At 37.5% G+C, this 121,896-nt stretch overlaps 2 protein-coding genes across 10 annotated transcripts; both read left to right on the top strand.

Moving 5' to 3' along the window:
- The first annotated feature begins 620 nt into the window (after positions 1 to 620).
- pcbp3 (poly(rC) binding protein 3) lies at positions 621 to 60,598 on the top strand. Of its 9 annotated transcripts, none has more exons than XM_056265664.1 (17): positions 621 to 906; positions 17,540 to 17,592; positions 18,245 to 18,332; positions 18,423 to 18,532; positions 18,881 to 19,021; positions 48,976 to 49,142; positions 49,395 to 49,418; positions 49,508 to 49,540; positions 49,907 to 50,023; positions 50,883 to 51,014; positions 51,446 to 51,574; positions 53,187 to 53,330; positions 54,994 to 55,035; positions 56,906 to 56,981; positions 58,065 to 58,117; positions 58,976 to 59,145; positions 60,202 to 60,598. In XM_056265664.1, the coding sequence occupies exons 6-17, from the start codon at positions 49,068 to 49,070 to the stop codon at positions 60,236 to 60,238; spliced, it is 1,032 nt and encodes a 343-aa protein (XP_056121639.1). In that variant the 5' UTR covers positions 621 to 906; positions 17,540 to 17,592; positions 18,245 to 18,332; positions 18,423 to 18,532; positions 18,881 to 19,021; positions 48,976 to 49,067; the 3' UTR covers positions 60,239 to 60,598. The 9 variants fall into 9 exon arrangements, with proteins under 9 accessions (XP_056121639.1, XP_056121637.1, XP_056121643.1 ...); XM_056265662.1 differs by lacking the exon at positions 60,202 to 60,598 and adding an exon at positions 59,425 to 59,860; XM_056265668.1 differs by having other exon boundaries at positions 622 to 906; positions 53,187 to 53,261.
- Positions 60,599 to 74,654: 14,056 nt separating this feature from the next.
- Positions 74,655 to 84,407, top strand: lrrc3 (leucine rich repeat containing 3). The gene is made up of 2 exons (XM_056265674.1): positions 74,655 to 74,790; positions 82,962 to 84,407. Exon 2 carries the CDS (start codon positions 83,318 to 83,320, stop codon positions 84,116 to 84,118), a length of 801 nt encoding a protein of 266 aa, XP_056121649.1. The 5' UTR covers positions 74,655 to 74,790; positions 82,962 to 83,317; the 3' UTR covers positions 84,119 to 84,407.
- Positions 84,408 to 121,896: the final 37,489 nt, after the last annotated feature.

The raw sequence follows: 121,896 nt of genomic DNA, 5'->3' as shown, positions 1-121,896 counted from the left end.
TATATATAATGGTATTTGATCAGTTCTTAAAATTAAATCAACAAGTTTACAGTATGTGACAATATGCATAACAAGAACAAAAACTTAAAAAAAAAATATTAATTAAAAACACAGGAATTCATAATGATTCTTTTTTTAGTCCAATTTCATGTGTATTACATGATAGTTTTTTGGTGCACCTGAAAGCCTGGAAGTATCAGTGTGATAATAATACACATTGATATTGTGTATTATTATACTCCTATATATAAGCATTATTTCTGCCTACTTAACATCATTGCACCTTTCCAAAGCCCTTCCTGTGTAGCCTGCGTCTCTGCCAGTTCTGCAGTGGAGCATGCAATGTTATTCTGCTAGGTTAAGTGCGGCACAATCTAATTACTCTAATGTCGGATGCGGTCTTAAATCACACTTATTGGGTAAGTGCGCCCGTTTGTCTGTCCTTCAGAAGGGAAGCTGCTCTCGGACTAATTATTCCAACTGGATATGAGCAATTGCACTTATTGGCTAGGGCATGGCACCGGCTGCCTGCGCTCCTATTCGTTGCCGGTGAAGTCTGTGTGCGATTGGGTCCTGGAAGGGAGTGGGAGGGGCGTTCTCTCTTTCCTCTCTGTGCTGGAGCGTGTGTGGATGTGAGCACTCTTTTCTCTCCTATTATTTGAGTGGCTGCAGGTACTGGTGTCTGCCTCTATGCCTCTGTGCCAGAGGGATAAAGAGAGAAAGACAGAGGACTAGTGCTTCATATCCCCCCTCTGGCCTCCCCGTCTCCCTGCTCCCTGTCACTCCATCCTTCCTTCCTCCCTCCCGGACCACCCGTCAGCGGCTGGATCAACCCGACCGGACCCTCCTCCCACAACCCCTTTGACTATCCTCACTTCACCGTCCCATCTTGTGAACTGTGTGCAGGTAAGCCAGCACCTAAATATGACTTTGTTGTGCTTTTTTTTTCTTCTTTCTGCTTCTGTACACTCTTTCCTCTTCGCATGTCATTTCGTCTCTGTTTCTCACACACGCTCTTTCTCACGCACCCTCCCTCACTCTCTTTAGCTTTCAAGTTTTCCCCTCTGGCAGTTCCTCTCAGAGGGAAGCGTGCAAAGAGAGATGAGGGATTAGAATCTGTGAGGTCACTGTTTTCGAGCCCAAACTCAGTTCACACAGAGTGCTTATCACTTCTTCTATCTAAGACTTTATCTGAAGCGTTGTAATGCCCACCGGCTATGCTGGAAAACCGATGCTCCGTGCCACAAACCCAGTGTGTACTTTAGCTTCACACGTTTCCTCTGTGTTGTCCTTGACCCCTGCAGCAGTTTATTTTCTGTGTGTCAGAGTTCTTCAATGGTGAAGTGTTTCAAGTAAACTTACAGATGGTTTTGCAGCTCTAGGATTACCAATGTCATGATGTTACTACTGGACTGACTGATTCAAATAAGGTATTCAAACATTCAATATGGTCAGTAAGGCCAGAAACATTACTCCATGCATTACACAAATGCTTGGTCGACATGTTTTAAGTTTTGTGCTCTGCTGTGGATAGTCATTTTTGAAAATACAACAAAAAATGTTTATGCTAAAATACCTATGGTAAGCCATTCGTAGTTTGATTTCTCTGAAAAAGTGTAAACGTCAAACTTGAAACAAGTTTTTTTCAACCAATGACGTTAGTTTGGGGCGGGATGATCTGTTTAATAGGAGTGTTTTCGGAAGCTTTTAAAACAAAATGTTTGTTGACATTAGTGTCGTGGAAATTACACATTCCACCTTTAATGTTTATATTTGAAAAAATTTGGCAGAAATAAATAAATATTTATTAAAAATTCATATTCTGTCGTCATTTACTCTCCCTCATGTTGTTCCAAACCTGTATGCCTGTCTTTCCTCTGTGGAGCACAACATATATTTTGAGAAATATCTTGCGTTTTTACAATAGAAAGACAGTGGTAATGAAAACTTTGGTGACCACCATTCTTCATATCTTCTTTTGTGCTCCACTTAAGAAAGTCATACAGGTTTGAGAAAACATAAGGATGAGTAAATAATGACAGCATTTTAATTTTGGGGGTAAAATATTAGTTTAAACTGAATTTTGAATCGTCTTACTATCAGAATAGAGAGAAGACAAAAAGTTGTTTGTTAACACAATTCTATAAGAAACTATTATAGAATAGTTTCTTATAGAAACTATTCTAAAAAACTGTCATGACAGTGGTTGACCTGAAGGAGAAAACCGACTGTAAAAGTTTGGACTTGCAATCCAGGATGCACTCATGTGTGAAATCAAGTAGCTAGAAGTATTAGCGTTAATATACTTGCTTAGAGTATGATTCAGGTCTAATTCTACAGAGCACAGCAGACAAAAACTGCTTAGGTCTTCATCCAGTTCAGTGCGTCGATGTGAATGGGTGCTGTGTGAGATTGATGTGGTGCAAACATCAATACCGGCCCATGGTTTGACAGATCTTGAACTTGTCTCCAGCACTTTAACAGCTGGCCAATAGTAAAGACATTTCCAATCAATTTGATTAACTGCACTACCGTCTGTTTACAAGCACGTCATACCTTTGTATATTCTCTTTATTAGGCAATTTTGAAATGTAGAGCATTTATTATTATCTAGGGTTATTGGAAGCAACGAGTAAATTCACAGAAGAACAGGTGTCTTAATTAACACCATTATTCCTTTGCCGCCTTGTTGGCCTGTTTCCAAATGTGGAATAAAGAAGGAATGATTGTTCAAACAAAAAACGAATCTTCAATTAACACAGACGTGTTATCGGAACATAGAAGGTCTGAAAGATTTTGCCTTTATTTAACTGAGCATTTATTTGTCAAGTTACATAGCATCTCGTGTCCTGCAGTCCTTGTAAAGTGGATCACATCACAATCCTAAGATGCAAATAGCATATCTTATGCTAATCGAGAAATTCATTGAACCTTACAGACTATTGCAACTTTTTGCATTTTAGAAGGAAATTTCAATGACATTGCCATTGACTTTTAGCTGCCCCTCATGCTTACTCTAAAACAACTCAGCGGTTTCATATTGCTGATTTGATATTATTTCTAAATCTTTGCACCTCCTGAGAAGTGAGACGTGCCTTAATGCTTGACTTATAAAGAACTGTGACTTTTAGATCTAGTATGTTCTTAGATTTGGAGGTTGTTTAACTGGCAGTTTGAGTGTCTTGAAATGTTCCTGTCAGGCAATCCGGATTTACATTTTAGCATGGTGCCTTTTTTTAGCTGTTGGCTTGGAAAGCTGTGCTTATCACATATAGTATGATTATAAATATGGGCAGATTCTTAAGCTAGAGTAAATTGCAAATGTCATCGATGAGGACTTATATCTCTTAAACCACTTTAGATTAGTTTCAGTTGCATATTTATTTACCTCACTGTATATTTTCATCAGCATTAAATGGATGCATGAAGTTTTAGGAAAAGCTATTACTTGCCAGACAAGTTCAATTATATTCTCTCTAACAAGACTTTTTTTTTTTTTTTTTCGCTGACGCCCATGATCTCGAAGCAGCTGGTCTTTTTGTGCTTTGGCTGTTTTTCTTTTTTTCTTTCTCCGGATCTCATGCTGTCCTGGCTTCCGAGTTGCTGGTTCGGCAGAGTTGCAGTATCAAAAGGCCTCTGCCATTCCCTGGGCTTCCTCTCCATTCCCTATGTGCCAGGAAACTATGGGAGCCTGGATGTCATTTTGGACTGAGATACAAACATGAATGTACATGTAAATCATTTCATTTCCGACTTTACTTCAATGCTTTCGGCAAGTAGGATGTGGAAAGAAGCCAACTCGTCTTTAGCTTCACCCAGAAGATGGGCCACTTTTATTTACTGTATTACATGTCGCTATTACTGATACTCGGTGCTGACAGAGAATGTTTTCCCCCCCCATCCTCCCTTCGGCCTGATTGGAAGGCAGGTCTCCTCAGCATGGCCGTATAGTAAGTTAAAAACGTCATGGCTGTGTCATAACTCATAAGCGAATGCAAAGTGTTGCCGAGGGCTGAAATTGAATGCTGCACCTTTTCAAAGTTAAGGCCCGGAAAGAATTATGGCCTGTGAAATCCCGGGCCCTTTGTCTCTCCGCAAAGCCACTCTGCAGTGTAATTTAACCCGCCGATGGGCCGTGAGATCAATCAGGACCCAGGAAGCTGGAGGGGGGTGGGAGTGAGTCGAACCGGCCCTGGACCACCCGCTGCCGTCGTTCTTAATGCTTGGCTGGATGGCGCGGCTATTTTTATTGTTGCCAGTGATGTAGTGGAGAAGATGTTCTGGAAAAGGTTAGGGAAACATTGCAGGCTTGTCTGAAGATCCGTGGGTCATGTACGCTACTGATGCGGCTGGCTGTTTGATTAAGTCAGGTCATCCTGTTGTTAATCTGTCAGTGAACCAATTTAATCAGTCATGGAGTCCAAGCTATACACCGAATGCACATATTTACCTTATACTGTTCTCTGTGTTTCTAGATGGCAGAGGAAGGAACTCTGCTCTGAGACTTGAACTTGGAGTTGTGCATGTCGCAAATTAATTATGAGACTCAACTTAGACTCAGACCCTTGACTTGAGACTTAAATTGGAATCCCAATATAAAATCCAGGGCTCAACCATATGGATTTTCTTACTGATCCACCACAGAGGAATTATCTTTTTTTTTTCTTTGTGTTTTTAGCAATATATTTCCATTTGCTAGAATTGATATATTTTTTCAATGATTAATTGATTGATTTATTGATTGATGATGTAGTGGAGATGTTCTGGAAAAGGTTAGGGAAAAAAATGTTTTCCCTGTATTTGATAGATTCTTTTTTTTTTTTCTAAATATTTGTTTCCAGTGATCAAATCACATCTCTCAGTGGGGATGTTCTGGAAAAGGTTATTGAATAAGCAGTGCCTTTCTCCCTTATTTGATAACATAAAAAAAAAAAAATCAAAGTATATTTGTATTATTATTAATAATAATAATAATAATACAATGATTACTGTTACTACTAATAATATATTATTATTATTATTATTAAATTTAATAATCCTATTTGAAATTTTTTGTGTTGTTGTTAAAATAAAATAAAAATAAAATAAAATTGTATAAAATAAAATTAAAAGAATTTTATGAACAAATAAAAAAAAATATTAACATTAAAGACCCCCTGTGGTGAAAATCAAGTTTTTAATTTTGTTTATAGTATGTCTATGTGGTGTTTTTAATCTATGTGGTGTTTTTGATATGCTTTAAGACAACCCATGTGCAAAATCATAAGTCAACACCATTGCTGAATATTTTCTCCTTAAAACTGCAGTCTCAAAAACGCAGTTTGAAATCACCGGTGTTTCTTACAGTACGTCTCAAACTACTTTGTAGCCAATCACTTCAACGTGCCGGCGGGCTTTAGCATATCATTATCTGCAAAGCAGGGGAGTCTCAAGAGAAGCCAGGTTATCCCGCTATATTTTTCTTTTGATGGGAATAATTGTGAACATTTAGCAATATAGCGGGTAAATTATGTATAAGAGGTATATTACGATGTTATGCTGAACTATATCCCTTTCTCCACTGACTTTCTAAGTTGTTCAAAGCGTTTCTAAGGATGCTGATTTTTAGAAGGCAGACTGAGATGGCGAACGGGAACATGGTTTGTGTAACATTAGCAGCATTATTAGCTGTTTGATAATGTAGCCAAGCAAAACTACATTACTACTACAAAACTACAAAAAATCATATTCATTAACGTTGTGAGTCAGTGGAGATGGGGCTAATTTGCATATTCATAGATCAGCGTATACTAAATGAATCAAGGTTGTAGTGTTTCATTCAATCTATTGTAGGGCAAATATATTTACAGGAAAAACGCTTAAATATGCCATTTTGGTGTTCAAGGATGAGTTTTAAGGGATAAAATTATTGACTACAGGGGTACTTTAATATTAATGTTATTATAGAGGGCCATCCTTGCTGTTGTGTTGTAAAAGCTTTATAGAACACTCTGTAAGGGACTCTTATTCAAAGACTTGACGCTGTACTTGAAAACTTTGGACTTGAGGCCTAGACTCAACTGAACGACACAATGAATTAATTAAAGTTTAAATAAAGTTTATTAAACTAACCTGTATTGTATAGAAAACGTTTACCACAGGGATTTGAGACTCGGCTTGAACTCCAAATTAGAGATGAGCAAAATATGCTAAATTGCTTGCCCTTCAAAAAGGTTTATACATCTAACCTGTAATATAAAACTGTTCGCCTCACCTCAAAGACTTGAGACTCGGTGTAGTCTTTACGTCAGACACTTGAGAAAATATCTGCCATATGGTGCCTGTTCATTGCAGGGAATATAATATGTCAGGATAAGTCTTAAAGAGACTTTGAGGCCTGTCTTATAGCGCTGTCTTGGCAGCATGGCTGGATCTCATCGTTTTTGTTTGATTAAAAGCGCACAGGAGTTTGTAGCTCACGGTAGGTGCAAGAGCAGGGCTGACAGCTTAACCACTGATTATTCAAGCCTCTTAGGCTAAGCCATGGCACTCCAGTGATGAACGCCTTCTCCACTTCACAATCCCGCTCCCTCGACTTTTTTTTTTTTTTTTTTTTACATTGCTTTCTTACTCTCTCTCTCTCACTCCCTTTCTCATTGAGCAGTGGGATCAGTAGCAGAGTGATTCATGCAGTGCTGAGGCTTTATTTAGACATAATCCGCTGAGTGTCACTATGGCACGAGGCTTTGGTCAGGTTCTCCTACCATGCTCCTGCCTGCCTACCACCCAACCCCCAACAATATGGGAGTGTGTCAGCGGGTCACATGGCGTGACGCGAGGAAGACACCCAACCATGAATGATGCAGCATTTTCTCAGCGGCCTCGCCCCTCTAATCGGACGGGGAGTGATCGGCAGCGTTGTGAGGAGGAGAGAGAGGATGTCCGCTTCCTTGCAAATGCGTTCTAATAAAATCTAGAGCCTCTCGAGCTTTTAGTAAAAGCTGTCTCATGTTCGGTGTCTGTTGATGCCCTCCCACCTGCTCCCTGGCAAGGCCTCGGATCCAGAGTGTTGTGACCGCGGCGATGGCCAGATTGAACCCAGCGGGGCGGGGTGTGAGGGGAAAGGTGTGACCTGCTGCTTGAAAAGTCTTTTTTAGCCTCTGAAATGGACTCCCGAGTGACAGTTACCGTCTTAAACCTGTAAACATCAGCTGTGTTTTGACTGTGGGTTCACCTAGGGTCTTTTTTTTGTTGTTGTTGTTTTTGTCGTTTGTTCAGGATAGCTCTTGGCTTGCCCTCTCTATAACAAATATGCTTGCCTGACACACTTTCCTGAGCGGATGCCGTTCGCTCTTCCAAAGCATCTGCGCAGCTACGTCAGCAGTAACGGTTCTGTGTTCTGGGGATGCGCAGATTGAGGAAAGAGGCATGAGTTTTCTCTCAGCTCTGTGCAGTGTACTGTATGCAAATCTGCAAATCTGAATTCTGTGTCCTTCTATTTGCCCTCAGGAGGATTTGGCTGATATATAAAATATTCACTGTATATTCGAGATGATTCTGCTGGCAATATTGTGTGTACAATACATTTTTGTCCATCAAGTTTCCTCAAGACTGTTGTTAGACTTGCGTGATTTACAAGTATTTGGAGTCTTTAATTTGGACATCAGCATGATTCAGTGAAGTGGTTCAAAATGCTGGTGGATGCTTGGCGCATCACTCAAAAATGTTCATGGATGTCCCATTGTGGCATATTTCATTATTAAAATGCAGAACTGGTATATATTTGGTAAAGACACAATTCAGACGTTTAGAGTTGCTAATGTTTTTTAAGAATTTAATGCGTCACATATACAAAAATACATAAAATGCATACTTTAAAGAGAAATTGTGAACTTGTATTGCAATTTATAATTACTGTTTTCTATGTTAATATCATTTAAAATGTTATTTATTCCTGTGAATGCAAAGCTACATTTTTTGCAGTCTTCAGTGTCCTTCAGAAATCGTTTTAATATGCCGATTTAATGCACAAGAAACAATTCTTATTATTATCAATGCTCTGAACAGTTGTGCTGCTTGATATTTTGCTGACAATAGTGATTTATTTTTTCAGGATTCTTTGATAATCAAAGATCAAAAGAAAAGCATTTATTTGAAATGGACATTTTTGTAACATTATGCCTTTACTGTCATTTTTTACATTATTTTTTAATAGAACACTTAAAATGTATTAACACTTTATAATATTATGTTTTTATTGGCCAGTCTTGACCATCAGTATAGAGAAATGCTTTGTGTTTGTCCAAATATTGAGCTTATGGTTTCTCTAAACTGCCTGAAACGGTTAAACAAAGTACCGTGGGCTAGCAAGTATTAACAGGATACTTATTAAGTAGGTTTTTCTCTGACTAGGCCTTTTCTTGTGAATAAAGACTTTTTGTGCAATATACCCTTACATACTGCTTTGTCATTGTTAATATCAGTGTAGAGATACTATTCATTCTTTATGCTATGCTCCACATAACTATAGAACAGATCACATAACAATGGTGATCTGAAATATTATAGCAAGAGGAAGACTCAACAAATAGAGTACTTGGAACGGGGCCAATTGACACATTAAACCCATGTATTATCTGAAACGCATGCATACAGAAAATCAGATAATATATGGGTTTAATGTGTTACGACTGCTGGAAACATTTACCCAAACCAGATGAGCTGGATTTCATCCATGGTTGAAGATATCAACTCAGTGTGTCCATGCTTAAGTAATTTAAGTGTAGTGTAATTAACTGGATCTGTTTGATTTCTGACATTTTTTTTTTTTTTTAAGTTGAGACTCAATCTCCGTCTTGCAGGCAAATCTCAACCGCAGATTAGTTAGTGCGCTGTTATTTCTCCCACGAGGTTGAGGGATTTGATCTATCGGCTAATTCCACTCGATGAGAACTGTCTGTGACATCACAACACTATCCCTCACTTCAATAAAAGCCCAGCAGCGAAGGTAAAGCACATGATGTCGCTATCTGCTCTTCTCTCAAGGGGGGAGGGACAGAGCTGTGGAGATATTCAAATGTGCGACGTGCCTTTGAATTTCTGCTGGAGCCTTTTTGCAGGATTAAGACTTAAAAGCCTTTAAAGGAGAACCCCTCCAATCATAAAGGTGTGAAAGTGTCAAGCGTTTTGCCAAACATTTCTGCAAGTCTTGGTTACTGTCTATTTTAAAAGGCTAATTTGCAGTCTTTCACATTGCTCAGTGTTAGCCAAACACATTTGAATAGTTATAAGAAGCTCATACAGGATGTGCATACTTCACATATCTCAGAAGTTTGGGGTCGTGAGATTTTTAAAAATATTTTTGAAAGTGAAAGTTCATCTAAAAATTTGTAAATGATCTGCAATCATTTATTCACCCTCATGCCATTTCAAGCATTTATGGTTTATATATGTACATGAGTGTGTGTGTATATATATATATGTAATTTGCCCAATCAGACAAGCATGTCACATATATATTTATTTAAGTATATGTGCTTATTTAAATCATACAAATTAGATTTAAGAGTTATATCACATATGTGAATAGCGACTTCAACTTTGGTCTCTTCCACACAGAAATCTATCATATGGCTTCAGGAGGCTTGCAATATTGCGTGTGATTCATACAATAAAGAATCATTTTATTGTTCTTATATGGTGCTTTTTTGTATAATTTTTAGAGCTTGACAACACCCCATTCACTTTCATTGTAAAACAACCACAGTGTGTAAACAACATCCCGCCTAACATCTGCTTTTGTCTTTGAAAGAAAACAGAAAACAAAAGAGGGTTTGAACGACATGAGGTTGAGTAAATTAATTTAAAGTTTTGGAACTATTCGTTTAAGAATTGAAGGACTGAGTAATTGCAGTGTTTATAAAATGATGCCATATGGAGTTCAATAAAACAGGCATGTGTGTGTGTGTGTGTTGCTGCACGATTCTGGATTAATTGAGAATCACAATTTTTTTGTGTTTAAAATAGAGATCATGATTCTCACACTAGACAACTAAACAAACTAACGTAATTTAATAGAGGTTCTGACAAAATGTTAATTGCTGCAGTAAAAAATATTTAAAGCTCCAGTCGGCAAGTCTGGCAGATTGAGTGGATTTAGGAAAATTTTGAATGTTTACAACTCTCATGCCCCTCCCCCACTATCAACGGATACCCTCCCACCCAGTTCATGCTCATCAGTGCCAGCTCTGGTCAGTGCGTGTGCAGCAGATTTTCAGTGAACGCCAGGGCTCTCAAGTGTCACGCATTGAGCGTGACAGTCACTCATTTCGGTCTTTTGTCACGCTCTCCCGCCACACATTGTATTTCTCACGCTGAAAAACTATTTGTAATATATTTAATATGCCGCAGCGCCCAAAACTCTGGCCGCGCCGCTCTCACTGTGGAACCGGCATGAATCAAGCGCGTTTCTTCTGGTGTTGTTCGTCGAGCTACACAATAGCCAATCAGAAAATAGCACTATTGTATCTGGGTAAGATTTAACGCAACAACCAATGACAAAAATGTATCCAACCCCCCGTCGGCTGGGTGTCACTCTTACCTGTCTTCAAAACTTGAGAGCCCTGGAACGCGCCCGTCTCATCAGCATCCATCAACACCATGGAGTTATTGGAGGTATGCTGTCCTGGCTAATGTACCGATAGATTGCAATTGCTAACGTCATTTATACTCTAAATGAGCTTACTTGATTTTCCGCCATCACTCTTCGTTACTGCGCGAACTTCCGCGAACTTCAGGCGTGTGCATGTGATTGTAACGTGCGCGAGGGGTGGCGTGTGCCCGATCTGTGATTGACAGTCAGATCTCACACCCCCCTGCGCTGATTGGACATGATGAACCGGGAGCTGTGGATTTTTGCAAAACAAATAACAAGCTCCAGGTGGAGTTAGAAGCTCGGGGTTTTTTCTAAAACCACTTTATTTATGTTGTTCTGTCAGATTATAGTGTCGATTTCACTGAATATGATCAAAAAAATGTTGCCGACGGCAGCTTTAATTTGAATTCATTTTTAAAAAATCAGGTTGAATGAAGGATTCAATGACTCGCTCAAAAAGACATCACTTGTTTCATAATGAATCAGTGTTTATGAACAAATCTTTTGAATGAATGATTCAATGACAAATAAATTTTTTAACGCTCACTGGTGTAACAATGTCATTGAGTACAGTCTTTATTTGAAGCGTCAATTTACTTTAAAAAGCTATTTTGATCGCTATACTGTAGACATCAGTGTTTATATTCCAACTATGAACTTTTATCCCAGTACTTCTGTGATCATTTGAATTATTGTAACAGAAATAATGATACTGTGGTTGAAAAGACTGTTGTGACGCTGTTTCGTATCTTCTTTACATGACAACTGCTCTCTCTGGGTCAGCGGCTGCATCTGAATGTTCGCTGTGATCGTTCTTGTCAAACGTTTAATAGACACAGCTGAATCATAGTCCTTTAGGAATAAGATCCCGTGGGTGTTTGAAATGAGATTGCAATCTTTTAACGATTAATCGTGCAGCGGCAGTCAAACCCAGTTGGATTGATTGAGATGCACATTTAAGTATTTGAATTTTTCAATTTAGCTGTCGATGATCAATAACTAATTATGACCACTACAGTAAGTAATGTTTTGTGGTGTGGGCGGCCACTTCCTTCATCCTGTGTTTTACAGCACTATTTTATAGCGTTCTTCTGCATGGCTCTGGGCCTGAGTACTTAGCTCTGCCCTTTCACAGATTGTGCGAGCGTCTTCAGAAGAATCCCACCCGTATGTTAAGAACACACACGCTGTGAAGGGTATTATGGGACAACTGTCTCCCTCAGGCATAGATACCCAGGTGGAATAGGGGCTTCTGGGGGACTGGCTTCCGCAATATACAAAAGCCGCTCAGCACAAAAGGGGTCAAATAAAGGATATCTATGAAATGCCATTAGCTCTCAATTAATGCCAAGGGCATATAGAGTATAATGACTCGTCTGGGTAATACGCGAGTGTCCGTATAGGCTGATACAGCTATTGAAATTTGGCATACAAGCCTTTTATCTTACTTGCATGTAGAGCAGAGCACATCGACAGGGGCGAGGAAAGGCGTCGTTGTGTGGCAGTGAGGATGGTTTTGGCCATTATATTAAAATAATCATTTTAACTCCGTTTACATATATATTTTTTGTTTGAGTTTGCACAGTGAAATGTCCATTGATGTATGTATTTTAGTATTTACACTACTGTTTAAAAGTTCGGATATTTTTTTAGTGAAGTTTCTTCTCACCACCAAGGCTATTTGTTTGATCAAAAATGCAGTAAAAGCTGTAATATTGTAAAGTATTATTACAATTATTTTAATATATTTTAAAGTGTAATTTATTCCTGTGATGGTAAAACTGAATACTTCAGCAGCCATTACTCCCGTTTTCCGTTACTGTATAGTTTGATTTTAGAGTTAATGAAGCTTCTGCACTGTATTATTTTCTGATGAGTTTCTGTGTTAGGTGTTCTTGAAGCATTCAAATCACTTAATTTTTCACAGACTTTGCTCAATTCTAGTTTAAGTTGTTACACTTATGTGTTTATTCGAGGCAGTCTCAAATACATTGACACCTTAGTTTTGATTCCTGTAGCGATTTGGTAATTTGAGACAATTTCATAATTAATTTAATATTTCTATTTGTTGTGCTGGACAAACTGATGGCTAAAAGATTAATATACTGTCATGTGCCACCATGTTTGTCAAATATTTAATAATTTATGTTATCTATAATTTTTTTTAACAAGTAATGAGGTTTCTCTATATTCCTGATATACATGATATCATAAAACTCAGAATATTGCTTGTAATTCAGTAGTAAATGTCTGGCATGTACATAGATTTAAATGTGTCAAGTCGCAAAATATAACTATATTATTGCCCCGCTTTAATCTACTAAAAGTGATTATAAGGCATACAAATATTAAGATATTGTAAACATTAGCATCATGATTTTCTGTAAAGCTGCTTTAAAAACCATGTGTATTATGAAAAGCGCTATACAAATAAATTTGACTTGACTTGATATTGATATCAAAATAATTTTTGAGGCTTAAAGTAAAAATTTATGCATACTAACCAGAGATTTTAATGTAAACATATATTGTATTAAAAATATAAAATATTATTAATTAAATCAACCTTTATTGAAAATACTATTAGTGTTTCAGAAATTAATGAATACATTTCTGCCGTCTTTATTTGTCATTTACCCATATACAAAGAGTCTCTTGTTTCCTAAATCGTACAGTTCTAATACCTAGAAAGTGTTTTGTGTTAACAGTAGTGATATTGTATTCTAGATTTGTGACTCAAGGCATGATTATGCAATAATGTCTGCATTTTCAACAGGTTTTTATTGCAGAGAATGAAAAGAGGTGGCAAAGTCAAACAAGCTGGTGTAGATGAAATGCTTTTAAAGGTTCCTCTAAGCTTCTTTGCTGGGTGTTTGTGTGTAAGTGGCAGCCTCTCACAGCCCTGTCAGACTGTTTCTGCACATAAGCAGTTCTCCTAACATTATGCTTACTGCTTCTTGACTTGTTTTGTTCCTGTGTAATCCCTCCGCACTTGGTCGACTCCATTCGCTTTGCTCGGGCTGCTGAAACTGCAGCTCGCTTTTAAACCTTGCTCAACTTTTCAAACTGACTTTCAAAGCATCTTGTCATGAGAAAGCAAACCACCAAACTCTCTCACACCGTCACGCCCGCATTATTTACATTGCCGGGCAAAAAAGCACTTTCATCAGTGTTTTCTTTATTGCACTGTGGCATACATTTAGCAACAATTTTAATATTTCTGGCAGAATTTACACAATGTATAGTCCTGGTATCACAGAAATGTAATTGTTCAACTCAAAAGTTGCTTTGTGTCCACCAAATACTGTGATTAAAACTTAAAACAACATATTATTTACTGTTCATTATTCTTATTTTCTTCTGTGTGGCTTTACATTCTCTTCTTTTTGATTTTAGTTTAAATCGGGTATGTTATCTGGGGGAACAAGCTATTGTCCCAGACCCTGATGAGAGGGGTCCATAAGGTCCCACTCTAAAAAATGCTGGGTTGTTTCAAAATGCTGGTTGTAAATTACATTTTTAAACCCAATGGTTGGGTTTGTCCAGATTTGACCCCACATTTTTTTAGCAGTACTCATCTGATAGGTCGAGATCCAAAAATGGGTTACAGATCTTTTTTGATTGGGTAGCAGAGAAATATAACTAATATACATTTAATAATCTTTTTTTTTATTACAATATTTTATTTAAAAAAAAACATAAATTATATGTATGTATGTAAAGTAAAGTGTGTGTGTGTATGTATGTGTGTGTATATATATATATGGGTCATTCCTGGTATATTTTTGGGCTTTTGGACATAAAAGAAGACAATTAAAAGACATTTAAAAGAAACCAACTTAAAAATAAATCTGTGTGTAATTATGATAGGTCAATGTTAAACATTTAAAAATGCTATTGGTCAAGCTCGGGTAAATTTAATTTAAGCATTTATTAAACAAAATAAATTAAATTGAAGATCAAAAATGTCCACCCTGTTTCATAGCATTATTTTAGCATTATACTGTATATATATATATATATATATATATATAAATATGTGTGTGTGTGTATATATATATATATATATATATATATATATATATTATGAATTGTACATACTTTCTCACAAACACATTATTTTACATTTTCAGATACAAATGCCTCATTTTACAATGTTAACTTTTTCAAAGTACTACATTATTTATACTATGTTCATTATCCATGTTCATAAATGTTCATTGTCACTGAAGTATTAGTCTTTTTTTGCTGTTTTTATGAAATTATTATAAAAAAAACTGCTTAACAGGGTGGACAAAGTATGCCATGTGGACTAAGTAGTAGAGAATGCATGGATGTATGATTTCCTATCTCCCACATACAACTGGTTACAATATTACTCTTGTTTGCAGTGGATTTTGATCGGAAACAATATGAACCAAAGCACTTTAAATACTTCTTCAAAAATCTCTGTTTACACAGTGTCCACTCTGTTATGTCTTCTGACCTAAAATCAGCCACTGCACCATGTCTGAGCAAAAAGAAGCTGAAAAATGTCTCAAATAATTTTATTGAATCAACTTCAATGTGCTTACTGTTCAAATGCTCTTTTTTAATGACTAAGACAGCTTTAAAATGTATATTCAACATTTAAAGGCAGTAAGATCATGATATGAGGATCCCATATGATATGAGGATAATAAAATAATCACTTGAGAACCTCTTTCTATACTGTATAGTCTAGTGCTTCTCAACTGGTGAGGAAAAACAATGCTAAATGTAAATAATAATACCCAACTAACCATACAATCACACATAATTAGATTTGGTAGATGCTGTATCTACATATCTTTCCATTGACGGCCATTCGTTGCACACTTCCGGGGGGTCCTGGCCAGCCAAACATCTGTCACTGAGATGAATGGGAAAGCTAACGGATAGCTTTCTCCAGGTATTATAAACTTCCTTAGGCCCTCCCATAAAAATTTCATCCGAGGCCCTGTGAATTCAAGCGACAGCCCCGGCTGAAATTAATGGAGACGTTTGATTGATTAGACCTGCATTTCAGAGAGATTCCTTTGCAAATCAATGCCTGCCTGCATGTAAGCGTTAATGAAATTGCACACCGGCAGAAGTGAGCTGACTTTTTCCATGACTGAGTTAAGAGTCTGCACTTTCTCCAAAAGCCCTGTGGAGATCTTTCCCCTTTTAACCTCTCCATCAAAATGTCATTTGATTCAAAAAATGTTACAGCCAGTGAAGTGTCTCCAAGTGGATTCATTTATTTATTAGTAAATGAAAGTAATGAAACGCTTAAACACATTTCAATAGCCCTGTTTTGTGCTGCTCTGGCTTTATTGCCCACAGTGATTTACTTATTTGATTAATGCATTAGGTGCGTTTACAATATTTAGCAAAGCATGGACCCTCTTAATTTATAACCCCCCCCCCCTGGCTAAATGAAAAGGGAAAAATATCCGCTTTCCTCTCAGGCTCGATATTACGTTTTGAAGCACAATGTTGAAAGGGCTGCAATTCATTATTAATGCTCACAATATAAATAGTTTAGATCTTATTAATATTTCATTTATGGTAGAAAAAAAGATTTGAGTGACTGCTACAGTATTGGAAAAATTGTAAATATATTATAAAGGCTGTTCGTCTGAAATATCGCCGGTGGGAAAAGCAAAATGTAAACATACGTATGCCATATGTGTTTGTCTTTTGATATAATTCCTGCTTCACCCGTTGAGTGTAATCTGTTACAAAGGAGTCTGACGGCTGTGTTAAATATGCTCTTGCATCATGGTGGGGTTCATGTGCCTAGCGTGAGTATGGTTGTCTCTCTGGGCCGTGTGTCGAAAGGAGATAACTTATGTGTTTTATGGATCTTTTGAGCACTGTGACCGCCATCACAACGGAGATCTTTAATCTCACTGATGTGTGTTCGTTCGCCATCGCATTGGGACAGTCCTTGAGTAGGGGTCAGGTGATAATCTGTAAACGCCGGGACGCGGGACCCTGAGAAAGCGGAAAAGGAATAGGAGCTTTTAGAGATCATTAAACATTAATACAGTGTGATTTGTGTGTCGAGCCCTTGTGCTGAATTTCAGTCTACAATCATTATAGAGTTTCATCTCTGGGACTCTCTGAAGTGGCTCCATGTCAAACAGGAGATCAGATTGTAAGCGCCTTTAGAGGAACTGATTAACTTCTGGTTTGCACAATATCACTCAGGCTGAGGACCGAAGTGTTTTATCTGCATCCGCTTGAAGCCTCTAAATAAATTGGCCAAATTGGTTTTTGGAGCAGCTGAGTCTAGACTGGGTAAATATTTAACAGGTCTTTCTTCTGCCAATATTTGAAGTCTGCATGACCCTTTTTTTTACCCAGAGTGGTCATCAAACTGGAAAATGATTGACAGTAGGTGTCCGTAGTTTCTTTTGCCAGTAGATGGCAGTCTTCCCTAAGTACTGTAAATTGTGTTTTGGGACACTGAGACATGTCAAGCTTTAGAGGTTTTGATATAATGTTTAGGAGAAACTCTCTCTGTCATGGCTAGTCAGGCTAAATATATTTCACTAGTTATATTATTGCTTGATCCTGTGTTAATAAGACAGAATCAATGATTAAAGTAGTAACTTGCTGAATGAATATAAAATGTGCGGTCATAGGTGTGTTTGTGGCATTTTTTGGTGCAGATTTGAAGGTGGCTCATCCAATCAAAATGTAATCTGAACTAATCATTTTATAATGCATGTCATATATTTGATAATCACTTCTATGTCACTCCGAGCCAGAAACCAAATTCATCACCATCTTGTTAAACAGTGCCAAACATGACCATTAGAGGGAGCACTTTTCACACACACAGATAGACGTTCATTTACGGTCATTTACTGATAAATGTCTCCTTGTTTTTTGAAGGAATTTCTCTTTTCTTGGAGTTGAAGGCTGGATTTGGCAGTGCGGTCACAGACGTAAGAGATGGTTACAATTACAATAATATGCATCAAAAAATCATAACTATTTCCACAAGCTCATTTGTTACGCAGTTTTGTGTGTTAGACATGGGATGAGAATCTGAAACAATACAGATCATTCCTGTTATGCATTACCCTTTGATCTTCTGTAATTTGTGTTGGTATTTATGGTGTTATTTCTATAAAATTACATATCAAACTTATGCCCAAATAGAAATATTCTGTTAACTGTAAGACTTGAAGACTTTAATATTTATAAATATAATAATAGTGTTTAAATAATATAGATAGTATGATGATAAACACTTTGTTTATTTTAAACATATCACACCAATTTCTGCATGTTTGGCTTGAAACATTTCTATTAGAAAATGAAAGCTTGAATAATACACCTGAAATATTTCTTAATAAATTGCCAGGTTTTTTTTCCCCAAGCACATGACAGAAATAACAACATCTGCTCAAACCAATGTTCATCACAACCTCACTTAATTGTGAGGTGGTGATAAGACTAACTAATATGATTTCTATCTTTAAAGGTTCTATTTAATTGTCCTACATTGCAAAAATATGGAATGGAATTGGATTCTAACTTTTATTTATTACTTAATATAATGTGCAAATGTTTTCCCCCCCATCTTTCTTGCAGAATCTTGGTTTGGAACAGTAGAAGAAAACCTTTAATTTCAAATAAAAAATAAACCTCCTTTACAGAGAGACAGTAAGGACTTGCTCAGGTAATGCATAGAAGTCATAAAACTAGTTAAATCTGTGAATCAATTAGATTTTTCTGAATGTTTTCTCACACAACTGCTTCTTTTTAAAAGGTGAGGTACACTGGACAGACGGGACTCTCTCAAGTCGTCTGGAAGTGTGACGGCACGTGGTCACATGACCTGGAAGAGAAAACCCAAGAGACTTCTGGGATCCCTCTCTGGTCAGTGACACCATTTCATGTATTTATGAATCTCACAACATGGCAAATTTTTTGGTTAAATCCCACAAAAGTGGTGCATCCACAGAAATGTTAGACGCTTAACTAGAAGCTGATGCTTTTGGCCTTTTTTTTACACAATGTTCCCATTTAAGGATCCAGTTAACCGTGAGATAAGTAAATCAGCGCACATATGGCTTGTGCGATTTCACCCGTGCTCTTGAGGCAAACCCCCTTTCGTTACACAGAGACCCTGATGTGGAGAAGGTGCAACGTATGGCAGCCTCGCATGACTGACAAACGTGGCTTAAACTGACAGTGTGTTGTTTTGATTTGCCCTTCTGCCTGCAGAATGGGCCGCTTATCAACCTGGAAAGAAGTCTAAAGGCTGATGAACTGATCCGCACAGCGACACAGCTGCGCTCTCTTCCCCTCTTCATCTGTCCAATCTCCCCATTTATGTCCTGAGATCCACAACTTTCTGCAACTCTGGTGAGTACAGTGCCCTTTATTTGTCTGCGTGCCTATTAGAATCCCTTATAGTCTTGCTGAACTGGTTCTTGCAGGTTCCTCTTAGGCCCATTTGCGAGCAGGAAATGTCATTTTGGGAAATGGGATGACCTTTTACGTTGGCAATCTATTGATGAATCAGCATCCATTCGGCTGGGAGCTTTCGCTCACTGTTGTAGGCCTTGAAGCGCGTGGGTTTATTTCTGTGCTGAATTCAAAGCGCAGAAGCTCTAAACACGGCGTATGAATTGATTTGTTCTCCCCCATTGAATGTTATGAGCGAGTTTCTGGAGGAGAGAGTAATTTGCAGTAGTATGGGAAAAATTTGACTGTGATATATTTAGCCGGTGTGACGTGAGGCTTTCTTGCTGACTGTGCTTGCGGTTCAGGGGCTGGTTGATTTTGACTGAGCGAATGCTGTAGAAATTAGGCTAACGATCGTAATGAACAACATTAATGGCGGATGTGTGTGTGCGTTTGCATCTGTCGCCATGGGTAGTTCCAGAGGTTTCCGCACACGATGTTGCGCCATGGTTTTTTCCTTCCCACCGACCTGTCTCAGAAACCTCAGAGGGAACTCTCAAGGGAGTTTTTGTCCTTTGTCATCGCAAGTAGTTTTGCCACATTGGCAGCTTTTGCTCAAGGGCGATCAGCAAAGGGACTGCGGAATAGAGCATTAAAAATAACTCGCGTGAACCATCGAGAGCTTTTGTCACACGTTGGCTCTTGTTGGTGGCGAAAGAGGATGTTGAAGCTTTGTCACGACGCGAGCGAGCTCACCCTGACAGGCTTCGCTTAGATGTTGGGAAATGCTTAAAGTTGGATGGTTGTCAAATTTAACCAGTTCTGACACATCATATGACCAAATCTCTTCATGTGTCCTCCTGGCATAATAATAACATGGCTATTGTCTGATGTTTTATTGTGATAGAAATTTTTTCAGTACATTTAACAGATACAGCCCAACAGATTTACCCCAAAATCTAAGGACAATAATGAATTGTTTTGCAAAAGGGGAGTGTTGATAGGTAGAAAGAGAACCTCTGCCATAATGTGTCTGGATGTAATTCTCATTGGGTTTTCTTTACTGTAAATTCGCGTCCGAAATTTTCGCACGTTAAAAATAAATAGGACCTCACGTTATGCCAATCACGCTTGCACACTGCCTCAGAAACTTTCGTCCGTCATAAAAAAAATCGGATCGGGTTCGTTTTTTTGCGTTTTTCGCATCCGTAGCAATCAGTTTGAATGGTGTTTTGACAATCCAGAACCACCAAATCACGAACACGAAAAAACGCATGGGGAAATTTCAGACTCAGTGTGCAAGGGCCTTAATACATAAAAAAAGAGTATTTTTTAAAGGTACTGATTACCTTTATTTTCAATGGTGATTTTCAATAGATTCGTATTGCTGCATTTTATTTGTCCATATTATATTTTAAAAAACAATACAGAACATTTTATACACTACTGTTCAAATGTTTGAGGTTAGATACAGTATATATATATATATATACATATATATATATATATTCCTAATCATTTTAAGTATTTGCTTCATCTTTCAATTTAAGTTCTTAAATTTGATCAATAAATTAAATTAGAATAATAAGACAATAAAGTGCTGTTACCAATCAAATTAAATAATTTACACTGAAAAATTAAAACTGCATTAAATAGTGTTATGAGGTTGTATTAAAGGTTCTCTAAGCGTTCCTGGGTGACGTCACTTCTTGTTGACGTTCGAACTATTGTCAAACAAAACGGAGGCTAGCTAGACCCTCCCTCCTCCTCATCCGCACACTAACCCCCCAAACCCCGCCCCCAAACCCTTCTTGTCGGTCATTGGCTGGAACAGTTTGTTATGTTTTGGGGAGCGGGTCGCCGCAGTTTGCTTTTGTTGCTGTTTGTGGAGCCTGGGTTGTCTACAGAGATCGCGTTTCTTTACAGTGTGTTCAGGGGACAGGCAGCCAGCGGTTAGTGAGGAGATGTTTGCTGTATGTGACAAAAAATGTATTGGCCTAAAAAACGCGTGACATCGCTTAGAGCACCTTTAAGTATACAAAAGAATGATACTTTTAAACACAAAACTAAACCACCAGTAGGTGGCGGCAGGTGACTGTCTTCTTAATGAGTGAGTCAGTGAGTCATTTGTTCAAACGATTTGCTCAAATGGCTGATTCATTCAGGAATGAGGCAGTTTTTTATGAATGGGTCATCGAATCTTTGACTCATCCGATTCATTCAAAACGCTGAATCATTCAGTAATGAAAACACGGTTAAGTGTTCCTGTGAGATGCGTTATGGTTCTGCTGTGATCTTTGTTTGGAACTGTTTTCGCTGCTTAAATAGGACAAAATCAGTCAATATTGCATCTAAAATGTACTTAATACTTGCACTAAAATGAATGCAGAATCATTGTCACGTTTTGGTGATTCCCTAGTTATTTTTTGTTATTGAAGTTTTTATCAGGCTAGCCTACTTGTCCGGTCGGGCAAGTAAAATCCACTTTCACTTGCCCCTTAAAAATATCCCCTTGTCCTGGACCAGCAGACAAGCCTTAATGTCGAGCCCTCTGTGTGTGTATATATATATATATATATATATATATATATATATGTGTGTGTGTGTGTGTGTGTGTGTACTGAACTGTACTAGTGTGTATGTATGTATATATATATATATATATATATATAAAAGCCTGGACATGTTCTTGACAAGTTTCATGTGAATCACTCATTTCGTGTGATTCACTATTTATTTATATATAAGCCTAGACATGTTATTGATAGTTTTCGTGAGATTCACCTATAAAATGTTTTACAACAAGGTTTGATTTTTTTTTCTTCTTTTTTTTTTCTGTCTGAACACAGATCTGACATTTCTGACTAGGTCCACATGTCGATACATTTCTTCAATCAGTGACAGAAGTACAAAATGTTCTCCTGTCCAGCATCTCCTTTTTTTTTATAAAGTTTCTCTTTGAAAGTCAAGGTTGCTTGGGGAAATAATATGCGAAACATGGTGCAAAAGACTATTCTACAGTCCTGGGAGGATGGATGAAGAGGATTGTGGGTAGTTACCATGCTGGAGCGCTTCAAGTCTCGGCTGCATGCTTTGGCTTTTCGGGTATTTTGGCTTAAATGATGCTCTTGTCATCTGGGTGCACATTAAAGGCAAGCCCATCTGTGACTGCGGGATGAGTGAATGCAGGGCGCAGGCAGATTACTTTTATTAACATCTCAGTGCTACCATTATCAGCTCAGCGGGGACTGGAGTCCCCTGTTTGTCACAGTTAATGTTTCCAGTGCAGTCAAAGCCTGACATATGATAGACCATTTCACCCCCGTTTAAGAACAACTCCGTCTGGTGTGTTGTGTGGTCGTGACTCTAATTTGTCATTCTTAAGTATTCATATATTCATAGTGCACATCTTGAGCACATACACTTGTGTTTGTTTGTGAGAGTTTGGATGCATGTTTTTTTTCCCTCCGTTGCATGCATATCTACAGATTTCAATTGTAACTCAAATTGAACTTCTCTTAATGTATGTGGCTCTGACTGCAATGACCATGCGACTTATGTAAACATTACTGCAAATCAATTTATATTCAAGCTCACTGGAATGACTTTTTTACCAGCTACAGAATAATACATTTACATGAGCAGAGTGCAATGATTTCTTTAGCACCTATGTTTTTGTCCATCATAGACTCGTTTTGCAGTCATTTTAAATCAAAAGCATTTTATAATCGGCTCATGAAGTGAATGGCAAATTGACTTAATTATTAAGATGTCAATATCTCACTCTTGAGGTTTTTTAAGTGATTCATGTTTTGAAGCAACCAGAGAGAGGATGTGCAAGAACATGCCCAGTCATAAAACCCCCACATTATTACAACTTGGTGGTCGAGGCTTATTTCTGTACTCTCATGCGACTCTAAGGATTTCTGATGGTTATGATTTTGAAACATTTGCAACACTTTCTGTCACCCATCACAAAAATGCATTATATTTTTAGATATGTATTTTTATGCGTACCAGAAAGAAAATCTATATATACTGTGTGTATGTGTGTGTGTGTGTGTGTATTTCTATATTATTGTTTTTCATTAAATACAAAAAAAAATCATCAAGTGGCATTGCAGCTATATAATTAAATTAATTATGCCAATTTATGTTTATATATATATATATATATACATTTTTTTTCTGTAGAAAAATTATTTTATAACTAATTTTCATGTTTTTTTTTTCATTTTAGGTTTTTAATTTTGCAATAACAGATGGAAATTATACAGCTGCATTGTAACTCCACGACAGCTATACATTTATAAAACACATTTGTGCTGGAAAACAATGATATGATGCAAAACAATACTAATTGCTTTATAATTTACATAAAAACACAAGTACAAGATCAACAACTGTCAACACAGCTCTGGTCTGCTTAGACAAGTGACAGTCCCGAAACTCTCTCACACTGACCCCAGGGCATCAGGCCATTTTTATTGTCGAGCCCTATACCACTGTAAGATGACCTTTTGCAATATTTACCAAATCTTGAAATTGCTTTCTAATATGAATTCTGCTTTTTGGATGTGTTATGTGGAATGTACCACCATGCAAAGGTATTGCTGCCAGTTGTGAGCTCATTGGAATTTAAAACTTGTTTGGACTTCTGCACACAGGGTCTTGAGAAACATTGTACTGAAAGATGAGCCAGCCAACTGAAATTGAAAATCAGGGTAAGCCTTTGCATAATATATATTTGAGGTGTTGAAATGAATCTTTGCATTGATGCATCCCAATGCGGATGTGAAAGATTCTGCATCGATGCAGTAATATAATCGATTATAGCCGAGGCTGAGTGTGTGTGTGTGTGTAAGTCGAGTGAGAGTGTGTGTGAGCATTATTATAGGCTAACTTAAGTGCACTTGACAGTTTTATGCGCTTTTAGTATTTACTAGTGTTTGTTCTAAATGGTCCTGTCGTCTGCTGTGTTCAGACTTAAGTTGTGTTTGATGTTTGCTACATTCAGGAAGTGTACTTTCTTAGAGCAGATAAAAAAAAACAATATTGCTGGAAGAAGAAGGTCATCTGGGTACTTTTTGCCTACTCTTTTTTGAGTACTGTGACATACTACTTGACATACTACTTACTTTTGTCACATACTGTTTTTCGCCTACTAAATAGAGAAGTATGCGATTGAGTTTTGCACCCCTGTTCTAGTCTATTGTAATTGCCTTCCTAAAGGCCTCCAGTGTATATATATATATATATATATATATAGAATATTTCAAGTTGTCTAAATGTTGTAATTAGGGCTGTCGATTTAACCTGTTAATCTAATTAAAGCTGCAGTCCGTAACTTTTGGCGCTCTAGCGGTTAATAAACAGAACAGCATGTGTTCTTGCGAAAGAACATTGTAGCCCGAGCTACTTCTCTCTGTTCATGACTATGACGAGTCACACAGGTACTGCGCTACTCCGCAGTGGTACGACCCGAGCCAGTCTAAAATAGTCCGAATATAAACACTTATTATAGGTGTACCGTAGTGATTCAGGAGAAGACAAAAACACGGTTTGGAAAATGGATTCATGATGTTCTCGCTCATAAAATCTTTGTAAATTTTGAACAATTTCTTTTTTTTACATTTTATACAGTTTATTGATGATGAACATGAAGCAGGGCAACAACTCACTGTGTGATGTAGCCCGTACAGGCCTCTAAAATTCCAAGATATCAAGGCACAAATGCACCTGTATAAGTTTTTGTCTCATATTTATATCATGATAGTTAAGCAATATCACACGAGTGCTGTTTTTGTCCGAAATAGCACAAGTGCAAATGTGATATTGATTTTATACAACAGTTCATAATAACTGCGAAATAGCACGAGTGCAAATGTGATATTGATTTTATACAACAGTTCATAATAACTGTATTGTGTTATGTTTTAGACACAATATTGTCTGCTTTTGCTCAATAAAAAAAAAAAAATTACCTATAAAGCAAAAGCGTCGTGGTGCTCTCGTCAACGCGCGCCGGATACTGATATGGAAGAGAAGAAATGGTTGAATATAGTAATTTATTCCGTTTTTTTGGCGCACAAAAAGTGACAGTTTTCGGACAATTTCATACACGTACGTGAAACGTAGTGGGAGCCACACTCCGGTGGCGCTATCGAGCCATTTTGCCCCACCCAGTTCTGAAACCCATATCAGATGTAAATTTTCACTAGTTCTGAGGCGTGTGCAAAGTTTCGTGAGTTTTCGATCATGTTTAGGCCCTCAAAAATGCGATTCACTTTGGAAAATAATAATAATAAAAAACGGAGCAATTCCAGTAGGGTCCTCACACCATCGGTGCTCGGGCTCTAAATATGGATGTGTTATCTAATGAAATAGTCTGCGACTTATGTCACTGAACACTGTGGACGTGGGAGGTTTTTAGTACTCTGTAGAAGGAAAAACACTTAATTTGATCGTTTTAACAACCTTGCAAAAGTTCCCCCCCAAAACCGCCACCTGCCTGTCAGCTGAGCTTATTTGAAATCCAGAGCGATTGCCACATTGATCCGGTCTCGAGCAGAATGCACTTTTGTGTTCTGCATAATTTGCCTTGTTAAACAGTCATGCTTTTCAACAGCACTTGGATTGTTTGTTTCTGTTCAAGCTTGCTTTGCAATACTTTCCTCTGCCACTAATGATTCACTTTGATGCTGATGCAGCCTGACTGATTCTAAGGCAGGGCATTACACACACACACACACACACACACTTCTCAGTGCTCCAGAAAACAACAAAGGCAGGCATTTTGGCTTTGATTTTATAGATCTACTCATTCTGAAAGCTTATTTATATAAGCATGTTTTACAATGTTGTTTGCACATTTAGTTATTGCGTGCGTAAAATATTCATATATACACAGCTCTATTTTTTTCCCCCTGCAGCTGGGTGAGGTGACTAAGTTCTGGTCTCTTTTCCCCCGGTTTTTGCAGTCTCGTAAAGTATTCCATTGATTTCCAACCAGGGATACTGTACATAAGCACATTACAATACATTAAGCTTGTTACATTTTTTTTTAAACAGAAGATGCGACTTATTCAGGGCTGTCAGCAGATTGAAACGACTCTTGAATATTCTGAACAGAATATTCTGTTATTCATAATCCAAAATCAGATATAATTGCCTCCAGAACTATTGAAGCTCATTTCGGCTTTGTGTGGAAAATGAAAAGGTAGACCTTTTTTGTTTTTTCTCATAATTGACTTTTATTTCTCAGAATTTCAGCTATTTCTCATGATTTCTGAAGATTGTGACTGTTTATTGTTAATTGCAACTATATATCTCACAATAATGAGTTTATCTTGAAATTGCAACTTTATTTCTCATTATTTCAAGTGTTTTTTCGTAATTGCAACTTTAAATCTCACAGTTACGAGTTTATTTCTCAGAAACAATGTGACTCCTCATTTTAAATTAGCTCACAATTACATTTTTTAATGTTTTGAACAAATATCTGCAACATTAATCTTCCCATGAGCCGCCAGAAATACAAGAGAATATGTGTAACATGCAACGAACCAGCTCTTTTCTAGATAGAAAATAGGAGAGACCCTACAGAACAATTAGTTAGTTCCTCAAAACTCTGCGACTGAGAGCAGATGTTTTTTTAATCACTCTTTAATCGCCTTCTTGTCAGAATTCAAATATGACATCTTACGACTCCCCTGAGACAAATGTTCAGACACTGATAAATGCATGTTGATTTATTTAGACTTGTTCTACAGGCCTCTACATCCTCGCTGACATTGCAGTTTAAAATGTATTAACCTTTTTTTCAGATAGCAACGTAGGACCTTTATAACAGATTTTGGATTCCAGTTGGTTTTCTGTATTGTATGTTCAAGTTGCCAGTGTAGACAGTTGGAGTCAAACATGCTATGAAGAATAGCCTTAAGTGTGTACAGGGGGAGAGGGGGTTTGGCATGAGAACTCTGGGAGAACTTCATCAGTGAGTCACTGTGACATCTTCCTCGGCCACTTCAGTCCTGTGTCACTGGGTCTCGGCACCCGGCCACATGAGCCACAGTGTTTGGGCTCCGTGTTCTAGATCAGAGAAGATATAGCATAGGACAGCAAGGAAGGAAAGACCCAGAAGACTCCAGAGGTCTCTCTGAATCACTGGCGCTGTTTGAGGGATGATGAGGCTTTGCTTTAAGGAAGGATGAGCCATGTAGTGTGTGCTGCCATGCTGACCTGAACAGACATCTAAGTAGGATGGACCACATTAATATGCAGCGCCTGTTTCCTCCTGATACACAACAGCTGAATATCTCCACACCAAATTATTCTTTTGCTTTAATCTTCTATGCGATTGGCTTTTGCTTTTGTATTTTTATTTTTCGTTGCATTCAAAATATATACCCCAGGCTTCTTAAATGAAAGATTTCTAAAGTGTTTTCCCCAGAAAGCATTTCATTTTTACGCCTATATTTTATAGGGGTCTTTTTTAGACGTGCAGCAACACACAGCAGAATCTTGCACTTTTTCTTTTTTTTTCTTTTTCAGTCTTAATCTTGTTTCTAGCATGTTTGAATAGTGCTTCGATATAGTGTGTATAAAACGTACATTGTCATTCAAGTTTGGGGTCAGTAAGATTGTTAAATGCTAGGGATGTAACGATTCACTCGCAACCGGTTGAAAATCGATAAAAATGTGTGACGATTCAAGTCGGTTGAAATGTTAAACGAATCGCGATAAACGTCTTAAACAGCAGGGCGCGTTTACTGTATAGCCTATACTGTGAAGTTGTGAACCTCGCTTTACAGGCACAATAGCAGCGAGCACACACTGGCGTGAAGCTAGCGAGTGTTTTCACTTCATTCATGGAACTTGATCTTGTGTGAGCCAAGCTCAACTTTCATAGGATTGAACTGAAAGCGCTCGGTTTGCTCGCGCCGCACCAGTGTGTGCTATAGACTGGTGTGCAGTGTGCACGCGCCGTCAAACAGTAGACATGGCGTCGGCAAGCGTAGATGTTGACGTTGACTCATTCAAAACGGAGGTGTGGCGGCATTTTGACTTTCCGTAGACTAATAATAATCACCACCGTGAGAAGCACCAGTCACCTCCGTTTTCATGTAAAAGTCATAAATACGACAATTGGCTTTATGCACAGCTTCACTACTTCCTGAACTTTAGCCAGCTCCTTTGTTTCCTGTCTGTCATTATTGGACGAACTGATTAATCCAGGTGTGCCTGATTATTGTTACTGAGGCCAGGCACACCTGGATTAATCAGTTTGTCCAATAATGGCAGACAGAAAACAAAGGAGCTGGCTAAAGTTCAGGAAGTAGTGAAGCTGTGCATAAAGCCTATTGCGAGAGCCACGGAGATCACAAGGTGCATCAAGTGTTTCCGTGGCAACCAGGTGTTGTATTTATTTTACAATCTCTTTCTCTAAATGTGTGGGGGTTTTTTTACTCTTACTAACTAGTGTAATGATACAAATTGTAACAAAATTAGAATCTTGCCTTTATTACAATGTAAAACCCCTGTCAATCTGGTACTAATTTTACACAGTCTTTTACATAGTGTGCGAAGGTACCAGTGTCCAGCCTCTTGACCAAACAGACAGAAAGACTGAGTTGAAACAACCTTGAAGGGAATTTTTATAATGTAGTTTTATTATTTGACATATATATTTTAAATTAAAAAGAAATGTGCAGCATTTTGTCTGAGAAATAATAAAAGGGACACTTTTGTCTTAAATCTCATTTGTAAAAAAAAATCGTGAGAAAATCGTATCGTGAAACCAGTATCGTGAATCGTATCGCATCGTGAGATGAGTGAATCGTTACATCCCTATTAAATGCTTTTGAAAAAAGTGTCTTATGCTCACCAAGGCAGCATTTTATTTAATCACAAATACCATAAAAATAATCATATTATTACAAAATGAAATGAATACATTTTAAATTCATAAATGCATTTTGAATTATTCCTGTGAATTTTCTGCATCATTACTGTCACATGTTCCCTCAGAAATCTTTCTAACATTCTAATTTGGTGCTCATTTCTTCATCAATGTTTAAAACAGTTGTGCTGCTTAATGTATGTTTTTCATGATTTTTTGACATGTAGATAGCTTAAAAAAACAGCACTTATTTGAAATAGAAATATTTCGTACGATTATAAAATATTCTTTTGATCAATTTTTATTCAGCATCCTTGCTGAATAAAAGTATTAATTTCTTTCAAAACCAACAACAACCATTCCCTCGGGAAACACTGCGTGCAATCCACATATGCCTGTGTTTGCATTAATTCTCATTGCTGCTTGTCTTTAAATAATTTGCCTTTAAAGAGCAGCTTGCATACTTGCATCCGCAATAGACCGATTCAAGTTTCATTCTGTGTGTGTGCGTGTGTGTGTGCGTGTGTGTGTGTGAAGTTTTGATCCTAAATTCAAAACTTTACACACAGAACTAATTTTGGTATCCTGGCAAAGCTGTTGTTGTCTCTTCCTTTTTGTAGGATTTTAGCAGTGTTAAAGGGATAGTTCACTCAGAGGTAAAACATTTCATAATTTATTCACCCTCGTTGTCATTCTAAACCTTTTTGACTTTCTTTCTTTTGAACTTTTCGAAAGAAGGTATTTTGAATAACTATGGAAGTCAGTGTGGTCAAAAAATACCTTTTCAAAAACATCTTTTGTGTTCCACAGAAGAAAGTCATTCAAGTTTGCCTTTTTGCTTAAATTCACCTCTCTCAGAGCAAAGAGAAAGAATGAAAAAAATCCCTTAAAGTAATGGTTCCCAAACTTGGATATGCGAGGTGACAAAGTGGGCATGCAAACAAAATGCTGAGTTTTGCCGTTCATTTAATTCAACCCCATTTTAAAGGGGTGGTTGATTGATTATGATTTCACTTTTCTAACTTTAGTTAGTGTGTAATGTTGCTGTTTAAACATAAACAACATCTGCAAAGTTACAATGCTCAAAGTTCAAAGCAAAGGAAGATTATTTGCTTTTTAAGAAATCGATTTTTAAGGACTAAAACAACCGGCTGGTAGGGACTACACGACATTCCTCCCGGGTTAGTGACATCACTAACACTAAAATTTACATAAATATAATTGCCAGATATAATTGCCTACAGAACTATTGAAGCTCATTTCGGCTTTGTGTGGAAATTGAAAAGGTAGACCTTTTTTGTTTTTTTCTCATAATTGACTTTTGTTTCTCAGAATTTCAGCTATTTCTCATGATTTCTGAAGATTGTGACTGTTTATTGTTAATTGCAACTATATATCTCACAATAATGAGTTTATCTTGAAATTGCAACTTTATTTCTCATTATTTCAAGTGTTTTTCGTAATTCCAACTTTAAATCTCACAGTTACGAGTTTATTTCTCAGAAACAATGTGACTCCTCATTTTATATTAGCTCACAATTACATTTTTTGTGTTTTGAACAAATATCTGCAACATTAATCTTCCCATGAGCCGCCAGAAATACAAGAGAATATGTGTAACATGCAACGAACCAGCTCTTTTCTAGATGGAAAACAGGAGAGACCCTACAGAACAATTAGTTAGTTCCTCAAAACTCTGCGACTGAGAGCAGATGTTTTTTAATCACTCTTTAATCGCCTTCTTGTCAGAATTCAAATATGACATCTTACGACTCCCCTGAGACAAATGTTCAGACACTTTTCTAACTTTAGTTAGTGACACAGACACAGAGGGCAGAGCTTCAAGTTCAAAGCAAAGGAAGATATTTGCTTTTAAAGAAATCATTTTTTAAGGACTAAAACAAACGGCTGGTAGGGACTACACGACATTCCTCACGGGTTAGTGACATCACTAACACTAAAATTTACATAAACCCAACCCCCGGGGAACACGCAGTCCATGTTGAGAAGAGGAAGAGTTGTTGTATTAGAGCACATGTGTGAGTCTGCTCAAACTGTCGCATCCGAGTTTTCACATGCAATACAGTACGTAACACAAATGCAATAGCATGTCACTCTGTAGGCATCTTACAACAGTTCCCACACAAGCGATTTTATAGATTATCATGAAAGAAAATCCTAATCAATGACTTGAAGATGGTTAACCCTACATCAGCAACATAAAAAAACTAACCATTCATAAACGTCCTGTTGCATTCTACTTGTTGACACTTCTTACTGAGTACATCATTGTCCGAATCCAGTTTAAACATAAAAGGCAGAACAGTTTCTGACATTTTAGTGCATGACTGCATGAGGTAACCGGAGCTGCTAACACACATGAGCTCTTGAAGCTCTGCCCTCTGTGTCTGCGTCATTTGCATTTAAAGGGACACACACGAAACGATGCGTTTTTACCGACCTTCAAAAAGGGACAATTTTAAAATGCCTTAAAATGATCTGTGTGGTATTTTGAGCTAAAACTTCACATACACACTCTGGGGACAACAGAGACTTATTTTACATATTGTAAAAAGGGGCATTATACCACCCCTTTAAAAAAACTTTTTTTTTTATTACCTAATATTTTGACTAAGTGGAAGAGAGGGGGTATGCAGAAGGATGGAAAACACCTCAGGGGCTAAAACTTAAAAGAATAGTTCTCCCAGACATAAAAATGACAATAACTCACCCTCATCATGTCACTGTAAACTACTTGCTTTGACATGCTTTCTTGTAATCCTTTTTTTAGTTGTATGCAAAAGTTGAAGATTTACCTGACACTTTTCCCCCTCTCATAATGAAAGTGAGGAGTATGGGTGCTGTCAAGCTCCAAAAATGTAAAAAAAAAAAAAAAACACCATAGAAGTATCATAAAAGTGGTCTAATGTATATGAAGTCATACAATGGTTTTGACGAACACTTTGATGTAAAGTTATTAATTAAATCTGGCCCCCCACCCTACCTCTCAAAGCAAATATGACACCTTTTTGACATTAGTGGTGTCTTTCGTCTTTTTTAATCTAAAAGTGTTTCGGAACTGAATATTCTTCAATATCTACAAAATATTCTTTACAATTTATTTAAAAATGTAGATTTTTTTTGTTCCACAGAAGAAAGTAAGTCACACATGTTTGGACCGACATGAAGGGGAATAAATTATTACAGAATTTTCTACTTTTTTGGTTGAACGTTTTTTACATTACATGGCCTTGCATGTTTTAGCTCTGTGAATTATCAAGGTTGTTTATGCACCATAAAGGTGACAGTTCCACTCTGAAAGATCCATTTGAAATGGATGTCACAAGCTATTGGTTTTAGCTGCAGGGGTGTCCCATTTATTGAAAGCTCTCACTGCAACCAAATGGAGGGTCAGGCGAAATTTTCCATTACCAACTCTAGCTAGGTCTAACGTAAAAGCTTTTAGAGCAGGGGCAAAAGCAAGTTCGCAACAGTATGACTGAGACCTGAGGCAACAGAATTTTCCACTTATCCTCAGCCCGTGTGTGTGAAGGTATGGCCAAGGGATACACTTAAACTACAGAATTCCTCCAAACCTCCAGGGCAACGTGTCTTAAGCATCCACTTCCTCTTAGAAAGGAAGAACCATTCTCACACTGACCTCGAGCATTTCGAAGGTAGTGGGGTAAGAACCTTTCTTTCCACGGTAAAAAATAACCCGTATTGTCACTAATAACGTCCTGAAGAACTCTTTTTGAGGATCTGAGTGGAAAGAGATTTTGCTCGAGTGCATAAAATAAGAGGCCTCTGTCATGCGGTACTGGCGTAGGCATTTGCACATTCCCACTACGCTCAGCGATTTATGGATTTTTCAGGCCTCTCGAAGCAAAGGCACTGAGCCAGTACAGCGGTCCTTGTGTCATGCAGTCAGTAATGAGCTTCTTAATTAAACCCTGCAGGCTTGTGGCTCAATTAGGGCTTACAGACAAAGTTAAACTGATCAATCCAGGAAGTGCTTCTGCACTGTCGGACATACGTTAGAAGAGTACTTTGAAGAACAAGAGACTGATTTGATGTTCTGTACAAAATTTTCATTTTTCTTTCTATGAGATCAGGTTCCCTTCACCCTTTCAAACTCCGTACGATTGTTTTATCTTTGTCTACTTCATGGTCGTCGTGGCCTATTAGCTTGCTCAATTGATGAGTGTATGATGAACCCAATGCTGTTCCCAAACAACTCCACTGTGCTTCCCACCCCACCCTGCCTTTTGACCTTGCTGGAGGCAATGGTCGAGTTTACTTATAGGACTAGGCGCATTCACGTTCCTCTCATTTTGCCTACTGTCTTCCATCTCTGGTCCTTACTAAACCTTGAGAAATTCCCTTAAACTGGTAAGGATGCTAAAACGTATATCTTGGGTTTCTGATTTTGGTTTGCACGTCTCCACAGGAATCACTTGAAGTTTCTTTCCCTTTGTGAATGTTTGAACGTTTGTCTCTTTGAATGAGTGTCTTCAGTGACTGGATCGAATTGACCTCATGGAAGAAGCACCCATTCGATGGGGTCTCATAGTTAAATGCTTTCAAGTTGATGTCTTAGGTTTGTCTTAACCTCAGCAGTACCTAGATTCTCAAATGTCCACGTACTGTGCTTTAAGTGGCTTTTTAAAACCTTTCAAAGGCTTCCAAATATTTGTCTCAGTAACAATTTGTAGTTCCTGTAAATGAGTCGTGATTCTACAGGGTTTTAACCTCAATGATTCATGATTAAGTCTCCTGGTCAACCGAAGCGAATTAGCCAAGGGTTTTTAATCCAGATTGTGCCAGCGCAGCTCCGCATAATTCCTCACTCTGCCAGATTAAAATGGCTGGTAGACAAAAATGACTGTCAGATATTGTGATGTTGATCGAAAGCCACCCCTCACCCTGCTTAAACCTCTTGGTTTTCAGGCCATGTCTGTTCGCCTGTTTTTATTGTTCATGCCATGCGTATTTTAGCTCTGAAAAAATGAGGACAGAGTGGGGTGAGGGATGGGAAGAAAGGGCATAGAAGCATATGAAGGTTGAAGCTTAAATGTCACAACAGACAAGTATACAGTGTAATGACAAAAGTAACTGATGTAAGAGTGTACAGATGGTGACCAGACACCCTGGGCTGGACCAGACTGCAGGAATGGGCATGTACAGTGGTGGGTACAGTTTCGTTGACGTATCGCCCGCTGGAGATACCCAGACGGCTGGAGTCTTGGGTGCCGATTCCACCCCCAATACCCCTGGGGCTGCTCGCTGAGCGTAGTGGGACTTCTCTAGCCTCAAAAACCTTTACCTCAGCCCAAGCAGTGATAATGCTGTCGACAAACAAGGGACTACTGCAGTGAAATTTGGATTTAGACGTTTTTTTTTTTTTTGCGCATTGTATCCGGTGAGGGATCACGTGTCCAGCGCCTTACCCACATGACCTCATACCAGGACCAATCAAATGGTGTCGTTCCATTGGGGCTGAGCGAGAGATCGCTGGAGACATCATTTTCCCTCTGTGGTTTTTAATTTCAGTCCTTTCCGAACATCAGTATTGGTAGCCATCGGTTAGGAGCTCTTTGAAGGTAAATCTTTTTATGTTTTCAAACGTTATTTTTTGGCTTATGTTTCAATATAACATTGTGGCCTGGTCAGTTATGATTGGTCATAAGAAACAGCATTTTGTATGTCCATTCATTGAAAAATTAACCTTACGATGTCTTTATGGATGATGCTCCTTAAGAATCATCCATTGGAATCATTCTTCTAGCCCCAAGTTTCCTAATGCTAGCAGTTTGGGACTATATCTAGATTTTTGACCATTTAACATTACATTAAATAGTCTTTACATCAGAAGAAATTTCTTGAAACTGTAGGAAATATATGTTGTTGTAGTCTAAGCCAAGTAGCTTGAGATATTTTGAAGTGATTTGCTTTATTTGCTGTAGGTTGTGGCGTTTGTGTTATATCCGTATATTGTTCGGCAATGCTTTGTATGCCGCAGACAGTATGGCGTGAAGGATTGTGACTTGTGTGTCAGTCTCAGTTGCGATTCCGACCTTGATGGCAGTTCGTAACATTAAACGCTGCTCGGCCCTTTGATTAATGCTTCCAGAGAGGTACACAATTTTGTTCGTCGTCGTTACTTCAATTATCGTCATGGGTTCTTTATCTGTCACAATGAAGCAGAAGAGATTTCATCCTAAAAAACTATTGGTACGGAGTCCAATTGCCAGGTTTTTAACAGATTTATGTATGAACACAACAAACGTTGTTTTACAATCTTTTAGGTTATTCTGAACCTGAGAACCTTAAGAGTTTTAATTTGTTGGTTTATATTGTCATGATACCATAATCGCAACATGTCTAATGGATTGTTGGTGCCATAGAAGTTTCTAATTCAAGGGTTGAACATTGCATTATAGACTCTTTAGAAAGCACAGCCAGTTTATTTGCAGATATGTACTGTGTCTAAAGATACAGGTTTAAATCGGTATTGTGCTTCCTACCAGCATGTCGATGATTTCAAAAATGGTTTTCACTGTGATGCCTGGAGACGACCAGAGGTGTCTCCATTTAGCATTTCGGCACTTTCGATTAGTAGGCCGTTAGCGTAGCATGGGTGGTTGGTACCGATATCCCGAAACTCAGATCAATGTATTGGTTTTGCTTGATCTTGCATTGGCATTGCTGGGCGACTGAGCTCTTGATTATAATTTGGGTTGAGATCCAGGCAAGGGCGAGTGATCAGGGCTGACAGTTTTCAAGCCGCCTGTCAGGCTGAGTAGGGGAGGGTGCCCCTGCAGACACGCGTACTGCAACAAAAGGCTCCTCTAGAGTTGTTCACATATGAGTGTTCATGCGCCCCCTCCTCCCTCATAACACAACGCCCAGCCAAAGGGACCCCAGCCCTGGTGATTCTGCATGCCCACGGGCAACGTGTGTGCCAGAAAACCTACATTTTGTTTTTACAGTGAAAAGATGTATTATCACTTGGTTTTAACATAGTGTGCTTGTACTGCATGATTAGGAAATCAATATTTGGATGAGTGGCCGTTTTAATCGATACGTTTCTCAGGAAAGATTTTTATTTGGGAAAATTACTTTATCTGTAGCAAGAACTGTGTGATTACTAATTTTGTGCATGAAGGAAAATGAAGACTATGCACAATTGGCTTGGTCTTAATCAGTAGTGTTTTTGGTTATTCATAATGTAAACTGGAGGATATGATTGTGATAGTTAAAATTCTCCCTTTAAAAACTTTTAGCTCCCGATTAGGGCTGCAACCAACAAACATTTTAATAAGCAACTCAATTATTTTGATTAAAAAGAGAGCAATGTGGAATATTCATTTAATGAAACGATTTGCAAAGTTATGTGTGATGTATAAAATATCTATATAATGTATTTAAAATGTATATTTTATCAAATATAAAGGTTATAAAATATTTTTTTAATATTTTTAATTTTTTAATTTGTAATTACTTTTAAAAAGTTATAACCTTTTGGTTTATATATATATATTTATATGTGTAATAAAATAAAAGGTGATTTAAAAACTACAGTTTTCTTGTAATGAAGTATTGTAAGGGGCTTGATTTATTCTCCAGTTATATTATGAAGTTATTGTTCACATTTTTATGAACAATAACTATTAAATTTCAGGTTTTAGTTATGGGTAATTTTGAACCCTTTTTAAATTATACATATTGTTTGAACATGTTTCTCTTTCTGTTGAACTACAGACAAAGCAATAGATTTGATTCTATTTGTGTAACATCCATCCTATTTTCACACAAGCTGAAAATGTTTAAAGTATTGTGCGCAATTAGAAAAAGTACAAAATACACAATGTAGTATTTGACATTCATTTAATGAAAGGGTTCATAAGTGGATTTGGAGTATTTTATGACAGTTTAGGATGAAAGCAACACTTTCTGCAGTCAAATTCTCCTTATGGTGTGGAATTATGGAGCAGGCTTATGGCCGGTTTATGTTCGAATGTAATGACTGCCTTGGAGGATTAGGGCAGGCCAGATGATGGTGGATAGACTCAGATTATATTTAGCATTTTCCTCTTGCTCCTGTTATATTGCTTTGTGTTATCTGTGTTTATAAAATTGCAACAGTCATAGGAATCATGCATTGTCTTCCAACATTATTCCCTCTCTGTATCTCTATGGCTGCAGATCAGATTCTCCCACCCTGCTCTTTATTCAGAGGTTTTAATTGAATTCCTCCCTACAGTCAGAGCGATGACCCATCATAAGGACCTCATCACCAGACCAGAGAGAATATCCTCTTTTAGCTGAAGCAATCACAATACAGATCTTCAAATCGGTATTAAGGGGACCATTTGCAAATATTTTACATTTGTGTCCTCTTGTGAACGTGAAAATCAAGACATTAGAAGTGGGTGGTCTGTTACTCATTTGCATACATCAGCGTTTATTTTTGATTATTCAGACTTTTCAGTTACCATATGTTTATTATAGTAGAAAATACAGAATGCTATTTATTGCACTTGGCTCGTATAGACATGTTTTTTTTCTCTTTGATGATTTTTTTTACCTGCTGTAAATCTCAGTGGAAGCATTCTGCTGTGGGTTCATAATCCTGTTTGAAATCATTTTATTATGTTTGCCCTACACATGCAACATTAAATCCTCAACAGCAATTGTCATTTTCATGTTGAGCATAAATACTGTTGATTTATCTAAAATCTCTGCATGACCCTTCCGACCGGGCATAGTAAAAAAAAATCCCAGACTTTTTACACATTTTTTGCGCTGTTTTTGGCGAAAATCTGTGGAATTGTTTAAATGTAATACGATGTGTTAAACAAAATTCGTATTGGTGGCTGGAAGCGTGATCAAATTAGTTAATTATTAACAAACATTCAAGGGGTGGGGAACACCTTTGATTGACAGGTGAAAATATTTGTGCTATTTCTGATATTTTTATCAGTTTTAGAAATGTTTTTTTTTATATAATGACCAGATTTGTTGTATTAAGAAGGGCTAATCCAGGACAAAATGTAAAACAAAACAAAAAAACAAGTAAAAATTGCTTAGACAGCATGAACAATTTAATTTGGCTCTTGTTTTGGCCACTCTGAAAATAGTATTTGACAGTCTTTCAGGTCGATGAAGAATGACTGTGCCGCTTCCGCCGCACTATACTGCCGATTATCCCTCCGTTACCTCCCTTCTTCCTGGTTGCTTTTTGTCTCTCATCCTCGTGCCCGCCCTGGTTGTGATTTCGAGAGCTAGAGAAAAGACAAACTGCCTCAGGCTATAATTTGCCCTGAAATCTCGCATGAGCCAGTGTCTCCAATAAACACTGTCGCCTCTCGTTAAGCTCTCGCCCTTGATACACTGACAGGACTAGTGATGTGTTTAACACGATAAATCATGGCGCTTGATCTGTCCAGGCCTTCCTGCCAGCCCACTTGTCCGGGGACTTACCCCATCTTTCTGCCAGAGAGGACCACACTCCCTGTTCTGTGTCTTTATGGTTTAGCTTTACCTTAAAGTCAACATGGAAAAACTCCATTTACAGGTTTCTGGTCTTGTTGAACATTATTCCAATTAAAACAATTCTTTGTAATCCAAGTGTCAAATTTAATTTGATAATCAATTCTGGTCCCAGGCCCAGCCTACTTTTTGTATGTTTTCCACCTGGAAAAATATGTTGCACCTGGAAAATAAGGTTTTGTAAAAAAGAAAATGAGCTGCGAATGCCATTTCATGTTGACTTTAACTGGTGATCTTGGATATGAACTTTGTTCATAGTTACTGACTTTGGTCTTTCCTGTAAAAGTGTTCATTTTGGAATCACTGAGTTAAAAAGTAAGTATGGGTGCAGTAAATGTACGATCTCAGCACCCTTCAACTCCTCTCAGAAGCACATTTAGTTTAGTTTTTGTAATCTTTTTTCAAAGTTTCCTTCATCTTTGAAACAACTTTACTTTTTAGCTGACATCACACACCCCTCTTTCAAGCAATCTGACTTTGTGTTTCACTCGGAAATGCATCAGTTTGTGAACATCATTTCAGGTTAACTTAAATGTCAGGTGACTGTTTTGGTCAAATTCTCAGTATTATGATTTTGTCAAAGGATAAATTAAAGGTACACCATGTAACTTTTTGCCATCTGGCGGTTAAACCAAGAAAACTGCATGCATTTTGCAGAAGAACATTGTTTTGGTTGTGCTTGGGTTCGGCGTGACTGTGATAATAAAGTTATCTTATAACTTATAATAAAGAGGGAGAGAGATGATCCTACTGCTCATAAAACAATCACTGCTAGGCTTAAGATATAGAACTAGTTTAGTTGCAGGATCTCAAGCTGACTAGCTAATGATGTTACTGTAGCTAGACCCATTAATAGACACGGTACTTCCTTGAAAATAAATTCCAGCACAGCGCTACAACAACCATAATGAAATGGCCCTTGACAATAGATAATGCTTTACAATGAACTCTGTTGGAGAGCTACATATGGCAATTTATCTCTTCAATAAAATATCTTACTCACCTGTTAAAGCTGCAGTCCGGCATTTTTCCTCTTTGTCGCCATCTCTGTTTGAAATCTGTAATTGCAGTTATTCGCGGAATTATTAACTTTGCGTGAGTTGCACATCGGCATGAAACAGCGCGGATGAACACAATGTTTTGAGACTGCGAGTCTGTCAGTCACCGCGCCGATGTGGAAACTGGCATTCAGAATCACACATTCTACTTTTGGAAGTAGGCCTACAGTATGACCATGACAACATACGAATTTTCATCGGAAAATGTCATCTGAACAAGTAAGTAACATCCACATCAACTAAGGGGGGAAAGCCTTGCAGTAAATCGTGCTGATTAAATATAACGATCGCGTCAAACCTTTCAAATTATTCTTTGTTCTCAAATTATCAACATCAGCATTGTGACTACATTTAATGTGTATTATGATTACCCTGTAGTTCAGTTTCTATTTCTGTGCAGTCTAATTTCTAATTGACATACCAATAAATTAATGTTTCTTTACTGGTTTTCTTTTTCAGAAAAAAGAAAAGAAAAAAAAACACGTATCTGTAATCCGATGCATATTTAAAACTATATATAATTTTGGAGGAGGCCGGTTTGGTTTGCTTGGAGTAGAGGTGAATTGCTCCCTCTCATAGCTAGCACAAAATATTTACCATAATAGCTAAACGAATAAAGACAGGAAACTCCGTAACTGTGTGAATTAAGCGAACAAGTGTGCTACTGTTACACGATTGAACTATTGAAATGTCTTACCTGTCCTAAAAGAAAAAAAGCCGTCTCTGCGTCCGTTTTGAACCGATGTTTATCCTTGTTTTCGCGTGGGCCAGTTGCAGTCTCTTTTTTCTCTAACGTTACCCACTCCGAAGTCCGAATTATTTGGGGTTTTACAAGTGGTGAATGTCCAGTTGTCACTGGTGATTTGTCGTTTGAACCTTTCTGGATCCGCCATAAGTTTAATTATTTAATGCTGTGAGAAAAGGCTAAAAATGTCCACCTCCAACATCCTCACGCAATATAGCCGACTAGCCGGGACGCCTTCTTTATGTGTACAGATGTGACGTAATGACGCAAAGACATGCTCGAATTTCCCGCGGAAATCCACCAGTACCACTGGAATTAAAATCATTATTACAAGCTAACCGTTTTGAATCGGGCAAAAGCAAGCAGATATTTTTGAACACTGGCTGGTTATGTTTTTTTTAATTATTATTATTTTGGATAATTTTTAACCCAAAAAAGTTACGGACAGCAGCTTTAAGTAATAAAAACGTCATCTGCACGTCACCTTTACAACATTTCAAACCCCTCAGGTCTCGCCATCTCCGAAAAGCCAAGCCTATGTTGATTCTTGTTTTATTACGAGCTCTGTCGCATTCTCTTTTTGCCAGCGGACTCTCCTCTGTTTGGCGATTTTTTTTTTTTTGTTGTTGTTGTTGAAAAACAGGTGATTCCCCAGAGGTTCGAGATTTAACATGCTCCATGTCAACCTTTCTCACTCTTTGACAACCAACTTGCCACTCGCGTTAAAGTAGCTGGAGCAACGTTTCTCTATTTATGGATATGACTCGACACACACAGGCGAGTGACATAAACACTCAGGCTACCATGGCAAATCAGGGTAAGACAAAAACACATTTTGGAAGAAGGATTGATGATGTATTGACTTATTATTAGTATTAATTTTGAGCAAAAAATTGTTACATGGTGTACTAGTGTACCCACATTTCTATTGTTTTGTGATTCTGCCAGTAGGGGTCAATAGCTTTGAGCAGTTGACAAATGGCTTGTTTATGCAGTCTTTATTCTCCTGACGTTCAAGAACTTTTTTTTCCATTTCACATTAATTAGAAAAAGAGCCTATGGTCTGAAAAAGCATCTTGATTTATTTTCTCATTGCAGTGGTCACTTTAGGAAGTGTGCTGTTTGGTTGCTATTGGTTGAGTGGGAGTGAACTGCAGCCTCAGGTTCTCCTATTATTTTCCCTATTACAAGGTCACACGTTGTAAGCAACAGGGTTATTGTTTTTCTCCTCCTGTTATAGCAGTTATCAAAACACCAGTTTTAAATGTTCTATAAATATTTATTTTTCTTTTGTGTTCTCCATATATCCACTTATATTAACATCCCTCACAAGGGAAATCAACCATGGTCGGGAGTGGTGAAGACATAGCAGTTATGTTTCACCTTAAATCTAACAGTCTATAGAACTATTTCTCATATCACCCATGTTATTTGTCTTCATGCCTCCATTGTTTTTAGAAAGTCCACAGAAGTTGAGAGATTTTTTGGCAATAATCATTGAGATTGCAGCTATTAAGATAGGAGAAACTGAGCACAGAGACAATGGAAGTTAAACGAATTTGAACATTGCCAGTTTAAGGCTGTGTATTACACCGATTTTTACCATGTTTTACTGAGAAGAGAAATGTAGTAACTTAAAGGGATAGTTCACCCAAAATTAAAGTTCTGAAAATCACTCCCTATCATGTCATTTAAAACATACATGACTGTCCTTCACTGTTATTTTAGCATTATTTATATACTTTTATGCTATTTATTAGTATTTTGAATTCGCTTTAGTTTTAGTTTTATTGTGCTTTTTTAATTTTTACTTTTTATATTTCTTAACTTTATTTAAATTGTAATAATTGGAGAACTTTAACTTATTTTAAGTTACAGTTTTCAGTTCTTAAACTTATTTTCAATTTCTAATTTTCATTTAAGTATTAAGTTTTTTATCTTTCATTCACTCTTCAGTTTCAGCTCAAATGCAATGTCCGACATTATTGACTATGATTGGGTTATTTGAGACGGTCATATTCCTTTTAGATTGATAGGCAAAAATCATTGATGATATTAATAATGCAGCAGCGTTATTTTGTTCTCATTTTTAACAGTAAACCTATTTTTTTTAAGTTGTTTCTCGTTATGGTTACGAAAATGCGCAGTGATGACTGTAATTACTTTCATGAAAAATAAAATAAAGTGCAAGATGTGCAGTGCCAATATACATGCCATATTCAGCATTATAACGAGAACAGGATTGTGATAGAATGCTGTAAATTCTCTGTGCTTTAGTTGCCCGTGTATCAGCGCACTGTTAAGGGAAGAGCGCATCCAGAGGTTCCCTTTCAAACCATAGACTGTAAAAAAACCTAGTTCACATGCGCATTCGTGTCCTTTAGTGCAGATGCATGTTGTAATATTACGTTTATTTGATGTATCTAGGATATCTGATTATTAATCACATAGGATGTGTCATAGAACGGGCTTCAGTTTACTGGAGATCATTTACTCTTCAGCTTTACCTCAAGCAGCTATTCCTTTTTAGATGTTTCTTTTTCGAAAACATTGATATGTTTATTGATATATATGATTGATTATCGGGTGTAATAGAATAGGTTAACATGGTTTGCAAAGGTTAGGTTAACAAAGCTAACTTTTGGGTTGTAGCGCTCAGCACCAGCTTTATAAATAAATCTTAACCTCTGATTAACCTCTGAAAGCAAAAGCGGTTTTGCTTTCGCATCTCTGCAACATGTCGACACCACTTATATTCACCAAAACCTTGCCGCCTTTCTTTGCGTATGCCTTTGGGCAGCATTATGCTAATATTTCACATTGTGACGTGTACATTTGAGGAAGTAATATCTGGACTTCGATCAAGTCGTTCTGTTTCTGTTAGATAGAATAAATCACTTTATGACATGCACAAACAGATACATTACACACTGAAGGAAAAGGAAAACATTATAAAGCATCATATGACCCCTTAACTTTTTGGATGAACCATCCCTCTAAGAATGTTGAATTGAATGTGCGGTCACGTGTGTGTTTATTTAGTTGAAATTTAGTCTGAACTGTTTTTTTTTTTTTTTTACTGAACATAATTTCACAAATACTGTTTAACATGTTTGGCTGTTAGTCATTTATATGAATTAAAATGAGACAGTTTTGTGCTGTGTTTGAAGCGAAGTGAAGAGAGATAGAAAAAGGAGCATTTTGGGAGCACTGCTTGACCAAGCGTAAAGCGTGATTAATTCAATAGGTACCACAGAGGAAGGGGCCAGAAGCTCTTTAGAAGAAGGGCTGACCCACTTTCTGTATCCTGTGCTTCAGCAAAAGACTGAGCTTATCTACCACCGGGAAGATATCAGACTTACGATTATCATAAAATAGAATTAAAACGTGATGGCTAATTTTTAATCTGCTCCTACTTTTTGGAAAAGCATTGGAAATGTGCTTGCTAAATACACACACTTCCGACATCAAAAGAAAGTGGTTGAAAGGACACGTGCCATTTAAGGTAACATTAGTGTGTTTATGCAGTCATTGCTTTTGCTCTGATGACTGCTGTAATCAGCCCACAGATGTAGCGTTCAGATGTCGACTGAATTCTGCGGGCTGTTGTTCACCCGACCATGTGTTTGTTCTGTGTTTGGGTGTTTTTGTGGCCACTTTTGGCCCTTTGGACTTTTAGAAACTAAACACATTTTTCACACTCTTACTGGTTTATTTGCATATATATTTATATGTAAACCAAAAATTTTTTGTATATACATGCATGTGTATATATATATATATATATATATATAGATATATATATACATACATACATACATACATAAATGTATATAAACACGTTTTTTGACCTACCATTTGCGCAACAGTCTTTGGCATGCTTTCATTTCAATATGGTATACGACGAAAAAATTAAATTATAAATGTAATAAATGGAGCCAAACTACAGAAACTGCGAAGACTGCCCACTTTATATCAGTGTCAGGTAGAAGACAATTTCTCTGCTCACTTATGTGAGTTTATTATAAACAGACACAGGGCCGGCCCGTGGCATAGGCAGTATAGGCAAATGCTAAGGGCGCAAGCGCCTTAAACCCTAGAGGGGGCGCCAGAGCCGCGTAAGGAACTTTCCGTTTTTATTGTACTTCATTAACACTGCAACGAGTGGAGCAATTACTCTGCCAGTGGCGCAAAAAGTGGGTATACCGGTATGTGTAGCGGAGTAGGCGCCCTCATAAGATTTCATCATAGAATTTTGACAGGGGACCCCCCTCCAATAATATCGCGAGCGGGCGCGGGCGCCGTGAGCGCTGAGCGAACAGGCACGAGTAGTGAGTTGTCGTCGAAAAAGATAGATAAAGCAAAAAAGCGGCCGGGGGCTAAAATAGAAATAGCCCATTCGTTTTGTTTTGCTTAATCGGCGGCGCTGGGTTAGTGCTGGTGTAATGCATTGGTAAAAAAAAAAGATCGCACAAATCAATCTCGCCTAGGGCAACCAAAGGGCTAGAGCCGGCCCTGAACAGACACTTCTATAAACTTGTGACGTTTACTCAGATAGGGTTTTTATAATAAATTCAAATTATTTCAATAAATAATCAATTAAAAAGACATATACGTCATGCGCGATGCACGCAAGCACAGCAGATGACCTTCTGTAACGCCCACATCTGGAAAACACACTCTCCCACCGCTGTAATAAACACGAGAGATGTTAGTCCCGTCCAAATCAGTACATGCAATCACAGACGTGGAGAGATAACAATTGTTGACAACTCAAATGTCCTTTAGAAAACTAGTCCTGTCCGAATAGGGCTATAAATAAATAAATAAATGAAGGCATGATAAAGTTTCCTGGATCCATTTTATATGTGACCTTCCTATGACAAAAATATTTGTGTATTTAAATCAACCCCTGGGACATAAAAGTGTCTGAAGAAACACTTTGTTATGTCTCTTCAGAATATACAAAGAAAGAAGCACTTTGAAAATGTAATCCTTCAGGCATTCGTAACGGTTCACTAAACATGATCATCTAAGTATATTCATGTTATTCAAGCAGCTTTTCATTGAAGCACCAGATATGGAGCATTAGCATCACATAAACGATAAGATTGCCTTTCCTCAATCCAAATGTAGTGTATGCGTAAAGTTGCCACAAGGTGTTAGCGCCTCGCCCACAGCATCCATGTTGTTTGTTGTCTTACAGGCTGATTTAATTAGATAAGATTTCACGTGGGGTTGAACTTGAAGGCATTTGAGATTTAAGCCATCTGAGGCGGATGAAGAACTACAACATTAAGTGAGTCATGAGGAGAAGTGTGGAACATTGTATGCTCTCTGTGACCAAGCACACACTGCAGCTAAATACAGTTGTCACCTCTCTTAATCCTGTTCTGTACACACACGGTTGATATCTGCATCCTACAACAAACTCACGCTTGAAACTTCCAACCACATTTACCTAAAGCAATGTTCCTGGTTTATAAGGATTTACATGGTGTTGTCACTTTCGAAACATTGCATTGCATTTGTGGTGTGTGAAAGTTTCTACACACTGTGATTGAAAATATTTCAATACAATGACAACGTAGAAGAAGAATAAAAAATCAAGCATTATATTCAACCCAATATCCTTTGTAATTTTCCTTTTTGACATTATTTATTCTTGAAGTGAATTGCTCCAGTGTTTCTCTGAACCCATAAGGCCATTTTCACACAAGTTTTCTTTTTGATTTCTCTTGTGAAAAAAGTTACGTTTAGCATACTTTTTAAAATGACTTCATACTTTAAAAGAATAAACTTAAATGCTAACTGAATGTAATGTTCTTGGATACTTAATTGCAGTGCAAATTAAATTAAATCAAAATGTGTTAGTTTAAATTTATATCAAATGTAATTAGTTGAACTTAAGAGTGCTTTTTCACCCATATAAGGAGAACTTAAGTACATCTTTATATGTAATTCCATAATTCTCTTGTCTTTGAAATTCAAGTGTACTGCTGAATGTACTTCAAGCATTTTTGGTGAACTGAAATATACTGTACTTTAATGTCATTTCTATTGAAACTTGTATGTCCTCTAATTAAATATTTGCATATATATTTGTATTTACACATTTGTAACGATATTTACACATTTGCAATTTAGTACATTTAAGATGAATTAACTATGTAAATAATAAATGTAATTTCCGAGTACTTTACCTTCAGTAAAGCTTGACACAAGATTATTAAAACATGATCATGAAGATACTTTGAAAAACTTTAAATGTGTACTTAGTCTTAAATGTGTACTCTCTTTAAATGCACTTAAGTCATTTTTTACATTAATATATTATCTGCAAGTGCAGTTTTTAAAAACATATACTTTAATACATTCAGTACAGTTAAGCGCACTTCCTTTTCACAAGGTTTTCTCAGGTCAGGGCCGGGGCTTCTTAAAATGGTGGACACCCATTTGTAAGAGTAAAGGCTGGTTCACTTCTGTCCATTTGCTCTGTTGCTTCTGTGTGCTCTAGCACAGATTGCATAAAAATTCTAATCTGAGCTAAGCAGGAGATTTGCGGACAGCTGGCAGCTCATCTCATATATGTGAATCTGTACTTATCTTCCCTTTGCTTTCTCGACGCGTCTCTCTCACACATAACCCGAACATTAGTGCTCAAAACTTTCCTCCGCACATCTCATCCTCGAGCACGTATGCTGTTTCTCTTTTTACAGTCACTATCATTCACTTTTTGCTCTCTCTTTATCCTGCGCTCCATTGGAAAGTCTGACAGCTGCACTGGGACGGCTTAATATTTCAATCTCTCAATCGTTGTTGATCCCCAGACCTACATGACGGCATAAATCACGGAAAAGGGGACAGGTCTGAAGCTGTGCTGAAGAGTTAGGATCCCCCCTCCCTCCCTCCCGAGAGGACAGACAGATCCTCATTATAACGGCTGAGGATGAGAAATCATCGGAAGGATCAGAGAGACCCAAAATACAGATTCCGATAAGCTGAATGTTATGAATTATTACACAAAATGGAAAATAAGTTGTTTTATATGACCTTGTTTATGGTAAACCCACAAGAAATCTGCAGATTTACGCTTGATGCTTCTTTCTGCTGCTTTTTTTTACTTATTTTCTTTTTCTTAAATGATTTTAAAATGTTTGTTTTTCTTCTCTTCATCATAACCATGTAAAGCAGTTTTAATTGAATTGAATTGGGCTTTGCGATGTATCGAATTTTATTCATTTTTGCAGAAATTCTGCACAGATTCAATCTTTGCCTGTGTTTGTGTTGAGTGTTGGTCATTCTCTCCAGCATTTTTGGGCATTGGTTTTAACTCGATCGGTTTTGTTACGTCATTTTTGTAAGACATGTATTTTGTTACATAGCCCGTGCTACATTGTGTATGCAGAAAGCCGAATGACCTCAGCGGCTGTTGGTTTTTGAAATTAATTTGAGATTACTGCCTGGCAACAAACATTTAGTTTGATTACTTGTGAAGTGCTCCCTCTTGTGTTCAGACTATGAATATAAAAGGCTATTAATGATGTCGCATTGTGGTGTTCCATATTTATTACATGCTATGCTTACTGCATAAGGTTGATTTATCACAGAAAATAGTTTGACTTCTAAGTCATTTAAAAAATGCAAGTATGGTCCTTTCAATTTCAATAGGCAATAAAACATAACCGTATATAAAATGTATATAGTCATTTAACATACGTAACATACATGAGGCTAGTGAGAAAATTATATTCAATTTTTACAGGAATTAAAAGACATCTATCTTGAAAAGTAGTTCTAGCTCTAACAGATAATTGGGAAAACAAATAAATTATTACAGAATAATTTATGCAAAACTACAAGACTCAGATTTCTGCTTTTAATCTCTCTGGAATGGACTATATACTTTCTTTTAAAGTGTTTAACTGTACGTGCAATTTGCATTTATTTACACTACTGCTTGAGGTCAGCAAGGGTTTTTTTTTGTGTGTGTTGTTTATAAATTAATACTATTATTCAGCATGGATGCATTGAATTGATTAGAGTGACAGTAAAGACTTTTTTGTAATGTTACAAAAGATTTTTTATTCAACAAGAAAATGGTATCGGGCTTTCCACAAAAATACTAGCAGCAAAAACTTTTTTCAATGTTGATATAATAACAGTTTCTTGAGCAACAAATCAGCATATTAGATTAATTTCTTAATGATCATGTGACACTGAAGACTGGAGTAATGATGCTGAAAATTCAGCTTTGCATCACAGGAATTGATTACATTTTAAAATATATTAAAATAGAAAACAGTTATTTTAAATTGTAAGAATATTTCACAATACCAAGGCTGAATTTATTTGATACAAAAAATACAGAAAAAAAAACAATAAGAGCACAAGAGAATTTTCAAAAAAAAATAAACAAATCTTACCGAACCCAAACTTTTGACCAGTAGTGTATTTATTTTAAGTCAAAATTATTTTCTGTGACAATCACAAATGTCTCAAATGCTGAGCCTTTCAACATAGGAACATTTCTTTAATTCCAAGCTTTCACTCCTGAGCAGATCCAAACATTCTGCCACCGTCTTCATTTCTCATTTGGAAGTCGTGGGCTGATGATGACTCTTGTGTGTGGTTATCCCGTCCCCCCTTGCAGGTGACTGGTTGGCTGCTGAACCATCATTCTCGTCCTACTCCTGGGGATTTCCTGTCACGTGACCATATTCCTGCTTCACCTCCACTCCTAGAATGGAACCCAACAAAGTCCAGTCAGAGGGCGGGCTGAATGTGACCCTGACCATCCGGCTTCTCATGCACGGCAAGGTAAGCTGAGCCTGCAGAGCAGTACAGAGAGCAGTGGATGATGTCACTGCAGAGTGTGCCTGAGGGATGTGTCCTCTCCTGACCCACTGTTTCAGGCCAAGGTGAACCAGGGGTCGTCAGTACCAGTGACCTTTTAGACTCATTAAATCTCCGGAAGCAAGGGCTGAATATAAAATAGAGCCATTTTCTTACATTTTCATACAGTTACATGCTTGCAAAGATTTTATTGGTTCTTTTTTTTAATTCCTGCAGGAAGTGGGAAGCATCATCGGAAAGGTATGTTAGATGTGTGTGTATAAATATACATATATATCTATCCGTTTTAAGCTCTGAATCTAAATATTCAGTCCTTCTTTTTGCTACAGAAAGGGGAAACTGTGAAGAAGATGCGTGAAGAGGTATGTTTCTTGTCTAATTCATTTTACCAATCAATCAATCAAACTTTATTTATAAAGCACTTTAAAACAACCAGAGCGGACTAAAGTGCTGGACAGAAAATTAAATAAAAGACATAAAATACATACTTTATATAAAGCATATAATGCATATAACTCTTGTTCTGTTGGTATTTGTTTTTTATGTTCACGAATCACAGCGACCTCAATGTTCTATGTCCAAATATAATAATAGTAATTTGAAATGTACTTGTTATTTCCCCTTGCACCTATAAGTGTATTTTTGAGCTATTAAAAGGGTCATCTAGTCTCTCAGACAACAAGCAGAACAGGAACACGAGGGTTAACTTGACATTTGGTACCCTACAGAGCGGTGCTCGCATCAACATCTCAGAAGGAAACTGTCCTGAGAGGATCGTCACCATCACTGGACCCACAGATGCCATCTTTAAGGCCTTCGCTATGATCGCATACAAGTTTGAAGAGGTGCTGTCCTGAATACAGTATTTGAAAAGCTCACTTAACACAAACAAAATGTTATTTGTCAATGTTAATGGTACTGTATACTCTACCATCAAAAAGGTTTCATTTTTTTGAAAGACATTCGTTATGCTCTATATTATATCTATATTTAATCAAAAGATGCAGTTAAAACTGTAATATTGTGAAATAATATTAACATTTAAAATAACTGTTTTCTATGTAAATATATTGTAAAATATAATTTATTCATGAACTGCAATATTGTTGTGAAATAATATTAACATTTAAAATAACTGTATTTTCTATGTCAATATATTGTAAAATGTAATTTATTCCTGTGATCAAAGCTGAATTTTTAGCATCATTACTCCAGTCTTCAGTGTCACATGATCCTTCAGAAATCATTCTAATGTGCTTATCCGGTGCTCAAGAAAGATTTGGTTGAAAACAGTTGTGTTTTTATGAAACTGATAAATTCAGGATTCTTTGATTAATATAAAATTAAAAACAACATTATTTGTTTCTTTTACTGTAACTTTTGATCAATTTAATGGATCTTTGCTGAATAAAATATTAATTTCTTTCAAAAAATTTCTTTCGAAATTGGTAATACACATTTTTGAATAATCTCAGTTTTGATTTTCTTCTCTTTATATTTGGAACTTGATGGACACAAACCAAAAGGATAAGATTAGTCTGATTTCAATACACAAACATCTTCACAAAAAAAAATTAAAACAGTGAAACAAATTGTATAAAATAGATCATTTCACGTCTGAATTCGGATTAGATTAGCCACGTTGTTGTTGCAGCGATTTTAAAGTTTCGTTGCTTATGTAATTGCTTTCTGATATTTCTTCAGGATATAATCAACTCCATGAGCAACAGCCCAGCCACCAGTAAGCCCCCAGTCACTCTGCGTCTCGTGGTGCCCGCCAGTCAGTGCGGCTCCCTCATTGGCAAGGGAGGCTCAAAAATCAAAGAGATGAGAGAGGTACAAAACTGCCATTATTCTCACTGTCAGATCGTGGATTGCCATTGAATTTACTAGCCCATGTAGCTTTACCAAGCTGACCTTGTGGGCAAAACTGTATGACAGGAGTCGTCAACCACAAAGCCACAAATCCATAAAGTATATCTTAATATGCAACCAAACACATGCTATTATATCCCAGACTAAAAGACAAGAACATAATCAGCATTGCCATGATTACTCTACAGCAGGGCTCTTCAATCTTTTTTCGACCAAGGACCAAAGAATTGCGTTTTTTAAATGACTTCAACAGAAACATATGCTTGCATGCAGATGGCAACATTTGTCCCAGTGTTCCCCTGAGAGCTGTGTGGTCTCAGAGCAGATCACACCATCATCAGCACTGGATGCTCTGGATCATAAACTCTCTCTCTCTCTCTCTCTCTTTCCAGTCCACAGGAGCTCAGGTTCAGGTAGCAGGGGACATGTTGCCTAACTCCACAGAGCGCGCAGTGACAATCTCCGGCACCCCGGAAGCCATCATCCAGTGTGTCAAACAGATATGTGTGGTCATGCTGGAGGTACAGTATTGTACAGTATTTTTCAAGGGATAGTTCACTCAAAATGAAAATTGTCGTTCTATACTCCCCCCTCATGTCATTTAAAATGGCATTGTTGAAACTTTCTTTACACTGTTGAACACAAAAGCTCAAAAAGGACAGAAAAGCACTTTAAAATGTTCATTGAAGTCAAATTTTTTCATGCATTCATGTCTTTTTTTTCAAGTTGGCATTAAATGGAAGTTGTGATTTGCTATTGCTGTGATCTCATTAGAGTGACAGGTTGTCCCGCCCTCGCGGCGGGACAACCTATTTATTATGAGTGTAAAGATTCACACTCATAATAAATACTGCAGAATTGTCCATTTTGATTTCATGTCATACCTCGATCGTTTGGTGAAACGTAATACTTCTTTCTCGTGTGACGTATGGCGCTTAGACCACTTGATCCCCGCAATTGTATTGTAACTGTAAGCTCAAATTAAGGTCTGACTCCATCAACAACCAATGGATTGAACCAAGTCCCTGCCCTACATTTTTTTCATCACAATATGGAAGAAAAGTTCTGTCACTACTTCCATTTTATCATGACTTTAAGTGGCTATTTGCTGAAATATCCATCTTTTTGTCCTCTGCCCAATTTGCTGTGGGCCTCGACATCCAATTCATGAACAAATAGTTACTTTTGGTTAGATCTTTTTAATTAGTTGATCAAGTTCACTTAGAAGTCTTGGATATGGTGCATTGAGTCAAATGGACTACTTTAAGTATATTTTTTTAATACAAAAACATGGTTTTGCATCCTTTTTAAAGCTTGAAAGCTTTAGTCCCCATTCATCGTAATTGCATGGAGCAGAGCAACCAGTGCATACAGTAGTTCATTTTCCTTTTGTGTTCCACAGAAGAAAGTAAGTCCGTTTTGGAACAGCTTGAGGCTGAGTAACGAATGAATTTTCTTTTTTGGAGGGTGAAATCCATTTGTTATGACAATAACAATGGGGTGGATTCACTACCATACACACAGCCACACTCCATTACAGCCACCCTGCCAAAGAGAGACCACATTGTTTTACTTTTGATTAATGAGAAACACAAAGCATCCGTTGGCTTGCTTCCGCCATCTCGGTTTATTGATTTAAATGTTATTCTTATCCACCAATGACGTGCAGGGCTGATTTCCTGCCGAGGTGAATTGTGCTCTGATTGGGTGTTATGGAATGATTTTCATTCTTCGCTTGTACAGACACAGACATATTTCAAACGTAATCAGATCGCCTGGGAAGTATTGTCTCATCCTTTGTGTGTAGATGAAATTTTAGGGCTATTTTTTACCTTTACAAATGTGCAGTATACTGAACTATATAACTGCAGTTATTATTCTACCCAAAATTCACTGCGCTTGATTTGACCTTCCATTTTCAGAAGAAGTGGAAATAATATCAGCCATGAATTTGAACTTGTGAATTTGAACCCCTGGCCTGGCGAATACGAATCCTTAAGCGTTGGGGTCTCACAACATACCTGACTTTGTTTTCGTACAACTTCACCACACAAATGCTTCACCACGCACACCTGTCTGCACCTGTCTCCTGGTCTAATGCTGTTTCTGCCTCTACCTCTTCCCCTCTCCTAGTCCCCACCGAAAGGTGCCACCATTCCCTACCGCCCAAAGCCCGCCTCCACCCCCGTCATTTTTTCAGGTGGCCAGGTAAGAGCCGACCCGCTGGCGGCGTCCGCAGCCAACCTCAGCCTTTTACTGCAGCACCAGCCACTGCCTGTTAGTTCACTCAGGTTTTCTCACCTTCTCACTCGCATGTTGTCACACCATCCTAACCAGGGGAATGCTTGCAGAGAGGAAGGAGCTTTAGATTGTGAATGAGAGTTCAAATCTGTCCTCGGAGGACTCAATAAGGAGAGTTTGCTCTTCTGCCATCTCATATTTCAGTGCCTTCTACTGCCATCCAAAAAGTGAATTTTAAGCAAATATGGAAATGAAGTGAAACGCACATTTTTATTTTGTCTTTCTGGCGCAGTATTATAAGACCTCTTGGAAGGTGCTTGGAAGTTTAGTTCACTTTCAATCATTTTGCAAGTTATTACGAGCATTTCTGTGTAACTATGTGCATTTTGAACTTTAGTGCTTTCATATTCCAAACGTTTTGGCCATTATCATACAAAGTTAAGACATGAAAGCATTTGAAATGAGCCATGTACTGAAAAAGAGTGAAAAACTGTACTCATACAAATTTAGGGTTTAAACTGCCCTAAATCAATAAATTAGGACAGAAATCTATTTTTATTGCATAATTATATTAGTCATTTTCTTAAGCCTTTGTTTAAATCATAAATCAACATGTTGGGCCGCTTTAACAAACAGAGTAATGTTTCAAAAAGTGGTTACACACTTCAGGAGATCAACTTACAAATGCCTTATAGTGGTCTCTGTATATTAAACTGGGAAAGAAAAACATTTGATATATACAAAATCGTACACTTAACCTTTACATGGCAACGAATGCATTTTGGCTGCTTTGAGTGCATTTTAATTCTAGATCGACGTTCACTCTTATCGCAAAGTAAACTCCTCCCTCTCAGAGCAAATATCATATCCTTTTAATATTTTTCAAAACTTGAAGTGTAACTTCACTAGAAACTCTAAACGACCTGGATTTGCATTATTTTGAGATTCCGATAAAAATTGAAATGTCAAGTTATAAATATTAAATGGATATGCTATCAAACAAAGTCTTCCCCACTCATTTGCTAACCAACACAAAAATTCCACTAGTCTAACATTCCATTGATGAATAATAATAATATCCTTTAACAGAGCTCTCAACATCTTTTTAGCATAACTCATTCATGAGCACTTCATGCAACATGACCATAGATGCCACATCACGGCTTTTACATTAAATACAACATGATTATCAGTGTGACGCTTTAAATTGAAGTTCTCTGGAACATATTATACTTGCTTAATTTTGTGTACTGTCTTAAATAGAAAACTTGAAGGATGTTATATATATTCATCTATTCAAATGGTTCAGAAATAGATTTGATTGTATTGTCGGGTATATTTACCAAAACAAGGAATGTGTTCATCTGTTATTTACAGTCAGTATAAAATATATTTTAAGCATACTGTGTGCACTTGCACACAAACAGATAAGAAAAGCCAGAAGGAGTGTTGTAAATTCGTGTGGAGAAGCCTCTATTATTTAAGGCACTGAATATTATTACTGTACAACTACTCATGAAATTATTCACATAAAATATGAAAGAAATTTTCAGCTTTTGAAGCCAAATGCTTCTGTAAAATATTAATAGATCCTTTAGCGGTTATGAATCAGTTAGTTCTTGTGTTTAATGGGCCCTGCAGCCTTGGTAAAATGTTGATTCGATTTTTTTTCTTTCTTTTTTTCTCTCCGTCTTCACAGGCTTACACAATTCAGGGACAATATGCCATTCCACACCCAGATGTGAGTCCCCAGCCATCCACCCCCTTCCCCCCAGCACCGTCAGCAGTCTGCATGGCTATGTAGTTTTCAGTGTGGACCTCTCTATTAATATTAAGCAGTAATATTAATATGACGTTTCTGATGTGTAATTTATTTGTCGCATTACAATCTGAAAATGTTTTCAACTTCAGCCCTCCGAAATGTAAACCGAACTTCTAAGGACTTGGCCTGTTGGAGGAAATGACACTGGTTTGTCATTTTCTAAATGGTCCGCACAGACTCGTAACGCTCTGGTAATTCAAAAGTGACGTGCATACCTAATCAAGTGGTTCTCAAACTTTTAAGACCATCAAGAACCACCTTTGATCATTTTTTCCATCTATTTTTTTTCCCCACCATAACATTTCTGTGAGAAACATAAAACCATCTTTGCACTTCTGGCCTTTTAGGAGTTCTGTGAAATCCTCTGCCGGACTTGTTACATTATTGATAGAAGTATCAAAACCAGGCAAACAGAATTATCTCTCTCTTTTTTTCTTGATTGTCATTCTATTTTTAGCATACGCAGCTTAAGAATGATCATCACTTTATCTGTTTGTACCTTACCTGTTGCATTAGTTTTACATGCACAAAGCTTTTTGCTTCAGAGGAATAAATTGCATTTTAAAAACGTTTATTATATTTTATATTAAAAAAGAAAGCCGTTATTTTAAATAATTGTTCGCAGTGTTACAGTTTTTAACTGTATTTGATCAGATAAATACAGCCTTGGTGAGCATAAAACTTCTTTCAGAAACGTTTTAAAAAGTACTACAGACACCAAGCTTTTAAATTGTAGTGTATAGATGGGAAATGAGAAGGAAAACATGGGGAAAATAAAGATAACAGTATTTTCCACCTGCAACCAAATTTACAGATCCCAGTTTGAGAACCACTGATCTTTTCAAAATTGAAGCATGCTTCCAAATCTAGAGTATTCTTTTATCCCGATAGCTGTGTTTTCCTTACTGATAATCTGAATGAATATCTTTCAGAGAGAAGGAGAGATGCCGTGTGTTAGTCCTTTTCATTTAAGATTGGCAGTGATTGATGCTTTCTGACGCTTCAGCTGACACTGCAATAACTCAAGTAGAGGTTGGCCATCCCTTTCAACCTTCTTTAAAGTCAGATTTAGGGGGAGTACACAACAACATCCAGTGCAAGTCTGCTCTGGTTCAAAGACTCGTGTGTCCTCTGAAGGTTGCCCGAGCACTTACATGTTCATATCTCTGATAAATAACGGTTCACTCGTAACTTATACCCTTCAGAGGCATTCGGGGTATATAAAATCACAAACTAAACTCACCTTTGATATTGAAACAAGGAAATTTAGTGCCTATCATCGAAATAACTTTTGTACTAGAGTCCGATTGACCTTTCTTTTAGCTCCGCCCGCTCGGTTACCGTTGCTCGCTCAGGCACGCTTTAGTTTACAGAATGTCCTATAAGAATTAATTTGGACATTTCTGTGAACAGCATCATTTTCAATCAAATAAAATAATATTAAAATATTAAATATTTGATTGGATAATGGATATTCTTGTGTGGTCTGGAAGTCTTTTAATTTTGGGGGGGAAAACCCAGTAACATGATTAATTGGCAAATGCTTTATTTATCAGTAATTTAGCGAAGGTCAGTTAGCGATCAGATGAGGTTAACCCACCAAGTCAGGCCAAGTCCTACTAAAGTTTCAATCTCTTCAGCTTTCTCTTTTGCTCTTCTTCCACCACAGTGTGTCATGGCTTCTTATCCTCTTTGTCTCTTTGTTCTAGTTTAGTTTCTTGATTTCTTGGTGTGACCTGTCGTATAACAATAACCTCTTAGCTCTACTGTCCCTCCAAACCCTCAGCAGTTGACCAAGCTCCACCAGTTGGCTATGCAGCAAACCCCCTTTACCCCCCTCGGACAGACCACCCCTGCTTTCCCTGGTACGTACCCACGAGCCCTTTTGAAGTTTCCTTCTCTTTGTACCTGTAGAGACGCTCTCTTTGTCTTTCTCTCTCTCTCTTTCCTTCTCGTTCCATGTCAAGCATCATGACATGCCCGTGGTGGTTGCTCTTCACTTTGTTTTTTTACTTTTTTTGGGAGGGGGGTGCTGTTTGTTTAAAAATGTATGTTACTGCTTTTGTTTTGTTTTGTTTTGTCTTGGTTTCTTTTTATCTTGTTTTGTTTTGTTTGGCCTTGTATTCTTTTGTTTCCTTTTCTCTTGTTTTGTTTGTTTTTTTTCCCTTTTTTTTTTTTTTTTTTTTTCTTTTGTCTGGTTTGGTCAGTGTTTTATTTTATTTGGTTAGTTTTGAGGAAAAAAGATTAGTCATAAATTTCAGAAAATGACATCTCACTGTTATACTAACTTACCTTGCGTTGTTTTTTTGGGTTGACTTTTTCTGAAGTATCTAATCCTGTTCTGCTAAGACCCAGGATAAAAGATAGTGAAGTTTTGCTGCTTATGCAACATTAACACGTACAGGGGACTAATGGTGTAGAATTTTATGCTCGAAAGAAATTACTAGTGGCACAAAAAGTGTTTTTTCCTGCCCTTGAGAAACTAGTGTAAGAGAAGCATATCAGTGTTTTGATTTTACAGACCACAACACATCTTCCATCAAGCCATTCATTACGTATTCATCTTGATAAACACTGTCTTATACAAGCTCAGTTTAAAGCTGTTTCTAAGGGCAAACTCAATGCCATGCGCTGAGTAGAACATGCTTAGCTATTCACACACAGTATATCACACACACATAGCAAATATATGTTTGTGTCAGACCAAGGACATACTATAGGAAAATTGACTGATGACAAAATGTGAGAACCGCTAGAGATATTTATGGTAGTTCGAGGTGAAAAAAGGGCTTCATAAAAAGCCTCTGGAGGACTAATAGTTCCTCACACTCTGCACCTGGTCCATTAAGGTCACCAAGTCTTCTAAAGCGCACATGTCATAATGAGTGTGTATGAGGTGCTGTTTATCCTAGGCTGTCTCTCGAGCTTCCCTCTGCTCTCTGATCCAGGTCTGGATGCCAGTCCCCCGGCCAGTACTCATGAACTCACCATTCCCAATGATGTGAGTATAAAGATTGATGCTCAGTTTTGACTCCCAGTCCTTTGTCAGAAAATCCGAAAATAATTGCTGTCATAACTGAAGACAGAAATTAATTTCAGTTTATTTGAGAATAATGTCTGATGTAGAGTCCATGTCAGTTTTTTTCAAGAACAAATCTACGTCAAGTCTCAAGGCTTTTAAGTCTGAAAATATTCAAATCCCTTTTAAAAAATAGTTTTGTACTCCTGCAGGTTAGTTTTAAGTGTAAGTTAATTTATTGGTGATGTACACGTACCGACGTACACAAAAGTAAGATTTTTAAAATGTTTTTCAAAGTGTCTTATGCTTACTAAGGCTGCATTTATTTGATCAAAAATATAGTAAAAATGTGTTATTGTGAATTATTATTAGTTGAATACAGTTGTGCTACTTAATATGTTTGTGAAAACCGTGATGCTTTTTTTCAGGATTCTCTGATGGATTCAAAAGAACAGCATTTATTTGAAATGATAACTTTTGATACATTAAAAATGTCTGTACTGTCATTTTTTTATATTGAAAAAATGCATTTTTGCTGAATAAAAGTATTAATTTCTTTCAAAAGAAGATCCCAAACTTAGTTTTGAATGGAAATGTAAGTGTGACTCGATTCTATGTTTCAAACTTGAGTTTCCATCTCTAGTTTATCCAGTTGGATCCTACAGTATTTGATTCATTCCCATTAGAAAATTCAATTTGCATTTTTGCTGATTGCTGACTGTCACAAAACTCAAGCATACCTACCTACTCCACTCAAATATTCCATTGTGAATACTACAAAACGGATCATACTTTCTGTAACATGAATACCTTTTAAGAACCATTGCGCTTTCTTCCCAGCTAATAGGCTGCATAATCGGGCGCCAGGGAACCAAAATCAACGAGATCCGTCAGATGTCTGGAGCGCAGATCAAAATAGCTAATGCCATGGAAGGGTCATCAGAGCGCCAGATCACCATTACAGGAACCCCCGCCAACATCAGCCTTGCCCAGTACCTCATCAACGCAAGGTGAGCCCATCCACGTTTCACAAAAGTGTTGGCATGTTCTTCCAAACGGCAGTAACCTAACTTTTTTTTTAAAGGCCGCATGCTGTTCTAGCTCAACACAGTTTCTTAATAGAAGCTCATTTAGGGTCATCGCATATGCAACAGTGTTTTGTTTTGGGGAATCAGGGATGCTTAGCAACATACCCCTCTAAATCTGTTCTTGTGTGTGATTTTGAGGCTTGCAGGGTAGCGGCCGGGGCGATACTAATGCTTATTGCTTTCCCACGGTTCTGATGGCAGGTTCAGAGACGTGGCAGCCATGTGGAATGACCCTTCATCAATGACTACATCCTGAAGCCCCAAACTGCTTTCATTATCTGAAGCTATCAACAGCTGATTCCCAATAATCCTTACATACAATCTTCCCTTAGAACTCACCAACCCCTTCCCTTAAACCCCATGGTCAACTTCATCAGTAGCTTCACTCATGTAGGCAGACTACTGAAATCTAAAAAAAAAAAAAAGAAAAGAAAAGCAGGACAACTGTAGTATGATTTGTTCATGTCATGCAGTGTTTCAGTGTAGTATTTTAGCATGCTGAATGCTTGGATCTTGTTATATATTTATTTATTATTTGAAATGAGATAGTTTAGTTCAGCATGGTTGCTGAATAAGTTTTGTAGTTTGACAGCAAAGCCTAACATGATTTAAAAAAAGAAAAAAAAAAAAAGAAAAAGGATTGCATCCAATAGCATTTTTAGCAATGCTGTTGGCAAGGAGCTAGTGATGTGATGCAGATGTTGTAATGAAGTACAAATGCATGTCAGAAGCGAGGAGATGTTGGAAACTGTGTTTCTTTGGAGGCGGAAAAGATTTTATTTTTTACATTTGACTGGCTTGATTGTTTTCAGCTTGAACCGAATCGAAAGAAATGCATGATTATTACTCAACGAGGCGGAAAAAGCGATCATTCTTGTACAGAAGTGTTGAATGCTTTCAGAATTATTTTATGTTATCTATTTTTTTCTATCTTTTCCTTACCCCTCCCCCTTTTTCCTCTTCCCTTAACTATTCTAGGCTGACGTCTGAGGTCACTGGAATGGGCACTCTCTAATTTCTACCCATGATCCTTCACTGCATCACATGACCCTTGAGCCAATGGCATTGCACCTAGTTTGTTTTCTCTCTGTACTTTTGCTGTCCTGTATTTTCAGTACTTTTGACTAATTTATATTCTATAATGTGCACATAATGTTCCTCCTACTCAACCTCTGTTGTGCTCCTGATGGTCCTTTACTTATTACCTGTTTAGTTTAAAAGACACTTTACTTTTTTTTGACTCTCTAGTACCTCATGTCACCGTCGTCCAGTTTTGCCATAGCTTTCACTGTGAGCTCACATTTTCCGGTCCGTTTTCTATGGCGTGGTACAGCTAAGCCAGTGAAATCCTACACTTGTTTCCAATCTTTCATTTAGTCAGACTAAAATTGTAATTTTTATAGCAGCGGTCCTGTGCTTTGCTCCAGGGCTTTGCTCATCAGGTACCTTACAACCGTGCATCTTATACATGTATAATGAAACAACCTGATAGAGTTGGAATGTTTGCACCACGCCTGTACGATTTGTTTGCATCTATCATTGTGGCATGCGGAGTAACACAGAGAATCCATTATTAGCCACTTGTATTCACTTTCAGAACAGAAAAAATCATGTGAAAACAAAGGATACGAGGATGTGTAAGCCATGCTCACGGCTTTACTGCATGCTGAGACATTTCAATTCAGCCCACAATCTTAGTGTAAGTAATTGAATATATTACAGCAGAATTATTTATAGAATATTTTTATATGCGACGTGTTTTTGGAGTAGCATGAGAAATACAGAAGCTTTATTCCTTTGGAAGTGAATACAGACCTACTGATAATGAAATCCGCCCCATACTCCTCTACCATACGGCCTCTGTGTGTATGGTAAACACTCACGTAGGGTTCAAAATTAACTTTTTTTTTGCCATATCTACCAATGTTTACCTGCTATAAAAAACTGTATTTTGCATTTTTTGGGATCTGCGCCAATAAGGGCCTCATTTATAAAACGCGTACATGATCGGACTTTATTCTAAATTCTCTTTCATCCTGCATCAAATGTTAGGAATATATTGGAATTTATAAAGGTCAAAATTGACGTGAAAATGTCCTTGTGTGTATGCCAACTGAAGAGCATGCATACAAACTTTTTGAACTCGTACCAGTAATGAAAATAATCCAATGTCATTTATAAAAAATGTAAAGATAAATAGACAATCGTAATGTGCATTAATATTATTATATGATGAGCAACTGCTTTGTGATAATTAAGTCACTGAAATTCATTAATTCATTATATAAGATTTCCTGGGGAAAAAAATATTGTGTGTATGGACGTTTTATAAATCATTTGTATTGGAACATTTGGGAAATAGTGGTACGTTCACATTTAGGAACATTAAGGGGCGTTCACACTACGCTTTTCATTCCATTGGCTTCCATTCAAATGCATGTGAACGTTGGAGACCGGAAACGCAAACTAATGCGAAGAATTTTCACATTTCAGAGCGTGCCAAAGTCAAGTTTGGAAACCTCTGACCTGTGAATTCGCATGGAAGATCGATATGTCACCTTTGCAGTAAACTTTTGGGATTTATTATTATTTGTTATATGTTGAATTTATGTTTGTCATAAAGGCGCAGTAGAGTGTGACGTCATATCACGACTGTTGCTCAAAGTCTAGTGTGACCACGGCTTTATATAAATGAGGCCCCTGCTAAATTTGATACATTTTTACTCACATTTGGTATTTGATTAGTGTTCATTTTGGACCCTGCCCTCATGCGTTCAGCAACACCCTTCATTTTGACAGTGTTTTCCATATTGCACTCTAAAAGCCATATTTATCAGTCGAACCGAAAAGACACGCACAAGCTCTGCATGCGTCAAACGAGACTAAAAATTCGTTCTCCACTGACAGATAAACATGCGTACACACTCAACACAGCTGCCAAGAGCGTACTTCTGCTACATGGCAATACTACTTGCTTTGTTATGTTCCCGAGGCCAACTCATCAATGATAAGTCAGGATCATTTCTACGTATCTCGGGCTCTGGAATGTTCATGGGTTTAGGCCAGAATTTCAAATGTGATTTCGGATTTACCACCCTGGTCTGCTCTTAAACATGATTGTTTCTTTAATACAGTTGTTTTATTACAGTTAAGGACACTGCGTTGTTTTATGATTATTACTGAAACCCTTGATTCTTACTGTAAGTGTGTCACCTCCTGCTGATCAGCTCTAATAATATTTTTCTCACACACAAAATTGGATTGACTTCAGGCTATTTATGTTGCATGTTTTGCTGTGGACAATTATTATTAAGACAGCCTGTGTACACTCTAAATGATGCATACATATTCTTTACTATTATATTATTATCCTATTGGCACCTTCAATTATAATTTCATCCCTGCTAGAAATGTGTAATTTCTGCGGCACAAAACAATTGCAATCTGTTTCTTTGAGCAACCCGACTGGCGTAAGTTTGGGGGGCAGACATGTTCTAATAAATGTGATGCATCATAATAGAGAAGTATAAAAAGACCCTCACTGCATTGAAACGCTTTAAGTACGGAGACCTTAAAAATGAATGTGTAGTGCCGTAAATCCCACCTTTTGTACTGTAAATACCTCTTGAGAAATTCTCCTTCCTCCAAAACTAACATGTCGTGCCATGCATGTTGAAGATTAGCGGCAAGGCACTCAATTTATTATGCGTTTCCACACAAAATTTGTTTAGTCACTGTACCCTGAGGCATTTCGTCCTTTGACTTCCTTTCAATGATTGAAGTCATTATTTTTGCCATTTTGTGGCGAACAAATTACCGGTACACACTTCAGTTCTCACCCAACCAAAACTGTCGGTGTGGTGTAGCTATAGTTAAGCAATTTAATCCCAGTATTGAAGCCGTCTGATTAGGTTTTAAGCAGAGGTCATGTTGAGTTACCCTTTTATTCAAATCTGAACGTTTTCAGTCAGCAATCAATATGTATTTCATCCTCCACATTTAAATGTCTAAAATGTGGTATTGAGGCTGAAAGTTGAATGTAACTGCTTCAACATTTGATTCATTATTCAACCTCTAGTTTACCTTCCTTGCCATTTTCCAATTGCACTAGAGGTTTTCTTTCCCAGTCTTATAACGGAAATGCTTTCTCATTGAGGTAATCAGGTACAAAAGCATGCATTTAGGCTATAAAGATATATATTTCTATATTTTTATTTGATATCTGTTGAGCAGTATCATGCACTGCAGCCAAATCTTAGATATTATGCACCCAAGAGTTAATCTACACCAAAATCAGACATTTTATGATTTAATGTCCGCTATGAGCGCAGAACTTTTATAATATTGGGATTGAACTCTAAAAGGTATGTACATGCTGAGCCATCCGTGCACATGGCCGGAAATGATGTCATACTGTTGCTTTAAAATAACTAATTTATCTGGAATTATTCAACACATTTTGTTGTTGTTTTTTAGATTCAGCGTTCAGTTTCTTGTTGTCACATAATTTACCATACGTTTGCACTGCTTTGAAATGTATTTTGTGTCAGTGTTTTAGGCTCTGTTATACATTAAGTTAGATTGTATGTTTACACAAGACTATGTCTTGTGATATATGTATGGAATGTTTTATTTGATATGTTTAGTCCATAATGTGCTGTACTCTAGATCACTGTACAGATGCATATTAATATTCAGACAGCAGCATGCGTAATTTTGACATTTTTCAGTAGCAGAATGCTTTACCAAGGGAGGCTGTTGTTATTATTTATGTCTATTGTAATGCCTATTATTTCACAAATGCAATAAAAATAAATGTTCGTTTAGGACTGCAGTGGCGTGTCGAAAATGATTAACTGTTTGGTGGGAAACTCAGTATGGCATTACAAACGGCTTTTATATTTATTTAATTTTGTTTCATCTCTGCCCGACCTCATGATATCACGTGATGTGTTTCTCATGCAAATCATGTGGTTACTTTGCACTCATAATATTAATACACATTAATTCACACTGTGCACATCTGAAATCATTACATTCATTTTGTTGGTCATGCAGTTTTTCAATGTACTAGAGCAGCAAAAAGAAAAAAAGAAGAAAAAAAAGAAGCCCTCTCTACCTGTCTGTCTGTGCTGTGGGGGGGATGGGGGGATGTGGTGGGGGGGGGAGGTAAAAGAGTGATTATTTTATGTTGGACAATTTGCTGCTTGCAAGTCTATATTAGATTCAAAATTTCTGCTGAGTTTAGTTTAACTTTGAAATGTTTTGTAAAAAGGAGAGAATAAAGTTTGTTTTTCCCTTGAATTTTTGTGATGCCTTGTTTTTTTATCATTATTTATTATTTGCAGTTCATTGGTCTAGGTAGAGAAATGAACCAGGGCTTAGGGCAACACAAAATATGATAAATATGAATATTAAATATGCTTTGGCACTTTTTATCCAATCCTTACCACTAGAGGTCGCTAAATGTTGTAATTAGCTTCATGTAAATTGACCTGTATATGATATTGCCTCAAAAAGTGTTTGCTCAAAAACCCACTATTTAGTATAAGCTTTACATTTCTGAGATGCTTTAGCATAACCTCAAACAAGCATTATAGAATTGCATTTAAAGTGATTAATTGTCAAGCTGGAGATGTTGTTCTTCTTGGGTGACATAATCAATAGTAGCCAGTGGCTATAAGTCTCTATAATGCTTTCTCCAATTCCATTTCCAATTCCAATTCTCTTTTTCCACTCCCAAATCATTAAAGACCATACAGTATATCAAGATCCAAGATTCCACATGCAAGATTCTGAACCGTTATTCAAAATCCATTAAGTTTTGAACAAAAGTTTATTCGCTGTCCTCTCTAATTCTATTGCATAATATTCTCTACAGCACTAATACAATTCAAAGTCATTTTCTTTCAATTAAATATGGAAGCGTGGCTAATCGCCGGTTGATCCTGCCGGCCTTTCCTGAACGCCAAGGGAAGGCTTCAGGAATGGCCCTCGATCAGCGCTGTGCTTCAGAATTAGTCGTTCACTCCAGGGGGAGAGGAGGTCACCTTTACCCCACGCTCCGTCATTGGCCTCAGTTTGTTCCCTGCTGCCAGAAATAAGCTCAAATTAAAACCCTCCCAAAGTCCCTGAACATATTTGGCTGTACATACATGTTCCCTGTGGAAAAGAGGAGACAAGGTACAGTCCAGCCAGAGGATAAACAGTCCATAACTTCAATGTTTGTTGTGTTATCGCTGGTAGTCTTTGTAGTAATAATCCGAAACTCCATGCTTTTCAATTTGCTGAATAAAACTGACCACTGTAGGAGGGATTTCTGTTATTGATTTTTTTTGGACAATTGACTGCCTGTATAATCTATGCTGTGAAACTCCATATCCAAAGAGAGGTTATGAAAAGGTCAGTATTATTAATATTAATAATATTTTTATGCAATTTAGAATGCAGGAATATTCATGAGGGTTTCATTTATTCTATTTTTCGGTTGTGTGGACCCCAACATTCTTCAGAATATCTTTTTTCTGTGTTCCTCAAAAGAAAGGAAGGTTTGGAATGACATGAGGGTGAGTAAATGGTGAAATAATTTTCTTTTTTTGGGGTGAATATCCCTTTAAGATTTGATAAATAGTGGGTAGCTCCTATTTTTCTTCTCGACGTGTGTTTGATTGCCTGTTCTTCCATAACTCTGCAGCTGCTTGCAGACATTGCATTGTATTGTCATTTTAAATGTCAAGCTAAAGGGGATTTTTTTTAATCAAGTGTTCTATTTTCCTTCTGTGTAATATTTCTCTTTAATGTGCACCAACTTATTATATCTACATCTCTCGATATGACGGTGGATTTCCACTGACAATAGTCTGAATTAAAACTGCACCCTGGGGAACTGACTTCATCCTAAATATACTTAAACCCAATCATGTGTAATTCCCATGTGTCCTGACAGCCCTATTTGAAGTTGCATAAAGCATCGCTGCCAATAAAAGAGACTCAATTAATTTGGAACGCAGCTGACAAAATAAATGAGATAATCACTTAAATGATTTTTTGATCTTTCTTTGAGTAAGCTAAAAACAACAATGAATCTTCAGCCAGTCCTTAGCAAAACTTTGAGTTTGTTAGACAGCCAATGTAAAGATTAAACGATTGCCTCATAATTGATAAGCCTCAATCACTTTGTTCATGAATGTGTGGACATTTCACTGTCAATCACAGAGCAAAACGCCTAATTCCCTTGGGTGGCACCCTCTAAATTACTGAAAGGTTGGCTTTTATGTCGAGTAAAACAGGGCATGGAAACTAATTAGGTGTTTTTCATCAATTATACATCAAGATAGGACATTTAATGTGTATTTAAAAGATAAGAGACAGATATACTGCATGCATGTAATTTCAGAAATGATTAGTGTCAATCCACTTCATATTATAAAATGTTCTGAATTTGTAAAGTCCTAATTCATCATGAATTTAATCACCATAAGCTTATTAGCCTTTAGTACAGAGAAATTATTTGCTAAAGCAATAATCACTATTTTAATTTCTCATATTTAAAGTCAATTGAGAATTTGTTTTATGGAATGTTGCAGTGTTTATTCTAAATAAATTATATGTGCACATTATTTTTTAAATTCATGTGCCTTTTTCATCCAAAACATTAACGTCCCTTCTTGATCCAACGATCCAATAAATTCCCACTGGACAAAATTCCCATTTTTCCTTTTCATGCCAACTTTAAGGTTAGGGATTTGAAAAAAATTCTATGATTTTTTTCTCATCCGAGAAGCCGTTTCACTCAGATATACGTCACGATAGAACAGAATGACGATCGCTATACTGTTTCATAACAACTTCAAGGTTAGGGATTTGAACAAACCTGATTAAGAAAACGTAATTCTGAAGGAGGGAACTGAGCCATATCTGCAGACCAGACTTTCCAAATTATAAGGTATCACTTTTGGAGGTATCACAAGGTCTAAAATGTTATTTATAAATCTATATTAAATGTGCGTCGTACATGCTGCCTAAACCTGAGGTCTTTGAACTGTTGATTGAATTTGCCAGACTCCAGTTTGTTCAGAAGCCAATCTCAAATTTCCGGGCATTAAATTGTTATCAGCTCTATACGCATGGCTGACCGTTTAACGCACAATGCAGGACAAAATAATTTCCCTTTTCCACAGCTCAGTACCTCTCCTTATCCGCCACAGAGGCCGTCTAGTGCTTCTCGTAGGATTGTTTCACATTGGATTATCGCGCGTTGTAAGAGCAGGTTTTTTAATTAACCTCTGAAACACTCGGTTCATCTTGACTCTGACTAATGCTAGTCCGCTGTGGGACTAGGTTTGCAGATTGGTGACGGTGACCAGCAAACCCTGGCTGGACCTCGAAGGATAATTGTGATAAATCTAAGTGGGTTAAAAGCGTATTTTAATCCGGAACCAACCCATCAGAGGAGATGGATTTGCTTTGTCACAGCACTGATACGCTTGAATTAGTCCAATGGTTACAGAGGCAGAATTCTCTTTTGGCACTTGACACACGTAATTTATCCATTAAAGACACTCTAAAAGAGGGAATTCATTCAGGTGAAGGTGCATTGAAAGAGAAAATGAGCTTCCTTGATAAACAATTAGGTAAAGTTTGTTCATGGCTAAGGACTATGCAATGGCACTTGCACGTCTCCTGAGACCCTCAACAGCAATGCATGTTGATCAGGTAAGATTTTAGTCCAGTACTGGACAATATGATGCAAATATGAGGTAAACTATGAATAATGGTAATAAAATGAGCGTCAAAAAGGTTGAGAACCACTTCTCTATAGAGTTTCGGTAGATATCTGAACAAGTTCTGAACTATGCTCACATTTAATTCCGCAATAAAAGGCCAGGTCATTTTGATATGAACTGAAAAATATTAAATTCTTCAAATTATCTGAGCTATGCTATCCACAATTATTATATACTCTCACTGTGCTGTATGTCAACCATAGTCTCATTTGTGTCTATTTATTTCTAAGGATATTTTGCTAAGGATTGAGAGCTAAAAAGCAGCCTGTGTGCAATAACATTTTCCAATGGGCAGCAGAACATTGAAACTAATGGAAGAGTGATATAGCCCTTCAAAAAGAGATAGAAACAGGACACTTTTAACATTAAAATGGATGAATCCAATAACTGAGATTTTATGGGATTATAGCTTAATATACTCTATAGAAGCCTCACTTTCTCATAAGTGAATGCCAACATCTTTGATCTTTTCATAACTGTCCACTTCAGCGGAGATGAACATTAATAATGCATCTAATCTACTGTAGCTAAACAGAAAGGTCAAAGAGACCTTCTCTTTAAAGGCCTCCACACACACCATTAAGAGTCTAAATCTGCTCAACATGGAGTGTAACATTCATGTTCTCTTATATTCTAACCAACCAAATCAGTCTTCAACAGCAGAGTGCTTTTTGTGATCTTATTGGCTTTAAATCACAGCTCACTTGCCCGACTCTTTCACTTTTAACGTTGAATCAATCCAGAGCTCATTGAGCCAGGTGATGTGTTGAAATATTCATTCATCTAAATTCAGTCTTCCTCGAGGGGATCACCAAATTGAGGATATTATCTTCGTAATTTAAAGTCTACGTTTATCTCAGTTGGGTGTGATGTGTCATATAGCTAGCTGTAAAAAATCTCAAAGCAGAATGACAAACGTCTAACTGCGAGTGCTGACAGACTGCTACCTGTCACTTAATTCCTGTTCATTTAGACTGAGCGATGACAGGTCGTCTGTAATTTATGAAATATCTATCTGCTCCTGCTATGATTGGACTCAAAAAAATCAACCAGGAAGCAATAGTATTTCTACAATCCCATTTCCAGAAAAGTTGGGACATTTTGTAAAATGCAACAAAATCAAGAAAGTGTGATTTGTTAATTCTCTTTAACCTTTAATTAACGGACAAAAGTCAATGTTAAAGACATGTTTCAATGTTTTCACTGACCAACTTAAATGTATTTTGTAAATATAAATGAATTTTAATTTTGATGGCTGCAACACACTCCAAAAAAGTTGGGACATTGGTATGTTTACCAGGGTGTCACATCACCTTTCCTTTTAATTGAATCATTTGGGAATTGAGGATACTAACTGTTGCAGTTTTGCAAGTGGAATTTTTTCCCAATCTTGCCTGATGTAAGACAGCTGCTCAAAAGTCAGTGGTCGTCGTTGTCTGATTCTCCTTTTCATGATGGGCCATACATTTTCAATAAAAGACAGATCTGGACTGCAGGCAGGCACTTCAACTCCACGGTGTAGAGTGTTTCTAAGAAACCACTCTGTTGTAACACATGCTGAATGAGGCCTGGCATTGTCTTGCTTCCCAGGAAAGATTTAATCTTTATGCCTTTAAATGTCTGTACAATCCCAATATACGCCTCCACATCGATGGTACCTTCACACACATGCAAGTCACCCATGCCGTTTGCATTGATTCACCCCATACCATGACAGATGTTTGCCGTACCGGTCACCGGTCGCTGATGAAAGTCTGGATGGTCCCTTTTGTCTTAGAAAAGTCAACGTCCGTTTTTTCCAAAAACAAGCTGGAACGTGGACTCCTCTGACCAAAGCACACATTTACACTGTCTTTTAGATCATCTATTTCCAAAGTACTCCAGAGCCCAAGTGATTTAGCAGTAGCATGATGGTTTCTCATGCAATGCCAAGGGCTCGAATGTCATGCACATTCAACAGAGGTTTCCTGCCGTGCCTTACACGGACTGAGATTTCTCTGGATTCCCTCAATCTATTCACAGTATTATGTTTGGTATGCTGAAAGACCTAAACACTTTGCAATCTTGCATTGAGAAATGTGTTTTTTGAATAGTGTGACAATTCTCTCATGAAATTTGGGACAAAGTGGTGAGCCATGACCCATCTTTGTTTGCAAATACTGAGTCTTTGGTGGATGCTCCTTTAATACCCAAACACGATACCCCCTATTACTAAGGGTGTATTCACACCAGGAAAGTCCGATAGTTCACTTGCTTTGGTCCGGACCAAATATATATATATTTTTTGGTACGGTTCGCTTTCACACTGCTCTTTTTGCAAGTAAACCAAAATTTGTAAACAAAACCACACGTGTGCTAAGGTCGTCCATTCATTGGACAAGGATTCTCAAGTAGGGAAATCAGGAAGTGCAAAAAAGGCTCAACATGGAGATATTTCGTACTGCAATATTTGTTATTTTACTAATTTTGTGTTATTCTGTACAAACGCAATATGAAGAAACTGCGCAGAATACGGATAAGGTATAAAGTTTTCATTCATAGAGAGGGGCTTTGTTCACACATTCAAATAATGAGATTCTTATTGTATATACTGCTAACAAGTGCTGTCAATGTTAACGCTTGCGATTAAGTTTGTCCAGTTTAACGCAGCATCATCCTTGTATTGTAACTATCGTTACATTATATGAACTGCAAAAGCTTTTTTTGCATCTATGCGCGATTAGACTAAAGAGAACGCGCTGTATGTGAATGTCCTGATGCACACACTCATTCATTCATTCATTCCAATGATGCACACACACGACGCGCAGAAAGACGCGCAACAGTATCATGTGGCCAGACAGCGCGCCGGAATGGAATTCTCTTTCGCACTTGAACAACAATAACACAAACCATTATGCCAAAATCTCCGACTACGGAAGCCTGTTAACTCAAAGGCGCAGTGCTTTCTTGCAATTGGGTCGGTTCATGTTCACACCGTAAACGAACCGTACCAGAGTTCGTTTGGAACCGTACCGAGACCACCTCTTCAGCTGGGTCTCGGTTCGGTTGTTTGGTCCGCACCCGAGTTCGATTGCTGTATTCACACCTGCCCAAAAGGTCCGCACCAAGGGGGGAAACGAACTAGAGTTCGATTCAATCGAACCAAACAAGGCAGGTGTGAATACACCCTAATTCACCTGCTAATTGTGGACTTTCAAAACAGTTTAATTTGGATAATCTGTAATCTTTTCACTTTTATTTTGGCTCCGTCCCAACTTTTTTTGGAGTGTGTTGCAGCCATCAAAAAAAATATATATATATATATATATATATATATATATATACAAAATGCAATTAAGTTGGTCAGTGAAAACAATTTTTATTCTTTGTACTTTTGTCACCTTAAATATAGGTTCAAGAGAATGACCAAATCACAGATTCTTGATTTTATTGCGTTTTACAAAATGTCCTAACTGTTCTGGAATTGGGGTTGTAAAAAGCTTTTTTATGTGCACTTATTAGCATTTTTTTTATTTGTTTTACAACTCATACTCTTGCATGGTGAGAACAAGTTTATTAAATCTCTGGGCATTTATCACATTTATCAATGTTTTGAGACTAAAATAAGAGAGTGATTTCTGGTCACAGTTTTAAGGATTGAATGAAAAGTGTCAGCAGCTGTCAATTTTAAGTCTGTATTCAAATTCCAAGTATTTTATTATTCGTGCCATTTCCATGTTAAGTGCTAAATTATTTGAAAGGTTTTCTTTTGCTTTTTATATATGAGAATACAGTATATAAAAATACATTGGTGAATCTGTCCCACCAGTGCCCTATAGTTTCTTTTAAATGGACTGCATTTATATAGCGCTTTCACAGACCCAATGGCCACCAAATCGCTTTACATATTGCCTCACATTCACCCATTCATACACCGACGGCGGTGTCAGCCATGCAAGGCGCCATCCAGCTCGTCGGGAGCAGCTGGGGTTAGATGTCTTGCTCATGGACACCTCGACACTTGGTCAGGTGGAACCGGGGATTGAACTACCAACCTTCCGGTTTGTAAACAACCTACATGAACCACTTAGCCACTGCCGCCCCAGAAGACCATCTTCTTCTTTTAGAAGAAATGTCCATTGATGCAATTCTAGTAAATGGCTGGGAGATAAAAATAGTGCCCCCAGGTAATAAGCAGCTGAGGAAATACGAGTTCGGAGAACTGCTTACAAATAATAGGTGTTGTTTTGTTAACAGATGATATTGTGAATTGAAAATGTTTGGTTGTGGGTTGTTAGAGTAACAAACCCTATAGCATTCTGAAACTGCCACAGAATAACTCCTGTCACACATGGAGTCATTAAAGCTGTGGAGAATATAATAATATAAAAGAAGAGGCTCTCAAGAGAGAAACATTTTGGACTTATGCTCTCAAACCAAGGTCTCCTGGTCTCAGTGAAGATTTGAACATTACTCTTTTTTATGAACTCCTCCTAATGACCCAAGTATCTCCACATTTTCAGCTGTGAGATGCTCTATGGGGAGATGGTTCTGTTCACAATATCCTCAATTACTTTTAAACTTTTGTTGGGTTTTAAACTACATTACCTATAATTCAACTGAAGCAATTAAGGTAATAGATTGCACTATAGGCAAATTGGTTAGCTCGATGTAAACCACACCCTGTAAGTGTGATTTAATTGGTGGACGGTGTTGGAATGGTAAGTAATTAAATGCTTTTGATTTCACACCTAATTATTGCAGGACTACAGCCCTGTTTGAAACTGGATTCATTGTATAAGTTTGAGAAAAGTCCAAACTAAAAAAGGAGCAGTTTCTTATCTTTACCTTATAGGGAAGAAACACTGAACTAACACATTAATATAGGATTCTGCAAATGATGTGCCCATAAGGCTGCCAAAATACAAAAAAATGTTGTGATGTGCTCTGCTGCTAACATACAACATTATTTCAACCACAAATAAAATGAATTGGTTGTGGACATTGATGCATAGTTTTCCCTTTAATTTCTTATTGCCCTCCAGACAAATTGTTTTAATATAATTTGTATCTTCATTTTTATTTTAAGAGCAGTGCACCCAGTATTATAAGACTTGTTCGTATGTCACATAAACAAGGTTTCGACAAGTATAGGTTTCCCATCCTGTGCAGTGATGGTCTGACCTGTCAGCTGTCACTGACAGGCTCATTATATATTCTGCAGTCCTGCCAAAATAAGGAGATGTTGGCTATAGGTTTATGAAGAGGGATGTGAATTATTTCCTGAATCATTTCACAACAATCAGGTAGTTACTATTGAGTTTTATATAGGCCTGGATAAATGTTCTCAAGTATTCCAAAACATGCCATAAATGCTATTAATAATTTATCATAATGAAACTGTATTCTTGACTCTAGGAAGTAGGCCTATTTGCACTGGTATAGTCTTTAGGTCAGGTAAATGAAGTTAGTAGCCTACCTTGAGAGAATAATCGCTTCCAATCTACAATGTCCAGTCTCCAATGAACATTCAGGATATTTCCATGTTACAAATACACATGCCAATTTCTGCAAAAAAAAACAACAACACGATTTATGAACCATAGGAAGCATCCTCTGGTTTGCACATCTTTCAACCCTAGCTTTTAGGAGGTCATACCTCACCTTATGTAGCTTACTCTTATATAGCCAATTAGAAAAAAACTATTGCCAACACATGTCTTTAACGAAACATTGTTAACAGTCAGTAGCCTATGTCAAAAAACGTAGAAACAAAACAAATTATTTTCAGTTCAGCAGATCAGTAACCTGTCTAATCGATTCAGTTCAGTGAATGATTCGTCACAAAGCCTAACTGATTCTGACGGTTGCTGAATTCGGAACCGCATAATAGGCTATAGCCTAGGCTGCTACTTTTACCACATCTTTCTATGGCAGAAATAGTAAGAGAAGTATGCGGTTCCGAATTCAGCCTGTGACTTCAGCTAGTTTGAAAAGCACCTGTTATTGTAAAATGTTCGAAACTTCATGAATCACAGCAGTGTTTCGAACGCTCAAATACTTCTCAGAAGATATGTTTGTGAATCGGACTACACCAGTGGCTTAGCTGTTTGTTTATCTGTGGATTTCACGGCTCAAGGACATGGACAACTCAACAGAAAGACGTTTCGTAAGCTATTATTTTGCGGTCCATTATATATTGCATAATAGGCCGATTCGATACAGACTTCAAACTCACTTCCAGTAGGCTTCTCAGCAGGTATGATTTAACCTATGTTGCCGTGGCTCTCAAGATTAGAAAGCAATTCGGTAGAAAAGGAATAAAAATAGCCTGTTGGGGCATTTTAATATTTTAGCTGTTAAGATGCTTGTATAGCCTAATATTTCTGTAGGAAACGCGTAATGTTCTATGAGAGAATAGTTCTTCTAAAACAAAACGACACTGTCTCCACTTGGAGCAAATATGTAACCTGAAAAGAACCACTGAACGAACCAGTTACTGAATCGTTTTTGTAAACGGATTCAAAGGATTCCGAAATCGTCACTGTACGAACCAACGAACAAATCTTTTTGGTGAACTGATTAAAAAGATTCGAGTCACTGGGATGAATCAAAATCCCCAGTAGCCTAGTCAGTCAGTCAGAACAGAAGCGGGTGGAGCGAGCGCGCGCCATCAGCCTCCAGCACAGCAAGCTCGCCATCCAATCAGCGCAAGGCGGCTGTCTTATACTGCTGTGTGCTCTTCACTTTTTACACTCTCTGCAACGGCGTCTGATCCACTGAAGTATCAACAAGTATGGTAAGTCATGATAATGCATACAATTTATGTTAAAACGCTAACTTTTTTAAACCACACATAATGCAATATCTGTAATTCGTTCTGGAAAGTAGGCTACTGAGATTTGTCTTGTCTTGTCTTATATGCTCGTGTAATATTTTTGTCATAGTCTTTCATTAATATTTTCCTTTATTTTATTTTTACGTCTTTTGTAGTTCTCAATTTGAAGAACAATGAATTTAGGTTGACATGCTATTCGATAGGCTATTATATTCCTAGTCAGCTGTTTATTGTTATTATTATTATTATTATTAGCTGTTTATTGTAATCCAGTAGGTGCAGGATATGTTTATAATATAATAATTGGATGTTTTCAAGCGTGAGTATTAAATATAGACTTTGAGTAGACCAGATTTACAAGCACTCAGTTTTGTTTGCAAATGACTTAATTTCCCACGTTATATGGTCTAATTAAATACGATGACTCTTTCTCTCAGCGTTTCTTTCACGTATTCAGTCTGTTGTTAGCAGTATACGCTTACCAAGTCCAGCCTCGTACTATAACCTATGCCGTCGTCATGTTTTGGCAGTACATTTTTCAATGTAAACCAGATAGCCTACGTCTTTAGCCTACCAATGAGAGAAGAAAGAGAGATTGAGATAAATTATGACACTCCAGCAGAGTTGCCAGATTGGAAATGTACAAGTATTTTACCAAGCTCAAAATTATCGTATTTGGAAGAAAATTATCGTACACGAGTCAAACGTAGCCTACAGCTATATTGATCAACAACGTTTTTTTTGTTGTTGTTTTTTGTTTGTTTTTTTTAACTTTTTTCTTCTTCTTGCAAAACATACAGAGATTACATGTATACAACTTTGTATACAATATAAAAAAAGAACGTTAAGTTGTGCTCATGAGAGAGTCATTCTCCACGATGATTGGCCGAGACGACCCCGTTCACGTTCTTCTCACGGTAGACGTAGAATCCACAGCTAGATCAGCATAGAAGCCCTATGATTACAACGACCATCATTTGAAGTGTCACAATTCTGAAATGATCGATTATGGGATTTTTTTTTTTCATTATTGATCGTACATAGTACAGAGGTCAAAATAATCGTACAAATACGATAATTATCGTAGCCTACGTCTGGCAACACCAGCGTTGTCTCTTCACTCTCAAACTATATCAAAGCTATTCAAGTCTGTTGTGTTGAGAAGCATACAATACTTGATGTTCAATTCATAGTAATTTCTAACTATAACACATTAATGTGGAACTGCACCACTAGGGGCTCTAGTGAGGAATTGTGTTAAATATAGTGATGATGAAGAAGAATAAAGTTCGAGATGTGAATTGTACACCGCATGGAGAGTGTTCTGTTAAAGTGTGAAACACCACAAATTGGCGACGAGGATGAGCGCTTCAGTGCCGAGCCCGCCCCCGTTTCTTCCTGTTAGTGGGGAGCCACCGATTCCATTTGATACGTGGCAGAAAATCTTTCATAATTACATGATAGTCATCCAGGCAACTGGAGATGCATGGCCGGAGAGACGCAGACGAGCGGTCTTGCTGCATTGCTTGGGGACGGAAGGCCAGCGCCTGTTTTATACTCTGCCAGACCAAGGTACTACTTTTGATGAAGCAATGGCTGCACTTGAGAAACACTTTGTGCCTAAAGTTAACGTAGTTGCATGCCGACACACGTTCAGACAACGTGTGCAAAGAGCGGATGAGACTGTTACGCAATACGTTGCCGCTTTAAGAGCGTTAGCAGCCCCATGTGCGTTCGGGCAAATGGAGAGTGAAATGCTCCGTGATCAGTTGATCGCAAATGCGACGTTGACTGCAGTAAAGGACAAATTACTGTTAGAGGATGACCTCACTCTAGAGAAAGCGATTACAATCGCATGTCAAGTGGAAGCTGCAGTTAAAAATTCGTCATTACTCTGTAATTCCACTGCTGCTGCCATGAAGTCGGTACAAGCCATTAGTATGAATACTAAGTATGGCAGAGGGGGAAAGGGCGCACGGTCAACTAAGCAGTCACACGTTGCTCAGAGACGATCGGAGGATCGAAAACAAACAACGACCGATCAGCAACGTCGACAATGCTTCAGATGTGGATCGGACAAACATCTGGCAAATGATAAAAACTGCCCTGCTGCTAAAGTGACATGCAGACACTGTGGAAAAAAAGGACACTTTGCTAGAGTGTGTAAAGCAGCTGTGAGTGAAGTAAGAGAGGTGGTAGTTCCAGACGTGACTGTTCTCTGTGTGGATAACTTAAAACAATCTGTTACAGCCAATGATAAGATCACCTGTGAAGTGAATATTGAAGCACCAGGAGGTCATAAACATAAGTTACAACTGGTTGTAGATATGGGTGCATCAGTTTCCATACTTCCAGAAGATGTGTATAAGAAACACTTCTCACAATGCACCCTGAGTAAGCCCAAAATTAAACTTGTCACTTATGCAAAAGAGAACCTACCAGTTATTGGCTGCTTATCGGCATTAGTGGGTGTATCAGCAAATGACAATGTAGTTCCAGCTACTTTTTATGTAGTGACTGCAGGATCTCCCTTGTTAGGGTTAGATTTAATAAGACTGCTGAACCTGAACATTGTAAGCGGAAAAGTAAAGCCAATAGACAATGAATGTGGAATCTCACCTGCACCTCTCCATATGTCTCAGCATTCCACAAGTCCTGTGTACACAGTTTCACCTGTACCTGCTACTCACCTTGGATGTGTGAAAGGATTCATACACAAAGTGCAAGTTAATTCAACAGTGACACCAGTACGTCAAAAATTGAGACGCTTACCACTCAGCATCCGCAAGGAGGTGTCCACTGAGCTTAATCGTCTCCTTACAGCGGGCATAATTGAACCAGTTGATGCTTCAGAATGGGTTAGTCCGTTGGTGGTGGTACGTAAGCGTGATGGACACATTAGACTTTGTGTAGACCTCCGTGAACCCAATAAGAGTGTGATTATGGATTGCTTCCCATTACCTCACATGGATGATTTGTTTACTGAACTTGCAGGTGCTTCACATTACAGTCAAATTGATCTGAGCTCTGCTTACCACCAGCTGCCTCTCCATCCTGACAGTCGTAACCTGACTGCGTTCATAACGCACGAAGGCCTTTTCCGCTTCACTCGGGTTCCGTTTGGACTAGCTTCAGCGCCGTCAGCCTTTCAAAAAATGATGCAAACGGTCCTAAAGGAGTTTGAAGGGGTAAAGAATTACTTAGACGACATTATAGTGTATGGAAATTCTCAGGAGGCCCATGATAAGCACCTCCACGATGTTCGTCAAAGGCTAGACGAGGTTGGCTTGCAGATTAACTTTGATAAAAGCTCTTTCAACCAAGCAAGCATTCCGTTCCTGGGTCATGTCATTTCTAAAGAAGGACTACGACCCAGCCCAGACCACCTGACTGCCATTTCAGAAGCACCTCGACCTACAGATATGGTAGCTTTACGTTCGTTCCTAGGGCTCACTTCATGGTTCAGCAAATTTCTCCCAAGCTACGCTACTGTGGTTGAACCGCTAAGGCAGATGCTCAGAGCTGATGCAAAAACGCCATTACAGTGGAGTAAAGAGACTGTTGAGAGCTTTGATACACTTAAGAGAATGCTGCTGGAGAGCCCTGTTCTTTCCATTTATGATCCTTCCCTTTCCACATTCATTACTACAGACGCCTCAGATTACGGCCTTGGTGCTGTCCTGACACAGTTACATCCTAATGGTGTCGAACGTGTGGTAGCCTTTGCATCCAGGACGCTATCAACGTCTGAGAGGAAATATTCTACTGTGGAGAAGGAGGCGCTTGCGTGTGTTTGGGCGGTAGAAAAGTGGAGAACGTATGTATGGGGACATCGTTTCACTCTAAGAACTGATCATCAGGCCCTCACTACGCTTCTCTCCACAAAGGGCTTGGATAGAGCAGGCATGAGGGTAGCTCGTTGGTCTGCTAGGCTCCTGTGCTTCCAGTATGATGTACAGTACTGTCCAGGTAGAAAAAACTGTGTGGCGGATTGTCTCTCCCGTATGCCATTGAGCCACACAGACACCACTGTATCCATTGAACAGGATTTGATTTCTGAAATCGCAGAAATACAGCCCTTTCTAATTGCGTTGCCGCTAGTGGACTTTAAAGCTGAATGCGAGGACTGTCCAGAACTGTCTCAGTTACGTCAGACAATTCAGACAGGTTGGCCTAAACTGCAAAAGTCTGTCTCAAGTGACTTGCGTCCATATTTCCCCATCAGACATGAACTGGCGGTTGAATCGCCATTGATTTTCAGAGGGAATCGTTTGATTGTTCCTATTGCACTGCGGGAACGCCTCATTCACCTGGCGCACGAGGGACATCAGGGGCTGGTGCGAACCAAACAGCGTCTGAGGGAGCTGTATTGGTGGCCGCGAATGGACGATCTTGGTCACACAATCCTGTCTGCATGTGTGACCTGCCAGGCCAGTGATAAATCGACTAAAACTTTTGCAGCTCCAATGCAGCCAGTGGAGTTCCCAAAAGGCCCATTTCAACATGTTGCTATTGATATAGTAGGACCTTTCGAAAAGGGAGCTACTGACTGCTAACGGGGCCATCGAACGGTTCAACAGGGTGCTTAAAGGGTGTATTCAAGCTGCTGAAGCGGTTCGTAAGCCCTGGAAATCTGCAGTCCTGACCATGCTGAAGAGCTATCGAGCGACACCCCATGCTACAACGGGTGAGACCCCTTTTCTGCTCTTGAGAGGCCGACCTATGAGGACAAAGTTGAATGTCCTTCTTCCTGAGGATAGCCCTGATCAATTTGCTCAGGTGAGAGCTCGTGTGACGCAACGACAGAACAAAAGTAAAGAATATACCGATCGTAAAAGAGGAGCTAAATTTCCTAAAATTGCGGTTGGAGATAAGGTGAGAGTGAGAAAGCCTTTTCACGTGAAAAAAGGAGAAGCCCGGTTCACTGATCCGTTGTCAGTACAACAACAAATAGGACCGAGTACTTTCATCTTAAGTGATGGGAAAACATGGAATTCAGCACGTCTTTCACCATGTCCAGAAAGAGAGGAAAACTCTGCACAGAATGAAATACCTGAAAGAGACTATACAATGGAGAACACTGCTTTGAGCTTGAATAGGGGCTTAAGACCGAGACGCCCACCTTTGTGGACTCAAGACTATGTGTTGGAGTAATGTGTCTGAAGAGAAATAAAGAAGTCAGACCAAGAAGATATGTAAAGGGTGTAGGCGGACCGCTGCCCTATTTAAAAAAATCGAATGTACACTGAATTCTGAAATGTTTGATGAATGTTATTCTGTGTTATGTTAAAAGGATAAAAGTGTGCTAGAAACTTTCATTATGCTACATTGAAATGCCTATTTGAAACAGACTGTTGTTTGGTTTGATAAGAAGTTATTTGAATATGTTTATTTGAGATAAGTTGTTGTTTGAGTAAACAAAATTGGAATAAGGTAATGATCTTAAAAGAGTAGTAATTCTGTTTGAGTAACAGGGGAGATGTTGTGTTGAGAAGCATACAATACTTGATGTTCAATTCATAGTAATTTCTAACTATAACACATTAATGTGGAACTGCACCACTAGGGGCTCTAGTGAGGAATTGTGTTAAATATAGTGATGATGAAGAAGAATAAAGTTCGAGATGTGAATTGTACACCGCATGGAGAGTGTTCTGTTAAAGTGTGAAACACCACAAAGTCTAAGTAAGTTAACAGTCGGCACACATCCAGTTGTATTAAATTCCATCTTACATATAGCCTACCTACGTTGTTACATTGCTCTCATGTGTTATTTCCATATCTTTTTTAGAATATTTTGATATAATTTCTTTTGAGGTAAAGTGTCTTACTTTAGAAAAAACACCTCCATGTTCTGCTCTTGTCATTTCCTTCATTGGCATTTGGCAATATAGTTGAAACGTGTGTTGCCTGTTATTGACACATATTTTAATTTAATTTAATGTAAGCTAAAAAGCAGACAAATTACGTATTTGTATTCAGGTAGCCTACAACGTTTTTAAAATGTTTTAGTTTGGTTACATTCTTTTTCAGTTAAATGTGTGGTTTCTTTAGGATTTTTTAAAAACGCTTTACGGTGACTTTAAATAACTGCAATTGTGATGTGCTTGCTGAGGGTGTATCACTCACAATCCCTCTTTCGCAACACAACTTTATAGATGAGCCATGTGTCCTACTTGCATCCTATTGGGGGCTTTAGGTTTTAGCATCCATCACAATAATCAACTACTGCTACTGAGCTGCTGCTGATTCAACAATCAATCCTGAGCTGTGTTTCTTATTGCCTAGTACTGTACATTGCCAGTGAATTAATCTTTAATTTCGACACTTTCAAATGATGCATCCCACATGTCTCATGTGCTGCCTGTGACAAAGTTTTAGTGGAAAGAATGAAAGTCACTTCACTGCATCATGTGTTCGGCGTAGGCCTATTAATATTTTCTACCTGACTTACGGACTCTTGTAAAATGAGTTGCTGTCTCAGCAGAGGGGGTTTTGACAAAAGAGCTTTTCACACTTGAAATAGTTAACCCTGTCATTCTATACACAGGGTAAAGGGAATCACATCTCATAATTTACCCGGTGTTAACAATACATCCTGGGTATTCATAAGCTGACGTTTCACACTCTACATTCCTAAACCCTGCTAACATCCTTATTTGCATATTTGCGGTGTCAGTGTCACTGATTGGCGAACGCTGTACACAAAACATTTACAAAAAGGCTCTAAAATTGCACATATTATATAGCCTACTGTATGTATTCTTGCCTTTAGTTTGAAAAGTCCATTCAGGATAAACTTGATAGTACAGTATGCCCATGTATGGGCATACTGTACAATCAAGTTTATCCTGAATGGACTTTTCAAACTAAAGGCAAGAATAAAACGGTCTCTTCTTCACAATTGTCACAGTTTCTGTCACAGTTTGACATTTTCCCGCCTCAAATACTGAAACTACTGTTTATACAACACGCAGTGTTTCTGTGACTGTCCAAAGCACGTGAATATGAGGCTTGTTGGTTGCTAAGCATCTAGTCGTAACATTCTAACACTGCATCGTTTCACACTGTACAAATTTGGCTCTTACAAGTGTGAAACGTTCCTTTACCCGGGATTAAAAGCGGGGTTTAGAACGACAATAACGCGGGGTTAAAAGGGCAGTCATGATCTGATTGATCGGCACAATGTAGGACGTTAAAGGTATAGTGTGAATTAAATCGTGTGATGTTTTCCTCACCCTCATGTTGTTCTGACACTGTGTTATTTTGGTTCTTCCATGACACACAATGAGGAATGTCAAAGATGCCCCAAGCTTTGTTTGACTATTAATTTAACCATATAGTTTCAAAAGACTTGAAATATAGTTGTCATATGGACCACTTTTATGATACTTCCGAGAAGCCATTTTATCCTATTTGGAGTTTGTTAGTATTTAATAATAATAATAATGAATAATAATTAATTAATTAGTCAGTATTTAGCAGTTCACTTTCCTTGTGTTGAAAAGAACATCTGGGATATTCTGCTTATTACAGAATTTACATCTTTTGGATTTCATTGATGGGAAATAAAAAGGTTTGGAATGACATGATGGTGAGTAAATGACAATATTTAAATTTTTGAGTGAACTATTGGGATATTAAAAAACTTTATCCATGTGTTTTTTTGTTTTGTTCCATCATTAAAGTTTAATAGCCATTAATGAGCATTGTGTTGCTATGCCGCACACGAGACATTGATTTGTTTTTGTTTGAACAAATTGGCCATTTCTAATATTATTAGATTAAATGCAGCATAACAAATGTAATTCGTCTGCAAGATATGAGACTTATCTAAAATTGTTTTGTCATGGGTTGGATCCATTTCAGGTCAGAGCACTCTAATGTTGCTTTATATCTTAAAGGGATAGTTCACCCAAAAATAAAAATTCTGTCATCATTTACTCACCTTCATATTGTTCCAAACCTCTAAAAAATAAAGTCATACAGGTTTGTAATGACATGAGGGTGAGAAAATAACAGAATTTTCAATTTCCTCTTTCAATCTTTAATTTATATAAAAATGAATTTCTTTGTTAATCCAAAATGTCTGTTTGTGTGGGTGATTATTGTTCTCCTTTTTGTTCTTGCAGTTTCCAGACCTGGCAGGAGAGATTTCAAGTGAATGAAGCCCTCTTCAAATCTTTCTTCTGCTTTTGGTCTCTAATTAAAACTTGGCTGTAGAACCTTTTCCTCTCAAATGTTTAATTGCCTCTCAGATGTTGATGGACTCGTTTGGATTCTCTCCAGGACACTCACAATGGCTTCAAACACCTGAAAATTAAAATCACTACTCTACATATGCACAAAGGGCGTTGATAAGGAAAAACTCCCCGCTGTTGGAATGACACAGTGACATGTAATGTTTACTCATTAATTTTCCAATATGACTTGGATTAACAATGACTGCCCTTGAACTGTAGAGCATTCAGAAAGTAAGTAGCTGGACATGACTTACCCTGGAGGGTCTCATGTGTCAAAGAAAGTCTTCATCCCTCATGGCTATCCCCTTATCTTGAGATTACTTTTAGCCGTGATTTGTTTGAGCGTGATGGGTTTTGCCTGTCCCAAGAGCTGCCACTGCTCCGAGAGGAATGGCCTAACCGTAGTGCAGTGTTCCTCTCGCAACCTTGTGGAGATCCCCCCCGACCTTCCGCACGATACTGTGTCACTTCAACTGTCCTCTAATCGCATAACCAAGATCCCAAACCAGGCTTTTAAAAACCTTCCCTGGCTCCAAGAATTGGACTTGTCAAGGAACGCTATTGAAACCGTGGACGCTGGGGCTTTTCAAGGTGTCACGGAGAGCTTGAGGGCGCTCGACCTGTCCCATAATCACATGCAAAGCGTCCCCAAGGAGGCCTTCGCTCGGCTGCATGCCAAGATCAGCCTGTCCAACAACCCGTGGCATTGCGAGTGCACCCTGCAGGAGGTGTTGCGCGAACTCAGGCTGGACCCCGAGACGGTGAACGAGGTGAGCTGCCACACCTCTGTTCAGGAAGAGTACGCGGGCAAACCTGTCATCCAAGTCTTGGATTCAGGCATAAACTTTTGCAACTTCCACCATAAGACTACCGATGTAGCCATGTTTGTCACCATGTTTGGTTGGTTCACGATGGTCATCGCTTATGTCATCTATTACGTACGACATAACCAGGAAGATGCCAGGAGGCATCTGGAGTACCTCAAGTCTCTGCCAAGTAGCTCCCAAATTAGTAAGGATTTTGACACAATCAGCACTGTTCTCTAGCATCAATCAATGCAGTGTAGGAGTGAATGTGTTTGGCACAGTGATGATGGCACAACAGCAAGCCTTATAAGGAAGAGTGGGGCAAGATGTGTCATTTAATGAAGTCGTCCTCTAGGAAAGGAGAAATGATGAATCACTGATGAACATGTGAAAGATTTAAATTTCAAACACATTTTGATAATGCACAAACCAATTCCAAAGTATTATTTTGCTGGACATTATTTTAATTTAAATGTTTTATTATGATAGTGTTTTTGTGCAGTTGGAACCAAATCTTACCAAATGCCAAACACACATGAATATATATATTTTTATTTATTTATTTTGCTTTGACACCAAATTAATTTTTTTCTGCTTCAGAAAATATATTTTTACATGCAAAAAAATACATTAAAAATAAAATGGATATTTTAAAGAGAGAGATGCACATGATAAAAAAAGAGTCATTTTTTAACTCTTTCCCCACCATTGACGGAAATTTCCAGCAATCCATGTTTTCACTGTTATACAGTACAGTAAGGGGTGCTATTACACATCTTCTGAAGGGGTACAAAATCTCCAGATCAAAAAGTCGAAACAAGCGATTATAAAAATTGCTTAACCACTTGTAAAATAACTCGACCATCAAACATTAACAAGTCTTTGACAAAATGCTATTTTCTCAACTGTTTTTTTATTAAACTTACCCACATTCAAGTGTTGATTAAGAAAAAGGAATGCATGAAGCTAGTTTTTCTTTTATTATTATTTTTTTTAGCAGAGCCTCTGTTCTTTCTTTTGATATATTGCATGTTCAGATATTCATACAACTAAAGATTCTGGGGGCTAAACATTATCAAAAATGCTGGCTTAAAAAAAATGCTGGTGGGGAAAGAGTTAAATATATGGCCCAGTTTCTTGAATTAAGGAGGTGACAGATTAGCCACTGACACATCTTACCCCACCGTTCCCAAGTTAAAGTATTATTTAATTGTGAATGTTTTTCGTGGTTTTTCACACAGTGAATGTGTTGACAATTGTTCTGTGATGCAATTCAGTGTTCCCATTCATGTACCCTCAGTCGACCTACATAAGTCCTGCAGTCTCGGTGGTGGCCGCTTTGTGCCTCACGACAAGCTCTGCAGAAGCTCCAGTTTTTCTGCAGGTGCTTAAATCACATTTTGTTCTTGAATTGATTTATTAATTTATATGCTAATGTGATGGTTTCAGAACCGATGATTAAATGCTGGATTTAGGGATATTTTATTTTCCTTCTTTTATAGCTATGACCAAGTAGAGCAAGTACATAAACTGCCAAAACTGCCAAAAAACAAACAAACACAAAAACCCCATCACTTGCCCTATTTTTGGCAGAGTTCTATATACTCAAGTGCCTGATCCTGGTACCTCAGCACCAATACACTGTGCATTGGGCATTATTTGGTTTGGTACAGTATCTCTCTGTTGTTCTACAATAATAATAATAAAAAAAACCTTTAATAGTGAGTGTTAAGTAGAACAGTGTCATAGTCAAATAGATTTGGTGTATTTTAAAGATTTCTCTGATTGATCTTGGATCAATTATGTATGATTAGAAGATATTATGAGATGACATTCAAAATGGATTTTGTCACCTGTGCGTTAAAGTTAAAAGGGCTTGCAGGTTATATTTCATGTAGGCTAATGTGTATTTCTGTCCACATGTATCAGTTTTTCATTGTAATAAGCCTTTCAGCAGTAGTGTGTATATAGAAACATAAAAAAATAAAAATGCTATTAGAAGGACTCTGCCTTCTTGCCTAGACTTTTTAATATCTTTGTTTTTTTTTAAGTTGCATTCAATTTACTATATGAATGAGCGTTTGTGGACATGTTCAGCGAACAAAAAATCAATAGCTTGGTGTCCTTGATTTTATACCATTGTTTTGTGTGAGTACTAGGCACAAAACAATGCCTTGCAGAAATGTTTTTTTGAACCTTCTGGGATTTCATGAAGAGTCATGCAACTGATAGTGGATATTATGATTGCTTTCCAGTCAGGGGTCTAGCCATATGTGAGTCTGTAGCTCTAGATCAATAGCAGATTCATTACAGGGGAAGGTTTGGAAGACCAGCTGTTCTGGGACTAGATGGCACCCTCAATTCAGTGAGGACGCCAAAGTATAAGTGAAAGTGGCTGTGTTTGTGCTTTTGTCTCCAAAGAAAACATTGAATGTGTGGTCCATCTTAACATATGGGACAGTTTAGTACTCAAGTGCTCCATAATGATTTACTATTTCTGATTGTATGTAAACAAATGTCCCTAAAGTTAGTATTTATTTACTTATGCAGTAAATCCCCATAGCACTGTTCATGAAACCCTCATATCCTTGCCAAAGTCTTGATTTGTCCCTCTTGATAAAAAATCTATTGCATCCTGATTGTCTTCCAGAATGTCATGTACCAACTCCTACATGTTATATAAAAAGCCCATTAGCAAGTATAAACTACAGTAAATCTCTTGAGGCATTAGCAGGATATTAACGTGAATAAATCTAGGAGATTCTTATCACATTTTGGACATGAATGATTTACTATGTACACAATTTCAGTTATCATTTTTGCTGCGTTGTTGAAAAATGTAATGTTTTAATTATCTCTTAAAATGTGTAAATTAATAAATTAAATATTAATACAGGTTGTTTAAAAAAAATGGACCTAATTTCATCACCATCTGGCGAACAACTGAGGCTAGAGGCTGTTGGTTTCGCTGGGTGAGGTATAGATCTAATAAAAGGTTATTTCCCAGCCAACATTTGTATGTCAGGCCAACGTGGGTTTGAAATGGGCTGTAAAATGGGTCTGCGGGTTCCATAATGGCCCCATGCAAATTGGCCAAATGGATTTAATATAGGATTGGACCAACTGGGCAACATGCGCAAGACCCATATCGGGTTACCAGCTGTAATTATAGTCGAAAAAGGTTCTCCAGATTATTTAAAAAAAAAAAAAAAAAAAAAAGGTTCTTATAAGAACTATTCACTGAAAGATTTTTTGGGGTAACAAAAATGGTTCTTCTATGGCCATTCTAAGACCACCTTTTGGAACATTTTAAGGTCATTTTAACACCACACTATCAAAGTGAAATTAATCAATCTCCTTTTTCAGCAAGGTTTTGGAACACAGCCATTTTGGGCCTCAATGAGTTATAACCCTTTTAAATAAAATGCAATAACTCATCATCTTGCTGAATAAGTTGTGGGTGTGGTTGGCAGCTGCACTGTACATGACTGATTCAGTTTTTTAATACATTTGATGTGATGGTGTTTTAGCTCTATAAATCTTATGCCTGCGAGGTTAAAGCCTGTACAGAAGGAAAAAGGGTCAAATGACAGAATGGAGTATCTAAAAGGCTCCAAACACAACAGTTTAGGGTCAGACTACAGCACTATGTGAAGTGCATTTGGCTGTCACAATACCATTACCACAGAGGCAAGAGGGTCACATTTTCTTAAGGAAACATCAGCAACTTTCCAAACGTCTCCACTGACCTAGTTCACCTCTGAGAGATGGATGTTGTTTGAGCATCTCAGCATGGCTTATCCATCAGTTTCTGACAGCATAGATGACGGATGTTCTTTGTGCCCTATAATTACATAGTAAGCTGGTCCAAAGACAGTTACCTTACTCATCCTTTTTTGCTGGTTTTTAAATGCACTATTCTGGATGTTGAAGCTGCTCGCTCTTTGTAAACCAGCCATGTGTTTACTGCCCTTTGTAATGTTTTTACCTTGACAGTCCCTCGCAGGTCATGCACTAGACAATGTTTTTTTTTATTTTTTTATGAAAACATATTTTGCAGCAAGTTTCACTGCAAACTCACAGTCTGCTGCATGGTCTAAACATTTTCAGACAAAAAATAAAGAATCAATTTGTTTTTACTTTTATTTCTGGCCGCCTCTTACAATAAGCTAAGACTTTATGAAAGACCGGACCACAAAAACATATTTGAAATGAATAAATAAGAATACAATATTGACTGGAGACCCACATGTGTTCCCGCATAATATTTATATCTTCCTTTTAACAAAATGCCTGTCATAATACCACCTGAATACAAATTGTTTTTATTGATAGTTTAGGCACTTGCATATAATCAAGGGCACCTTTTATGAAGTTATTTTTAAATAGTATTTTATTTTTATGAACCACATTTCCTGAGCTATTCATACTAGCTGGCAGGAGTGTTTTTCTAATTGGAGCTCTCAGTACTTAGGGTGCATTAGAGATTTATTTAACAAAATTCTCCATCTGCTTTAGATAGTCATTTTCTTGAAGTGTTATCATTTCTTAGCCATGTGTCCTCCCACTGGGATTTGTATTTGCTGGTGCTCTTTCACCACAGGGGTAATCTGTGCCTTCCAAACAGCATTTTCCTCCTAGATTGGGTGTATTGAGCCTCTGGCATTTCTCTGACATTTGTTAGTAATAATTTTAAAAAGCTCCTGTGGGTATTTGTTTCTATTTATAGATTAAGTTACAGTACCAGCCAAAAGTCTGGAGTGGACACATCTGCTCATTCTTTTTATAAATATTTTCAACATTTATATAATGACAAATTACTTTAAACATTTTTTTACTCTGACTCTTCCATGTGTGTCCACACTTTTGACTGGTAATGTTTTTATTCATTTCACTTTTTATTGCGCAGAATTTACCACATTTTACATCCTGTTTTTAGTTTTTCATTTTATTTTTTAGATACCTTTCATTTTCTAGCATAAGTTTTTTACATCATTGACTTTTTTCACAGTGTGTTGAAGGATCTAATTGGATTCTCAATAGCAACTTTAAAGGTGCTCTATGTATCTTTTCTACTAAAATGAATCCTTTTTTTATTGCCTGTGTGTGAAGGGGTTGTAATCACACATTAAAATGATCCACTTGTCGAGTTTTGCTATTACCTCTGAAGGCCAGTATTCCTATTTCTATGTGAAGTCTCCGGGTCGGATTTACCGCGAAATCCAACGGATGTGACATGCATGCGCGCTCCCGAGCCTCTCTCCTTATATACAGTCTATTGTAGACGGTCACTGAGTTACGTCCGGTTAAAGGCGCACGTTTTTCGGCTTATATCTCAGTCAATCTTTGATCAATATTCTCAAGACTCTAATCGTTCGTAGTGCTGGACGGGGCCTTTCGAACGAGCCCACCCCCGAGGTCCAACTCGCCCGGCTCCCCGATTTATAGCCGTTCGAAATCGGGGGTCCCAGCGAACGGCGATCCGGTAGGGGGCATCCCCGAGGCCCACCACTCTAGCGTTCGGGCAAGGGTTCCCCTGGGACCTCCTCCCCCAAATTTGAGCTCTCTGGGTCTTTGCGTTCCAGAGATATGAGCGATTTTCTTCTGAGATCGTGACGTCACCGGCGTCCGCAATTTTGCAGCGCGCCCGATGGTTTTCTGCTAATATCTCCGCGAAAACACCACCAAAAACTATGGAACTTATATGGTTCTTTTTAGCTCGACTAGATGGTCCCAACGAGCTCGGTGCTCGCCGAATCCGTCTAGTATTCGCCGAGATATTTGCGTAATAGACGGCATTGTCTATGAGTTCGAGCACGAGCGCTCTTGTAAAATTTGGTTGCAATCTGAAACATCACCACTAGAGGCCGCTAAAAGTTACATAGAGCACCTTTAAGAGAAAAACCATGAATAACCACGCATCTGTGTTGTGTTTTATTTGATTATTATTATCATTATTATCAGATTTACATCAATTAGAATTGTATTATTACTATTCGTTTGTTATTTTATGTTTTTGTATATTATATTACTTATTATTTCTTTTCAATTGTTGTTTAATCTTATGATTGTGTGGTTTTAAGGGATGTTTGTCTTCACGACTAGGAGATAAGAGAATGTTTCCATTTCAAGGGTTTTAACGTAATTTACATTTACATGTAATCAATTAGCAGATGCTTTTATCCAAAGTGACTTACAAATGAGGAGAGCAATAGAAGCAATCAAACCAACAATAGGGCAACAATGCAGGTGCTGTGACTAGTCCCATTTATTCTAGCACAGACACGTACTGTTAAATAGATATAGAATAGTAAGTGTTAGTATTAATGGGTCAAGTGTTGACAAAAAAAAGCATCTTCAGCAGTTTCTTGAAAATGGTTAAAGACTCAGCAGCTGAGATTGAGTTAGGCAGGTCATTCCACCTGCTTGGAACAATCAAGGTACAGGTCCATGAAGGTGATTTTGTGCCTTTTTGGGATGGCACCACAAAGCGCTGTTCACTTGCCGAATGCAAGCTTCTGGAGGGCACTTAGGTCTGAAGAAGTGCGTTTAGGTGCAGCACCAGTGGTTGTTCTGCAGGCAAACAACAGGTCCTTGAATTTGATGCAAGCGGCAATTGGCAACCAGAGCAATTTAATGAGGAGAGACGTGTGACGTGCGCTCTCTTCGGCTCTTTAAAGACCACTCTTGCTGCAGCATTCTGGATCAGTTGCAGAGGTTTAACAGTACATGCTGGAATGCCTCCCAAGAGAGCATTACAATAGGGCAGTCTGGATAGAACAAGAGCTTGGACAAGGTGTCGAAGTTGTGTAGCATGCTCTGATAGGGAGGGCCTGATCATCCTAATGTTGTGTAAGGCAAATCTGCAGGACTGGGCAGTTCTAGCAATGTGGTCTGTGAAGTTTAACTGATCATCAATCACAACTCCAAGGTTCCTGGCTGTCCTGGAAGGAGTTATGCTAATTGGAGAAGTTGTGATGAAGTGTTGGGTTGGCTGAGACCACAAGCAGTTCGGTCTTCGCAAGGTTGAGTTGAAGGTGGTGGTCCTTTATCCAGCAAGAAATGTCTGTCAGGCAGGCTGAGATGCGAGCAGCTACCATCGGATCATCTGGCTGGAATGAGAGGTAGAGTTGTGTGTCATCAGCGTAGCATTGATAGGAAAAACCATGTTTCTGAATGACAGATCCCAGGGATGACATGTAGATGGATAAGAGAACTGGTCCAAGAACTGAGCCTTGAGGCACCCCAGGAGCTAGATGTTGCAACTTAGACACCTCACCTCTCCACAACACCCTGAAGGACCTACCTGAGAGGTAAGACTTGAACCATCGTCACAGGACGATGTTGTGAAGTAGTAATTTGTTTTTCCCTTGGTATAATAACACTTGTTGGATTTGTACTGGTCAGACAAATTCTGAGCACATACGCAACCAAGATTATTTAACACACTCTGCTATTTCTATTATCATCACTTCGTCTCCTGCTTCTGCTCTTCTCTGGCTTTCTCAGTCAAACTCTGGGGTACCAGAAAATACTTTGTTAACAGGTTTTACTGGTTTTGGACACCAGACAAAACAGATATAGATTTGACATTTCTGACATAGGGATGCGATCTAACAGTGTATACTAATTCTGTGCAATTCTGCTGTATATATATATACACCAATTCTAAATACGTACTGTATATTTCCAAATTTTTAAAAATCTATTTTTTTTTTTTTTTACATTTAATATTACTTTATTAAAAATCAATTGATTTGAGAAACAAAAACCACAAATGTCTGAATTTTAACTATTTTATGTTTGCTTTAATAGCAGCAGTATCATCAAGTTGCACACACTTGTAGTAGATGTTGATATTCTCCATCATGATTTAAAAGCAAGGGGGTAATCCATCGACCGGAAGTTGAAGCCGGCCGGGTGCCGCCATCTTGTAGCAGAACTTCACTTGCATTAGCATTTCCATTGACTCCCATTCATTTTGGCGTCACTTTGACAGCGAATAACTTTACATCTGAGGCGTTTAAAGACTCCATTTGTCCATTATTTATTTCTAAAGAAACACGACAATGTATAAAGGGCTCCATTACCTTCTATGTTACATTATGGCCCCGTAGAAACAGTTTTTGTAAAAATAGGCTAACGATTGCGTCATAACCACTCAACTCTCGGAGAAGCTCGCAGGCAATCGGGGGGACATCCCGTCAAGGGAGAAGCACATAGATAATGAGTCCATAAAAGCAACGGAATACTTACTCCTGCTCACTCACGCCAAAGAACTCTTTGCTCAAGTTCCCCGTCTCTGCAAGATTAACGTTGGCAATTTTCACGCACAGCTACTAGAAGATTTACGTCTGTCAGACAGGTTGCTCACATCATCAAGCTTAGTTTGAGTCGGTTTGAGTCTGCGCGTCAGGAACGGAAGTGCTCAAAAATCGCTAAAAATGGGCTTCACTGTCTCAACTGAGTTCCAATGAGATGGCTCTGTCCACTTCTTATACTGTCTATGTTTAAAAGGGATCCAAAGAGCATCTTGTGCTTCCAAGGAAGCAAGAACATCTGACCTTTTGTTCAAAGAAGTTCACACACTCTTAATTCTTCAACTTCAAAGTTCTTCAACTTTGTTTTAAAATTGATCTTGAATCAGAGATTTTCAGTTTAGTTTCAGACATCTAGACTCCACTGCTTTTTCTTTGACTGGTCTGCTGTTGCTTTGCCACGTGATCAACTAATGGTACAAATTCAATTTTTGTTTGCACAAAATATTGGCAGCATTTGCTTCCATTCTAATGATCGCAGCACTAACATCACAGTCTCTTTACTCATTATATTATTACCATAAAACTGCCAAGCCATCCTGTCATTACATGTAATTTATGTGAAGGAATGTGACCCTCTACCTCAGTCTGTGTTTGGTTGTTCTTTCTGGCCATTAGCCACATGTGCCATCTGTTCATAACAATATAATCACTTCTAGATTAAACCCCCTGCTTCTTCTTCCTGCAGCACACAGACATTTGTCCTTGTTCTGTTGCACTACATTTACCGCTATCATTTCCTCCAGATAACATTCACGTGTAATGTTTGTGTCGGTTGGAGACACAGTCAGGCATCACCCATGCTGTGTCCCTCTGAACCCCCCCTTCCCACTACTAGACTTGCGTTCCATTCACCTTCATTCATATATATATATAGTATATATATATGTACTTATTAGGAAGCCATAGAGCATCATATACCTTCTTCTTCATGTTGATTAGTGGGTCTAAAGTAATTTCTAATATGCTTGCTCAGACTTATGTATGATAAGAATTTTTTATTCATGTGAATGTTTACTTCATTTACTGAATTAAATCTCAAATGCTTTGTAACCATGCCTTATCCTGCTACTAAATCCAGATAAAACGGAGGTATTACTAGTTGGTCCAAAAAACTATCCACAAAACCACTTACAATACAACTTTAATATAGAAGGATGTCCTGTTACTTTATCCTCTACGGTAAAAGACCTGGGAGTTATACCAGACCACAACTTGTCTTTCGAAAATCATATTTCATATGTTACAAGAACGGCCTTTTTCCATCTTAGAAACATTGCTAAATTACGTAACATGCTATCTGTTTCCGATGCAGAAAAGTTAGTTCATGCATTCATGACCTCGAGACTAGATTACTGTAATGCTTTATTAGCCGGTTGTCCTGCATCCTCAATAAACAAGCTACAGTTAGTGCAAAATGCAGCCGCTAGAGTTCTTACTAGGTCAAGAAAATATGATCATATAACACCAATTTTATCATCTCTACACTGGTTACCTATCAAGTTCCGTATCAATTACAAAGTACTATTACTGACCTATAAAGCCCTAAATGGTTTAGCTCCTGTGTATTTAATGGACCTTCTATCGCCCTACAATCCATCGCGTTCTTTAAGATCACTAAATTCGAGGCTTCTAGTCATTCCTAGGATATCTAAGTCCACTATAAAGGAGGGAGGGCGTTCTCACATTTAGCTCCTAAACTCTGGAATAGCCTTCCTGATATTGTTCGAGGCTCTGACTCGCTGTCCCAGTTTAAAACTAGATTAAAGACGCATCTCTTTAGCCAAGCATTTACATAATGCTTACCTTTTATAATACTGCTGAATCAGATCAAATGCATTTAATACTATAAAACTTGAAGAGACTGTAGGTTATCTGTATAGGTTGCATAGTATTTGCAGTCATTACGTTCCTGTGTATATTGCGTGAATGACGGGTGGTTGGGCAAATATTGTGTGTTGCGGTAGGTAGTATGCCATACGGAACCGTTGTCCACTGAAACTGCCTATTCACGCACCAGTGGGGCTCGACAGCCTTAGTCAACGGGTTGGCGCGTATGGTTGGGTTGTGGAGAGATTGTGAGATTGTGGTTAGGTCTCAGCAGCAGGAGGGACGTAGAGGTCAGTAAGCAAGGCTGAGTTGAGTGGGGGACGGAGGGGGGTGATTTTGGGACGCAAGAGTCACTGTCTTCATGTTTTGTCATTTACGCCTGTGTTATGGAAATCATCATTATGAACAGCAGCTACGCTAATTATTTTCCCTTTGCTTTTCTGCTGTTATCTCGGGATGCGAGTCCCGAGAAAATGGCGTTCGTCAGCTCCAGTTTGTATCCAGCCTCTCACGGAGACTTCAGATGCTCCAATCACAAAGCCTATGAAGTGACGACTCAACACGGGCGATATGGACTCTCTATGGTGGACGGCACTGATCCTCAACAACTCGTCTTAAGACCGGCGTGCATACTTGGACTTGGACGTGCATACTTGGAAAAAATACTCTAAATGTTCCGATCCAATCTGACTTGTAATGCTGCCCGAATCATGCACTGTTCCTTCGTTGGCCAGAGGAGAACTGGCCCTCCGACTGAGTCTGGTTTCTCCCAAGGTTTTTTTCTCCATTCTGTCACCTGATGGAGTTTTGGTTCCTTGCCACTGTTGCCTTGGCTTTTGGCTTGCTTAGTTGGGGACATTTAATATTCAATAATATTATTGATCTGCCTTACTTAAGGTGGACGTTGACGCAATTTCTTTTAGAAACAAACTTTGTTATATTGTTTTCATGTTATCACTGTGAAGCGCTTTGATACAATCTGTATTGTAAAAAGCGCTATATAAATAAAGGTGACTTGACTTGACTTGACTTATTCCTTTACAACTAGATGTCCTCATCTGAAATTCATGAACAGAGGTCAGGGTTTCTTCATTGTATTATTTGTATGACCCATTTAAAAGGCATGCTAGTAGATGATGTCCATTCAAGTCCCACTCCTGTGTTAATTGGATCTGGAAGTCTGGATTGACAATAACTAGAGGTTCAGTTTTTGTATAAAATGTTTTCCTGAGAACTAAATAGGATTTTCTGAATGTGATGTGTGACTTACATGAACAGCTGTAAGAACATACCATGTTTATTATTCCTTTAAAAAAAAACAGAAAGGAAATGAGTTTGACAAATTTAGTTTTCAGCTGGCATCTGATGCAAAACGAATGCATCCACTTGCATAGAGCCTTATTTTGATAGGGGAAAAAATGTATTTTTTGACTGTGACAATTGCAAGAGATTGTTATCTTTCATATCTTGTTTAAATCTGTCTTTCTTGGAAAAACAAAGCAACATCATTTGTGATGCAGTGACCTTTTTACGGCATTGATTCTGGCATTTAAATGACAAGCCTTTTGTTGTTTTTATTTGTTACTTTTTAAGGTATTCAGATTCTAGTTATTTTTGCATATGTGTGTCAGTGTGCTCCCATTTACCTTGGTTCCTGCCTTAATTCCCTATCATGTGTTGATTAGGCATCTGGCAGGCCTCATTTGTGGTTTTGTGCAGATGCTAAAATGAAAATGCTGCATAAATCGAACCCTCACTGGTCTAGAGAACATGCGTAAGATCAAAAAGACCCTAATGGAGGATGCATGTGCACTCTTTTGTTTTCTCAAGCTTCTGTTTCATTAATGGAGCTTCTTTCATGTGCTTTCCCATTCGCTGCTTCTTTTTTTTATTTTCTCAGAGCGTTGAGAGCTTTCTGTGTTGATTTCCTGTAGAGGCTGAGGAGCTTTAGTATTCTAGAATTTGAGCCAAAGTTTGAGTGCCCATTAGATTTATTTGAAGGTATAATGCAGCCAAAAAGGGAGAGAAAAAAATAATGTCCAATGTCCAATCACGTCCAAACCTGTATGGCTTTCTACAGCAGAACACAAGGAGAAATTTCAAAGGATTGTACGGCTACTTCTGGTCATTTTTTCCCTATCCATTTTCCAAGCTTTCAAGCTTAAACAATTATGCAAAAGCGCCATAAAAGTATCATAAAAGTTAAGTCACATTTATTTATATAGCGCTTTTTACAATACAGATTGTTTCAAAGCAGCTTTGCAGTGATAACAGGAAAATAATGCAACAAAGTTTGTTTCTGCTGTACAGCACATCTAATAGTGTCATAGTTCAGCTTAAGTTCAGTGATGGTTCATGTTTGTTGTAAAAAAGTTATTAATGTAGTTCATTTATTTATATATATAGCCGCTCTGGAAAAAACAGTGATGTCATCGTCCAGCTCAGTTCAGTACTCATGGTGTCACTGCAGGGAGATCAGTAATATTGTTGAATATTAAGTGTCCCCAACTAAGCAAGCAAAAAGCCAACGGTGACAGTGGCAAGGAACCAAAACTCCATCAGAATGACAGAATGGAGGAAAAAAAACCTTGGGAGAAACCAGGCTCAGTCGGGGGCCAGTTCTCCTTTGGCCAATGAACAAACAGTGTATGATTATGATTCAGGCAGCATTACAGGCCAGAAGTGAGATTGGATCAGAACATTCTGAATATTTATCCAGTTCCATCTGGTTGAAAGTGCACCTTTCCACTATATTCCAAATCTTCTGGGGCCGGTTGTATAAACTGCTAAGACTAGTCTTACAAGTAGTCATCTTTTTCTTTTTTTTTTTGACTTTTTTTCTCAGTTACAGACTGATTACCCCTAACTAACTGCTAGATGGTCAAACTAGTTCTTAAGACACAGTCTTAACATAATGGCTATGTTTATGCAACTGGCCTCTGAAGTCATACAATAGCTTTCTATGAGGAATGAATCTTAATTAATCATATTCAGTTAAAAAAAATCAGTCTAAATGATTAATATGACTGATTCGATTTTCATATTTTGATGCAATTGTGAGCAGTTAAAACCTCATGAGGGGAAGATTATCATCAAGTCATGTCTTACTTTTTTTTTTCTGTTCCACACATAAACCTTGTATTACTTCAGAATATAGAAAATGCTAATCATATATTCCTTGTAGTTGCATGGAAAAAAACAACAACCAGTAAACTTCTCCAATTATGTTATACAGACAGAAGAAAATCACATAGATTGACTTCCGAGTGATCTATTCCGTTAAATGATTTCCTGCACTGATTGAAAGGCTCATCCATTGACGCTGCATGGAGACTATCTGTGTTCAGCATGTCACACCAACTCTCACCCTCTCCCACCACCTCCTCCTCAAACAGGCGGTCAGTCTGTCTTCACATTCACAGTGTGTGTGAGGGGGAGAGTGCGACTGCTATTCAAGGTGTCCACAGAGTATTATATTCTATCATCTACCTCTGTACCTCAGGGTTGTTTTCTTCGAGAAGGCAGTGCCACCTCAAAGAGATTCAGAAGAGAAGATATTCGACTGTACAAAAATAACAAAACAAATATCATGTAATGTGAAATGAAATAGTGCATCTGTTACGAACTGCTCAGAGACAGGTTGAGGATCCAAATGCAGCTGTTTATTAGGGTAATCCAAAAGACAGGCAAATGATCAAAACCATAAGGCAAACAATCCAGATAACAACAGGGCAGGAAACACAGGCAAACAGGAATATCCAGAAAACCAGGCAGAAGTTCAAAAACCATGACACGGGAAACCAGCGAGAACGTTCAGAATTGACACTTACAAGACTTTGCAACGAAAGAGTGAAAACACAGGGCTTAAATTGGTAGGATTTAACAAGCTAATGACACAGTTGACCCAAATCACAACATAATGAATCCAGGCAATGGGTTATGGGAATGAAAGTTGAGATTATGGGCACTCCAGCTGGCGGATGTGACAGCGTCAACCGTGTAACACTGTCCACAGTGGATACAGCGTCTCTTTTGCTTCCCTCAAGTCCATTGTGTTCTCATTGAAGTCCTAAAGTTTATTGTAAAGTTACTATACATGTGATATGTGTATGTGTTTTGCTTGTTTTTAGATGTTCTACTCAATAATATGTATTAGTCTTATTATAAACCTTTTATATTGAATGTTCTTCAGGGCCGTATGTGATCACTGCATACAGTCAAGACATAGCTTTTATCTAATACTGTTACAATGTCTTGTGATTGGTCACTGTTAAATAAAAAAACAAACAAACAAAGCCTCAAAAATTGGACTTATTCGCTTATTACTTTGGAATTCTTTCTTTAGATTCTTTAAATCCTACAACTTCAATTCGATATTTACAACATTTCATTATCTTAAGATCAAGCCTCACAAACGTAAAAAACAAAACAAAAAAAACCAGATATGTTTCATTAATATTAGCTGACTAGCTAGGTTGTATCTCTGCATGGCCTTGTTCAATTGACACATTGACACAGAATAGTGTCTAAACATACCAACATTTGGTGATGGCACCACTGGTCAGAAAATCAAAATAATAATAATAATGAAAAAAATCCAATTATTTCATGGGCTTTTGATGTGCCTTTGTTTTAATAAATAGTATTTAATAGAGATCAGAAAAACTTTGAATTATGTTTGTTGTTGTTTCTTTGATTGCACACTCATTGAAAATGACCCACCAGTGGAGAAACACTGGTGGAAGGTAAATGTTGCTCTGTGTAAACCAATTGGGAATTGAAATATAAATTCACATTGCACAAAAAAAAAGAACAAAAAAAAATAGAGAGAGGGAACTTTGCCACCTCATTTCAGAAGTCCAACACATGCTACAGCGGTACCTTATACATTCATCTTGTTGCCTCTGGAACGTACACAGAAACATTCGAAATTCAATCTCTAAAGGTTCTATCGATTTTGTTTTGTGTAATAAAGGAACATTAATTGTTATTCAAGGGTTGTGTACGTTGTTTGATGCTTGCATTGAAGCCCTAAACTCTCCTGCATGTAAAGAGGATTTAAACCATTTTTATTTGGGGATTTGATGGGAGGCTCTGTTTGCACAGATTCAAGGAACAGAGAAAGTGAATCATTATTAAAGATGTTATTAGACTGAGATTCAGCAGTAAATCCATTCTGTGCCTAACTTGACAGGGGAGCTTCATCTAGGGAGATTAATGGCATGCTGTAGGCATAATGAACGTGTTACACCTCCTTGGCTGTAGATTTCAAAGCACAAGAATAAATCAATACTGTGTGTCCACCCAAAACACTCAGTTTGAAAATGCCCTCTGTCAGACTGGGCTCATCTAATGTTCTGCCTACTGCGTAAAGGAGTCTTCCATCCAATAACGAGACTAATGCACTTTGGAGAAAAGAGTGACTTGCTTTGGTGAAGTGCCAACGTTTTAGCGATAAAATCAGCTTTACAATGCCTTGTCACTCTGCTCTTAGCCGATTGTGGTTACACAACTTAGATGCATGATCTTATTTGCATTTTTTAGTAATGAAAGTGAAATCTCCTGTTGTTCTGTCCCATCTAATTATAACAGGCTCCTATCCCTTATTTCCCTATGGCGTAATGCTAGCCCTCCGGTTACAGTGTAAGACTTATTAATTAAGGGAAGGCTGAAGGTTTGACTGGTTCTTTTCTGCAGGTATCCTGTTGGTAGATGCATGGCATAACTATACCATTATAGAGGGAAAAGCATGATTTTTTTCATCGGAAGGAAACAGAAGGCAGCATACACTTTTAAGAGCTCTCTAAATTTTGGTGGTATATACAGTATATATATATAATTATGATTTAGGCCTATATATGCTTGCCAATATATTTTCAATTTAAGTTGTAGAAAATGTTATTATATCATAGTCGATGTTTCACCAATGACCAATTTGTTTTGGAGTGCTCTTGGCAGCATGAAACAGACTTAAGCCTATATTTTTCCCTTGTTGCAAAAGTAGTTGAAGTTGGGATTGAATGAGTGCACTTGATAATGTGCACTATGGTTACAGACACCACTACAAATGGCTGTCCCCTCAAATAGTGCCCTATAGGGGGGCGATGTCGGACACAGCCAGAGTGATAGAGGGATTGTGGCAGTTATCTGGCATCGCAGAGTGTGTTATAAGCTAACAAAGGGGCTTAATGCACATTGTAATGCCTTAAAGAAAAATACATTTTGATCATTATTTACAGTAACAATTTTATGGACCTTCTATGTAACTTAACATGATGCAGCTGAATGAGGCAAGCCATCTCAGAGCAGTCTTTCTCTCAAGGGAGCGTTAAATATGACATTGGCTGATGACGCACACTAATGGCCTAATAAACCTTTTTATAAACTCTTAAACTCTGCAAGTGACAGACTAATCAGCTGCTCTATTGCACATTCTGCACATTCTCAGCCATGTCCCATATACATTTGCCCACATTATCAAATGTCTTTCTAGAAAACAAAACATTTTTATGACCTCATGTGATTTATCTTACCAAAATTCATCATGTAATATAATCACACCTGGTAACAGGTGCATTAAAGATCAAATTAGCACCAATCAACACGACAAAGCTCAAAACTCACTTTAAAACACCTAAGAGTATTTGTAATAACTTCCGATTACGATCTAAGGTGGATTAATAATGAAACAAGCAAAAAAATATATACAGCTTTTTATATTAGCTAATAAACCAAAGACCATAGCACTGCTCCTTCAGCATTTATCATATAAGCATTATTTATTCTTATAAAAAATAACCCAAATCAAATTAAAAACACATCCAAACAATACATAGTTGTAATTGTCTATTTATTAGCTTCATGATTCATCTGTACAAACGTTTCTATCTGTTATCTATGTACTGAGACAGAATGCTGAGGTTTACAGGATTTTAGTCATAGAAGGGTGCGAGTTATGACCACTTAGTATTGTGACAGATCAGTAGCAAATCATCTGTCCGGGACTGGGAGTCATTTGACCCGGAACAGAGGCAGAGCTAGTGAGCGCTCATCAGATCCAAAATGACAGTTTTGCATGATTGATGTGTACTCTTGACAGAGAATAAAATTACTGTCACTACATCATAAACAGAGGTAAATATATAGAGTCCTAAATTCTGCTAATGACTCTATTCTCAAGATTAAATAAGCCTGTCTTAGTAATAGCCTGCAGTGAATGTAAACAACAACAACAACTTGGGCAGCTAACTGGGTAACTGGTTATCAAGCATGCAGTGTTCTTACATGGTTAATGGCATTAGACAATGATGTGTTGCTCTCCATGTCTCCGTCAGACTCCCATCGGGACCGGGTGCAGTGGGTGTGGCCAAAATATATTGCGGCAAGGCAGAGTGACCAATAGAAAGTGCTTAGATACCGCTCACTGGAATGCAGATTCACTTGATTTCAAAACTTTTCGACATGCAAACAAAGCTTTCAGTCTCGCAAACAATGAGCAGAACAGAGAGCAAATTTGTCCATGCGGGATGAAAACTGCACAAGGAAAAACACATATTTACTTGCACTGCAAATAGCCTAAGCCTTTTTATTTGCAATATGGTCATTTTTGCTCTCAAAACCATTTTGTTTGATTGCATAAAAAAAGACTAAAGTAATTCCATATGAATGAGGCCCATTGTTTGGTGGTTCTGTTTAAAAATACAACCTAGCAATTGTCCCAGGCAATTTTCGGTTCATTTTATTTCGCTTTACAAATTCAGTGGTTCAAATTCGACAGAAAATTCAACATTTGACATCCGGGAACGGCAGGAATATCAGTAGATTGCCGATTGATAATCTCCACAGCTGTTAGTCGACCTCACCAGCAGGAGGTGCAAGCGGCTGTTGACGAAGAAAACTATAGAGCAACGGGTGAGAGAGTCATTCATTCATAAAAACGGGTTTACAGAAATGGAGCAAGCGGTCAGTATATGTGATGATTATCAGGGCCAGTATATATATGGAAAAGCTGATAAAAATGTAAGTCTTCAGTTAGTTTTGCACAGGTTAGCATCTTTCTCTACCGTGAACGAGATCATAATGTTATTCCCCGATGCTGATGTACAGATAAAACGTTAAATATGAGGTAGTAGACATATATTTCTCTCGGTTGTTTAGTTTTCTAAACTTTCTATCGTGAAGAACTGGGGGATTCCCTCAATACCTCATTCTCCAGGATTCAACAAGATGCGGATTCAACAAGATTTTTGGTTTCAAAAACATTTGTCATTATTTTACCTCCATAGTTAAATACCTTTTATGTGTTTGTTTGTCTAAAACAATCCCTTCCGGAGTCTTCTCAACCCCTTATTATTTTCTCTAAATCCCCAATACCAAGCATCGAAATGCATTCAAACCATTGTAGAATGCTCATCTTTCCATTTAAAACTACTTTCACGGTGGCAAAAAGTAATTTTTTTTCAGTAAGGAACAATGTTGTTTTCATTCTTGTAGCCTATTTGATTGCTTCACCCAAAAGTGCATACTGAATTAATTTTTAGACGAGATCCTGATCAGATGTTTTGTTGAGGTTTGTAGTGTTGTTTTCAAGAGCCTTTGGAACTGTGTATTAATTTCGGTCCATCTGTCATGTTCAATTCTTCATTGTCTTGATGGAGTCTCAGAGGCGTTGTTCGTTTTGACAAGTGTAGATTACAAATCTAATTGCATCTCTTGGGATTGGCTTGCAAGTGAAGTGCTTTGTAGAGTCATTCACTCCCTGCTGTTTCAGGATGGGCTTTTCAGGGTGCATTAGTTCAGTATTCTTTGAATTGGCTTGTGATTGCAAATCTGTGGTTGAGGAACATATGAAGGAATTCTCATGGGAATTGATTTTAACATTTACTATTGCACTCGTGTAAATATAGCTGATCAAAAATGAAGGTATAGATCACCCAAAAATGAAAATTTTCATTTCTCACCTTATGAGTTTCTTTGTTCTGTTGAACACAAAAGAAGATATTTTGAGGTTGCTGGTTCCCATTGACTTCCATAGTATGAAAAAAAACAATACTATGGAAGTCAATGGGAACCAGAAATTGTCTGGTTACCCACATTCTTTAAAATATCGTATTTTGTGTTCAACAGAAGACAGAAACTCACAGAGGTTTAGAACAACTTGAGGGTAAGTAAATGATGACATCATTTTTTTATTTTTGGGTGAACTATCCCTTTAATGTTAATAATGAGGTATTTAACTCTGAACATTATGAAGAACGATTATATATGAATATATATGAATACTATGCATTTATATAGGTGCTCTCCAACATGATTTGGAGTGACCTGAGCCTTTAATTATCTTCCTTGAACTATATGGCAGATGTACAAAGAGGTCAAAATCCAGGTTCTAAATTATATGCTTTTTAAACTCTTTGTTGACTTTGTGTCTAGATATATAAGGGTCAGGGTTATGTGACCTTTAGTATGTACTTAAAACCCTGTTCACGTTGTACTATACAACCGATTAAGGATTTTCTGCCAGTTGCTTAGACAATGTTTCAATTATGATGAATAGAGGTCTAAAAAAAGCTATTTAAATGTATTAAATAAAATCATATCGAATCAAATGCACAGGTGCTTTTTTTGTCCTTTTTGAGTTCGAGATACAATGAACTGTTGTTTCACTGGAAAAAAAAAACTGCATGCAAATGAATGACAGTGAATAAATAATGACATTTTATTTTATTATTATTATATTTTTGGTTGAACTAATCATATTGAGCTATAAAGTCCAACCTTTTAGGGATGGTTTCTGAGCAGAGCCTTCTTTCTTTTCTGTGGTGGAGTATGAGTGAACAACATCCCTCTGCATCATCTTGATTGTTCTACCGTTCATGACGATCCCCAGTTGAGACAGGCTGTAATAGGTTTAAGTGAGCCAATTCACAGAGAACAGATGTAATTGGAGCAGCGAAGCACAGCGGTTAGCGTTTGGCCCTGAGAAGCTGGAAATGCATACAGTCTGAGACGCTTCGGTAATTTAACTCTAGAAATATCCCCATGATTTTCTGCTCCTTGAGCCAAAGGAAGATGTGCTAAATGTCTGAATCATGCTAAAGATTAAAATAAAGTGTCATTATTGTAATGAAAGTCATTTTTATGCCCTGTAATAGTCGTATACTGTTAAAAAAAAAGAGAAGTTTCCTTGAGATATTCTGACTCAAGTTATCTGGAGCAGTTATCTGAAAGAGCCTGCTTTTTATTACTTTTTTATCCTTGTATTTGACAAACAACTTCCTTTCGTTTTTCTGAGATACAAAATGTCTATAAACGCCAAAGTCAATGTGCGCATTTACCACTTCAAGTTCAACTTTTGGCACTGTCATTGCCAAAGCTCTCATAGCTCATTTTCATGGTTTATGCTTTCTCTGAGCTACCATAGGCCACGTCATGACCTGAATGTCATTAGGTGTTTATTACACCAACCAACCAACCAACCAACCAACCAACCAATCAATCAGTCAGTTCGTAATAATTTTTATTTTCTTGTTTTTAGATTCCTTAGCACAGATGTTTATTATTTTTTTAAGACTGGTTTGGGGGTTGAATAATTTGCCTCTGTCTTTTCATCATTCTTCATGATCCTCTGAGCTAAGCATCAGCATAATACGCACATTGTGCTTTAGTGTGTTGGCTGTAGTCACTAGTCACACACACTGTACTTACCCGCTGATTTGTAATCAGGCATAGATTAGAACACTTGTAATAGAGGTTTGGAAAGGTGACTTGTAATTTCATGGGCCATGAGGCATATATCCATTCCCACTCCATTTGCTTTATGTAAATTTGCTGATAACTGATAAGTTGCGCTGTAACTCAACTGGTAGAGCATGGCACTAGCTATGCCAAGGTCACCGTTTCAATTCCCATGGAATACATATTCTAATAATAACAGCTTGAATGCACTGCAAGTCACTTTGAATAAAATGATCCATCTACATGGATAGATGTAAATTTTATAAGGTTAATAAAAAGGGAATGGATGTCATGTATTTTGGGGGAAAATTATATATGTGCTACACAATACATTTGAATGTGTCTTTGAGGTTTACATGGCGGAACAATTACTTTGTTATCTGCTTGCACTTGCACTTGCGCACACATACACACATTATAGAAGACGTTATGGTTGTTATGTGCTTCTAAGGTTTTTAACGCGATATGTGTTTCTATGCTTATGCTATGAAATTTAAATATGTTTTTAGTGTGTTTCTATCCGGGTTAGGGTTTTGTGGGACATATATATACATAAAGGCCTCATAAGCAGTTGTAAAAAGACATCATATTCTGATTATTTACATTTGTGTTATTTATGAGATGCTGTATTTAAAATGTAAAGACTTCTTTTAAGGCTATGAATGAAAGACTGTCACTTATAAAGATGGTTCACAGCTTAACATCACTATAACTATTTACATTGCCAAATTGGTGGACAAAGATGTGTGTCATTCTGTTATATTGATCTAAAACATTGATCACAAAAGATTAAACTCCTTGTTGCACTGCGTGTCACACGACTCTAATGACCCAGCTGAGAGGGGGAGGAAAGAAAAAGAAAGAAAGAGTGAGTAATTGAGGGAGAGGGATAAAAAGACAAGAAGGTTGAGAAAGGTTGGAGTTACAGAGAAGGTTATGTCAGTCATGTGCTTTCCTGCTTTTCTCCGATTGTAGTGATTATTCTGAAGTGTTGTTTTGACTCTTGAGTATTGATTGCCTCCATATGAAACATCTGATCGCTTCTGCGAACAAACCCTGTTAAACATGTAGATCCCCTTGAGTAACATCACAGGCACTGATGCTATATTTAATGCTCTTTGCTTCCATCTCTGCCAATAAATGAGCTGAACGGCACAAGTGCTCTTGTGGAAAGCTCTGCGCATTGTATGTGTGTCCTCATCATCATCTATCCGGTCATAACTTCACAAGCACCTCATCACTTCTTTCCATTTACTCTGCAGTCTAAACTCAAAGGAAATTTTAGATGGCTTTTAAGGATCTATCAGTACAAACACCATTTTCATTTCAGCTTTGCAGTTAAAACTCAAGAAAGCTTAAAAAAGAATGACGGCATAATATTCCAGGAGGTGGATGGATCCATAAACTCATTCCAGGTTTCCCTCGGTACACCTCTGAATGATTGCTTTCTCGAGCACTCCATAACTTCCTACAGAGATCAAGGAGATAAGCAGGTTTAAACCCAGCTTTATCACTGTGCCCATCTCATCCTTGCTCAATTCAGATGTTTGTCAAAGCTCCCTGCTTCCTTCCGGTCCTCTGTCAGTCATGTCCATTAGAGGTTTCCTCTCTTTGTCACAGTGCAGAGTCTACACACCAACTTTTTTTCACTTTGCTTATGCCTGCATTTACCTATATTTTTATAGCATATAGCATTTTGTGCAATTATTTTTTTTAAATGCGCCAGAAATGAAAGTTACTGTTATGATTTCCTCGCCCTCACATGGAAGTCGGTTTCCGCCTCAGAGAAAAAAAAAAAATTTGTAAAATATTGTCACTTAAGTCACATTGTGAGATACAAAATCCAATTTTGAGATATAAAGTCTAAAGATACAACCTCTGATGCTTACAAAGGCTGCATTTATTTGATAAAAAAACACAATAAAATTATAATATTGTAATCTTTCTAATATGCTGATTGTGTACTTGAAAACACTTATTAATGTTGAAAACTAAAAAATGCTGTGCTGCCTAATATTTTTATGGAAAATACTTTTTCAGGATTCTTTGATTGATAGATGAAAAATATTATTTGTTTGAAATATACATAGTTTGTGACATTATACAAGGTCTTTACTGTCACTTTTGACCGATGCAATGTCTTTGCCTTTTTAATAATAAAAAAAATTTTTTTTTTGAATGGGAGTGACGATATAAAATGACGATTAAAAATAAAATCACGTATTTTGATAAAGCTACAATTTCCTTTTTATTTATTTATTTGCATTGAAAAACAGCTTATATTTTGGTCTGTTCCTCCACTTAATTTATAATTTTGATGATTTGAACAAATATAATTGAGCTACTTTGACAAGGCAACAGGTACTGCCGTCAGCTAAAAAAGCAGTTGGCTTTCAGGGATTCAGTTTGCCACTTCAGTTAGACTAGACCTTATTAGGCCGTGCAGATGAAAATTTGTTTGTCTACTCTTGAAACACGTTTGGCTTCACGAGTCATTGCTTTGAATCCATTCCGATTAATAATTTAGGAGAAATCAATTCCAAGGGCACCTTAGGCTCATGAGCATTTTCAGCCTTCCTGACCATGACCCCTTTAGATAACGTAATTACACACCAATCGAGAAGATAATTCATGAATTGAATGTCTCTCTACTGTCTCTGTGTGCCCATTAATTAGCCTCGATTTCTAGGTAATTGTCTGGATTCACTGAAGCAGAAACAAAAAACAAGGGAGGATGATTGAATGAAATGCATGTTTTTGTTTTGTTTTCATTGGTCTTTACCAGTATGTTAGACTAGCTGTATAGTATATCTCTGTGAACCAGAGGAGCGAACTTGTAGACATACATGCTGGCAAAATTTATTTATTTATTGTTAGGTCAACTGCAAGTAGAATATTCTACCAGGTAAAAGAGGTTGAGCTGGTGCTAAAATATGTGTTGCTCTAGTTACCTGTATTCCTTCACTGCAGAAAATCCTGCAATTAAATCCCAAGGGGCCGTGTGACAACGTACAGACACGATACAGGCCCAGCTGGATGAAAGATGTGAACTGCCTCAGACTGGCTTCATGTGGATAGAGTGGGTCATGCCTCATGCTGAGAAGCATTAATCAAAGCGATCTGAGTTCCCAGTGCCCACAGGTAGGAAACGAGAGGTGTCTGCCATGACTAAAAGAGAGAAAGAGAGAGAATGGCTGGTGGCGAATTCTCCCATTAGCTGCTTCCACACATGCAAATCTTCCTAGCAGGGTCCTTCCACCGCTTATGAGGAGACAGGAAGTATAAATAGCAGGAATCGTCGACAACTCACTGATTTTTCATCAGTCTCTAATTTTTCTACAGGAACGCTGTTGGAATGCCCATCAATGCAATCCAAACATGACCATTTTTTATACATTTTAATTGACCATGACAATCTTCAAACAGCTCTTTTCTTTTTCAGCTCCAAAAAGGCATTAAAAACACCATAAAAATAAATATACGACTTCGTCTGACACCATATGCTAGTGTGAGAAACAGATTCACAGTTGCCATTCACTGAAAAATCTTCAGTTCTTAAAATCTTCATTTTTTTCTTAGTGTTTTTTGTTCATACAATGGAAGTCAATATTCATCAAAACAGTTAGATTACCAACATTCTTCAAATTTTAATAATTAAAAAAAAAAAAGATCCAAGGGCAAGGCACACTTCAGATTCAAATCATTAAAAAGCCTTTATTCAACTGGCTAATTCATATTTAAACCTTTTTTTTAAATATATATTTTTGTAAGTTTTATACAGTATAGCCAGTTGCATAAAGGCTTTTTAATCATTCGAATTACGAGATATATGCGTTGCACGAGTTCTGACATCTTTTCTCAGAATTGCGACTTTATAGTGACCTCAATTCATGTTCATGAGTTCTTGTAATTAACAAAAGCCATTAATGTGAATAACCTGTCACTCATTTGATGATGTCATTTGAGTTAATTGATGATGTCTCTCAGAATGTTCAACCTGAGGAATATAAATGTGCTAATGTGGAACACACATGCGCGCACACACACACACACACACACACACACACACACACACACACACACACACACACACACACACACACACACACACACACACACACACACACACACACACACACACACACACACACACACACACACTAATTCCGTTAGACAGCAAGTGTTCAAAGACATCCGTTGCAAATCTGATTCAACCAGCAACACAATTCGCCTTTTGTCATACCATTTATGTTTGCAGTAAAGTTTATACATTCAAGAATGTTGCATAAGTAATACATATTTTGTGGTTAAATCTTCATTGCATGGTACATTGGAGTTGTTGTTGCTCCCAGTGTGTGACTCTTAAAATTGTTGTTTAATGTTTTGGCATTTGGAGGAAATCTCATTCCCACATTCTTAATTTCTGTCCAGATGCACTTACAGCTGTTCACTGTAAAAAAAAAAAAAAAATCCGTTAAATTTACAGGAAAAAAACTGGCAGCTGTGGTTACCAGAGTTTTCCTGTTAAAAATACGGTAGCAACATTTTAGGTTTTACAGACTTTTAACCGTATATAATTTTACAGCAATAAACCGTATTTCATTATCTGATATAATGTTAATTTACTGACCTTTTGAAGTATTAATATCTGTTTTGTTCCATTGTAATACATTGCCAACAATCACAGCAGTAATGAGAGTCAAATGATCAATCAAAGCTCATCATAAGCAGCTCTTCCACAAGAAAGTTAATACTAATATATAGAAGCTGCACAGTGTCATTCACACAAACATTAAACACCATCATGGTAACATGTTGAAATTTAAAAAATGCAATAAGCATTAATTTAACAGCATTAAATGTAACATAAAACCCTAATGTACATAACTGATTAGAAAAAAACTAAGAAAATTATGAAGAAACAGTTATTTAAAAAAATACATTAAATGTGAAGTGTCACGCAGGGAATTGTGGGAATGTCAATTTACATTTTTTCACTGTAAATTATACAATGGCTTGTTCTTTTTCACTTCCAAAAACTGTAAATTTAACGGTATTTTACAGTAAAATTACATTAAATGTATATCACAGTTATTTACCGTATATAGTAAGGAAACTTTCTGTTAACCAATTAACAGTTTTTCACTGTAGCATTTTTACAGTCTTTTACCGTTAAAATCACGATAATTTTTTACAGTGTTGAGATAATCGTTTAATTGCATGCGTTGTTTTAACTCCCGATTCACTGAAGTAATTTATGCTAATAGTAATGGTGCAAACAGCCCAAAAAATCTGTGCTGAATGCAGTCCTGTCCCATCTTGCTGGCTTGTTCTGAGTGAATACCGAGCAGAATATCAAAATCAGGGATGCTTTACTGAAATACTAAAATATTAAACACAACCGTTTAATGAATTGACCTCTGTATCTTTAGAACTGTATTCAAGTATGTTGTAAAAGAAAAACTATTTCCTAACAGCTGTGTACAGCCATTACCCTGAGATATGCCAGGCCGACAGCAACTTTTGTTTTTAGCGTTATCAACCCAACTGATATATGGTGGCATCAAAATGATGTTTCTCTCAGGGTGACAAACTTTTCTCGCCAAATACGCTTCATCAGTCTTTTATCTGGTTCATTGTCAGGTCAGCTGCTGAGAAATCTTATAATGTCTGTTTTTGAATTAGGTCATAAGTCATTATTCTGATCTTTCATGCATTTATTTCTTTAATCAAATTAATATTTTATTGTATGTTACCTGGGCAGAGGTATTTAAAACAGCGATAAGTGTGTGGCATTTAAGCTGCAAATATCATTAAAATTAGAAACAATAAGATTCTCAGCAAGGCACATTATTCCAGCAATATGTTTGAATATTTCTTCAACTACATATGGAATATTTCCCAGAGGCTATTTTCTCATCCTCATGTCATTCCAAACTGATGACTTTTTCACTTTTGCATAACAAAAAAAAAAAAGGACAAAATTTGACTGCACTCGTCATTTTAATTCAATTTAATTTAATGGGGACTGGAGTTTTCATATGTCTAAAAGGACAAAAAAGCACAAAAATCCTTTTGTGTTCTACAGATGAAAGTAGTCATACAAGATGGAAGGTGGGGTTGAGTAAAAGATGACAGAAGTAGATTTGAAGTGATTCGTGGATTCGTGTGATTCGTGGATTAAAGTTGAACCATAACAGAGTTAAAGTTTATCATTTGCAAGCAATTGGGACGTTCAAGCGATTTTAAACTATTCCAGCACAGGACGAGGCGAAAGAGAACTCAGTTCTGTGGCTCATCTGTGCATACAGCTGCATACACCCAACATTAAACAGTTGAGAAAGAAATCTCATTATACTGGTTCTGTGCATTCGGTCTTAAAGTGACAGCAACCTATAAATACCTGCTGCTGTCATTAATGTTAATACAACAATAAAACATAGCTTTAACTAAAAATAATCTATATTTAATTTATACAGTGAACACTATAGTTTTTAGTTTACAATAGAAATGATTCTGTACCTGAATACTGCTGTTAAACTGAACGATCAGAACCGTGAGTTTTGTGATCCGTTGCAACACTACTTTTTTTGTTGAATTTATTTTTATATAAATATTTCAGATATAATATATCATAATATATTTCAGTAATTTTAGTCCATCTTAAACTTTCTCTATTTCAGCTAATTGGCAACAAATTTTTTACAAATTTTTCTCATTTAAGTACTTTAAGTATATGTTTTATGTTTATATTTATATTTTATTTTAGCTTTATTTTCAATTAATGAAAGTGTGAAAGGTGTTTAAAGGGAGTTATTTTCTAAATAGTCCACAGGGACAAAAGCGCCAATAGTGGAAGAAACACCCATATTTAGTAACAAAAGCCTTCACCTTTGCTTCTTGGAGCTAGTCCATTTCTGAATTCTGCTGCCAGTCCTTGTACAGTACATCATTTTACTGAAATGGGTTTTCTGGATTAGTCACAGCCAGAGCACAAAGACTAAGACAGCATGGCATGTTTATCTTTTTTGACATGAGAGTATGAACCTTTTTAAAGAAAGCTTGAGGAATTCCCCAGAAACATCCAAGAGTCTCTAATCAAATGCTTCAGCCTTCAGAAAAGCCTGCAGTGTTGCAGTGAGAATACTTGGAAGAGAAGCAATCCAAGTATCTTGAAGATGCTTGTGTTTATACTTGAAATTATGATTTACACTTATTGCAGTATTGATTGCCCAACAAATCAGCACTGGCAAACACACTCTAGCACTCTAAATGGCAATAAACTCAGTGTGTGTGTGTGTGTGTGTTCCACATTAGCACATTTATATTCCTCAGGTTGAACATTCTGAGAGACATCATCAATTAACTCAAATTACATCATCAAATGAGTGACAGGTTATTCACATTAATGGCTTTTGTTAATTACAAGAAGAACTCATGAACATGAATTGTGTGTGTGTGTAGGTGGGGGGTTCTCTCAAATGTTCTTCCAATGTTCTAACAAATGTTCTTCCAGTATTGTTAATAGAATTTTTGTTCAAAGTTAACTGCATGATTTTTAAAAATGTTCATAAAACATTAGCGCAAGAAAACATTATCTTTCATGAAACTTTTTTTTTTTTCTTAAAAAAAACAAACATTTTGGATGTTACATTTTTAAATGTTACCAGTTGTTTTAAACTGTTCAGAGATCATTCAAAATTTGCGTTCCTATAATGTTTGCAAAATTATAAAACGGAATGTTCGTTTAACATTAGCATAACGCTTTGATCATTTTAACAGACAACATTCAAATATAACATTTTCATAACTTCTTCTTATAGAACATATTGTTGTTAGGGAAGAGAGAACCTCTGGCATTAATTGCAGTTTTGACATGATACATTTTTGATACCTTCATATTGGAAGACGTGACCCAAACCGCACCACCAGTAACATGTGCAGCATTCAGCTTGGCTGGTGATGAGAATAATAAGGTACTTGGAAGCAATATAGCAATAAAGATCAGTTGAAATGGTAAGAAAGCTCCCCTTGAGAATATGCTTTGCCAGTGTGTGTGAAATGCAGCTGTCCTTATGCTTGGAGGGTCGTAAAATGATGTGTTGCTGTCAAGGCTATCTGGTGGAGAATGATAATATGACAGTTTTGACGGCAGAACTCCATTTCCCATGCAGAAAACTGCTGACTCGGCACTTTTATTAAGGTCCAATTGAGCTGCTGCGCTGACCAAGATGTCAGGAGACTGAATGAGACAGACGTCCCATAAATGCTGCCCACATTCACTCTCTCTCCCACTGAGCGTGAAATAAACCTCTCCATTAAAGCTAAGAGAACCTTTTGTCTGTTTCCAAAGCCAACAATTTTGCTGTCAGACATGCAGGTTACACCTCATTTCAGGCCTGCATGGCTCAACTGGGGGCCCACCCAGGCACGTGCACAGGTAGGGCTCAACCTGTGCAGAGCACATGCCCTTTTTGCCGAAGTGCCCTTTTTTTTGGTGATGTTTTTTTATTTATTTTTTTATATATATAAATTAATGCTATTGGTCATCCTTTAAGTCTATCTGTCTGTTTTAAAAAATATTTAGCCAATGAAAGATCTTAAAAAGAGCTTCTGTAAATCTTGTTCGATCCTCAAACGGTCAGTAAAGCTGATAACTCCGCCCACTCTATCGTGACTGAATGAACTGAAGCTCCGCAGCCGCCGCCGCACAGCAGACAGCAGCTGAACGAAGTTTTGCAAGGGTAAACAAAGATCTTGTTGTTTGAATAAGTACTAAACACGTTGTCTATAAAAGCTCATATTTTATTTATTTGATGTCTGACTAAGATATGTGGGACCTGAGAGAGAGGACTATATGCTAACATTTGCCATAGTCATAGCCAAATAGCCTACACTTAAATAGCCTGTGCATACAGCAGCATTTCATTTTTTATAAAATGCGATTTTGACCATTGTATTTTACAACAGGAAAAACTGAGCGCCTATATAGCTATAACAATCTAGTTGGTAAGCTGTTGATGAAAATGTAATGATGCCGCCGGCGCCGTTTCCATCGGAGAATCATAAGCACATGTGCGCCCCCGCGCTGTTCGTACTGGAACTACACAAATCGACGAGTGATCCTCGTCACATATATTTCTAAGAAATGTGTTCTTTGATTTATGATTGCTGCTGATACACTTAATTTATTAACATTTAATCATGTTATGGTAATAATATTACATTATGGTTAATTCAAGGCTGTTAATATGGACGTATTCGCTGTCTAATTCTTGGATCTATAGTATTTTATATACTCTCCGGTCGTCCTCACATGTATAAATGTAGTAAAACATGGCTTTACTACAGTAATGTTGTAGTAGTAACTAAAAAAAAAAAACATTACAGAAGATCACTGTGAAATCTTCATATTTTATCATCCATAATGTAATTTGTGATTTCATTCATTCCCAGGCTTAATTTATTTGATCCAAAATAAACAAAAACAGTAATATTGTGAAATATTTTTACAATTTAAAATAACTGTTTTCTATTTGAATATATTTTAAAATGAAATTTATTTCTGTGGTCAAAGCTGCCTGTCATGTGATCCTTCAGAAATGCTTTTCACTGCAACTGTACTTTTCACACTATTTTATCATTTTTTTATTGCTGGCTTATTTTATGGGAAGTGTAGTGAATAAGAGACCTTCAAGAGACCAACATTGGTCCTCCACAGTGTCAGGTTTTTGCCATCAACTGCAACTGTGGAGAGATCCTTTTCAAAAATGAGGTTAAGAACCAACTCCGAAGCCTTTGCTCAGAGGAGAGACTAGACCTTCTCCCCATAGCCATAAAGAGGGACATCACAGTGAAGTCATAAACATTCAAGCATGGCTCACAGAAGGTTGCTGTTGTAATATGGTTTAAAGAAGCCTTGAAGCCCTGTATATCTATATTATCTATATTATTATTATTATGGTTGTTAATAATAGTGAATAAATCTAAAGCTTTTGAGACTATTATTTTTTTTGTATTGAATTTGTCATGAAGATGTGACCATTTCCTCCTTTTATGTAGGCTTACTAAATAATCTTGATATAAAAAAAGGGAGGGGGGTGCCCTTTTTCAGTTTCAGCACATGCCCCTCAAAAGGTCTGTGCACGGCCCTGGGCCCACCCAATTATGAGCATGGGGCAATCCAATTTCAGTTCACTTGATGAGACTAATGATAACACTCTTTTTAAATAAAACAGCTATATTTTTGACATTTTTAATTCCTATTAAAATAGGATCATTGTTCATTCACCACCCACATTCTTACACTTTTACATAACATTGCAGTAACCAGCAGTGCCTGGGATAATGAGAAGCAATGGGACATTTTCTTGATCGCCTGATTTCTAAGTTTGGACAGTTCATATAATAAAATCAATCTGTTCATCATATAAAGCGATCGAGTCTCTTCAGAGTCATTCATATTTTCTCTCTATTGTAATTCATATTTCCTGTTTTTGCTATCTTCGCCTTTAATAATTGTTTCTATTTATTTCATTATAACAGACCCTGTTTCCTCTATTATCATGCTTTACATAATAATTGTTTTAGTGCATTGACACTAATTGATTGATTGACAGGCGGTCGTTCACTGTTCTTTGAGACGCATCAAGACTCAACTGGAACCAGGCCTATAGCTGGTAACATGAATCATGAAAGGTATTCCAAACTAAAATTTTGACATAATTATATTTAGATTATAATATTATACTAACCATAGTTTTGAATTTCATTTGTAAAGATTACACAAGAGTCACTGTACTAATCTATAATGTATTTTGTAGATTGCGCCATAGATCAGTCCCTGTTGTTGTTATTCTATTATCTGAGCCCATTCGATAGAGGAAGACCTATCTGGGTTAGAACAAGATTGATACAAGTCTAACACTGTGTGTACACAACAAGGCTAAAAACACACTGGTTGTTCCAGCGGCGATGGGTATTTATGGGAAGAAATGACCCATTACTGTATCTAATTTGTGGAGAATCGATTCTGATATCATGCTCCATCATCCACCCACAGCCACTGACGTGATGTTTAGACTCCAACCGACCATTCATAGTGTCTGACAGACAGTGGATAGAGCTGGCAATGAGGAGAGAGTCTCATCTCACTGCCATTCTGATGGAACTGACATGTTCATTGACACAGATATTTACTTTTGAGAGATGAACTAAGGATTTTGAGCAAGAGACTGGCTTTTGCAGGAAATCCATGGTGTTTTACTATTTGTACGAATTGTTGTGTAAATGTGTAAATAAGGCTGAACATTTGTCAAAGTCCTCAACAATGTTTACAAAGTTTTCTTAGGCTTTAAGGTGACTGATTAATTCAATTTAATTCAATTCAACTTTATTCCGGACTCATTGTCCAATATAGATACAAGACACACACACACCAAATAGAAAAACACAACAATTTAAATAGGCATTTTAAAAAGACAGCTGTACCAGGGCCTCCACAGCTTGGACTTGTAGCCGACTGCACTAAATCTAACATTTGTTAGTGACATAATTATTTCATTCTCAGATTTATTTAACCTACAGATAAAGCTATACATTATCTTTCGCAAAGTTGCTTGTAGAGTGTTAATTCGAGCTGTGACAAACATTTCACTCGCACTAGTCCATCTTGGTCGCTTTAAAAGCACACGACAAGCATCATTGTAGGCCACCTTTGCAGACTGTCTTTTTAATAGTTAGTCCAAAGATGGGCCATGTACAGAGATGTACAATATGTCTTAAACAGAGTCATCTTAACATTGTCTGTACAGTGTCCAAACTTCCGTGCAAGAGCCTGCATGGGCATACAAAGTTCTACATTGTCTAAATTTCTTCATCATCAGACATGTCCTCTGTGAAGATATGCCCAAGATACTTTATTTTCCTTATGACTTCAAGCACAACATTTGACAGAAAGAAATACGGAAATTTCATAAACTTGTCTTCCTTGGTCCTATACAGATCATGACCACACTCTTAGTTGCATTATACTGTATTAGATTAGATTAATATGACAATAAAAAAGCACATTTTGCACTCTGACTCAATTTGACTTTGTTTGGTCTGAAGATCATGTAATGATCCTGGAAGCCAAGTTAAATGAAGTTGAAATAAAGTTCTCATTGCTTCAGACTAAAACCAGAGAGTTTAGAAGGAAGAAAGCATTTAACCAATAAATTATTATTATTTTTATTTGAAATAGCCTACGCCATATTTTTAGTCAAATTTTAGCTTGAAGATAATTATTGGCATCTTTCAGAATGAATTATGCAATTATTTCTGGAAAAACTAGGCTATCCAGTCTTTCATCTCAAGCTATTGAGTTGTTTGCTTGCTCACCCATCATGTGACTTTCTGTGCTGCTTATCTTGTCATTCAATTTCCAGACCTCCAGTTTACTGTTATTGTGCCTCATGGGACAATGCAACATGAGACTGTGCATCAATAGAGCATATAGATTTCATCTCAATAATCATTAGGCTTTTAAAGAATGTAAACATTCTGGTAAATAGTCAAAGAGCAAACCATGTGGCTTGATTTCAGTATTTAAGACCTGATTAGTTGGTCTTTGACCACTAAAATAAAAAGAATTGACTCCAAATAAGCACCGTTACTAAGAACAAGACTCCTATTAATGAGTTGAATAGCAATCAATGTTCAAGCTGTCAAAAAAAAAAAAACAATGACTTAAACAGAAAAAATGTACAACAGCAGGGCATTAACACATGAACACATCAAGGGTTGGATGGGTTACAGTAGTGGGAAATAACACGCCGGGCTCCATTCCTGCCAGCTAAGGCCTGGAACTGAGATAAGCTTATAGCAGCCACATGAGCAAAAACAGAGGAGCGAGTCTGGTCTGATCAATCTCAATTTCCACCATGTTATACAGATACTAGGGTAAAAATTAGGTGTAAACAGCAAAAATCTATACGGATCCTTCCTGTGTTTTGAGTTGATGTTGGCAGTGTAATGATACCGGAAATTCCTGGCAAAAACTAGCCCCTTAATGTCAAATGAGCATAATTTAAATGCAAATCCACATAAATGTGTTCCTTCTGACGGTCCTTTTATGGCCAGACACAGTCTGTCCATTTCCAAATTGAAATTCCCAGCAGGATAATGCTCCATGTCACAGAACACACATCAATGGTGTTGACAGCAACCTGCAGTGTTCTTCATGCCTGCATTTTGCACACACACACACACACACACACACACACACACACACACACACACACACACACACAACACCTGAAAAAAGTCCCTTCAGTGAGTTCCAGGTTATCTACATAATACAGTCGTACTGTATAGCCTATCTGCAGGTAGTAAATTCAGGTCTTTCAACATAGTTGCTCGCACAATGTCTCTGATCGCTAATAAATATTTTATAGCCAATAAATATATCTTAATAGCGATTTTCTTCAAGAGACATTGCATATCAACCATCGGAGGTTCAGAAGTGTTCCTTGTAGCCTATTCAGTACACACACGATAGTCCACTCCTAAAACTTTGCAGTGTGTATGAGACCTTTATCTCACAGACTAGATTTTCATCGCCACGTTCCATGGTATTTATTTGCTGTTTCGTCCAATAACTTTTCTTTGTTAGGCAGAAAAGATAGATTACCACTTATGTTTTTGCAGCTGCAGCAAACACAAAATAGGCATAAGCCTCCTCAGAAACGTCAGTGCAGGCAAGGTCTCTCAGAGCCCGTGTGCCATTTCCGTTTTCTGCTGGTTCATCTTTTTGTTACGAAACATGAAGCACCTGTATACTTGAACTATGTACCGCTGACAAAGCCAGCGTGTAGTCCTTTGTAATAAATCACCTAATAATTGAGCTCAGTGTTTGCTGTCGGGATACAGTAGCCTATTGCGTTTCCCTCAAGGATGAATGGGGAATTACTGCCATCTAGGCGCCAGAAAGTTGTAAAGTTGTCATCATTATGTTGGCATGACAAAAATATCTATCTTATCTATCATCTGTTAAAAAAAAAGTTGCTGCCTTACATTTTTAAGTGCAATCAAAATGGATGTTTAAGCCATTTCAAAATAAATTAAGGTTAAATAAAATAAAATAAAGGTTGGACTCGATATAATGACGTCGAATTCCAAATTGGTCTATACCAACTTAAATTGGTAAAACTTTTAATAGCAGGATAAGAGCTTTATTTTTATATTTTAGGCTACAGGATGAATAGGGTCATCTTTGCACATTCACATTCTTTGATGTCATGCTCACATTCAGAGCAAAAGTTACAAAAATGTTTGACGCATTTTTTTTTTTTTTTTTTTTATGAGAAATGAATGTCCATATAATAATGTTGTGCAAATTGTACAATATATCACACTTAGTATTCATACTTAGAATAATCATGAAATGTAATTTTGGCCAATTTTAATAATATGACTCCCATACATCAACCTTCATTTAGTACCCGCATTTTGTAATGTAAGCCTTAGTCATGCTGTTGTAAAGTGAATAAAAAACACACAATAACTGAAATGTGCAATTTGCTCTAATAGTTCTCTGGATTTTGTGTAGCTTGTCAGGTGGTCCCAGTGGATCATTTAACAGGATGTGTCCTGTTGTAGGAAATAGCTCTGTGATTTTTGTTCTGCACTGTTGAACATGCTGTGATCTTCCCAACTAAACGATTCCCTCCTGCTCTTTCCATCTGTTGTTTTGCTTCAAACAAAGCAGGGATGTAGTGGGATTCTGGAAAGAGTTGAAGGAAAGAGCTGCTCTGCCACAGAAACCTACTGTTTAGATGCAAGGAGGTGCCGGCTTCAAAGACCTACAGGTTTCAATCCCAATTGCTTTTAATGTCGGCATAGAAAATTTTATAAAAGCAATTCCTATTCTGAGGATCTCTTTCTGATTGTTCTTAGACAAACGTGAGGTGCAGATGCTTTGATTTGAATTAGCACGTGAGACTACTCTGAAATCTCTGTAACCTCCCTATACTGTGTACATGCTTTTGCTGTAATGATTCAGGCTGGATGATGATATTCATTCAAATCATACTGGAAAGCATTCCAATGTGTCCCTGCTGTTAAATACATATTTGTTTATATATATTTGCAGAGTACAGTTTATCCAAATGTTAAGTTTGTAGTATTTTTGTTGATTTATTTAATTTATTAAGGATGTTGTATTGGTATAATACAGGATTTTTTCCCCCCACAAAATACATATCCCTAAAATATAGTGTAGTCTCCTACAGGATCTTTCGGCTTGTCAAACACATTTTTTTCTTTTTCATATTTAGATTTTTTTCTTTTTTTCTTTGACAAGGATTCTATAGGCCTTTTGTTTAATGTTTAAGATGTGTTTGGGTCATATTTTGATACCCGGGGCATCACTTGACATATATATATATATTTCTTTTGCTGGTGTAAGCAAGGTTAGCGACAAAACATTCATACGGACTTGTGTCATCTGCTTTCGCGCATTTGAAGATTCCTGTTGTTTTGTAAATATGGTTACAGTCTCTCCAAATGCAGAACAGACAGATAGTAGACAGACAGACAGACAGACAGACAGACAGATAGACAGACAGACAGACAGACAGACAGATAGATAGATAGATAGATAGATAGATAGATAGATAGATAGATAGATAGATAGATAGATAGATAGATAGATAGATAGATAGATAGATAGATAGATAGATAGATAGATAGATAGATAGATAGATATGCTGCTCATCGGATGCTTTAAGTTGCTTTATGTTAAATGATAAGTTTGCAGATGGTGAAGTTTCATCATGAATTAAACATCAGTTGGTCAACATTTTATAGACATTAGGCTTGCAGGGTTAATCTATGTATAGTTTAGTTTTTTTGTAATCCTGCGTCCTCTTTGTCTTATGTAGTACCTTGGTCCTGGAGTATAGGGTTGGGCTACGTTCACATTTTAACCGGTACTGAAACCGGTTCTCAGGTTTTAACCACCTGAAATTCTGTGCCGGTACCCAACGGTAATTTTTTTCCGGTACTTTAGGCATGTTTACCTCACTAACTGTAAAGAAACTGTAAGTCATTTAAGTGTTATTGACATTATGCCAGAGCTGTCTGGGTCGCTGTCTGCCATTGTCTGTGATGTTTGAATATTCACAAAAACAATTTATTTATAAAAAATTTTAAAATTTATTTTTTAATTTATTATTATTATTATTATTATTACATTGAGACATATCTAAATTTGACTGTACAACAGTAATATATTTGACAAGTTAATCCGAACTTTTTTTTTGGTTGCCGTTAAGACCTTTGCGTTTCCTTGTGTTTATGATATGACGATAGTTTTCCTCAAATGAAACTGTAAAATGCTAATGAACTTCTGTGACTCTCGGAGCGGCTCTGGAGATGAAGTTCATGCATTCATGTTCTGATAGTGAGGCAGCAGAGACTGAAAAACACTGCGAGCATCACGCGTGCTTCAAGGTGTGTGTGTGTAGTAAATGAAACCGCGTCTGCGCCATTCATTCACACATGAGACACGCAGAACATGCAGGATTCAGATTTAAATCTCGTGCCCAAATGCGTTCTCATGTACCGCAATTTGGCACCAATTGATTTAATGTGAATCCGTACTCTGTAGTACTGACGTAATTCGGCCGGTGCCATTAAAATTTCGGTACCCAACCCTATCCTGGATGAACGCTGTTTCGTTATGAAGGCTAGGCTGTATAGACCTGAAATTACAAGCTAATCTGATACTTTTAAAGGGATTAACGCAATATTGTAATGGATTACTTTTCATAACTTTCCCCAACACTGTGTTGACTATGAAAAAAGGATATGATCAATAAGTTATGACATCATATGTTTTTACATTGCTTTAACTTATCAAAGTAGCCTACATTTAGTGTATTTTTACATGCACATACTGTACAACGTGTTTTTATTAGTTAGCCTATACAAGGTTCAAATATGTTAAGTCAGTTTAATGTAATTCAAGTTGAAATGACTTAAACATCCAAATTGATTGTACTCGAAAATTAAAGGCAGCAACTTTTCATTGGAGTGTTATAGTGAATTTTAGTTGTCTGCCAGTTTACCTTGGTATTGACTATAGGGGAC

The sequence above is a fragment of the Rhinichthys klamathensis genome, unplaced genomic scaffold, assembly GCF_029890125.1.
Source record: "Rhinichthys klamathensis goyatoka isolate OS25496 unplaced genomic scaffold, OSU_Roscu_1.1 h1tg000237l_1, whole genome shotgun sequence".
In the NCBI taxonomy this organism is placed as follows: domain Eukaryota; kingdom Metazoa; phylum Chordata; class Actinopteri; order Cypriniformes; family Leuciscidae; genus Rhinichthys; species Rhinichthys klamathensis.
This window is presented reverse-complemented; position numbering and strand designations above follow the sequence as displayed.

Excerpts from the sequence above, each read along its gene's own strand:
- pcbp3 (XM_056265660.1), top strand. The coding sequence starts at position 49,068 with ATGGAACCCAACAAAGTCCAGTCAGAGGGCGGGCTGAATGTGACCCTG. Across the intron at positions 49,419-49,507 it reads TGGGAAGCATCATCGGAAAG|AAAGGGGAAACTGTGAAGAA; the intron begins GTATGTTAGATG and ends TTTTTGCTACAG. Across the intron at positions 51,015-51,445 it reads AAATCAAAGAGATGAGAGAG|TCCACAGGAGCTCAGGTTCA; the intron begins GTACAAAACTGC and ends CTCTCTTTCCAG.
- lrrc3 (XM_056265674.1), top strand. The coding sequence starts at position 83,318 with ATGACTTACCCTGGAGGGTCTCATGTGTCAAAGAAAGTCTTCATCCCT.